Source organism: Siniperca chuatsi, linkage group LG11, assembly GCF_020085105.1.
Source record: "Siniperca chuatsi isolate FFG_IHB_CAS linkage group LG11, ASM2008510v1, whole genome shotgun sequence".
In the NCBI taxonomy this organism is placed as follows: Eukaryota; Metazoa; Chordata; class Actinopteri; order Centrarchiformes; family Sinipercidae; genus Siniperca; species Siniperca chuatsi.
The window spans coordinates 6,899,850-7,044,028 of NC_058052.1; the positions used below are offsets into that span (position 1 = coordinate 6,899,850).

The following is a 144,179-nucleotide window of genomic DNA, read 5'->3' on the forward strand; positions in this document are numbered from 1 at the left end:
TAAACACACGAGATATAATGTGTTAATTAGTGAGCGTTAGAGGCACTGGTAGGCTGATTTTGTGACCTAGAAGGATCCAGGCTAGTTGTTTTTCCGTTTCCTGTCTTTATGCTAAGCTAAGCGGATGCTTGCAGTAGCTTCATTTTCACTGTATGGACTTAGCCAAGGTATCCATCTTCTCATCTAACTCACTTATTCACAAGAAAATGAATATGTGTATTTCAAAAATGCATTTTTCCCCCTCTGCTTTCAGTTATGCACCTCTCAAAGTCTCTTATCAGCTTAAAATATGGATGTATAGCACATTTTCTTTTTCAGAATAACCAGGACTGTTTGAAAATTAAGATTTATTTGAAGTGACTAGTTGCATTTCATATACATACATGTAGAATTTAGGTTTACCTTGACAAAAATGCTACAAAATGCATTTTAGTAGAACTATGAAGTTCTTAAGTATGATCGCACATAATGACTAATCAGTGTAATCTGTGAGTTTGCTGACAGCAACTATGAGCTAACAACAGCCTCATAACTAATTAATAAAATAGGTGAAAACTGATAAAGGGCAACAAAGATTTACTCAGAATAACTTTTATTCAGGTTTTATGCAAATCAAACCATGTCACTAATCTTTCTGACTTCATATGGGTCAAAGCTCAACACCTAGAATGTGAATTATTTACAAAAGCATCATAGCCAATAAATAGGCAACTATTAAGTGAACTCTGTAGCCTCATTTCCCATTTAGAAGAATGGAACACAACCAAAAGTGATCCTCTAATGTTGCTTAAATTTCTATAACATACAAAGATGGGGTCACAACCAAGTGTTGATATGTTTTAGAAAACTTACACACCCAAATCTATTAAGGAATAAAACATCAAAATGGCAATGATGACCTCCACTTTCTCTTCTAATTTTAGGTTTGACTTAATTACAATAAATAGGGCAACATTTAAAACCTCAGGTCACACTGTTCTTATAGTAAGATTTTTTTTTCTCAAGAGGTATATTTGCTATTTAGGAATTTACAAAATTAACATTTAGTGCAATAGAAAAACAAATATAAGGATTACGCTTGCACTGCAATATCTGATAAAGGCAATCTCTAAATTAAAATCAGTAAACACAATTACATTGAATTTGAAAGGATTTTAATGAAAGGATGAATCCAGCCTCTCTCAAATGAAGTCATCTGAAGAGAGGTCTAGTGGTTTTCATGTTGAGACTGTTTGATACAGCACTTTTAAAGAATGAGTGCACTCTCAACTGTGGGGTCAACGGTTGAAATGGTTCAATTCTGAGTAAATTTCATGTGTCAAGACAACAGAACTGTAGTAAATACTGTCAACAAGAGACTAAATCAGCACTAATTGTTATGGAAGCTACAATTAACAAGGCTTGAGTAAATAGACATTAAAAGACATAAGAAAACAAAGCAAAAACAGCTTCAGTTATAGCTGCAAGGTGAAGTTGACTATGAGCCATCGTTTTCTACCTCAGTCCTCTTATTGTAGGATTTCACCCCTTTCTGTTCTGTTACAGCAGGGCTACCAGTCCTGTAAAAGTGTTTATTTGGCCTGAAATAATTTCTCCCATTCAATTTGGTAAAGTCCGATACTATTCCACACCAATGAAACATTGGTATTCATGGTATCTGATGAGGACAGTACACTCTAAACACTCAAAGCAGAGATCCCAAAGGTACAACTTCTCAGCACAATGTTAGCAGTAACATTTCTATTTTAGTAATACAAGACATGTATAGGGTGAATTTCTGCAAGCTAGCCTCTCCGAGAGCATTGAGAGCTTTAGCCTTATTATACAAAGTCAGGCATGCGGCATATTGTATCTTATCGTATGCTGTTTACGGTAAAAACAATATTAGTATAGTATAAAATCAGTATTCTCATAAAATTACATAGTGGAAAATGTAAGTAAAGAATCAAGAATCTCTTTCATCTTTAATGAAATGTTTAACCCCCTCATACCACAGGAGTTTTAGTTTTTTGCATACAGTAATATAAGCTGGCTGACAAGTATGCCTGTAATCTTCTTGAATTGTGAAATATAAGTGAGAAATATTGAGGATATACAGCATATTATGTGACAATTAAGTTAGGGAGTCCATAAAGAATGCAGTTGAATGCTGATGGTGTGAGAGTCGTTTTATGGTGAACATCGTCTTTCTTTGTGTCAGTGAGGAGCACTTGATCTGCAGAGGAAAGCCAGAGAAAGCAATAATTATATCTGAGGGTTGAAATCCATCCTAGTTGGATTCCTGATTTGAATGATTCTGCATGACGTTTATATTTTCTTTTTGCAAAGAAACCCAAGCCTCACATACAGAGAAAGAGCGATGTGTGGGTGTCTGTGATGCACCCATAAAAACATGATGGACTTGAATGTATTTACAGTAAATAGAAATGCAAATGTAAGGCTAAATGAAGTAGCAAGTAGGATATACAATACCATATGATTCTGTAACCTTGTGATGTGGTATCTCTGAACGCTCCCCTTTCCTCAATGCATGGATGGTCTGGCCAGAGGTCTGTCTGACCCTCAGTAGATCTGCAACACATGGTGACACACATATTGTATTACTGTAACTGCTAATAATGCCCACAGGAATAAAGTAAATGTTTAAAGAGGCTAAATTGCAATGTATTCATTTCATTGTAAAATGAAAAATGTATTATTAGTTATTGTTTCTAATGTGTCCAAAACCTACAGTCTAGAACATTGACCATATTGTGTGTGTTCTGTTGAAGGCTGCTGTGCCACTGGTTGAGGACAATACAGCCGACACCACCCAGACTCAACAGAAGAGCGGTCTCCAGGGGTTTCTCCAGGGCAAACTGTCCTGCACTGGAGAGGAGAGAAATAGTTGAGACAGACGGGGAAGGCTCTGTTTCTATAAAATGTTACCAACCAAAAAGCTGAAATACTGCCAAAGACAAAAACAGGAATTATCACTATTTTAAGTGAATCCAGTAAAACACATTAGGAAGGTAAAAAGAAAGACGGATATAAGCAGGAAGAAAGGGAAGTGCAATTTCTTTCGAAAAACTGACTTAGAGTGTCATTCAATAAAGTTATTTCGTTACCTTTTGTGCATGTCAAGGTTTGATTGGCGGAGAACACTGGCATTGTTCTGAACCAGGTCAAAGAGCAGAGCCATGCGACACTCTGAGGAGAGCAAACATCATTATCATAATCTGGCAACAGAATAAATGAAGCTCTTCTAGAAGAAGACAACTATTCACTAACAGTTGTATAACAAATAGATAAATAAAACTCCTCACAATGAAAATACACAACACACAAAGAGTATGAGGTGCCTCAGTAGCCTGTCCTGTCTGGCTGTCTCTGTTTCTTAATGCAGAAATACACACTCCTCTGACTTTTTCATATACATTTCCAAATGAAGCATACATGTAAGATGTACAGAATTCTGTTGAAAAGTTGTGAAAAAATATCTAAAATGTTTTTAATAATAATAATAATAATAATAATAATGATGATGAAAGTCCTGCACCACTTCCAGGCTAACTTTTGTTCCACAATGTATTTTTGCTGTCTTCTTTCAAGATCATTTCCAAGGAGGTTCATTTCTAGCATTCATAAGAGTTGTAGCTGGAGTATGCTAACAAAATTATTATTTTGTTTTTAGAAGCTTGTTAAAATGACACAGTGCTACTTTTACAAGTATGTACAGTATTAGATACCCATTTTGCTTAAAATATGGACACAATACCCAACCCAGTTGTTACAGCTGCTCAAGAAGAATAATGAAAGAAGTCCTCTATTCAAAAAGGTGGGACTAAAGGTAAAACACATGTTCTTGTTTTCTTTTTCTTTCCGCATTCTAAATAACTATGGATTAACTGCGTTGTGTTTAAAGTGTTAAACTTTAGTTGAGTTGTGTATAATGTATCTGAGGTTATGAGGTTAAATGATTGAACTTATCATGAATAACAGTGGGAGCCTTTGGCCTTTTCTGCTACTTCTGGTTTTATTCATTTTCAATAATTTCCAGGAATCACTTTCAGGCAAAAGAAAGAGGCGCTACACTTTCTGTGTAGAAAAATATATACGATATGTAACTGAATATGTAACATTTTAGCCATGGGCCAAATCAGATGACGCTCAGTGTACTTTACACAAGGAGAAGAATCAAACAGATGAAAAACACTTTAGAATATTGTGGCACAGTCATGCCACAGGGCCAAAGAAGCTTTTAGCAGGACTCTCCAGCACAGAAACACTGTTACTTCAACACAGTCCATCTATTTCTTAGTATGCAAAACAGGCTTTTACTGTACAAGCACTCAAACTGGTGCTTGAGTCTGACACCAGGTGTGTGCCAGCAAAGTCGTCTAACATCTTCTGTATTGCAGCAAGGATAGGCAGTGCCTTGCAGCCATTTTGGCTGACTTTCTATACAGTGGCAATTATGTCTGTGTCTGAAGCGAGACCCTGCTGTTCCCCTCCCCTTTGCTATGCAGCTGCCTGGGGCCAGAACAGCAGTCCATTCTGATGTGAGTCTCAGTCATCCAGTCATTATCACAGCAGTGTCACACTAATCCAACTTTCTCCCTCAAACAGTCATGTTAGATAAGATATGAGTACAGATGGTGCTGCATGTACTGCATGACACCTTTTTTTCTGAGAAACATAAATTTGCCATCGCCTAATCATATCCTGATGGCCAATTAAGTAGAAATGGTGTTGTGAAGTAACAGCTGAAATTCAGACCATGTCAGTCACACTATAGTTAGCAGCACTAACGGCAGGCTAGCGGGTGGCACATATGTCTGGCCTGGGGCGATGTGTAAGGCCAACCTGACACTCTGTCAATCACACTGAATCTACCCATCCTCAGACTACCTTTGTTTGCTGGTGAAAGAGAGGAAAGAAGCCATGGAGATGAAGCCATATTTGTTTTGTGAAATATCTTCGAAGGTGTGAAGAGTTGTAAGGCGATTTGGGGCAGGTTCTTATTTATTTAAAGTAAAGCACTGAGGGAGGGAAAAGGCCTCCTCTAATAATTGAGAAGGGGGAAACGGGTTTGGAGTCTTCTTGTCCCATGATTGTAAATAAATGGCCAGGAGTTTTTTTTGACGTAATTGCGCCTCTAGTGTCGAGTGCATAGGTTCCGCAAGTTGTCGCGGAGTGTGGTCGTGCGCCTCCCAATTATGGATGTATAATAAGGCCTGGATAGGGCACCGCCGCTCAGCCTTGCTTCCAATTTTTCCCAGTGGCCACTGCATTGCAGCGAAGAATTCCCCTGCAGCCCAAAAAGCATTTTCCCCATAGGCCACCATTATTAAGAGACTGCTGTAAAACTGTTGACAGGACACCTCGAACTGCAAACAAGGTCAATTATGGCTCTTTATATTATGACTTTTTGATCCATGGAGGTTTTATATTTGCAAAACTTTCCTTGAGCTGAGAAAAGCGATTTAAAAATCTGACGTCATCACAATGTAAAGTCTATGGGCCAAGTGAGAACTTGCGGGTGGGGTCAGCGCATGGATGTATTCTTATTATACATTATTGAAATGATTCAGCAAATATCTTAAACTATCTGTCTTAAAATACTTATGTCACCAGATGTGTTATCTTGTATGCCATAATCAGTAGGTGGGATTGAATGACTGAAATTAATACAGTATTCCTCAGTAATCCTCATTAGATTTTCTCAGTTAAATTATTTTTAGAGGCATTCAGTGAAGTTGTGGAAATGTTATTGCAGGGATCCAATAGTAAAACATCACTGATTTCTCACTGCAGAACAGGGATATTTATACCCACTCGGAATGAAAGATTGATGTGTTTGAAGAGATTATGCCTACTGCACCATTTACTGCTTACATAATCCGCCAACAGCTCTGTAAATTTCAATCATTCATTCATTACAGTATTTTGCCACCTATTTTTGCTCCTTATTTATTTAAAATGCTTTAGAAAACTCAAGACGTGGTGTGATATTATAAAATCTGGTACATTACTAGGACACCAGATGCTCAAAACATTTGATGACATAGACAAGTTCTCTATCATTCTCATCGATTTGTGTTTTATATGGCGTAGTAATGTTTATATAAATTGTTTTTATGTTTTTGAGAGGGCCTACATGCAGTGATAGTGGTAATGGGGTCACAGAAGTAAGACTGAGCAACACCAAGTGAAATCTTAGTTTCATTTCGAAATTTTGAAAATTACTATGCTATTTTTTTCCCCCTAACAACCCCCCAATTTACATTTTATTCGCTGTCAGCCAAAAACAGACAGTAGACTGGTTTCGTTGACAGTAAATGCAGGTTAGTGATGGACACATTATGAATTTGTTAAATTTCCAGGGGTGTTTGACATGGAGTTCTGTGCTGGTGTTACATCTGGACAAATTGAAACCTCACCTGCTTGGAGCCTATAAGATGGGTGGTTCCAAGATGGCTCACTCTCTTTCCTGGAAGGCTGGTGCCTTTCGTGCACCCAACTTGGTTTTGTTTGGTTTAGTTTGGCGTTTAAAGGCAGAATGAGTAGAAGTTGTTGGTTTGTAAACACAAAGTTGGCCCCTCCTCCCCGGATCAACGACAGCAGAAGTGCACGCCCAATGCTGTATATGACGAAGATAAATACACTGCCAACAGTAATGTCAGCTATCGTCAGCTATATACCAGCTCATTAAAGACACTAGCATTGAGTCTCCGAGGATCAACGTTGGTTTGGGACTGCCACTGTAACTGGCGAGGCTTGTGTGTTAGACAGAAAATTATTCTAAGCTCAAACTCAGCACTACAGACCTCAAGGGCCAAGTTATTTGCATTGGTTGATAGTAGGGCTTTGTGTGTACGTGCATTGCTTGTACATACACTGCTAGCTACTATTTTTGGAATGTTACATTTGTTGTAATGGAAAAGCCAATACTTTAGAAAGCTAACTAAGCTAACTGCTGGCACCTACCTGTCCAACAGAAAACAGGCCAACTCTGTGTTGCTCTTCATCCCCATATTCTCCTTCAGTGCTCGCCAGCAAGTGAAAGCCAACCCCAGATTCACTCTCGTTTTGGAACGAGCTTTGTCCGCTTGGCGTTTTTCGCCTCGCTATATTTGCATTTTTTTGGCAGACCCACTGCCCAAAGGTTGACGCTCATAAATGTCCCAAACACAGCTAAATAAGAAAATACAGGCAGACTTCAGGGTCTCTGCAGATACAGACATTGCCACATACTTGAAATGGATCATAAGTGATGATTGATAGGGATTATTTTTCTATGAGTCTATATATTGTTTTTTAGGAAAATCCCACTTGTTCAGCCTTTAAGTTAGCACCCACAGTTTCATAGAATGAGTTCACAACCAGGCTTAACAGTCCTATTAAAAACCATAGAGGGAAAATGGTGTATGGGTGTACAGTACCAGACAGACTGAGGGCTGCTAGTTTGGCAGGTGGAATGTTTGCCATGAAGCGCTCCATCCCCAGGTAAATGAAGGCACTGCATCTGCACAGCAGCTGCTCCATCTCAGACAAACTTGATACATATTGGGGAAGGGTTAGCGGTATAGAAATGGTCAGATATGTTGCAATGTAACAAACACAGTTGGTTCTTAGTATGCTCAGTGCAAAGACCAAACAAAGAGATGCTGCATTGCATTGCTTTGCTCTACTTAAAGGTTCTAACCTGGGCGTTTGTTTGCTGCCCACGAAGCCCTCCCACAGATGAGTAAAATGCTGGCTGTGAGTTTCCAAAATCTCTTTCATTCTCATGCTCAGACTGGTCCCTTCTGTGTCACATAGACAACAACATAGAAATATTATGAAACCTTCCACTTGCTAAATTTGTGACATTAACTGGGAGCTGAAATGTGACTCGTAGAAGGCCACAAAAGTAGAGATTTTGTAAAATAGTATAATGTAAACGAGAGACGGATGCTTTAAGGAGCTTCGAGCTGAGAAGATCCAGCTGTGGCAATGCCCGGCTGCAATACACTATAAAGAGAACATTAATCACTGCAGAACTTGGCTTTTTGGGTCCCAGCACTCCTATACTTGAAAACACACTACTCATACAGAACCTAAAATAAAAGCAGCTATAGCTATACATTACTGTAATTTTAACAAGCATTTTCTTCCTGCCATAGTGCAGTGCATTTTCACTCTTACAGATAACTGCAATATACTAGTTTATTAATTGTGTAAACATGTAATGTAAGGTATTTAAAGTATTTTCTCCATAAATTGATTGATCAATTACATTTACTTACCAAATTTGCCTTCATTGTGAGGGTCAACTATATCTGTGGAGGTATGTTAAGAATAATGATCTATGAAAAAGAGTGCAACTATATTCCAAGAACACAAATAAAACTGCCAAACAAAAATAGGAATAATATTTAACATAAAAGATACATTTGAAGTTACGTGTGTCCACTGGGAAGGTGTTAGAAGGCAACACATGATTCACAGGTGTCTGGGTAAATAAAAAAAAAGTTTTTACAGCTTAAACAAAGGACAGTTATAATCATAAAAGCCTGCAGACAGAATATATACACACACAAACACTTAGAGTAGTAGGAAGACTAGAAAGGTGCTATACAAGTATAGTCCATTTCCATTTCCAAATGCAAATGTTGTCTCTACCACATATACATCTGCAAATACCAGTTGCTAGAGAGAATATGAGAGTGGATTTTGAAACAGAGCAAAAGAAATATAAGCAAAAAGGAAGGGGTTGGCGGAAAAAATAGAAGTGGTGCATGACAGAAGATAAATGCTCAGAAACTAGAAATAGGATCTTTATGAAAACACATTATGTAATTGACTGAAAAACCACACTTAAAAGGAAGGTGAGAGGAATTTAAATTATTGCCAGTGCTGACAACAGGTAAAAGTAGTATTGCTGTCTGTATCTGGCAGGCCCAGATTAATTTACTGAACTCACCACTTTGATGGCTTGGCTTTGATCTCCCTTCCCCTTAGTTCCTTTGCCACCCTTGATCTCCTTTTTGTTGTCACTTTCAACTGCCACAAACAGGAAGCAGAATTAATACATACACTTGTCTGCAGGGTAGATTACACAGCATTTGGACTGGGAAAAGAAAAAAAAAAGGTCAATGACATTTATTGGTGACTGAAGAAATGTTCTAAAAGTTTCCTCATGGCTGCAACATCTAGTATCAGATTTGTTGTGAGCAGTTTCATGTAGGAACTATTTTCTATTACCTTTACTTCCTACATGAATCTGCTCACAACAAGGTCTGTGGATTATCTTGAGTATAAATGAGGATAAGACTGAGATCATTTTATTTGGAAATAAGGGGTGTGTGGATGTTGACTGCCTGGGGTTGTTTCCTGGGAAAAAACTGTCTAGCGTGAGGAACCTTGGTGTCATTTTTGACTCTGAGCTCAAATTTGAGCAGCAAATCAATGCTGTTGTTAAGAATAGTTTCTTCCATCTTAGATCAATATCTAAATTGAAATCTATTCTTACTTTTAATGATATGGAGAAGGTTGTTCATGCCTTTGTGTCTTCACGTTTGGATTATTGTATGTATTGTATTTGGGTGTGAGTCAGGCTTCTCTCTCCCATTTGCAGCTTGTTCAGAACTCAACTGCTAGACTTTTAACGGGTACTAAGAAGCGAGAACACATTACTCCAGTTTTAATTAAACTACATTGGTTACCCATACGATACAGAATTCAATACAAAGCACTGTTGTACGTTTTTAAGTCTCTGCATGGTCCAGCCCCTGAGTATGTTACTGATTTAATCAGCCGCTGTCAATCACTTGCTTCTTGTGGTTCCACGTACGCGTCTAAAATGTAAAGGTGATCGGGCGTTTTCTGTTGCAGCTCCTAGGCTATGGAATGACCTTCCTCTATCTCTAAAAACTTGTCCTTCATTGGGTGTTTTTCAGAGTGCGCTTAAAACTTATTTGTTTTCTTTAGCTTTTGACAATGCTTTGTAGGTGTGTATGTCATATGTTTGTTTTCTGTTTTTCTGTTTCTTTTCTATATTTTGTGTACAGCACTTTGGTTCCACTTGTGGTCTTGAAAGTGCTTTATAAATAAAGTTGAGTTGAGTTGAGTAACCGGGTCATGATTTCTGGAAAGAGACATTGCTGTTAAGTTTTTCAAATGTATTTTTTGGCGCTTTGAGCACCACAAGCCGAGTGCCATATAGTCCCATTATATTCAAAAAAGGCAGACATCTCTACGGCCGATATCTCCAAAACTCAGCAACTCACACCAAAACAATCTAGATGGATAAATAGCACTACAGGTAAGAGGAAGAATATGTATTTTTTTGCCACTAGACAAGCCACACAGTCAGCGAATGTAAAATCTTTCATGAAGTCTGTGTAGTTTGAATCACAATTTTTGTTACATCACTCAATAACTCTCAGACACAGTAAAATGTAAGGCAGTAAGAACAGACAAAGGCAAACATTTCCCACCTGAAGGCAGTTTAAAAAAAAAAATAGTTTGTGCTAATTTGTCCTTTGCATACTTGCACTGAATAACAAATAGCCCTTTCAAAAGTGGTTTCAGGCACTATATCTTCTTGACACAATGGTAAACTGTAGATGTCAAAATTATGGTAATGAGGGTCCAGAAAAGCAACACTTTTTTCTGGTCTCATCATCACCCATGTATTTTATCCAGGCATTGAACGATGTTTTAGGAAATAAATGTTCTTGTAGTTTCATGTCTGTGGCATATGCAAGTGTCAAGTGACACGCACATATACACTAGTTTAACAGTAACCTTTGAACATTCATTCAGGTTATGCAAATTACTCAACCTTTAAAAAGGTAGAGATGTCTGCAGCATCAGATTCAGTGTTTTTTTTTTTTTACCCCCTTTTCTTTTCAAATTATTAATGTGCAGAATTCCCCCAAGGATTGAAGCATCATTGCCAAAAACAACTGGATTTTTTTCTTGGGATTTTACACTCACGGTAGATCTCCTGAGAGACTGGAGAAGGACATAATTTGGTGGATAATATTAATTAAAATGAGACTCATCCTTTTAGGTTTTTATTGCTATTTACCTGAAAAATACTTCTTAGCAGTTTCTTTTAAACCAATTTTTAATCAGATTCTGTTTTCACATATCAAAATGTTCTTGCTGTTTGTTTCCTGCTCCAACAAAACACTGTTCACTATAGTTTACAGTAAGTAATTACTGCAATATACAGTAACAAAGTGGAGAGAAAAATGGGCAGAAAATGCAATAAGCTACTGACTAGCTTGACCCATGTAGTGAAGTACAGCTTTGCAACTATCATGGCTAATTTATGTGACCAAAATAGATTTTATTTCAGACCAAGTTAAAACAATCAAACAAAAACAAGTATGGTTATTTCAACTTAAAGCTTGAATTGTTCACTTACCCTTGGTCACCACCTACATATTTTGCCCCTGGACAATCAAACCTACAGTTCTGACTCTAAATTGCTCTAGCAGGCACAGCAAAATGGCCACAGCTCATGGACATCCACTTCAGCAAAGCAGGCCGTGGTGTTCACGGATTTCCACATGAACTTCTGCATGCCAGCAGGATGTGAAATGACCTTTCTCTCCTGAACAAATTCCATTTCTATGGATGGCTGCCTGCGGTCTAAATCCAGATGTCAAGATGCTTTCGCAAGTGTAAGCCCTTATTTACTAAAATATGATGAGGAATTATGTGAGGCAAACATCCACTTATACTGTACAAAAATCCCACTAATTATTAACAGTTTTATAGATAAGACAGTTATAATGCATAATATTATTTCTCCAATCAAGAAACCTGTTGTTTCTTACAGTATCTATGACTCTGGGGTGTGCGCCATTAAAAACACATTTAAAATTTTATTTCTGGCCCATTCATTAATAGACAGCGGAACCATTGTTAATGATGCCGAATTTGCAACCTTGCAGTTAAATCCATTGTTAGGACAGTTGTAAAAATATGCTTCCGGCTCAGGCCCCGATTAGTCGACGTAATCAATGACATCGCACTGAAAAAGCGCAGACATCAATATTTTTTACCGACACATGGTTTTTCATTGTTTTTCTTCAATAAATCAGTAATTTCTTCAGTAATTACTGCGTCATGACGACAGTGTGGCGGTGTGGGCGTGTTTATTTGCGCTTTAGAACGTGACCACTGTGAAACATTAGAAAATAACGTTTTATTTCTCTGATTCTCCGGCTTTCTCCTACTGGCGCTCCCTCTCCTTATTCATTCTCTATGTCGCTCGATCACAGCTGTCTCTCTCTCTCTCTCTCTCTCTCTCTCTCAAACAAATGAACACAAAGCAAAGGAAGCTTCATGGTATTGCTATTTTTCAGCATAGACAGCAAGCCAGACACAGATGTCGAAGCTCAGTACACTAAATCAACCGAGGACGAGGACACAACTGGGAGAGTGTCATAGTTTGGTCCATGAGCTGGTTTACTGACTGTGGAACTGTTTGACCGGTCTGATCGCCGGATTGGTCACCGCAGTGTGGCGTCAGGTTGCGTTTCTGAAACCATAGTTTTGTCTATTCATTAGTAAGGAGAGCTTTTTAATAATTATGTCCTTGTAGCTGTTTATTATAAAGCCATAAAGTCGTCTGCCTGCTACCTTCGAAATTCCATTGAGTAAGTGTTTGAGAGTATGTTTAGGTTAGAATCTGGGCTTCTTTTACAGTGATTGACGGTGCCAGTGTGTGAGTTTATTTTTATCATATTGGAGTTGCCATTTTAAACCTAGTTTGGCACTTTAATATGTAAACCTTTGTTTACATTTTGTTTTGTGCTGCATTACACAATAACATACAGTTTGTCAAAATAAAATGAACTTAAATTAAATGGTCAATTTGATTTTGTGGAGGAAAATTAATCGCTTTGATTAATCGATTAATTGGTAAAATAGTTGATAGCTTAATCAATGGAAAGATTGTCGTTAGTGGCAGCCCTACTTCAGGCCAATGTCAATATATCTGAATTTATGCATTTTCTGTAGTTAGCTGACAGTTTTCCTGAGCACAAATATGTCACTTAGTGTTCATTGAAATTGTTCACTGGATTGCATAAAACCCAAAAGTAGAACCATAAAATTATGTGAATAAACCAAGATCAGCAGACTTAGAACTAGACTAACTGCTCTATGTAGTTCTTAAAGTTGCATGTTCATGGGAATAGTTAGGAAATATCCTTAGGTAGAGCTTGCAAACATTTTTTAGTATTAGTCTGCATGCGTTTCTCGGGTACCTTTCTCTGGTTCCTCTCTGTTCAGGCGACTGTGGAGAAGCTGGAGGGAGAAGTCTCGTGACACAGAACTCAGGCCTTCCGCCTGCAGGACGGACAAGGCTTCCAGAGGCAACTCTAGCAACTTTGTGTCTGCCAGCAACACCACATACTCCCCTGGTTCTGCTGGTAATAAGTACAAACATTTTCTCATATGTTCTATATTTTATTATTATTATTATTTTTTTTACCTTAAAATGTTATAGAAGATGTTGCTGTACAACACTATTGCTTCACTTCTGAAGTCCACATTTTCTAACTGGTACAGTGTGATTGTTCCAACAATTTGGACTGTCTAATCTTTTGAAAACAGTTTAGTGGCACTATAATCCTCACTGCTCCTTTTAAATGTTGTGTGTGTAAATCAACACATTAAATCACATATACAGCAACAACATTGGCCTTGGGGGGGGCAGATAGGAATCACAGCAGATGTTGGAATAGTGGTTTATATGATACACTGTAAAGATAACTACAAGGCCCTTAGGGTGTAACAGATACAAGCAAGTTCACACCCAACATGCTCTAGCTTTACCTGAGCTCCCTTTATCTTCTTTATCTTTGGTTTTGGTCATCTCAGGGACTTGTAGTAATGCAGCCTGGGGCCTAAGGGAGGTAAGGACAGGTAAGGATCAGTAGAGCTACACTACCTTATGTCTGACAAGGACATAAGATTGAACCAGATAGTGTAACATGTGACAAAGTGTAAGAAATACAGACATGCTGCACTTGTTTTGTGTAAGCTTGCTGCATGAACGCAGACAGAGGAACAAACCTGACCAATCAAGATTGACAGACAAACCGGTCTCACTTTGTTGTGAACACACACTTGAAAAGACTTTTCTCACAGTGGACATTTGTACCTGCCTCTGCAGTAAAATCTTCCCTTCAAAGTAGCAAAGTTTCCTTCCTTAGGCTACGAAAACTAAATGAAATTTGTCAAGCTTTTGTAGTGGAAAAATTGGGGAATCTGATGACATACAGTACTTCACCTTAAGCAAGAGAAGTCAAACTGTGAGAGAAGTGGATTCAAATAGTCTTCCATATTTTGTACAATTTCTCTGAAGCGAGGTGCTAACATTTCTTCTGTGGCAGTTTTCTGTATAGGAGAACAAGAAAAAAGAGAAGTTTCAGTAGCTGTAATGCAGTATTTATTGTTTCAGGCCACTTTCATACACACATCTATTGCAGCAACACAATGCTTAGATGTAAAAGTCAGCTGTCCCAAGTCTCCCGTGTAAGCGAGAAGAGACATGAGATGATAATAATTGCAGTGGAGTGAGCTTATTTATGAGGCTTTCAGTGGATAATGTTAATAGAGTGAAAGAAGAGCAACAAGACATACACGAGGAAAAGCCTGATGCTCCTCAGAGGCCTCCAGTCTGCCCTCAGCACCGTGCCAACAGGCTTCCTTGAGGAGGGCATGTCTAGTCTCCTGGCCAAAGGCCAGAGTCTGCTCCCTCAGTGCAAGCAGAACCCGCGGGCAGACTGAAACCTTGGCCACCCTAGAGCATGTCAGGGTACCTGCAACAACAGAAGTGAGACACAATCAGACTTGCATACTCACAGACACATACAGGCCTTGTAATTGGTCCCCATGAGCACCTCCACCCCCTGCTCCTTTTGAAAGATCTCCCTCTCTCTTCTTCTGTCTCATCTTGTTTTTTCCTCACTTTCTTTTGTTTCATGAATTTGTCCTCATTCTCAGGCAATGAGTCTAGAAGCCAGCCTATTCCTTTTTTCCACAATACCTACTTCTTATGTCAGACTAGTCCCAGAGAAGGTCATGTGAGAAGGTAATACAGTATGCTAATAGCCTGTGATGACTTATAAAAGCTGGTGTTCCTTCCATGCCAGGCCAGTAGCAAAGAGGTCAAAGGGAAATTCAGCTCATTTGTTCTACTCTGTCGTTTTTCCCTCTCTCCTTGTCTTCATTAAAACTGAACTTTTCATCTGCCTTGCACATAAATGTTACATGGGAATACTAAATTAATTTGGCTCCATTTAAATGCTGAAAACAATCCTACATGCGTATGTATGTGTGATGAAGAACATGTTCCCCAGGGCTACGGAACAAATTAGATGCAGTATAAAGATACATAAATGCAGTAAATCTTCTGTTTGAAATGGCCCGCCTCTCTCATACAAGTAGGAAGTCTGACAGGTCTTTGTATTATGAACATTGGTTTAAAAAATGTACAAGCTCCTAACCTGTAACTTGCGTAGTCTTTCCCTTTTGATTTGGAGCTTTGGTCATCTCATAGAAGGCCCCATAAAGTTCTGACCTAAAAACAAATCAAACAAACACGAACAAAAAAGTACTTTGTACCCTTTACCTGTATATTGTACGTACTGCTTCACGTGTTTATTATAATATCTTACATTTCAAGTAACATAGATGCATTTAATCTCTATTCACAAGTACTGATACAGTAATTTCAACCATCAGCCCTCTAGTTGCAGGTGTACCACACAGCAGGCCCCTTCTGCTCCAGATATGACTGTAGCCTAAACCTAATATGACTTGTGTGACCTACAGTAATTTTATTTATGTACCATTATACTGGGGCAGATAAGGCCTTTTTACAGCATGGCAAAGAAAGGGAAATAGTGAGAGAAAACAGACCAGGACAAAATAGAAATTACCCATCTACAGAGTGCTGAAGCAGCAGAATCTTCAGGTTGGGCGGAAGCTCTGCAAGGATATTTAGGTGGCTGGGATAGATGGTCAGGTGACTGAAGGCCTGCAAACCAGAAAGTAATTTCAAGATCATAAATTTATCAGTATATTATACAAACTTAAAGTGCCTTTGGAATTGTTTTTTTTTTCTTTATCTGAATAAAAGAATTTTAGAATGCATGAAAGGTAGGATGCTGGTCTTAAAAGTTTGATTTTAGAACATGAAAAAGCCTGTTGCACAAGAAAGCTACCACAAGAGATACAGTACTGTATGTGAAGAGGAACAGAGGAGTATTTCTTTGTGTTTCAATTTAAAAGGGTTCTGAACATAGGCATAGATTTGGGTATGGACGGTGGACATGTCCCTACCAATGTCAAGGTGCTGCTGAATTATGCCACCAATATTTTTTACAGATCTCAAAAGATCTTGTCATTTAAACTCCACAGAGTGTTACTGGTAAGGTCTATGTAGAGGGTCCAGTGTTGTGTGTCATTTTATTATTGACATTATATATAGGAAGAAATAGCCACAGCTTGTCCAACTGATTAGTTTGTTTGTGAATGTCAGGTATTATTTTATCAGTAAAATCCTGGCAGCAGCAGCCTGACCAACAGGAGACACAGACAGCTGAGCTGTAGGCTCTCAGGTGAGCTCTAGTGTCACAAATGTCTGGCTGTAAGTTCAAGAGCTGATTAAAAATAAATATAAGGTGAAGTTTTTGAGATGGTTTTAATATACTGTAGGTTAATGATTGAGCATTGCTGTAGTTTTGTCATGAAGCACCATCTTATTAGTTACAGGAAACTTTGAGTTGTGTCGCCCAAATCAACAAACTGAAAGGACATCTATTGCATGTCTGTCCGTCCTGGGAAAGGGACAACTCCTCTGTTGCTCTTCCTGAGGTTTCTTAAAATTTTTCCCTGTTAAAAGGGTTTTTTTTAGTTTTTCCTTATCCGAATCGAGGGTCTAGGACAGAGGGTGTTGTATGCTGTACAGATTGTAAAGCCCCTTGAGGCAAATTTGTGATTTGTGATATTCGACTATATAAATAAAATTGACTTGACTTGCCTTGACAGAGTCACTGAATCTCAGGTTTGAAGACGGTTTACAGCAGATAGTTGGTTAAAGCAGAGTAACAGATTTTCCATTAAAGTTATTATCCATTTATTTTCTTGTAACATTTATTGTGAAAATCTATCATATCTAAATGTTTATATAAGTTATATAAGTAAATACATACTGAATGAAGTTACATTTTGCAGAGTCAAGCTATTTGTGTGGGAATATGGGTGCACACATCTGGGTATATGAAAGAGAACAACAGTTAATGAGCAAGTGCACACATACGCAACTGTGCATATTAGCCGTCAAAAATGTCGCTACCAAAGTTAAAATCAAAACTATGTCCTTGATTTCGAAAAAGGATCAACAATTGCAATGCATTAAAACAACAACAATGGTAAATGATCTATTCATTACCTTAATTATTAATTATTACTGATTAGAAGAGGTCCAAATCCTCGTTTTAGAATTACAAAACTACTTATAATTTGTCAGAAAACGTCACATAAAATTTTAGTCATATCCATATTTATATGTTTATATGTTATATGTTTATATGTTATATAATATATGTTATACTTGTTATACATTTATATGTTAAGTCACTAAACTGGACATTGGACCATTAACATCACTGTAATACTTGAAATAATTGTGCAATATTCTCAGTTTAATACTCCGGTGCAATATACTCTGTTTTCAGTTGATATTTATTCATACTTCTATTACTGCTGTGCAATATCCACCGTCTCATAATCATCTTAATAAGCTACACTTAACTTGACAGTACTCATTATTGCACTATTACCTCTAAATCCACTTTGGTACTTACACTTATTTTAGCTTTTATACTTTATATCCACTTTGTACTTAATTTATCTTACCTGTATTATAGTGTATTATATTTTGATTTGCTTAGTACTTCTATTCCTTGTATTCTCAAGTGTGCACTGACGTGACAGTGAGCAGCTGTGAAGAAAGAGTTTCCCCTGATTTATTCTGATTGTGATTCTGATGTTATCAGATAAAATCACAATTGATTTTTACTTTGTCATGTCGATAATACAGAGCACTTTTTTCCAATTTTAATAGCTTCTGAAGACACAATTGTTTCTGTTAATAACATATTTAAACGAGTCACTTAACCTGCCTTGAGTTAAACTGAGGACTATAATCACCATCATATATTACAGCAGATAACCAGTTACACTTCCAAGGACAATTATTAGGCAACTATTCATTTTATTTTTAATGGCAATACTACTTGATGTACTAGGCTTCTTGATGTTCACAAGGCTGCAGTTGTTGCACATACAGCTACTGTACATGTTGGTGTGACATGAAAACTTTTAAGAAGTGTGTTTGCAGTTCCACTACTCTGTGTGATTTTGGAATCCTAATTATAATGTGTCCCCCATCAAGGGAATTTACCAAGCTGGGTATGACAGCATTCATAAATTATGAGTGGGGGAGGGGGGTTGATGACCTGGTACCTTGGAGATGCTGTTGAGGGAGTTCTCCACTCCCTTCAGCATGCTGCTGGGCCTCTCCTCCTGAGAGAGCAGCAGTTTCCTGTGAAGGCTGAGCAGAGCAGAGAGCTGCGACACACTGGTGCCTGCACAGGCAGAACTTAGGACCTCAGCCATCGTAGCAATAGTGCAGCAGCTCTGGGAATAAAACAGAAGATGGATGACGGAGCTGTAGGTAATAGCAGGAATTATAGTAGGTGATGATATCCTGAAGAATACCATTACGTAAGCGAAGATGATGTGTGGGCACAGACACAAAGAAAGGGACTGTGTTGTGCATAGAAACATCTGCATGGTGTGCTCAGTGGCAGCATATGGACCCCTGTTTCATACAATGTATTATATGCGGAACTTTCTATAGTGATGAGACTGAAAGTGAAACCTGATGATTAATCATTTCTATACATATACAAACACTGCATACTCAAAACAATGCCTACACACTCAGGCAGTGTAGCAAAAAATGCACATATGATTTGATGCACAATACCTGAAATAGGGCAAGGTATTGACCTGCCACTGCAGGGTCAGACTGGCCATGACACTCCAACATGTTGAGAGAGGCATCAGCCAGGATGGAGGCGGGCAGCTTGTGTTGGAGACACAGGCTGATGGCCTCAGCCAGTGCCTTACTGGCCTGTGCCAACAGCTGCTGGGCTCTATGCCTCCTGCGTTGCTAAATACACAGACACACACACACAAAATGCAGGCAGATTAACATCTCTGTACACTATAAAAGTCAATGCAAGTAAGTCTGCATAATCAATCATCATACACTGCACAGTGTATCTCTATCATTCTAGGTTATCGTCATAAGTCACCTGTAAAATTCTCGCATATATATTGCATCTAACTTCTTTCTACTCAAAGGATAGGTTTACATATTTTCAATTATATCTTAAAACATTATTCACATGCTCATATCTACATATCTATCTATTCATCCTCACTATACTGGCTGTTCAGAGATTCTTTCCTAACTTGTCTCCAATGTAAGTGATTGCGGACAAAATCCACAGTCCTCTTTTCCTGCAAAAATACATTCCAAAGTTCAGCTGAGACTTACTGCTGGCTTTTTAGTACAAAATCCTCAATATCTGTTTGCCTGGACAGTGTTGCTTTGGTGAACTGGCGACTAAAAAGACTGTAAATGTGGAGGAACTCCACTTAATTTGTCTAACTGCTGAAGCCTCATGTTAGCTTCAATTGAACTTTAGAATGCACACAGTGAGAAGTGTGGGTTTTGTTTCCCATCTCTTCCACTTGGTTACGTCAGGAAGGGACCTCTTCACATCCAGTGTGGGCAAGAGGAACAATTACAGCAGCCAATTACTTAAACTTGATATGTACATATGGGCATGTCAGTATTGTTTTAAGACAGACTTGAAAAATGTGAACCTGTCCTTTAGGTCAAACTCCAGAAAGACCTTTTTCCTGTAATTTTTAAATGTAGCTATCTTTACATTACTGTTTTATGTCAATGTCAGCACCATATTGGGAGTACACTCAACATTATAGCTTTCCTATAGCTTCAGTAACTTCATTAGGCCTCAGTATCTTGCTCAGTCAAATCAACATGAAGACTGAACTTTTTTCTATGCATACAATTAAAGTCATAGTCACTGTCATTTTTCTACTATAGCTTAAAAGCATGTTCAACTGGGATGTCACTGTTATTCATACTTCTAACCTATTTCCATGGTTCTATTTTTTTCCAGTGAAACTGATAGGACATTCAAATGTTGTATTGGCATGTTTAAGGTCAAACAGAGGCACATGCCTAACTTTTCCAGCCTGTACCCACAGCATAAAGACCTCTCTTGCATCAATGTGCAGTTCAGCCAGGTGTTCATTCCAGCCATGTCTTATTAAGTACTTTGTTTTTAAATTTGTAGGTAAGTTATTTCAAAATAGTTTAAAAGGGACAGAATGTTTCACACATAAGGCTAGGAAGTTATATTCTATTTAAAAGGTAATTTTGTCTGGCAACAATACTTTTAAGTCCCCCAATGACAAAAGCACAATAAATGAACTGATAAAGCTGTCTGTGAAGGCATTTATCTTCTTTTGATATGATTCAAATGGCATCTAGATATTAGGAATAATACATTTTGTTTCGTTACAGTCCATGTCAATGCAGTCACCCCAGTCAAAACTAAACCATACAACATTACCAACTGAATCTTACTTAATATTCTAAAATGTTGCCACATAAATAATACATTGCCCCTACTTTATTCTGCACCAAGTTTGATGTGGACAGTAGATCTCTCTGCTCTGACTTTCAATATGAGAACTATGCAGAGTGCCCAGAGATTTATCTCCGGGGATTTGAGATGTGAGGTGAACCTCTGTATAAAGACCTTAGATTAGAGATGAGTGAGAAGTGATGGGGTCACTTGTCAGGAGGTATGTACCTGCAGCTCAACAGTTTTGGCAGAGGTCACCCTTGGCTGTCTTCTGCTTGATTCTTTCTCTTTGTCTGAATTCTCCTCCTCCACGGGAACACCTTTAGAGTCAGACCCCGGCTCCTTCTGAAAAAAGTTAGTTCAAGATCACAGAAAAATGACCGTGATTAGTATAAAATCCCCTCGTGATCACAAACCATGAAGACCTAAGCTTTTCTGTCTTAAATTATCTAAGCGGACATCCATCTCTCTAATCCCCATAAGCTTTTCACCCTGTGTAGCAACTTTTTCCAGGTTATGTGTCCACTGGTGTGTACTGTATGTGTGTGCATCTGCATCACAATTCCCAAACAGGCCCGCAAGTAAAATCCCCAAAGATTTATATGACTTCCCATAATTAAGTAAGAGCATGTTAAAAACTTTTGTGATTTATTTCTGGTATGTTGTTTTTGTGGTCACAACATTTCTGAAGGCATATACAGACTTATTTCAAAATACTCAGACTAGAAAGCTCCCTCCAGGGCCACAAAAGACATTATACAACTGTTTTCACAGGCTGAGTAGTACTCATCATGACGAGTAAACTGAACTTCACGTGTACAATTGGTGGAGTGCCCCTTTTAAGAGTTAAAACGTCTCAGTATTTATTTTGGTTTATTATTTTTGTGTATTTTGTTCTTTGACGAATGTCTTTTTCATGAGTTGTCTTCAGCTTTGTTCCAGGTATCAAATCTGATTCAACAAGAAGTTTCATAATAGTAAAGTAATAGTAATAAAGTCAGTCAGTCACGGAATGAATTCATTACATGATGGTAAATATTCATTCACAGCACTGTTGGGTCATCTTGAGTGTTCACTTACTCTGGAACTTAAGCAGCATTCAGTTTGTACTGCTTATATAATCAGCAGTACAACTAGGACATTTGAAGTGATAAACAATCTAACTTTTAAATATTTTAGGGGTAGGATCTTTAGTGAAATATAACATCTTCTTGCAGTCCCATATTGTTATGAAATTTGTTTTTCTCCAAATTTTCCATGAAATGGTAGTTGTATCCATATTTTAGGATAACAGTCCATGTTGGTGTTACTGAGTTATTTGGCCCCGGACTTCTGATCAAAGGGATTTTGTATTTCAAAGGTATGAAGCTGGTGATATTAATAAATTGTTTTGTGTTTCCATTTCTAATATATTCAATACATTTCCTGATATTCTCCTGTGATTCTCTAAATAATGCAACAAATTCCACAGTTTCCCATCTGGAATACAGTGACCGTGAGAACCCTCTATGTACCAGACATGTCTACATGAGCATATTGTGTAAATTTATATATGAACATTTGTGTTGTCTACCTGTTTGTGTCTGTCCCAGAGAGCACACAGATATATGGGGTCCTCCTGCACAGCCAGCAATCTGAAGTACTTTCCCATCAGACTCAGGCAACAGGCTCTGTTTTCCATGTTATCCAGGGAGTGAGAACTGACTGCAGCCAGCTGGCCCAGAGCCACCTGTCCCAAGGTACTGCCAATATGCACCCATTCCTGGCCAAGACACAAGGAAGTTAAGGTCAAATGAGGAGATGGATCACAAGCAATGTACTTACTTGTACTATCATCTGACAAACGAGTATTTGGATACACAAACCTATGTTTTTTTTCTTTTTCACTAGGAAAAGCTGTTATAAAAGCTGTTCAGAAGCAGCATTGTAAGCAGCATTGTAAGATGGGAGGGAGGAGTGGTGTCTGTGGAGAAAACATGAAGTAAGTGCTCTAGTTTTAAATTTATCACAACAAATACCCTGTGTTATGAAGACAGATCCCTGTGCTATGAAGATGAGGGGGAGGAAGAAGAAAGTAAGAGACAATGAGAAAGCAATAAGAAATGGAAATATACTTGTCAGGTCTATATGATTATACCACTCATAAAGACCAATATAAGGGCTGCTGGATGACTGTACTTGCTCATGCTCACAGCCCTGCAAGCCTCCTAATCTAAAGTATTAATATTACATGAGCAATTTCCAACTTAGAGTTCTCAGTGATGCAATCGCTACATGTATTGAATGGCAATTAGCCCATTCAGAATGGATGAAAGTCTTATGTATCGTAACTGTCATGTGACTGGAGTTTTAGGGTACGGTAGTCTAATTGGTACGTATTGCGATTCTGGAAATCAAATCCTTATTTTTGTTTGAAAATCACATTATCCCATGAACCTTGGCAACTTTTCAAACATCTTATGCACAAAACTTACTCTACTGCTCTCCTAAACCAAGCATTCTAGTAAGAAATCCTACATAAATATTCTAAATGAAGGCAAAACACTCTCAGAACAGGTTCAATCCTGGGCAGTGGTGTCAAAAACATTGGTGGGAAGCCAACTTGGAATGCTATAATCACACAATCATAATCACAATCAAACAAGTGCAGCTCGCTGCTACACTTGTTTGATTGTAACAGTGATAATAATACATGCCTGTCCTGGCATCCTCTTTCAAAGCCAATAAAGCATTTTCAATTTCAAGAAATAAAGAGTGGAGGTGGTGAGGGGGAACGCCCTCAGAGCTAACAGAGAAGTTAAACAATCGCTGTAAATTGTTGGCTAGATTTGCTCTCAAGAGTCCAATAAAGTACAAAATTGCCTGGTGTTACTTTGCATGTTAGTGTCCCCGAGTGGCAATGATACACAACTAACCTGCACACTCATCTGATCTACATAGCATGTCAGACTCAAAATTGAACTTTCACTTGTTGACTTGTTTAGAGTAATATTTTGTATTTTTTGAAATGTAAATTTGTCACTTCCTGTGCCCTAAGGAGTTTTTGTCCTCAAGACTCTACCTGAAACTTGAAATAATTTAGGCACAGGGCAAATCTGAGTTACATGCGATGGAATGTTTCTATCTGTTCCACCCGGGCTTTGTCGTTCAGACTGATATTGCAGGTGTATATTTATATTTATTATATTCATCGAGTACAAAAAAAAATTCATCCATTTGTGTTGACTTTAATTGGTCATTGTAATGAAGAAATGTATCACCTAATAGATTTGTTGTGTGCAGTTTCATGTAGTGACTATTTTCTTTCTAGCAATAGTTCCTACATGAAACTGCTCACAACAAGGTCTGTGGATTATCTTAAATAACCGGGTCATGATTTCTGGAAGTTGACATTGCTGTTCAGTGTTCTGTTTCAAATGTATTTTTTTGGTGCTTTGAGCACCACAAGCCGAGTGCCATATATTCAAAAAAGGCAGACATCTCTACGGCCGATATCTCCAAAACTCGGCAACTCACACCAAAACAATCTAGATGGATAAATAGCACTGCAGGTAAGAGGAAAAATATGTATTTTTGATTTTGGGGTGAACTCTCCCTTTAAAGTGTTTTTAGTTTGATTACATCGAAATAGGTATAAGGTTTCACATTCGACCCAGGTTAGAGGTACTTGTGCACTGTCTAACCTGTTCTATAGAGTTGGGCTCAGGTGTGCAGTGTGTAAACTCCTCCAGTGCTATCTCAGCAGAGGTCTTCCTCTCCTGGGCCAGAGCTTGGCACTTCTTCTCAGCACAGTGCTCCTCCAGCATGGCCAGACAAAATTCTGCCAGGGCCAGTCGCAGGCGCAGTAGCCTCCGCATGGCTCCCAGTGACAGTCCATGACTCTGGCAAGGATGAAAGCACCAGCGTAAAAATGAGAACATGAACTCAAAATTATAAGGACACACATGCAGTAGATCATAAAGGAAAACACACATCTACAGTATACACATCAGTATGTATAAGGCATGTGTAAATGATAAAGAGGCCGGATAGGATTCAGGAGTGGGATGTGATGATGAGTTCACAGACAAATAGCAACTTAGGCTAGATGTGTGATCAGATATTGTGAGACATGGTAAATGAGAAACTTGGGCAATGGTCTGAATGAGACTGAAAACCACTCATTTGAAGAAGATCGAATTGAATATGGAATAAAAGATAGCCCAGCTCATGAAGATGAATAAATGAGCACGATTTCAGTGATAACAGCTGTTGTCCCTTGTTTCCAATGCAGGTTGGATGTCAAAATTTACTAGGGCAGCAGCACCATCTGCTGAAAGCAAACTGCTACAATGCAGCCTCCAGTGGCTGACTCATCCATAGAAGATTTAATCAAAAACTCCATACAACAAGAATTTGCACCAGGTGGGAGAGTTTTTCAATCAATATTCTGCAGCCATTGTTATGCCAGTCCATCTCTGGCACTGAAGCCCGCAGATAACCTCATCTGTATGAGAGCTTGTATAGTGTCTGAATAAGATATGATTATAATACCCATCTGCTCCATCTGCTGTTGACAAGTAAAAGTAATGGAGGTTTTATCTGTTTGTGTCAGAACATTGTTAAACTGTGGTCTGAGATACAAACAGCAATACACACATGCATATTTAGCTAGGATATCACACAGCCAAGAATCCCAGAATATGACAGTGGCACTACAGGACCTTAATAACCTCATGCAGCAGCTTAATTGTGATTCTGTCAATTAGACTCTTTAGGAAATGAACATGCGGACAAAACAAACAAAGCCTCTCTGTTATTTAGCCATAAACAGGGCTTTTCACAGGAAAATACTTTCTTCTCTCAACGCTGAACAACATGCTTGGATACTCTAAATAGGATCATTTTGCCATCTGCACATGTCCTTAATGGGCCAACAATTTTAGCCAGAACTCTGCTTCTGGGCTAGAGTATAACAGCCAAGCAATGTACTTCCACAGTTGTTCAAAGCGAGTTTTAAAATGAGTAATGCCTTCTCCTCTGTCCAGTAAGTCATTTCTGGTGTTCAATTTATGCCATGTTCTCTGCTGATCAGTATCCTCAAAAGAAAGTTAATTAGAGTGGCTGTGGCTGGTTAAAAGTGTGGATAATAGAAGATAGAATGTTTCTCAGAATGTGAGGGATGAAATGCCTCCCAAGGTTTTTGAGAGGGCATCATCACAATGAAAGATGGATTTTCAAGGAACATGCATGCACTTTATTTACCTCCTCCTGTGAGGGGAGCAGCCTCTGAGCATTCAGCACCACATGTTCCTGTTCTGTAACAGCTAGCTGCATTTGGGAGACGCCGTCGAGCAGGAAGCGCCGTTTGTCCTCTGTATGAGTAGTATGGTTGGCTAGGATTCTTTAGAGCAATATTGTTAAGGGTGGTCAAAGACAGATAAAAGAAAGTATGGTTGTGTGAGTGAGACAACAGATGTTCCTGAGTCACATAAAGCATGTGAGAGTACATCGGGCCACATGCAAGAACTACTACTACGACCAGATTTGTTCTTATTTGGCAAGTACGAGTGTTGTAGATGCATGCAGATGGTCTGCATTTCTACACAGGGGAAAAAACACTAATTTGACCTGAAATCATATTGCCTGAATCTGAATGAATTAAATATGATAAATAAATTAACTAAAATAAAACATATAATTAAGACAAACTTAATGTAAAAATTTACATTCTGTTTTTAGATTGTTTTAGACTGTTTTTAGATTTTATGATTTTATTACTGTTGGAAAATTCTTCTACTCAGACAGCTGCCTCAGGGTTTTTATGCAGGTCATCTTCTGTTGCACCGGCAGTGTAACATCACCTACTGTAGGTTATAATATTCTCTCGTATAAAATAGCTCCATGACTGTCAGATCCCCCTGATCACCTCATATTAGTCATTGACAACTTTGCTTTAGAAAGAGTTTTTTTTAAGCATCTAACTTGCTGATGTCTGTATTCTAAATGTTTTCCAATTGTTTTGGGTCCCCTATTACGACTACTGACTCTGCTAAAGTTGTTATCTTTTTGTTGGCTGATTTCTGACAGCAGGACAGTGTGAAAATCTTCTTTTAACTCTTTGGTAACATTTTATTCAGCCTTGTATGGCAATTTTAGTAGTGTCAATTATGCTAATGGTCAAATCTCACGAATGTGCACCTCCTCATGAACAAGTGGCATCATCAGGCTGAAACAAGTGATTTATGACAAGTTTCTCCAGTTTAGAGAGTTTGGTGAATCCAACTTGGAACACTTGAAAAAGTAAGAGAGGTTCAGGATATGAATAACAAAAATTTGCATGAGACCCATTGTGTGTGAGTCTGGTAGGTAGGTGTAATAGTAGTATGAAATAATTCTAAAGTTTAACTTTTATGTGCTGACATTCAAGATTTAACTGTCAAAACCCATCTACATGCACACAAGTAGACTAAAAATTGTATTTGCATACGGCATATAGTGTGGTTTAAAGAATATTCCATTTGCATTTACACTAACATTCAGGTCTGGAGTAACTTCTGACTGACTAACCTCAGACCATGTGCGTACTCTACGTGTGCCTCTGCTGCTTGTTCTCTGTAGCTGAGTTTAATGAAACCACTGGCACACTCTTTGAGTGTATCACATGCGGCCATCAGCTTCTGGACAACCTCAGGGCTGAGCGTCTCTCCAGGTTCACCACCACCAAGGGCACCTATACATTCAATGGCACCTCTGGAACACAAAACAACATATTCCATTAGATCAGGATTACTTGAATGCATGTTTAAGTCTATTCATGATACATTAAGACTCAAGGGTGGATATTTACTAAGCGTGTTGCAAATTACCATCAGGGCCACAACATTTAGCATCAAGACAATTTGTTTAATGTGTACATTCTTTTTACCCAAACTGGACAGTGCGCCTTCAAAATAACAGAAATCTTAATCAAAGACAACACACCACTGACGGTCATCTTAACCAGAAAAAATTACACATTTAGCAGGTTTGACCACAAAAGATTGGGGTTACCTCATCTCTAATGAAGTGATCAAGAATGTGAGTTGTGGGACTCGGTTTACCCGCTGCTCTAGAACCAGCTTCAGAGCCCCACAGCCTTGTTTAATAATCTGATCAACCTGTGAAAGAAGGATGAGGCATGATGGGGAAAAGTATTCACAACAAAAATAAGGTAATTGTACTCCAGATGGTTGTTAGAAGGCAGTGATTCTATACCTTGGTGTGTGCATCTTGGTCTCTCTGGCCTACCACAGCTCTGACCTTGGTGAGTGTGAGCTGGTACCAGAACTCCTCATCCCCACCCATGGCTTGGGCTTTGACCAGCAGGATCAGAGCCTGGGCATAGTTCTGCTCTTCACAAGCCAGAATGGCCAGACTGAGCAAACTTCTTGCCATTGCTTTCTGGTCTCCAAGCTCCTTAACAGAGACAATTTGAAAAAGAAAGTTAGTTAAAATTAGTAGACCATTGCAGTAAATATTTCTAATATTTTAGTGGGCATAAATTATTGGCCAATAGTAAGTGTATTAGTGTCAACAATAAATTGTAGGTTAACATTTTCTTTCACAAAACTATATATAATATTTGTCAGCATTGCAGATGTATATAATGGTTTAATCTGGTATGCCAAGATGGTAAAACAATGTTGTTTTTGAAAACTCAATGTGAGCAAGACTGATTGGTCAGATTCTATTTTACTGTCAGAGTCTGACACTGTGGTCTTCTTCTGTTTCAACTCACCATAGCCACCAAGTGGGCCTCTGCCAGGAGCTGCCTGGCTGGTTGATAGAGCCCCATGCTGAGGCAAACCTCAGCTTTGTCCAGCCAAATGTCCTGAGCACACACATCCATATTCTGTCGCCCAGACCCAGCCTTTTCATCCACCTGAACCTTCTGAAAAATCACCAAGATATAAGACAATTCACTTTTTTTCTAAATTGACTCAAACTGTAAACGGATGATGACTTTCAAAGCTGTCAACTTGTTAACAGGTTGGATGCAAGACATTCTGGATGCATACACACCATCCAGGAGAAAGCCACATACATAAGTGCAAAAACACTAACAAACACCACCATGTGAAAAACTGTGCAACAGAAAAAAAACCTTCCTTTTGTGCCCTGCTAGGATTCTATAGGGTTAAAGTCTATGGAATGAGCCCTGTAGATTTTAATATGAAATTCACTCCATTAACAGGCTAGAGTACTGTACACGGAGAAGGACAAGAAAAGTCCTAACCATAAATAATCATCATAAAATTTGAATTACAGCTCCGCGGTTGTATGCCTCCGCCAACCAGTCAAGTTGCAGTTTACATCCATGTCTGTCCAGACTCATATAATCACTATATTGATGATACATATGTATGATTCCAGTGAATATACAATGTTGAACTGATTAATGAAGCATTATCATAGATGTATTGGCTAAACAGGTACACATGTACTTGATTACTAAGTAAAGATGGATTCTTATAGGGTATAGCTACACAAAATGTGGTGCTTTTATTTTCTCCTGGCATTTTTAGATGTGAAGCCTATGTATGAGCTGTAGGTGAAACTCACTCACAGGATCGCAATTAGCTAGATGCGCTCCAATATGTTGTTTGCAGTAACGTGATTCCGATGATGACGCTCGAAATTCAGAATGAGGCAGTGAAAGGCAGAATGGACGAGATGGAGGAAAGACTGTACTGTGCTAGTTATTGTTTACTCATTGTGTCATCCCAGTCAACATGTGTGTGAAATCTGGAATCGCCCAATTCATTCTTCTCTCTTAAGGTATGGCTAAAAATCTATTTTGGGGTCACAATGAAATGGCATTTCGTTCCTGTATACTCTGTATGTAGAAATGACAATTAAACAAACTTGAACTTAAAAAATTACCTTTGACCTGTGAGTCAAAAGCGTCACCGATTCAGTGTCCGATCAACTGTGAAGTGTGGTCACAATCTCCCCTTCTGTTCCTGAGTTATGGTGTTGAATAATGGCCAAAAAAAATCTTTTTCCAGGACATTATGTTGAATTGACCTTTGTCAATCCAATTAAACATCTGTGTGAAATTCTGTCATAATTACCACATTAATTCTTGAATTATGGCCAAAAACGTGTTTGTCAAGGTCATTTTTAGGTCACAGTGACCTTGATCTTTGAGTCAGTCAAAGACATAAAAAATGATCATCATCTCACATTCCAGGTTTATGAGACAAGTAAACCTCATATATTAATCGCCCATCGCTCGGTGTTATTATAAAAGTACTAATTACAGCATAAAGTAAATTTCCTTCACCCAATATAGGTCACTTGTGGGCGCCTACTAAAACATCTAAATGGTCATTTCTTTAACTTGTAAACCCAGATGAATGTGGAGCATTTGATGCAGAATTTAAAATATAGATATATTTATTTTGTGAAAAGCAGACTGACCTGAATGTAAGCTTTGTAAAGGCCTCTCCTCTCCTGTGAAAAAGCAATTGCTTTGTGGCACCTGCAATCATGAACATCATATCATAGGTCATTAAAGCAAAAAGTACAAACATTAAATCTTTATAGCTGAGTTAAAATACCCCATCTGTTCTTGTTCTTGGATTCTACTCAGATTCAGGAGCTTCTCCTGATATGGTGAATGCGTCTCCAAACCCAGCTCACAACAGGTCCTCACAATTCTAATTAGGTGAAAAAAGAGCAACAAGAAAAACATACAAAATCATTACATAAAATTTTCCGTTGGAGATTTGGGTGTGTTATGTTAGTAGCGGCTAAAGCAGCCTGGAGCCGCTAGCCTCAAGCAGAGATGAGGAGTGGGCTACATAGGTCTGGTAAGCTCACCTCTCTAACTCCACACCCACCAAGTGACTTGAGTACATTAAACAGATTTTGCACAGTTCCCTCTGGAGCCACATAAGGATTTACCGTAAAACTTCAATTAAAGGCCGAGCCCTAATTAAATGTCAAGTCCCTTTTACTGGCTAGGTGTGGCTACACGTTTTGACAAATAAATGCAGGTCTCAATTAGACGCTGGGTCTGTTTTTTATTGAAGTTCTTTGGATGTATAAAACCTCTTAAAGCCCATCAGGATCGCCTGCTTGAGCTGGTTCTAAGCTGCTTAGATTGTGCATACAAATATTAAACTTTTGTCAATATGGACATGCTACACATCGGTAGATCGGTTAGATTCTCTACAATTCAATCATTCTGTTCATTTTACAGAAAGACAAAAAAAAAGAAGAAAAAGTGGTGATTCCCTACCTTTGAAGAGGTCATAAAGTCCATTCCTTGATTATTTACCGTATTTCCCATCTTTGCTGAGCAAATAAAAGCCTGGGCTGCTAATTGAAGTTTTACGGTATACAACATTTCTCTCATATGCAGTACTACTCCCCAAGACCTGTAAACAGACTTTGATGTGTAAAATCTGTGGATTTCCCCTTTAATTTATCAGTGTTTTTACCTAAGTCGGTAGAGGTCAGAGAGGCTCCTCCTATCCAAAAGGTCATGAGCAATGGTCTCAGCTAGATGGATTATGGGCAGCGTCAGGTGGTTGAGTGAGAGTGAGTGAAGCTCTTTTTCCAGCAGGTTGAGATAAAACAGGCTTTGTGTCTACAGCCAAACAAACATAGGGAAAACATGAAATAAAAATCAGATTTCCATGGGGGTACCTTACATTAATACTATCCAGTCTTTTATCAGAATAGGAAATGGCCCATGATGCCACCTGTTTGCTCAATTTCCTAATTAATTAAATCCAATCTCATCACATACTTCCATCCCATTCTTGTGGTAGATCCATAAATGAATTACATATATTTAATTCAGAATACTGAGGTTTTAACTTCATCCAACATCTTAATTGGACCCACACAGATCAATAAATTCCCTTCCTCTTGACCAACAAATGACAGCTTCTTAGAGCGACATTGTTACCAAGTCAATGCTTTGGGCAGCTGAGCCTTTGATCCTGTACAGCCATACCATCCCTGCTATGTTGAAAACAAGACTCAAATCAGAGACAGTACCATAGACGGTACTGGTTATGGCACGGAGAGAAATATGAAGGATAGGTATGTAATCTTGCCTGCTTTGTAATGCTGTGTGTATTGATACAGTGGGGGTTACTGTTGGTTCCGAAGATCTGCCTGGCCTGGTTAGGACAGACGTAGCAAGCCCAGTCCTTCGGGGTAGAAGGAAGTGCCTGATCCAAGACAAGAGGTTTAGGTCTCTCTTCTGCAGGGGGAGGCTGGTCAAACAGATTAGACACAGAATTATAGTTTGTTGTTATTACTAGAGTGCAGTCAACATTTAAAATGAATGAATTCATTCAGTAAATACTTGTCAAGAATACTTTTACTGCTCCAAATAATTTCTGTAAATAATATGCACATTTTCACTGTTGTTACTTCAGGTACCACATGGTAATATGAAACTTGCTAGCTTAATTTTTATAATAAATAAAATGACAAACTCATTATTACATAACATCACAATAAAAAAAGACAGCATTTCAAAGCATTGTTTCTTTTATTCATACAGACGGAGAGGGTGGACAATGGCTGCTAGTTATTGACAAATAAGTCAAGTAACTGTTATTCTTCAAAAGTAAAGACCTAGTATTATATGTTACATACTCTACTGAAAACTGTGTAAATCAACAAAATACTAAATCAAATTTGAACTATAGGACTTACTTCTTTCATTTTTTTGTCTTTGCCCTGGTCTTTGCCTTTTTTGGATCCAGCAGAGGGAGGAGGCTGTGGTGGCTGACTCTTTGCCATCTCATTGGAAATCTCACAACCCACTGCCACGGACACCTGGAGTGACAAACAACGCACATAGATGCTTGTTCCATTCTCAACTCAAATATAATTTGCATTTGAAGAACAAATTCATCCACATTGTCAAAGTTGAGTGATAGAACAATGTTGTAGCAAAGATGCAGTACCTGCCATATTCGAAGTACAAAGGTGTAGGCTCGGAGCAGGTTAAGCTGGTGCTCAGGTGAAGTCTTGTCTGCCATAAGAGCAAGCAGAGTGTGTGCTCGTACCAAGCTGTCAAGGCGCCGTACCTCTTTCAGATTAGACAAACTTTGTGTGAATAACAAGCCTTGGACTCCTACTCGGGACTCGCATTTCATGGAGCTCAAATCCCTCTTTCTGGACTCGTCCTCTAGAGTAAAGATATACATATAACATTTATTGTGACAAAGAATTTAACAGGAAACAAGACAGATATGTACAATAATCTGTAACTTTTAACAATTGCAAATACAGAGGCACATATCTCTGTAAGACTAAAAAGACACAGCAGTCTTTAAAATGGTGCAATGTCATTCTCAGTGGGTACCCACATGGGATCTTGAAAAATCTGTGTCTCTAGTTCCTTTTCCTCTGAACACTCTTTACTTGATTTTATAACAACAACAACTGAAATCAAAGTACAAACACTGAATTCCATTGCTGATGCACCTATCAAAAAGCTGTGGCATGGCCCTTTTCTGGATCAGACAGAGCAGATGTTATTCCCCTTAGACTAACAGTGTGAAACATTTTTTTATTTTAGGGATTCCCTAAAATAAAAGTACACAGGTGTTTTCATGTGCAACCACACACACAAACTGACATATGGCAACGAACCCCTGGCGTTTCATGCCACACATGTGTACCTTGAGGGAAGTTCTCAAAATCTCTTCCCTTTTCCTCTAGATTGTGCACAGTAGTGCGCAGTAGCATAATTAACAAAACTAGCTAGTCATTCACACAGTTGTGTCATGATACAATGAACAAGATGAGTCAATGAGTTCTACCTGCTCCTCCTGCCTGTTCAGTTTCCAAGTGTAGAAGGATGTCTATGGCCCACTGAACCTGGTGTTGGGCATCAGTTTTGGGGAAGTTGTGACAGTACAGCCACTCTCCAAACTCTAGCAGAAGGCTGACCTTCTGCCAGTGACTCTCTACACTCTGTTCACAAAGGGCATCACAAACACAACAGTCAATCAAAACATATTTTTAAAGATGCTTTTTTTTCCCATTTTGCCTTTCCCTGTATGATAGTTGACAGGAAATAGTCTTTTATGTGGCCTGGTACTAGGGGTGAAGTGACACCTTTGGACGGTGTAACAGATTTCATTCATCGTAAGCCTAACTCTTACCCTAAACTTAACCTAACCCCGACTGAGAGACTGTCCTCCTGTGTTAAAGGCCATGAACCTGTAAACACAGTTGTAATGACATGCTGGCTCCACATGATGGTGGTAGAGACTTCAGAAATATTGCCTTTGCTCAATGCAAAAAGACTACACAGGAAATAAAATGATGAACTTTATGACAAGAATTTTCTAATATGACAGATTCCAACATGATCTATCTGCATGACTCTGCTGCTGTATCAGGTTTGGGTAATGATGTAAAAATGGTGCCAGAACAGATGTATTACCAACAGAGAGGTGATGGATTTCTGGTAGCAGGTGAGCTGTTGGGTTATCTTGCCAGCACACAGTGCCACCCGGTGCCACATAAATGAACAGCATTGCTCTCCTTCGTCTTGTAACTTCTGCATGTCCGTCAGTACACTTTCCTCCAGCCGTGCTTTTACCAGTATTCTGTGTTTCAGCAGAGGTCTGGTAAAACACAGACAATAAGATATATTTTATGTTCCTGTCTACCTTTCCAGTTCTTTTCATACTTTCCCCCAGTCCACACTGTGTTATTCTTTTTACTCACAGCCGGTGTCTGGTGCGAGGCATGTCTCTAATAGCTTGGTCCAGCAGCTGCAGAGCACTTTTCCAATCTCTCTTATCAATGTGGATGTGGAGCAACAAACTGTAAATGGCTGCTCTCAGTGTTAGGTCCTCTTCACCTACTCACAGAGGCACATACAGAGATACACAGAAATGCATATTTAGATGATTGATCTGTAATCCAATTTAAGCAAATGTGTGTTCATAATGTAATTATCAATGTAGAACTTAGAAATTCAGCTGTCCAAATAGACCATCCAAGTGCAAATGTCAGAGTCTCCAAAACGTACGTGTTTATCCTGTAATAAATAACACTTTTTGTCTCTTTCATTCATTCTGGTTGGTGTTTACATTCCACCGCAGGCCAACATGCAGGACACACAGCGCATGCTCGCCGACCAGATACTGTGTGTGGAGTGGACAAACTCGGACACCTTAGTTATTGTCCTCGGTGACTTTAACAAGGGAAATCTCAGCCATGAACTCCCCAAATACAGAAAGTTTAGCAAGGCGGTGAGAGAAGCTAAATGACTGTACTCAGAGAGACTGCAACACCAGTTCTCAGCCAACGACTCTGCTTCTGTCGTGAGGGGGGCTCAGACAGATCACCAACTACGCCTTACACCTGGCCACAGAAATTAATGAGTTCTACTGTCACTTTGAGAGACAATGGGACAGTCCTGACACCATCCCCCATGACTCCATCCACCAGCTCCAGCCCACCAGCTCAACCTCCCCGACTTCAGCAGGGGCCTGGGCCTCTCCACAACTGCCCACCTCTGAAGCTCCCCCCTCCCCTACTGCAACAATCACTTAGGGACATCAACAGACTGTTCAGGAGGCTGAAACCCCGCAAAGCAGCCAGGCCAGAATCTGTCTCTCCATCCACCATGAAGCACTGCGCTGATCAGCTCAGTCTCCGGTGTTAAAAGACATCTTCAACATCTCACTGGAGATATGCCACATGCCAGCCTGCTTCAAATCCTCCACTATCATCCCCGTCCCCAAAAAACCAAGGACCACAGGACTTAATGACTACAGACCCATCGCCCTGACCTCTGTGGTAATGAAGTTTTTTGAGCGCCTTGTGTTGTCCCACCTCAAAGCCATCACAGACCCACTCCTGGACCCACTGCAGTTTGCCTACTGTAGACGATGCAGTAAACCTGGCCCACCACTTCATCCTCCAACAACTGGACTCCTCAAGAACCTACGCCAGGATCCTGTTTGTGGATTTCAGCTCTGCCTTCAACACCATCACCCCGGCTCTGCTGCAGGACAGTCTCTCCCAGCTGAGTGTGCCTGACTCCACCTGCAGGTGAATCACAGACTTCCAGTCCTACAGCAGGCAGAACGTGAGGCTGGGGAAACATGTCTCTGACTCCCGGACCATCAGCACCAGATCCCCCCAAGGCTGCGTCCTTTCCCCTCTGCTCTTCTCCCTGTACACCAACAGCTGCACCTCCAGTCACCAGTCCGTCAAGCTCCTGAAGTTTGCAGATGACACCACCCTCATTTGGCTCATCGCTGATGAGGTGGGAGATTGACGACCTGGTGACCTGGTGCAGTCAGAACAACTTGGAGCTCAACACTCTTAAGACAGTGGAGATGGTTGTGTATTACAGGAAGAACCCAGCCCCACCCGCCCCCCTGTGTGACTCCCCTGTCGACACTGTGGAGTCAAGGACAGTGGCAGCCCCCCGTTTTAGTACAGCAATACCGTGTAAACTTTTGCACATGTCCATGTAAATGTTTTGCACATTGCACAAACTGTAATTTAAACAACATATCATCATATTGTACATATTCTTTATTATTTTCTTCTATTTTTTAATATTCTTTAATATCTTATTGTCAATTTTATATTTTATATTTATGATTCTTGACCTGCTGTACTTGCTTTATCTTTCTTTTTATTTCTACTATGTTTATTGTTATGCACCAAAATGCCAAAGCAAATTCCTTGTATGTGTAAACCTACTTGACAATAAAGCTGTTACCCATTATTTACAGTATAGAGGTACAGAGGAAACCAATCAGATTCATAACAGCAAGACCAAACATGAGGCCATCTGCAAGGGGTACAACCTCCAAAAATTCAAAAAGAAATTTTACAGTTGAACCACTTCCTTTTACCTGTTGCTTCATGTTTTGAACTCCCAAGAGGCAGTGCTGTCAAGGTCAGCAAGTGTTTCATGTTGCCCTGTTTCTGAAATAGAAAGGGAAAGGATTCATAATTCAGTCGCTACAAGGGTTATAGGAGAATGTCTGTATATGATCCTGCCCCCTTATCTGTAAATCCCCTTCCACATCCAAAGCCTGCAACACTACTGGGTTCAGTTATTCAGATGAGGTATTGTAGTTGTTTTTGAAGTTCACACTTTGGCATGCCATACAGAAAAAATACGATAGATTACGCTTTTTTCCCTGCTTATTGAGTTGCAGCACTGCTGAAGAACAGTGTCAAGTTGGAAAGAACACCACAGATGAACAACATTCTGAATTCTCACATGAGCTGCCTTTAATTATGGATTTTAAGTTATTTTGCAGTTGAACGACTGGATTGCTGTCCACAGGCAGTGCTGGGGAGATGTTTTCTCATATTTGAGCACACCCACACCCATCAACTGCCCTGTAGCAACCTTAAGAAAATGTTTCATCAACTTTATCATCAATTAAAGATAAAAGAGCATGTTTAAGAACTGTAAAAACTCATAAAACTTATTTTTTTTAAAGTTGTCAAAAAAATTAAATAACAAATAGGACAAAGTAGGAAACGAGAAAAACAGGACATGAATGGACAGTTCTGGCTGTCATTCAGTTCTTGTTTTGCTCACTTACTGTTCATGTTGTTGTCAGTTTGGCTGAACTTTTGTTCTGTCAGCAGTTGGCATGAAAAAAAATATGGTAAAGACTTGTCTGATGCTGGGGCTGGAACATTTCCCTTAACAGTGGAGCGGACTCTGTGTTTCTGTGATTTCCCTTGTTGTGTCATGATCCTGCCAGTCTCCTCTGTCTCTGTTATCTGTCTCTGTGTGTATGTATGTCTGTCTGTCTGGGCGTGGCTACCCCAGTTCCTCCTATCACCTGACTCTCCTGCTCTACCTGCCACACACCTGAAGCCCATCCACAATCAAGACGTTGCAGTACTTATACCCCAGTTCTTCACTCCAATCATTGCCAAACTGTCATCTTACTTTTGTGGTAATGGAAAGGCTCACGTCAAGTATTTTGCTTTGTGTTCCTTGCTTTGTGTGTTTTGACTCAAGTGTAACTCGCTGCCTTCCTGTGTTCAGGTCCACCTCGTCTCTGGAAGGTTCCTACCTGCCTTGTTCTCAGCCCACCCAAAATCTACTCTGGCTCCTGTACACATGACACCAACATAAAAAATTGACAGAATTTATATGGATTAAAGTGACTGTGTGAATATGGCTTAAGAAAGGCCCATACATTTACATGTTTCATGTTGGTATGAGCCAGAGCAATCAGGATCTTCTCCAGAGGCTTTTGGAGCTGCCATCTTTCCTCAGGAGTCTGTGTCAAGGGTAGACAAGCATTCCAGTAATGCCTGGCAGCTGCGACACACAATGCTGGATTCTCAGCCTCAGCATAGCTATGGACAAGAGAACATAACAAGCACATATAAGGTAAGAAATAAAAAATGTAGAGAGACCAGATTAAGAGAATATTTTTAGAAACTAGTTTGTGGCTGCCAAAGGCCCCATTCGTCAATACATAAGCAGCACCTGACACTGGACAGGAGCACCTTCATAGCCTCTCTGTAAGTGTGCAGATCTCCATTGGACTCATGGACTAAACTCAAACCCCTCAAACAAGAGGCACTGCTCAGCATCTCATTCACCGCAGTCAGGCCATACCTAGGGATGAGGAAATTCATTTGCTGTCAATCAAAGTCAATCGATCAATCAACCAAAATGTAAAACTGACATACCCTAACAAATCTGAAACTTTGCAGCTTAATTCAAACTTCGCAACTTCATGCAAAATTGGAAAGCAATGCTTGTTCATTTGTATTGTTTGGACCTCACCACATAATAATAATAATCGTTATATTTACAGTACTTTTCAAAAACAAAGTTACAAAGTGCTTTACATGATTGAATCAGGATTAAAACATTTCAGGACTGAGGCAAATAAAATCAGGCAATTAAAATAATACAGCAATACAGTGAAATAAAAGAAGAATAAACCCCCCAACAATAAAGATAATTGACTAATAATAATAAAACTGATTCAATATATATACAATATATGCATTAAAACAGAGTTCTAGAATTAATAAAAGGCTTTTTAGAAAAGTTACGTTTTGAGAAGTGATTTAAAAGATGTCACTGATTCAGCAGCCTCAGATCCTCGGGCAGGGAGTTCCAGAGCCGAGGGCCCCTTGACTGCAAAAGCCCAGTCACTTTAAGTCTTGAGCCGGGACTCAGGAACAGCCAGCAGAACCTGCCCGAGGATCTGAGGCTGAGCCCTGGCTCATAGGGGAGCAGCAATTCAGCAATGTAGCTAGGAGCTGAACCATGAAGTGCTTTAAAGGTGATCAGTAAAATATTAAAATCAATTCTAAAACTAACTGGTAACCAATGATGAGAGGCTAAAACGGGTCTGATATGAACTTGTCTGTTAAAAGCCGAGCGCTCACATGGGGAACAAAGGAGCGGCCTACATGTATGAAACAAAGCCTTAACAAAGAGGCTTACATGTAGAAATAAAAGGCTGAACAAAGAAACAACGCCAAAACCCCTCAATCTCGAGTGTGAGATTGAGTTTTTTTAACCAAATCCTTTTTTTGCCTACCAGACCACAGGAGACTCCTGTGACGCAGCCATGACGTCACCAAGCCTAAAAAATCCAGCGTGTCAGTTTCGCCATTGTCATTCCACTGCGACGCAAGTTGCTATAGGAGGCGATCTGCTTTAATCAACGTTGAACTTTAATTTCCCTAGGTGAAGGTCTTAACTCGCTGGACGAGAATCAGACTGTTTTTGTGTTTGCTGAACACATTTTTGGATCCTGAAGGAGATCGTTATACACGATGTCATATACTTGCAGATGGAAGACACAGATTTAACAGTTTTCTTCGCGAAAGAGAAGGATAACAACTGTGCCCCGCTCTCTTTCCACTAAGTCCACTCTGCTGTTTTCCTTCGCTGACACCCAAGGACCAGCTTTGCTGTTTAACCTGCAGACACAGCGGTATGCCAGCCACCAGTCATAATCCAAGCCTGAGAAGAAGACGCCGGATAACCCAAATGGACTGAACGCGATCTGGGCAGAGAGAGGTTTATAACTGTGTTACTGTAACCTGAGCCTCATTGTTGTGTGATTTTGCTTTGCTGTGGGAAATAACGGACCGCTGCGTCCTGTTGCTACTGTGTTTTCTAAAGCTAATAGCGGTACTTTGTCAGTTAAATGTCCAGTAACATGGTTGCCGAATACAAATTCGCTGCCGGGTTCCTGTGTGATAAAGGGACAATTATTGTGTCTTGACCTGGCATTTCGGATCCTCCCTGTCTTGCTTTGTTTGCCTTTTTGTTCCTCTCTCTCTTCCACCAACCTACACGCGTGACGAGCCACCTACATGGTCGCACCCCCCCCCCATTCTCTCTCACACACACACACACACACATGCCTGCATCACATGCTTGCTGATTATTGTATGCTTTTTATTGTATTTAGAGTAGATAAAAGAGGTTTATTGGCTGAAGTTTATTGATTATTGATCAGTGCTAAGTTAAATAAACTCTTTTGTACCTTCTTAAGAGCAGCTGTCTGTGGTTATTTGTGTATGTGTTGTAATAACAGTTGGTTGTGACAGTCAGTGCTCGGATTCATCCGTCACTGTCCACCTTTACAGTTATTATTATTATTATTAGTTATAATTAATCTAAGTGGACAAGCCCTTTTTGAGACTATATTCACTGTTTGGTTATCTGGCCCTGATCCCAGGGTGGTGCCCTGTAATTATGAATCCTTATTAATAATTGTATTGATATTAATACATATCTGATATTTGCTAATAACCAAACCTGCCCTACCAGATTCCCAACAGTATCAACTGCAATACTCTTGAATATGCACAAGATGTCACCTGCCCCTCAGACAGCTTTGGAGGGAAAAATCTCAACCACTCCTAACATCTACCTATAGTGCATTCCATAACAAAGCACACACATTAATTTCAAGTGCAGTTTTTCTTGCCCATTTTTAAGAATTAGAGAAGAAATTACAGATCTATATTATTTATAATTTATAAAATTCTCTTATTGTTTAAATACACTGTAATCAGCTAACTCCACTTACAAAACACAGGGCATGTTGTTGAGGCTCTTTGCTGCTGCTTCTTCCAGCTGCAGAGCTCTCTTGGTGCAGCACAACACCAAGCTGTGGTCCTTGGCATAATGGCAGAAGGCAGCCAGCTGGCACCACACCTGCAACTCCACCACGGCGTCAGTCCAGCTGCATTCAGATGCCATGCTCACCAGCTTTCAGTGAGGAGGGAGAAGAGGGGGGGGGAAGGAAAATGGAAGTGGTGTGGGAAAAGAGGGGAGGAGGGAGTGAGAGAAAAGACAAGAAGAGGGAGGGTGAGAAAAGCAGGGAGGGAAAATGTAGAGGGGGGGAGATTAAGTAATGCAAGGAGTGAGTGAAAGCCAGAAAGGCAAAGAAGGTGATGGAAGACACAAGAGAAGAAAAGGAAGGGACAGAAATGAAGAAAGGATTGGCGACAGAAAAGACAGAGGGAGGTGAGCAAAAGGGTAGAGTAAAAAAAGTAAAGGCAAGCATAGGAAAAAGGAACAGCATGGAGTAAAGGTGTAAATTAGGAGGTAAACAGGGATGTAGAGGTAATCAGGGATGAGAGGAAGGTAGCAAAGGAATGAGGAGAGTGAATGGAGGAACACAGAAAATGATGAAGGAAGGAAGGAAGGAAGGAGGATTAAGGAGAAGTTGAAAAGAAAAAGGGAAAATTAGGGAAAGAAGGTAGGGAGTGATGGACAAATGGAAAAAAAATAGAATTTTAAGAGGAGAGGATGAGCAGAGAATGTAGGAGAGGAAGGAGTGAATGAAAATGGGAAGAAAGGAAGGAGGAGAAGAGAGCCGAAGAGAGATGGGCGAATGAGAGACAGAAGATATAGGTAAGGAAAATGGCCAAAGGGCCTTTACTGTCAGAGAGTGATTTCCACAGAAAAAATATACAGCACATCTCACGTCAAAGAAATTCCCAATAACCTTAATCTGACCAAAGCATGATGATCAAGGCAGCTACAGTATTTTGAAGATAGTGACACATGATGAGCTGACAGGGTCTGAGGGCTCATGGGTCATCTCGTCATCTGTTGTTGCCATCTGGGCAGCAGCTACTGTAGGAAAACATGAACAGAGAAGTACATACTGTGGAGAGACTGGGAACAGAGAACTCCATATGCCTCGGGTTCCTATTACACTGGAGCATCTCCACTCCAACCAGCACACGCGTCATCGCCGAAACCTCCTCATTCTCACACTGCAAATGGGGAAGAGAACAATGCATACTGAGCAGTCCTCTGCTGAATATAAACCAATCCCTTAAGTTTAATTATAGAAAAGATATACACATATATTTCTATTTGCTTATAAATTAAACATGGACCTGGTGTATGATTATCATATTGTATGTGTCACAAATACCGCAGAGATGGCCTCGTTGAAACTGTATGACTTCCTACTTTGTGGAAAATGAGTTGATGAATGATTTATTGATATTAGAGATAAACCCCATTTATATTAACACTGCATTTCTTAATTTGCGTGGCAAGAAACAAACTGAAGGGACTAATGTAGGGCAGGAAATTCTTGGCTGACAAATGGTCATAAGATTATGGTGACTAATCAAATAGTCCATTTAACTGACAAATTGTATAAGTGCTTTCAGCACATACGACATCTGGAGATGATCACAGACCAGTGGATACAATGCTGTAATATTGATGTGGCAGAAGTAACACCTACCACATCAAAAAGATTAATAAAAATGTCAGTCATCGTAAGCCTACAACATTATAAGCACATTATAGAAGAACTGTGAGGAGATCATAATACAGGATGCATTATGAATGTGACATTAATATGTCTATACAGTTGTACAGCTATACAGTTGTTTCAGCGAGCATTCACCCTCCTTTACATTTCACATACTGTATTTTGTACTGCAATAAAAACATTTACAAGCAGCCTTTTTATCTTATATATGGTATCAATAGAGGATATATGTTTTTTTAACTTAAAAACTATTTTGTTACAGTTTTTCTTCATTGTTTTGATGCACTTCTGCCAACTGTGTTCTAAAACTGCAAATGCTGTGATCACAACTTCAAATGCATTCACCTAACTTTTAACTATTTCTGGTTGTTTTCACACAAGTCTTGCATAGAAATCCTGGTTAGTAGAGCATTAAACTCATTGCAGACACTGAGTTCAGATTTCATTTATTAGTCTTCTAACAACATTAGCAATCTTGTTCTGAATGTAGAGAAATTAAGTTGAATGAAATTAAGTTCGGGGGTGAACTTTTTATCTCAAGAGAAATTAGTTTCTGTGGTGTTGGCTCATTCACTGTGGACATGCACATGCAGAGGTACACAGCGTTGGTGTTTGCCAAAAAACTGAAGCAGAGAAAAGAAGAAGCAGCTGTGAGGTGTGGGGATGCAAGGTGGAATATCTATGGAGATTCGTCCAACTTTGCAACAGTGTCTTATAGGGCTGCGGCGATTCATCGATGTAATCAACGTCATCGATTACAGAAATACGTTGATTTGCATAATGTGCGGCGGCGCGTTGCAACACATAGCATCGCGATTGATTAACTAATGGACAACCTCCCCTCGCTCTAACCCCCCCTCCCCTGCGGGCTACTGACAGTTGCACATGCTCTGCAGAAAAACACAGAGAGAGAGAGTGTCTCCTGTTTAATGTAGGCCTACTTATGCTGTAGTTTAGTAAAAGCTTGTAAGTGCACCTGTTGGTGCCGATGTCATTTAGTATGTTGGTTTCGATTAACTACATCATTAACAACAAGCCTTCTGCACACTCGCCTCGCCAGCTGTTGTGAAAATGGAATCGCGGGTGAAGCCGGTGAAACAGAGGTGTAGGTGTGTGCGTGTGTGTGTGGGGGGAAAAGAGAACTGGAGTGAAAACAAAGGTGAGCAGATTAAAGCAGTTTGTGAGTAAATACTAAAATAAGGTGGAGAATTAAGTAGAATTAAAATGGTGACATAAGAAATAACTAGAAATAGGGTAATGTGTTAATGTATCCTTTCAAATATTATATATATATTATATTATATAAATATTTTCAATAGACAATAGGCAATATATTTTTGTTGCAGAATAATGCCCTGCAGTTGTTACATTAGTTTGTTTTTAAAAGAAAATGATTTAATTAAATACTGAGACAAGTTTTTGCTATTTATTTTAGTCAACTTAGTACGGATACATAATGCATTCACTTGAGAAAAAAAAAAATTCTGGTCTGTTTTCTAAATTAATGAGATAATTATCTCAGAATTACGAGATAAGTTTTCATGGAAAAAAAACCTGCTCTGTTTTTCTGTCTCAAACCCAAACCCGTACTAAGGTGATGGACTTACCAACCTTAGTTATGCTGAGGTTGAATTTGTCACGCAAACTGTTTTATCTATGGTGTCTGGTCAGGGAGAATATTACAGTATGTGCAGTTTGGCCTGGTGTAAATGAAAAGGCAAGATATACAGCCTAAAGTATTTTGTTATGAATTTAGTTTTGTTTAATACCACTAAATTACTGCAGGTGTAAACTTATGGTTTGATGTGATGTGTTGAAAAACATTTTTTTGCTACAGGTATCTTGACTGAAGAGTTTTTTTGGTTACAGTATTTTCTTTTTAGCACCAGTATGTGATTTTGTTGGCTGTATGAAGAAGCTTGAGAACACAACACCTTGTGGAGCATGCTGTTTTGCAAATGGAAACACAGTTTTGGTGTTTGTGTCACCTATTGTCAAAACCAGGCTTTTGTTTCTTACAATGTATCAAAACAATGGAGAAAAACTGGAAGCAAAAGTTGCTGCAGATCACACCACATGTCAGAGTCTCAAGTCACTACTGGCACAGCAGTCATCTTCATCTTTGTAAATTCTCATCTGTTGAGAAAAGGTGGCCAACCCCTGGAGCCAGTAGCATCAGCTGTTCATAAAGTGGAGTTTCATAGATCACTAGATAAAAATAGGTCTCATTACACATACTAGTTCTTAGGTAGAGATAAGTTGTTACTACATATTTACACCCAGTAACTGCTAAGTGTAACTGTTTTGTAGCTAACTGGACCAATTGAACATTAGCTTGCTAATATAGGACCCGTTTAGAGTGACGAGTAAAAGAGGTAATATGGAGTACGGTTGACATACCTCACCTGAAACTTGATAAATAATGTTAATATTGATAATTGATAATAATGTAAATCTTGAACATTTTAAATTACATTTCACAAACACAACATACTCCAAATTACGAAACGTTTTACTAAATGAGTAAATAACATCAGTTAAGCATAATCAGCCATTTCCCACTCATCCTAAACTGTATGAATATTACGTACTCTGAAATACACATATTTCAGAGTACATGCAGACATAAATAAAACAGAGTATTACCTACATTTACAAAAGATATATCTTAACTATAATTTTTGAGGTTATGCTAGCTTGTGATGCTACAGTGACGTCCTGTAGTTCTTTGCTCTTGATTGGACAGTGCTATGGATGTTTCCTAGAAACCAATTTACATATTACTAAAGTCTTTAATAGCTAAGACATTTCTTAAGTTTTAATGATTTAGTAAATCAGTAGTTTGAAACTAGCTAGTAGTTATTGAGGGGCTCATCCCTATGTTCCCAGGGTCCTATGTTCCCAGCATGTGTGTCTCTTGATATAAACCAACATTGAACAAGAGATTGGTAAGGGCTATATTCGCTGTTCAAATAGCAAAAGAACAAAGGGAGATGGACATTTCAAATGCAGAACAAAAACCCCTTTGAAAGGTCTCCTTAATGTGTCATATTAAGAGGATATTGAGCTAGGGAACATAGGACCCTGGGAACATACAGTAGATATGCTCCCGTTACTGAGAACTCAGGAAGGACTTTACGTTCAAACTTAGTAATTTCTGAATAGTTGGTGCTAAACATGGATTAGCAACCTAAAAAAAGTGTCATAGACAGTTTGACACAGAGAATGGTACCTCATCTTTAGTGTCCATCTTTAAGCCAATCTGCTGTTGCAAGAGCCTCTTGATCTGCACCCATGTGGCCACCACCTGTTTCCTGGCTGCGATGGGTACGGTCTCCTCTGGGATGTTACAGTTGGATATGCAAAGGGCGTAGTCACACAACTAGGAAGAAGTGTAGAAAACAACGACAAGTAGCATTCTATCAGATACAAGTACTTGGTACGGTATTAGCAGTCTGAGAAGCTCAATAAGTAGAACATGACATAACATAGTCAGAATTATGCATAATCCTAAATTATATTAAAAATGTTTATGCAGATCAATGTGTCTATAAAATACCATACATTTTGATACATTTCTATAAAACTCTACACACCCTGGACTTTCTCTAGCCCAAGGCCCTCTGCCAACCTGTCAGCTGCAGACACGACAAACGTACACAAAAGACTCAGAATTCAGTAAGACTTTGTTCAAGTCAGACACTGTAGCTGACCCTGCTATACTTTAGACTATTCATAAAAAATGTATTGGAAAGGATAATTTTTTTTTAATCTTTTCTTCAAAAAGGAAACAGACACTATGAAATTTAGTTAATAATTCACTGATAAAGTGCCTTTAATCTGGAGTTAGAGCTGATATTCATGGTGGATCCTGAATAGAAAAGCAGAAAGGAAGCAGAGTTTAATTGGCAACTGCAGCAAAGAGAAAAATCAGACTTCAATGGCACAAAGAAACCCAGTCATGAAAGCTACATGTGAGTGTGTACGCATATGTGCATGCATGGTTAGAAGAGTAATGTGTGTCAAAGGATGAACAAGATAGCAAAATCTACCCTGAGAGACTTTTCATCTGTGATGTTCTAACATCTGTCATGATATCATATCAAGAAGGAATTAATGTTTCCTGAGAGGCCTTGTATTTCATAAGTACAGTTACAAACACATACTGTATGAAACCTAAACTTGAGTGCTAAGCTAACATATACAGCTAGTATATGTTATAGCGTTCTTGTCTGTTCTGGTGAACCCCCATTACCTTTTTGACAGCTGAAGTTTCTAAACCCTAGAGAAAGTACTATAACTTATAACCTCATCAATCCTTCTTCAGAATTGAATAATTGTTTTGGACAGAATCAGTGACTGTACAATTGCCACTCAATTCTTAGCAGAAAATTGTCCTGCAAGTAGTTCTGTGTTTATAGGCTTTTTTTTTTATCTTTATGCAAATATGGTGCCTTAACTAATTGCTTTGCAAATTAATGGTGATGTAGGGAGTTTTAATATAGTTTTATATAAATGTATGGTAAGAAAGGGCACTTTTATGCAAATGTATATTGATATGTGCAGCTTTTATGCAACTTTATTGTGACATATGAAGTTTGCATCCAACTTATGATATAAAAATGTATGGTGTCAGAGAGACTTTTATGCAAAAATATGGTGACATATGTGGGTTTTATGCACATGTTGGTGAAATAGGTTCATGATTTGGAGTAGGTGGTGGTTCTGCCAAACAGTCAGGTTTGTTTAAAAGGGCATTTTATGAAATCAGGCTACTGCTACAATAATGTGACTGAAACTTAACAAAACCGAAAGTCACTGTTCTTCACAAATACTTATGGTACTGATACTTATTAAATATGTTAATTAAAACATTTAATGATGCACAGCACACGCAGGTGCATGTTGCCCCCATCCGCTCCCACACACACACACTAACACACCTCTAATGCCTTGCGGACATCCTGCAGGGCAGCAGGGTCTAAGAAAACCCCATGGACACTGGCAGCCTTCTCCATCCCCTTCTCCGCTCTGTTTTTGTCTCCTGACAGGGTTGGCTCGGCGCTGCTGTCTGGTCCACACAGAGGCTGGATCAACCCCCGGGCCACAGCAGCACACAGCAGCACAAACAGAGTACGATTCCTGTGAAATACAATGCAAAGAATGTTTCAAACTGACATTATCTGGAAAAACAAGGACTGAAAGTTGGGCTTGAAGGCCAAACATCTTTGTTTTTATATTTTAGTTCTTCCTGAAAGTAAAAATCCTTACCACAGATTTGGATGGCATCGTTACATGAGAATGTCACTGAATCCCAACATTGACATAATTATTGCTATGCCCAAGGACAGTTTGGTCTGTTTTCATGAACATTCACTGCTTCTTTCCATAGCCAGAAATAAGAGCAGAGCTTAACCCGTCGCTTTTTCTGAGAATAAGCTACAGCGCCATAGAGAATAAATTAACAAACATTTTTCAAAAGTCAACTTTGACCATGCTGAGGACAAGTGTACATAGTGCTTATTGTTATCAGCTGAATACCTAATAACTTTCAACTTTCACCCAAATTGAAAGATTTTTACACATTAGTCCACTAAGGGTCGAGTAAATAAATGACTGCTGAGCTGATGAAACGCTTTCAAAACCCACTGAGTCATTTAAAAATGTACAGTCATCATTTTAAAAACAGCTAAGTTTCATGTTTCTTGAAATGTTGACATTTTGTAAATGGGTTTTTTATCAAACACCTGTGATATTCTGGTTCAGACCTGTTGACAAAAAGCTTAAATGTTAGCACTGGATCGAAATAAACTTTGCAAAAACTCCAGACCAAACACCCAAAGTATTCTGTCTAACAGGCATATACTCTGTAATAAAACTGATAGTAATTTAGAGTCCCAGCCTACCCAGTGTACTCTGTCTTTCGGAGCATCTCCACCAAACTCTGGAAGGTGGGAAGCAGGCGTTGGTACTCCCCAGCTACCAACAAGTGGCTGTTGTAGTTCCACAGGTAAATGGCTGCATTTGCTACCACCCACGGCTCCATGATCTCTGCTCCGAGCTCCGCTGCCCGCAAGAAGTTGGAGGTGGCGTAGGCAGACAAAGCCTGGATCCAGTCTCTGAGTGAGAGAGGTAGAGGGGTACAGTAGTTGGAATGGGAGAGAGAAAGTCGTTTTTGTGTGTGAACGAAAAAGATAGTATAGTGGCCACATGGTGTTGTCTGTAGTGAACAATTAAACTAAAGGTGAAAAAGTCAATACATTTTTTACATGAATAGTTCAATTTGTTCAATTAGTTCAAAGTGGTACACTTTTCTGCCAGGTTTTTCTGCAAGATGCACAAGGAAGAGTGGAACCTCAAGCAAGCAAGCTAGCAAAGTTTATTCATATAGCATCTTTCACAGACACCAGTCACAAAGTGCTTCACAGTCAAGAAATATATTTTTTTATTTCAAGGAAAAAAAATCAAAATACAATCAAATAAAATCAGGTGATTTAGCCTGTTGATTAGAATATGGTGGTCAACAGTATCAAATACTGCGCTATGGTCCAACAAAACCAAAACTGAACAATCTCCATTATCTGCAGCCATTAAAATATCATTTGAAACCTTAAGAAGAGCCGTTTCAGTTCGGAAACCAGATTGAAATTTGTCGAACACCCTGTGCAGTTCCAGTATTTGAACAAGCTGCTTTTCAACAAACTTTTGTATAGTTTTGGAAAAGAAAGGGAGTTTAGAAATGGGCATGTAGTTCTCTGGCAAGGAGGGGTCCAGATCTGGAAAAAGAGCGCCGATTATAATGTTGACTACGCACGGGCCGATGAAATTAAAAATCTTTAAAAATAGACAGGTTGGTAGGACATCTAGAGGGCTCGAGGAGTGTTTCATTTGTACTAACAAGGTTGCAATATCATCTATAGACACAGGACAAAAGTCCAAGATGGATGGATTTGAGGAGCCACTAGTGACGAGGGTGAGATGTTTGCCCTAATATTTACAACCTTATGAAATAATAAAATTAATTAATTAAATTAAGAAAATCATTGGTGCCACTGTTAGAGGAGATTGGTAAGTTAGGAGTGCTGGGAGAGACAATATTGTTTACGGTATTAAACAGGACTTGAGCGTTTCTCTTGATAGATAAAGATATTAGATTAGCAAAGTAAGAAGATCTCTTAACCTTCACCATGTCGTTAAGAGTACCCATAAGTTCTCTGAGTCTGTGTTCTTGGCCTTCCACAAGCGTTCGGTCTTTTGACATTTGCGCCTGAAACTCCAGATAGATTCATATCATATCATAAGGGGAAGGTTTTTTGGAGGGGAGTTTAAGAGGAGCTATTTTTTCAAGCGTCGAGTGATTGTTAAATGGACTAAAATGTCCACATTTCCATCCTTTAAAACAATATTGCTGTCCACAGAGAAATTGACAGCCACAGCCTCGTTTATGAAACAGGTGCATCTCATATGGTAAGAAGGGTGAGGCTCCAGTGTAAAGCACGTGTCCAATAAAATACATTTGTGGTCACTGACACATAAATCCTTAGAGCCAATAAATTCAATATCTATACCATGTGTTAAAACAAGGTCCAGAGTATGCCCACCCATGCCAGACACGTGTTGCTTAAAATCTAAGGTCGCAGTGAGATTGAGAAATGCAGAGGCAGTATTGCAGGTAGTGTCATCAATATGAAGATCAGAATCAGAATCAGAAATACTTTATTCTGAAAATCCTCAACCATTAGGACTTTGTCCAGCTTTATAATAAATGATAAAAAATCTGCTAAATCAGATAAAAAGGAGCCGGTTGGGCCTGGTCGTCTGTAAATTAAAATACACTAGATAGGATTTAACCGACCAACTTTGGACATTTGCAGTTCAAAAGAACAATAAGGCACTGTGCTTACCATCTGGCATGTAAACCTGTTTCTAAAAACTATGGCAAGTCCACCACCACGGCCGGTCAGCCGGGGTGTACTGATAAATAAGCAGTTGGCAGGGCATTGAAGTTGCCGACTGGCGTGTCTGGGCAGGCGAGTATTGTGGTGGGATAGTGGATAGTGGCTTCTTAGTGTAATTGCAAGCCACCTGAACACAGCTAGCCACCAGTGGAGAAGAAGCTGCAGTGTCATCAGGCGCTGTTTTCAGAGAGGCGTCCAGATCAGCACTAGTCGTACTGGTTGGAGAAACTTAGACGGGGGAGGCAGACCTGTCCGAGTGTCTCTTGCGGCTGCGGGCCACTACATCGGACCAGGACGACTGCTGGTTCGGCGCCAAGCAGGAGGAAAGATGTGGACAAGTGGAGGGGTCCCACAGAACAGTGTCTTGGATGGCTGCACTGAGATCGGCAGTCCGTTTGGACTGCCCAGTAGCCACAACCATGAAGCTAGACTGAAGCGAGTCCTTCTTCTGCGGTTGATCGGAAAGCCGTCGAATATACTCCTTAAGTTCAGGGATATTTTTGTTTGCTTCCTGCAGTAGCACATAGTCCTCACATATGAAGGTATTATTGGAGCAAAACAACTGAGCACCTGTGAAAGTGGAATCTGTAATTATATATATCTGTAGAAAATAGTCACACATGTGTATCAGTAAGTTTGAAGTCACAGAGAAAAATACTTTAGGAGTTACAAAATTGTCTCCCACAAACACAACACAACAGTTACACCTTCTCAAATTCTTCATTGCAGGTGCACAAATCCTATGCTATGAATCACAAATTAAGAAACTCATACACTCACATTTTTGCTATAGTTGCTGCAGTGAATACGGTGCAAAACATATTCAAATCATGGGCAAAATTTGCACATCCGCAAATCAGTTTGTGAATTCATGCAATGAGAGTTGCACACCTGTAGAATATTTTCTCACAAATAATTTATTTTGTCTTTTGTTTTTCTAGCACAAACACAAGTCAATTACTACAACTGCTTGAATCTGCTGCTACGAGTCTCAAATGCTGTTTTTTCGCTCACAAATGGAAGTTCTGCGTGCTCTCAATTTTGCGGCACGTATCTCAGTGAAATGTGGAGCAAAACTGATTTGTGAACCTGTAGAGGGCAAAAACTGTTCAAAGAAATTACTGATAAAGTAACTTCAGATAGTCCTGCGTAACAAACTAATATCCAGCCAGCATTTAGATTTTGACCGTAAACCTCCACTAATTAATATGCTTCGATACGTGCTTTGATACGGACTGAATCAATGAGGAAATGAAACGGCGTGTCTGGCTCTGTAAGACGGAGGAGACACAGGGAAACTCAGGGAGCGATTAGGTTCAGGGAGCAGGTTAGGTTCACAGAGTTTAAGTTACCATGGTAACTGACCCAGTTTAAGTTACCTCTTTTTCTAGAACTGAAAACACAGAGTTTCCCTCATCTCAGGGTTAACAAACTCAGAGTTTTCACTAAACCCGCTTTCTGGAATAGACCCCAGAGCTACACATAATACAGGCTCTATGCTTGACTCAAACATAGTCCTTCAGTATGAACATTTCCCATTACCCAACACTCTGATAAACAGTAAATTCATCAAATTCAGTGCCTCATGTCGCTATTTTCCAAACTACTGTAGCTGTCATATACTGTCAAGGCTTTCGTCACACGGAAGTGGCCGTGGTTTCATCTGAACTGGGTTGGAAAAACGATAGCCCGCTGGCTCCTTTGATTGGCCAAAAGTGAACACAAATCAGTTTTGCTACACATTTCACTGAGCGCAAAACTGAGAGCACGCAGAACTTTGTCATTTGTGAGTGAAAACAGCATTTGAGACTCGTAGCAGCAGATTCAAGCAGTTGTAGTAATTGACTTGTCTCTATCTCATATATAACACACTACTTTACACAACATTTTATCAATTCAATGAACATCAGGTTTCAAACCCTACAACATTTTTTCAATTTTTGGGACCTAACAAACATTTTTTGGACCGTACCACATATGTTTTTAAATCAAATTAAATCATGATTTTGTCAGAACAATTTGTTGTAATAAAACAAAAGAAAACAAAATGTGAACAAAAATTTGAGGAAATGTGGTCACTGAAAGCTACTTACAGTATGTTAAATCAGACTGTTTTCCTGAGGTCTTACATCACTGCTTATATTGCTGCTGTACTTAATATTACTAATTTGGACTTAAAATTAAAATAAAAAAAATGAATTAAATATGTGATATGCAAATAATGAAGTAGAAACATACAGTGCATAGACAAGATATACAAAACAGACAAAATATTCTTTGTCTTTCTAGTTTTATGATGCTAACGTGTGTGTGTGTGTGTGTGTGTGTGTGTGTGCATATTGTGTTTTCACCTGTAAACAACCCAGTGTGGATCCTCTTCAGACACACACACCTGTTCTTCTACAGCGGGGACAGCAGGGCTGTTAAGCTGCACCCCCTCTGTTAGCAGCTTTTGGACGGTGGCCTGAGCAAGACAGAATACATTCTTTACTCAACCTCAAAAGATTAAAGTTGATTTCCTGTTTTGACAACTTCATAATAAAAGAAGAGAGAGAGAGAAAGACCTCCCGCTATGGGAATGACAGCTTCTCTAGAGCCATTAAAGCTCAGTTGTAGCAGATCAAAGAAAAAAGAAACGACTGGTGAGCATTTCACTCTGGTGGCAGGTAAAACAAGAGGAACCTGTCTTCATCATCAGACTGAGACGTAAGTATCTTTTAATCAATTATAACCCAATTCTCAAAAAAATAACACCCATGTGCCATGGAACAAAGAGAGAGATACATGATAGGAGCAAGTAGAGAGGCTGCATTGAGTCAGTTTCGGCAAGGGCATGTAGTTGCTGTGGATAGTTGTCCCCATTTTCTTCAAAGCTAACATCTCTATGGACTTAATAAAGACTTGGAGCTGCAGGCTTGATGGGAAGTGGGATTACTCAATAAGACAACCTCATAAAACAAGCACAACAGTCTCTGACTCCAACCAATCAACAGCTACCTCACGGGCTTGTTAAAAATCCCATAATGCATGTATACCACTGCAAGCAGTCTTTGTTCCTAATCTCATATTTCAAAAGAAGAGCTCAAACTGAAAAAACAAATATAATATTCGTTCAAGTAGTTTTTGTGAACATAAACACCTCAGTACAAAAACATTTGCATCCAAATAAGATTGAAAAAAAAATGCTGATAGACCAGAAAATGTGAATGTAGTCTTTCCACTACTCTTGCTAAATTATGTAGATTAGCATCACTAATTGAAAAGGGACACAATAACAGTCAGACAGCTGAAAGTTTTTGTATCTGATCTGTAGAATAAAATCGATAACTGAGTGTAACTCTATCATTATCAAAACCAGAAAAATGTGTTTGTGTCTTCACAGGATCCATTGTATAGGTTGTCATTCCCCATTTAAACTTATAATCCTCAAGATTTTCATTTTGATAATACTTATGGTCGGCATTTTTTCAGCAATAGCCATTTGATGTATTTACATTCAGTAATTACTTTTCTATATAGTAGTTTGTTTTTATTGTAAGTGGCGGAGTCTGCCATTCCAATGCTGGATTCAAACTACCTTTACAGGAAACGATACATGCATGTAATTCTGTGTCATTGATAACAGCCACTGTTTATGGTTCTCTCTCTTTACAATGTATCAGGGCTGTATAAAGTAACTGTTAATGCACGTGGAACATCCTACCGCTGTTGCTTCATATTTAAAGTGTTCCACTGGCAAAACACGGGGTGGCTTTTATTGTGAGGTAGTCACAGGAAAAGCAATGTATTTGTCACCGCTGTTAACGCTGAAATGTTAAGTGACATCACAGCCCAAAGTCTTGGCTTTGTTTTTGTCTGCAAGTATGAGTAAACCAACCACGTTTATACAGTAGTGTACATACAGTAGTGTGAAACCTGTTTTTGTAGATTACTACTGTAAGAACATATGAAAACATCTGAATAGTATGTGTGTATTAGGATGCATGAGTTAGTAAGCACACACCTCAGCACTGATGAAGCGAATTTCAGCTAAAAGGCGCAGCAAGTCCCTCACACAGGTTTGGCTTCCATTGCAATCGTGAAGACATTTTGCACAGCTTTCTTCCTCTGAGCATCTACATTCTGGATCAAGTTGACAAAATCTTTGATGTGAATTCTTATAACCAAATTATACCTCATGTAAATCAGATCTGTTATAGTAATATGAATCTGATTTACACGTGAACAATGACCCTATGTAATTTTATAATCCTACAATGATAACAGAGCAGTTCTACAAACTAGATCACACAGCAGTTTTACTGTATATCTAACCCTGTGGTTTCTCTTTAAATCATTCTAATACCCTCTCCCACAGTTTTAGGAATATTTCTCTTATTTTACCGTCAGTCTAAGGATCATTCATCATCTTACTGTCAGTCTTGGAAATCTTCCACCTCCCATCATCGTAAAGCAAACAGAATCGACAAGCAGCTCGGCACACATCCCAAACTTCCTGTTTCCTGGCTGTCTTCACCAGTGCCGTCCACAACTTTACCCTGGAACAGCCAAGACAAAAAAAGAAAACTTAGAGATGATTCCTTTTTAAAAGGTGGAGGTGAGGGCAAGGGGACAGCAGCACAGTGTGTGTGATCTAAAGTTGTTTGTTTGATGCATGAATAATAAACTTTTCCTTGATGGCTCAGCACTTTCCTAACCATTAAGCCTGACATTTCATATGTGCACACTTTTCTACTGTAATGATATACAGACAGGGGGAACTCAACTGTGCGCTATGAATAAGGAGATGTAATAGAAAGTTGCTATAGTCACACAATAACTTTAACTGCAGAGGACCAATAGATCACAGATTCATTAGTATCTAAAGTTCAGTAATAGCAAGGAGTAATAAATTCAACATGGCATAAAAGGCTGATTAAATAGGCAATTTTCCAACTGGGTTTCTGGGAAGCCTGACAGCTAAAAATAATTACTAAAAAAAACTTTACACTGGCAAGAAGACAAGGCATACACATATATGTATAGTCACAATAAATACATGTAAATGTACAAACACACACACACACCTCTCTGTGTTGTCTGTGTCTTCTCCTTGTCTGGCCAGGTGTCCATCCACCTTCCGTACAGATGTAGAGTGATGCTGAGCCTTAGCAAAGAGCTGAGCCACTGGTCCAGATCCAAGACTGCCTACGGGAACTAGACATTTGTTGGAGTACTGAATACATAAGTCGAACTTTATTAATGGAAAAGCTTCTACATTTTCTCTAAATAATGAATCAATACAATTTTCCGGCTAGTATGCATAACAAAAAGTCTAGTCATTCTGTTGCACAACTCCTTAGGCCTCAATGATTGTCTATACTTCATAGAACACGGAAAAAATGTGCATTCATATGCATAGTGAGAATGTTCTCTTTGTGAGAAGTTACATAATGATCCTTATTATGCAATTTCCACGTAAGCAAAAAGAAACACAACTAAAGTACTACAAGAGTAAATGGCCCATTTCCAACATTGCCAACTCTTTCAAACAGGGATGTTACTGACAACAATGTAATCAGATTAGACATGTAAACAAAAAAGACAAAACAAAACCAAAAAAATATACCCCAACAAAGATGCATATTCCAGATTTCTATAGTGACCCGTCTGCAGCAACAAAGATATTCAAGCATTTGTTTGATGGACTGAAATATAAATAGAGGTCTGCGACTTTGACTGGAGTGTTTCAAAAACGCAAAATGCTCCAGTGCCTGTGTACTCACCCTGAGAGTCAAAGACACACACTCTGTCATGCACACACCTCTCATTGATGAACATACAAAAAAGGTACATTACAAAATTGTGGCAACATTACATGCTGCAATTAATTCATTCTTCTTGTCTCAAGGGTTATTTGGTGTGCTGGCTTTGAAGCTCAGAGCACAATGCTTAAGTGTCGTCATCTAGGGGATGCTTGAGGTTTATAGACAAAAACAAGAGGCGCCTCTACAAACCAAAGCTTTTAACCCATGCCTGCAGTTGAAGCCCTGTGACTAGCTGTCAGAGGCGAGTTCTTCCCTGGGTCATTAGGACTGCTGAATGTTCATTTGATGCTGTGGACCAAGGAGCCTGGAATGAGTCTGAGTTCAAACGCTCTCCTCGAGCTGAGGCCCTTTTGCTCCATGGTCCACTGCACACAGTTGATGGGGCTTCACTGTGAGCACACCAATTTTTCTCTGTGACGTTCATTCTATATGCACTCACAATCTGTGTGTAATCAGTGCCTGCTTTACTGAGACAGCCGTTCATTACACAATCAGTGCAGAGGGCTGCCTTCTAGGTGCATTCTGTGAGTGAAGGTGAGCTCAGTCAGCACAGATGAGTGGGATTTGTCTGAGATCACCAAGCTCAGAAAAAAAAGTCATGCTGCATTGAAATACTCATTAATGAACTAACCAGATTCCAAAACATTTAGGTATGCCACAGTTCAACACCACAGATAAATGTTTTTTTATTCAATAATTTATATCTCCTGATCTGTAGGCCTATTCATATTATTAATGCAACAGAACTCATTAAATGAACTTAAAAGAAAATAAAAAGAAACCCCACAAAAATATGGTGTACCAAAGCCACCACGATGAGTGCAGAGAAAGCTAAAAAAGAGAGAGAGGCCTAAGTGGGATCGAGGAGCAGGTTCAGCATCTCAGAACAGAGCAGGTGGAGGGTGGAGAAAATGTACGCTGTAAATGTCTTATCAAAATGAAACTACAAAGTCATTTAACAGTTGACAGAATGTAAATGACTTATATTTTCTCGTTCCTCTCTTAAATGTATGTGTGTATGTAAAGGAGAAAAGCGCACTTTACTGCCCGCAGAATATACCCCAGATAAGACGTATTGTACAGTTTATGAAAGTTTAATTAAATGTGTGATTTCTGCTGCAGATACAAAAGGCTTAGTAAATATGGACGTGTGTTTCAAGTTATCCCTACAAATAAGAAATGTCTTAAGAAAATATGATTTAGACTTAGTGAAAACCGAAAGTAAGGAAGTGAAATCTGTACTTTTGGAGGTGTTGTCTGCATCCAGCACCATCTGGAAATCATCAGGAGCCAAAAGGAGACCCACAGCGATCAGGATGGGACGACTCTCTGTCTTATCTTGCGGCTGCATGTCCCTGGCCTGAGAAAGAGAGGGAAGGGTTGCATGTCAGACTGGATGTTAACTTGTAGCCATGCAGTTTACTTACGTCCTCTAAGCAGGCATACTCTCCTCTATGACTTAAAGTACAACACAATTCATCAAAACACACTGAATTTTTATCATATAGCATACAAATTACATTTACGCTTGTCTCATTAAACCTGCACACACCATGTGAGCTAAGTGATTTTACTTTAACACCCAAATATCATGCAACAACTAAATTCTAGGGGGATAGGATGCTCTTTAACTCTACTTATGTATGTTTGCTGAAGATTGCTAAGAACTGTTACATTTTGTAATGTTAGACTGTCTGACACAGATGGGCTGAAAACCTGCTGCATAAGCATAGCGGCTTTATCCTCAGTCCGGGAGGGCGTTTGGTAGAGGGTCCCTCTGAGCTGCAGGAGGTGGAAAGCTGACGACAGACGTTCTCGTTGTGTCCCGTTATCCAGCAGCATGGCTTTCTGGAGCTGAGTCAAAGAGGCCTCAAGGCGCCCCTCCTCCTCTTCAATCACTGCCAGCTCTGAGTGGACTTGACAGCGCATCTCTAGCAACATACTGTGAAAATAACACACAAACACTTCCAGAATAAACTAATATATCAAAGAAACAAATCTGTAGGTCTGATACCAAAGTTTAAAATTGGGAGATACTCATAATATCTACTTATGTCATCTTGAAGAATACCTAAATGTTGGCTCTCAGTAATTGTAACAAAAGGCCACAGTGAAAGAAACCTGACAAAAAAAAGTTAGTTATCATAATAGCATTTTTCTTGATCCAAATGTAAAACACATACATATACTGCATGAAAAAGTGTTTTTCCTCAAAGCTTGATAGTAATCATCGTAAAAATGTATATGTAGCTGCAGAATATATTTTAATTAGGCCACAACCTGTTTGTCTGTCAATCTTTTTTGTAAACTAAGCTACAGAGCAGAGCCAAACATATGTTCAATGAAGTGCAAACACAACAAAAAACAAACAAACAGAAAAGCCCTAAGACATACACACATAACTATGTATCATGATGAATCTGAAGAAGGTGGACCTTTGCATGTCTTCCAGTACTTGGGCCACACTAAGCAGAGGTGTCTTGATGTGTTTCCTGAGGTTGTGCTGCAGAAGGGGCAGGCAGAAGCTCCACTGGGTAGCACACACTGCCTGCATGGCCTGAGGGTCCCCCTCCCTCACTGCAGTCTGCAGCCACTGATCCAGCTTGCCTATCTCCTTCAGACGGGCCTGTGGGATAACAACTACAGATTGAGAATCTCTCCTGTAGCAATGACAGCACAACACTTCTATCACTTGGCAAGTATATTTGGATTGAATTGAATTGAATATGTGGTGCCAATTTTTAAATGTATTATATGGTACAAAATGAGATTACATGATCCTACATCCCTCAAGAGCTTTTTTCTTGTCAAAGAGGAAAAAATATATTGGAGTGATTCTAGGATATATAATTAAAAGTCTCCACTGAAACTTTAACTGATGAAGCGCAAACTCAATGAGATTACAGAAAATAGTACTGAACAGTTAATCAAGCCTCTGCCAATGGGTCCACTGCCTGCATTATAACATGCAGCAGAAACACATGGTTCATAATTCAGGCATATGATCGAGCACCTCCACACTGGCTTTGGAATAGTCATTCATCTTCGCCTCTCTCTTCAGGAGGTTGATTTCACAGTTGACACATTCCATTATTATGCGCTGGCCAACACTCTAAAAAGACAAAGACACATGTGATTTCAAGAGTCAGTATTCAGCAATGCATGGGAGAGAGGATGACACATATCTCATATTTAAGTTTTAGAGCACATGCAATGTTGCTAATTATGTTATCATTTCACTTAATCCACAAAGTATGTAAGAGCAAAAAGGGCAAATTTATGAAAACACTATACACCATTCTATGATATAAATTCTACATTGCTGAAAGTAATTAAAAATGCAGCAACCTCTTTAGCTCTTGGGCTTGAGCTCAACTAATTAATCTCATCTATTGTCAAGTGCCTACTTAAGAGGGGATGTCAAATTCCATGCATAAATTTCCATGTTTCTATAACATGTACAGCTACAGCATGGAGCCACACTACTGCCTGAGGTTTCAAGAGAATAGTGGACACTCACAACATCTCCCACCGACTTTAGCTCTTTCAAACAGTCGGCAGCAACTTTCTGATGCTTCATTTGCAAGGCCAGCAGAGCCAATTCCAGGAGGAAGGCAACTCTGCAAATCCCAGATAAAACATAATTTATATAATTCACAACACTTCAGTACAGTAATCTGAGCCATGTACTGCCCTTGGGTTATCCATACTGTGTGTGGTAGTGGGAGGAAGAGGAAGAGGACAGGGAGCAACAAAGGTAAGCTTGTTGAGAGTTGTTGTTAGGGGATTTGTTTAGGTCACAGACCTGTCAGCTGGTTCAATGGGTGTTGGGCTCTGAAGAGGGCTAGAGTTCACAGACGTAGCGGATACTTTAGTACAATCCACCAGGAGATGGAAAATCTGCTCAAGCTCCGCTTTTGTTGGCTCATCCTCATTTATTTCTTCCAACCTGCTACAAACAACATGAAAAACTGTATGTGTACATTAATATACATAGACTTATGCATCCAAGAGTATGCATGCATCTGTATTTCCATTCGCCCTCTTATATACTCACACCAAACAGTGCATAAACCTTAGGCAAAATAAACTGTATGATGCTGACGATGGCTGGGTCAGACTGAGTCATGCTGTCGATGTCTATAGCTGAGCTGAAGAGCCATAAGGAGCTCTGACATGTCGAGTACATGCCTGCAGAAAGGAGGTGGGGGCTGGGACTGGGTTTGTACTATGCCACACCAGAAGCCATGGTACTATACTATTAATGTACGCAGGCAGCCAGATAAACCTGCCCACTATGGGACACCACAGGCTGTTGAGAGCCAGAGGATCAGGTTTAATGTTTGAAGAGTTTCCAAGTTAGCTTCAGGATCAAAAACGCATCAATATCCCTCTGTAAGTCCTACATCCTAAGAAAACATGTTATATATTAAAAATACACTTTGCAGGTTACAAATACTTTGCACAAATCATGACCTTGGTATGACAACTAATAAGGTCATAACTGATCAAGGTTATGAATTAAAAAAGCAAACATACAATCAATCAATAAAGCATATTCTTTCAAACACAATTTGCCTCCACAATAGTAAAAAAGCAGACATTATTAAAGCAGCTCAAAGGCTTAATTTCTTGGAAAACTGCAGCTACATTACAACTTCTTTATCTTAGCTGCAGATAGATGGAATGGGCTTTCATCATGACAGCACAAAAACAATGCTTTCTGCAAAACAAATCCTCAGGCAATTTCAGAGCAGAAAAACATAAAGCTTTACTTAAATATAACACAGAAACGTTCCTTACTTTTTAAATTCTTGTATTTTGTAAATGACTGCTAAGGTAGTACACTGCCTGCTCATTTCAATGAGGACATCACTCTCTGTCAGCTTGTGACGTACCTAAGAAGAGAAGAGTAAAGTAAAGGTAGAAGTTATTCTTTATTTATCATCTAAATCATATTTCACTAAAAGGCCTACTGTATTTCTAATTAAACTTAATTAACTGCTTAAAAAGTGGTCCACAGATGTCCAGGCTAGAATAGGATTCGGGTAGAGTTTATAAATGGAGTCAGGTTTGGAGTGGGTTAAAGTAAAGATAAAGTCAGGATTCTGGTTACACAATCTATGGAGATGCAACAAAGAGGGAAATGAGGATTTGTTGAACACTGACATTTAGTCACCAGGTCGTTAGTCAAGTATCATTTTGGAACTACTTTAATAACATCTTACCAAGTTAGCCATAATAGTATATCGACACTGTCCCATGAAAACCATGCATTTTTAAATTTGGTGATTTTTAGGTATTCAGATACATTGAAAGATTGAATGCTCTTTTGTGTGTGTTCAGACAATTTTCAGCAAAAAAACACCCTAAAAACTAATTAGTCGTGTTAACAATGTATGTCATAAATGTTCAAACAGAATTGTTCTGTTTTGTTTTTTACATATTTTTCATTGGATATGTTAACTCCCAAAATAAATGCTACTACAAAATTCTTAAATCTTTATCATTTTAGTAAGTAACAAAGAAATGCTGTTTACCAGTAACGTAAAGAGTCTCGGATAAAGATATGGGGTATGTGACTTGATGAATTCTTCTGTAACTTTGGCAAAACTTGCAGCATCCTCCATTTTCCCAGAGTCCACAAGACATTCGATCAGGTGCCTGAATAGAAACAGAGAGCAAATTAGACCGATAACATTTCAGTGTGTTTGCAAGGGTTACTGGAATATTTCCACAGCATATGGACATTGGTCATGATATGAGTTTTACTAGAGCAGTCTCCACAGCACTATATACCAAGTTCCCAGTTTATTACTGTACGCACACCTAGTTACTGTACATCCAATTAAATACAGTACAATCAAATACCCTTCCTTTATGAAGCTTGTAATGTTCAGTTTTTGTTGACAATGGTTTAGTAAAATTGCATTGCATTTTTATCCACCTTAAATGGATGACACTCAGCTATGAATTTCAGACATACTGTACCCAATCCTATTAATACCATGTGTGGAGGTGGGCATGGTTAGCTGGCAGCTGCAGAGGGAGAGGTGGGGGAGTGGCTCAGGTGAGCAGCAACAGGGAGAGCTAATTGTCACAGCTGTGTCTTGTTGACTAATTATGCTCTCCCCTTTATATGCAGTAGCATGCTGGACAAGAGGGTCTCACACACAGACAAGACAGACAGCAAGGCTCGGGACTCGTTGTTAAAACTGTGATAAGAAGAAGAGGCTCTTGACCAGTGTGACCAAGCTGGGCAAGCAAGAGGCGTTGTGGTTGAGTGGTTTTGTTGATTGCTAAAAGTATATGTGTGTGTGTGAGCAGTCAGAATAAATAAAAGATGTGTCCTGTAAAATGCCCCACTGCGTCTGTGATTATTCTAGGGGAACCCACAGTAGTAACAGTCCTGCTACACCATGGTTAGCTGTATCACTGACATTACACTGTACATGAAGGGTTCATTAAATCTTCTGAACAAAGATAACATTTGGGCCTGAGGTGTCATGGGAGAACATGATAAAACAGCTTACATTAGAACAGATTCTTCACTCCATAGAGGAGAATAAAGCAACCAATTAACTAGGGAGACAAAAAGCTGTGGTCACAAATGAACTGCTGGTTAATTAGCTCTGTGTGCCATCCCCATGAATCCAGCATGAGACTGGACAGAATCAGGAACTGAGTTATTCATGAAAGAGAAGTAAGAGAGCATTGCTGGGTCACTTGCATCATGAGTTCAGCCCTCCAGCTGTGGTCCTGGTCTGCCACCTCCTCCAGACTTTCGACCACCTGCCTGAGGGAGGGGACCAGGTGGAGGCACCGCCCTGGCTGCAGGAGAGGACGCACTGTCTGGAAGTATAGCACTGAGGCATTGAACACTATGAAGTAGTATCTGTGTGAAACAAACCACATGCCAAAGAAGAAGTAAACAGAGAACACTGAATTATTTATATAATGCACATGCAAGCCATTTCATCTTTTAGTACAAATCAAGTCCTGTGAATTGCAAATTTGTGTGGATTAACCATCGTCCAACGAGCCTCAGGAGAGCACCCTGTATGAGCCTTTCTATGTGAAATAAGTGAAATTTATGAATTCAAGGCACTGTTTTAGAGGAAATTGTGTGAACAGACTGTTTGAGTGCTGCTAATTTATTCACCAGAGAGTGTGTTGGCTGGATGTATTAGATATGTATTCCCATTGGTGTTAATTGGGATTGCTCATTCAGCCCTTTTATTGACAGGTTATGAGTTCATTAGCAAAGAGATTCAGTGCTGATTGCTTGCAAAGGCTAAGCATGCTATCTCCAAACACATCTCTCAGAGCAACGAACAGGGCAATCTTTCATACTTTCTATAATTACATCTACATTTATCATCCTTTTCACCCTGCTCACAGATATTTCCAGTCAGCTGTTAAATTTTAGAAGAATACATGCTGAATATCATCCACTTGTGAATAAGGGGTCAGGGTGAAGCATGAAGAATCATGTTACATTCCATCAATGTTCTTTGCAAATCAAACCTTCATTTCCCATATTTCTGTGCAGCAGACTGAACCCTCATAATCATAACTAAAAAACATTCCCTGTTGTGAATATTTCACTTTCATTACTTGTTTTTACAGGTGCACCTTAGCACTACAGTGGCAATTACCAAACAATATCAGCAATGAGAAACAGTACATAGCATAAATTGGTCAACTTTCTTGACACTGTTAGAACAAAGCCAAGCACAGTTCTAAGAGGTTACATACCTTGGTTCAGGTTTTGAAATTTCAATTGCTTTAAGAAAATACAGCACAGCCTCTTCAAAGTCTTCCTAAAATAGAAAATAATGCAAAAGGGGAAGTGAGAACTTGTTACATCATAAAAACATACAAAGATCAGACAAACCAACTATTCAATAAAGGCCAGTTTGATAAAATACAGAGAAAAACTTTAAACTGCACTAAACTGTGAAACGACAAAGGGCAATATGCACTGAAGAATTACATTGTGAAAAAAAATAGTAGTTGTTCTCAAAGCTAGAATATCTGATCCTTTTTAGTGCAAATAAGTACAGTATATCTCTACAGAAACTGTGTGTGTGTGTGTGTGTGTGTAACTCATTGGCAAAGACACACAAATACACATAACCCCCTTGAGGAGATGTGTCCAATTTACTGTCCTCACCACACTCCCAGTGGCCGGCGGAGACTTCAGCTGGCCCTGGCAGAGGTAGGCTCGACATAAAAATTGATTAGCCGGCGGATTGCCTTCAAAGTACATCTTTAGACACGCTGTGCTTATCTCCAAACAACCCAGCTGAAAACACAGAAAAAGAGAGGCACAAAGGCCATACAAAATAAATATTTAAACCTTATCTGCAGTTATATTGTGTCACCAGCATTTTTCTACATTTAATGCATTATTAAAACTTTTCAGAAATAGCTTAATGTATGTTTGGTACACATTTATTTTATGCATAACAAAAACTCATCTTAATTGCAGGCTGTCACCCTTGAGAATGTCAGTACTGTGTTATATACTGTCTCCTGTTAATTGTCAGATAAATTCACAGGGGGTAGTTTTCATTTAAGGAATTATTGTGTTATGATTAGGTGATTTAATTTTTTCTCATGCTGGAAGATCATAAAACAATTGAAACTTAACAGTAATGAACATTGGATTGTGTGTTAGAAAATGTCTTCATGCAACAGGAATTCATGCTGAAGAATACTGTGATGTAGTTCTGCTGAGGATGAGGACTAATTCAGTATTCACTTAAGCCTGAGACGTCAAGGCAAGATGTATTTTCACTGAAACAACTTGCTGTGTGATAGAAAAATGAGAGAACAAATCACATTATGGAATATCACTGTGTTTCATTATTCAAATATGTTTCCCTTGCCCTAGGGCAATTCCATCTATATTAGTGAATATTCATTACTATCCCCTATTGGGAGAATAGTTAGATTTAGCTATCTAAAGTTACTGTACGAAAACAGTGACATAATGACATAATCTGTGATGAGACTCTTCTAGCAGAGGGGGTCTTGCAGAGGTTCTTATTTCCATAATTTTCTATTTCTATCAGTACCTGTAGATACTGCCACCAATATAGCACTGGTGTTAATCAACCCACAACCCCAAAAGGATCTAGGTCCTGCTTTATTTAGTCAAACCCAACATGCCATCCTCTCTACATGCCAATAATGTCAGTAATAATTCCGGAACTTCCACAGAAGATGAGGCATATCATCACAGTAGCAAGCAGTTACTAATATAAATGCACTCCACATTTTTCACAGTCAGATGCAAATCTTTCATTCTTGGAGGCTGCTTGAAGCATCATGTCTTATGCGACATCTCAGCAGTCATGAACTCCTCACAACATGAAACCACTCCGCACAACACAGGAAGGCAAGGTTGCAGGCAAATTCTGAGCATGTGTTTTCTCATATCAGTCTTTCATACAGAGGATTTGGCCTACAGTCAGCGTGCAGACTGTAGGCCAATGTGTACACCTACATTGGCTGTCCTCAACCTGGTGAGAGAATTTAGTATCATTTATATTGTATGATATGTTGTAATGTAATTCATCTTCATTGAACTAGTATTCAGTAGAATTTGGCAAACCAATTAATCTGTCATGTACAGACACTGGGAATTCTGATTATGATAAATGTTGCATAAATAATAATAAATGTTGCAATTTGCGACTGGCTGCGACTCATGACCTATGTCTTGAACTATTGCTACGACCCTGCTGACAGTATGCTGACCAAGTCTACCGTACATCAACAGGCACATTACAATGAATCATCCTTGCCTCAGTCTCACCTGCAGAGCTGCTTCCGCGCAAACGACATACAACTCTGCGGCAATGCGTGGAGTTCGTCCGCTGGTTACAGCTGCTGTCATGTCCTTGATTAAATGGTACGCTGAATGCAGAGCTCCAGAGTCTACATAGATTACATGCCGTTAAACACAGTCAAGGCGTACTTTCACAACTCGTTAAAACCGTAATTGCTCCTGAATTGATACATTACAAACCTTGTTGCTCCTTTGCCTTGGCTAGATACTGACGAATATCCAGGTCCATGTCAGGTGAAAGTTAACTTGTTACTAACACATTTAATCATAGATATATACACGTGTATATATCTTTGCGTTTAATAATGAGTTCTATCTGTTAGCTAACGTTAGCTAGCTCGCGTAAAACTAATTAACGTTACGACAGTTAGTTTTAACACTAATGTTAGCGCCGCTACCCCATTAAAATTGTACAGGTGTGTTAAACTAGCTAGTCAACAAAAATGCGAAATTGTTAAACCGTTAGAAAAACAATACGTTCGTCCGTTAAATGTAAATATCCCACTTATTAGTTTCTTTAACGAATAACTAACCCTGTGTCAACGGAAAAGCTAGACCTTACAGTAACTAGCCTAACAATCCCACCATCCGTGTTTGTAGTTACGACGCGTTACTAAGCAACCTGAGACTGGGTTTGAACTACGGTAAACGAATGGGACAAAAAGGTTTGACACAAAGCGTGTCAACACAAAATAATAAACATACTTTTCTTAACTATCGGCAACACAACTACTCTGACTAATAGAGTTTTAACAACACACGGTAATCTCTAAAATCTTCGTTGGCATAAATGTTGATGCTACAGCTACATTTTCACAATATATTTTCATTAGAAAAAAGGATACACACACACATTCAGGTACAAAAAGCACCTCGTCATGCTTGTGGTCCCAACGCTTCTTAACTTCAAAGTCCATCATTAGAAATCAGGCCACTCAGTGTGCAAATATAATTTACTTGGTCAAACCAAATACCGTTACTGATGTGACAGGGGCAAAGTCGTGAAGCAAGGCAAACTACTGTGGCTCTCCCTATAATGGACTTGGGGTTCCTAGTTTGAGGTTTAATTGACAGAATCATGTATTACGTGCCAGTATTTCAAAGCAGCATAGATAGCTCCTTAGTGGCCCTCAAGAAAAATTGTTAAATAGTTCATCGTGATGAACAAATCACTGTAATTAGGCCTCTAAAAGTGATTTGGTCAGGTGTAATCATACCGATACATTATAAACATGTCTCATAAGTATGAATTAAGATCTTTGTATCAGTGCATCATACCTGCAATTCCAAATATAAATGATACAACCATGGACATTTTATTATGTCACCTATACTGTAAGTGCTCATTTAAACAGATTAAGTCCAAACATGCACAATCTACTTCCTTAAAATGAAGGTACAGAACAAGTAGTTTATGTTTGTGATATAATCAATTCATAGCAGAAGAGGGTGTGGCAGAAGCCAGGAAACCTGGCCAACACAGATAGTGCACAGATATGATGATGAATAGGCTCTTAAAATGCTAAATGTGTTTGTTCAGGTTATCATCCAGTACGTTACAACAATACACCTGTCCTGCTGTATAGTTTAAAAGAATCTTTACTGCTGTATAATCCTATGAAATTGAATTTACACAATATAGTATATTTTTACAGTCGCATAAAATTCTATCAATATCTGTCAACATGAATCTAGAATCCAGGACCAAGACTTCAACATGTAATTTCAAGCCAAAACGTCAGTGATAGTGGAAATGTTTATCCAGAATTAGCTTTTTTAAATAGAAGTAAGAGTTATAAAGACAGAATACGAGCTAATACCTCAGGAAAAATAACCAGGGATTTTTCACTGTGTCCACAATATCTGACGTTAATTCACTGTCACTGGAGCTGCTCCAGAAATGGCTCATATTCACACAGAAAGACTCAACTGTCTTGGATTACATGGATAACAAGTCTGGACTCTTTTCAGAATTTAATATAAGGAATTGAAGAGTGAGTTGAAGTTCAATCCAATGAATAAATGCTAAGCTCCAGTTAGGGCTCAATAGCAGATTTTTGTTCCATTCAGCATCTGTTTACACACCATCATAAATACTGTTTTGCTTAAATGCGGCATGTTTGGGTTATGGTCTCTTATAAAATGAGACAGGAAATTGAAATGCCATTAAGTGATAATCCATGAGCTGTGCCTGTGAGTTATTTTTGGACCAGTGTACAGATGCTAGCCACACATAATGAGGATATAACCACATGTCACAATCTTGTCCGCAGCACTGATGAACACCAAGGTGGAGAGCAAAGATAACCAGAGCACCACCAGCAGTGAAATTCCATTAATCACCCCAGCACTTTCCAGAGATGAATAGAAACAAAAACCCAAAAGGCTGTTGCTCCTGTGTTTCACACCAGGAAGCTAACTGTAAACATGCATTCAGATAAACAAGAGGAGTCAGAACAGATTTGTCAGCTAAAAAAAAAAATTGTTTTCTAAAAAAAACAAACAAAAAAAAGTAAAAGGAGCATGCTGATAATGCTAATCCTTTAACAATCTACATTTACAGCAGCTAGTTGGTATCTCACACTGTTGAATTGAACTCCACAGACAAAACTATTCCGCCCAGTGTTTTGATCAAATACATCTGACTTGGGAAAGTTTTGAAAAGCTATACGGTTTGAAATGATGATATATTGCAGTGCCATTAATCAAAATCTAGAGCCACTGAGAGTGGGTGGGTTCTTGATAATATGCATTTACATATCAAATATTCTATAAAAGTATTTGTTTGCATCAAGCTGCACAGTTCACATGCACAGTTCACCTCTCATTCATAATGAATCAAAGTCATTTGCATTATGTTGCCCCTGACAGTATAACTTTGAACATCTCTGAAAATCCCCACAATACCAGCATATGCTTAAGATGTTAAATCAGCAGGATCAAATAAATTATTGATCAACTCTCAAATTGTTATTAATAATTGAGCATTTTGCACATGTGAAGCCCACATAAACAAGAATGGCAGCCAAACAGTGATCAAATCAGCCCAACTTATAAGGACAAGATGCTCCCTCTACATACACGCAAGTCCCATTATACTTTACTATTTAGATACATATAGAAGTACAAAATGTCTTGCTTTTGGACTCAGAGCCATGACATCTGTAATTGAAAAGAGAGATTTCTTTATCTGTATGTTTGCAAAACACTTCAGTCTTTGAGAGCAAAGTGTACGGCAATAGAGAGAAATAGCCTAGAAATAGCAGCTCTGTGAGGCTGTATTGAGTGAAATGCTAACGTAAGTATGCTAACATGCTCACAATGACAATGCTAACACGCTGATGCTGAGCAGGTACAATGTTTATCATGTTTCATCAATGTTTGCTAATTAGCACTAAACACAAAGTACAGCTGAGGCTGATGGGAATGTCATTCGTTTTAACAAGTATTTGGTCAAGTATTTCATGCATCCAATAGTCACTGAGACATTTCGCTCAAAACCACAAATGTGAACCTCATGGTGGCACTATAGGAAAAGTTAGGGGATCGCCAAATTCATTCAGATTCACCCTCTGGGGACCATGAATGTCTGTACAAAATGTCATGGCAACCCATCCAATAGTTAGTCAAGATGTCTCACCAAAAGCTAAAAATTTCAACCTGCCATTGGCGCTAGAGGCAAAGTCAGGGCATCAGCATAGTCAATAGGTTTCATCCTCTGGGGACCATGAACGTCTGTACCACGTGTCATGGCAATCTATCTAATAGTTATTGGAATATTTCAACCTGGACAACAGTTGTGGACTGATCGACTGACCGAACAACCAAGCGACAGACCGACATTGCCATTCCTAAAGACATACACAAGCACACACTATGCACATGCACAGAGAGTGGTTACTACAAGTGTTTTCTGCACCGAGTTGTCTGCAACTAATCAGCAGGACCACCTACAGTTGAGCTATATCTCAATCAGCATAGAATTTTAAACAGACATAGGTGTTAGTGGTTTAAATGAATGCATACGAAATTCACTGTGCATCTGCAGAGAAAGCCCACGTTGAGCTGGGTATAATTAGTTTCTCATGAACCAAAGACCTGTTTATACAGTCACTGATTGGATAATGAGCCTCAGGCTAAATTCTAAGCCCTTCCCGAGTGCCCATTTCAAATTCTTTCATTCAATCATTTGGTTATTAATGTGAAATCAACTGACTGTCCAAACAAAAATGTGGCAAACTATAATGTTGTTATGATGTCTCTTTTCATTCACACATCAGTATATATTAATGTTCAGTTCCCCTCAGGAATGAGGTTTTCTATTAGACGGGGGTAATTAGTGATGTGATTCATGCTGTGGAGTATTTACCCGCATTTGTTACACCTCATAGCAGTTTTGGTACAGAATACCACCCTCCCCATGTAATGCTGAGTCATCATGAGCAATAAATAATTTACAGGTTCTGTGCTTGGACATTTAATTCCCTCAAGATTTTTGTAGTCCGATTTTGTCCGAATGTGTTAATGTTGCATTTCCTCTAGATTTGCACCCTGCAGTTTATGTGTCCGGTACTCCTTAAGTGTCCTACTTTATGCCCACTTTAGGCACACACACTTTTAGGATGATGTGATTTCCCATCTGCTATCCTTAACAATTCGACATTTGAAAGTAATCTGGCCTGTCAGAGCTGGACCGTCAGACACACAGTTTCTTATCTACACGAGCATGTGTTCAAACAGCTAATGACGGTACCGACTCACTGCTCACGCTCTTATTGGAGATGATGGATGTCACTGATTTGTTTAAACATCATCAGCGTGGGGATTGGATTTGATGGCACCCTGGATGCATACTTAGCAATTACTGACACGATGCCCAATCCTTCACAGCATGTATTTGCTGATTTGGTTGCATTCCATAGAGATTAGTCATTTATATCAAGTTGAACGGAACTGTATTGCTGCATATATTTGACATATATGCTGTAAGTCGTATTTTAAGGTAGATTTAATGTATGTAAGCTGAATTCCTGTAGGTGCTCTGAAAAACAAGGGTAAAATAATACATAAAGTACATGTAGTTTTAAATTCTACTGATGTCTATAGTGCTCCACATTTAATACACTGTACAAGAATCCAAAGTATTGTACTGTGCTTGTTGTTATTTTATTGTTTATGGTGTTATTATTGCAAAATAAAAAATGTCCTCTCTGGCAAACACTTAAATCCTCAGCAGGCAGTTGTTTAATTTTACTACAGTTGCTCAACAGACTAATTAAAAAGCCCTAATGTAACTGATTGAGGTTGAGAAGTGACTAATTGATGGTACAGTCAAGTGCTTGGAAGATAGACATTTTTCATTCACCAGATGTATTTTCAGCCACAGTAGAAGCGTGACTCTCAGGGTTGCAGTTTCACTCTGCAAACCAGATATTACAGTATCTACTGCTTTACCGTTCAGAACCATTCAGAAAAGTCCCACTCAGTAAGTGTGTTTCCATCCACCTGTTTTTATGTGCATTTTTAATTTGCGCATTAGTGAAAACGCTGGGAAAAAAAGAAAGTCAAAGTATCGCGAAAAAGCACAGTTATGCTTGGCAGAGGTGAAAAAGTTGGTGTAACCAAAAGGCAACAAAGTACAATGGAAATCGTGATGTACATGAAGCATGTGACTTATCTAAGCTCCACTGAAGAGACAAAAACATCAGATATGTGTGGACCAACGAGGAGACTGTAACGCTCCTCAAATTAATACATGAACCAAACATAAATGCCATATCCATCATGTTTTCCACATGGTTTTCCATTGTTCGAGGTTGGACTGGTGCACTTTTAATCACATCATTTCGTCGCACTCTCTTCTTCTGCAATGGCTTAATAGCATCTGCCTGGAGAATTAGCCCACCGGCTGCCCAATTACTAATATTCCCATAACAATAGTTGATGGAAACATGCATTCATTTGCATTTTCTTTGCCAATTTTCTGGGAATTTGGTTAAATCTGCACTATATTTGGATTGAAACTTGGAAGAGATGTGGTCAACATTTTGGAGCTAGTGGTATCCTTGGCAACAAAATAAACCCTTTTGACTTTAAAATTTTGCCCCACTAATATGGGATTATATTCCAATATTTATTCAAGAGTGTTTTCTTTCAATTTGAGAGCATGATTTATTGATTTCTGTTCAGATTTTAGTTTGCTTTACTTCTTATAGCGTCCCATACGGACGGTTACTCTTTAACCGGGGTTCATCCACTCCTGCCCTCCACGTCTTTATTACATATACTTCCCTTGCTTTACAACTTTTGGAATAAAAGTCCAGTTATTACATATACCAGTGCCCATACTTTTTTACTATAATAGCTAAATACTAATACAGGGAATCTGTGAAGGTACGTCACACCGTGTTGAATTTTGTCATGTCCATGTAGCACAGTATGTAGCTAATGTAAACACTTACAGTAATTACCGATCAAGACAACAAATTGGACCACTAAAGTAATCAATAGTAAGTACTGTAGCCACTGCCCCTGTGTGTTAACCTGACTACACATTAGTTTAATCACACCAGTGACACCATAGTGAGGCAGCAACCTGCCTGGAATAGACTTTATCCTGTATGTTACCATCAACATTACTGAAAGAGTTATTGATCTTATAAAGTAACTTGCTTATTTAGTTGAAAAACTGCTCAGTAACCAAAGTATCTGCAGCTGCTGTGAGGACTCTACTGTGTCCATGTTTCATGGATCTTTTCACTTGAGAAGTTTTTACTTATCAGACAATTATTTCCATATTTATGTTTTAAAATGTTCACCAAAGCTGCAGATGATCTGTTTGACACCCTTTTAAAATTCTGTAGAGAATATTGGGTAACTTGTCTGTGAAACAGAAATGTCTTGTGTTGCTTAGTAATTATTTACTACCTGTAGTAAAGGATTACTAGGAAAACTCTTTCACATCGTCATAGTCAGGATGATTTTAGTTTTTCTCCGGGCAGGGTCTCTTTTCCTTCTCTTTTCCTTTCTCCATCAGATTTGACCGATTTAACCAACTTTTTAGCCAAACAAAACAAAAGGTAAGCAGGTAACTGTTAACCACAGTTAGCGGAGATCATCAGGTAGGAGGAAATGGAGTCAGAGGAGGAAATTGGAAACGAGGATTTGAGAGGATTTGAAAATAAAAAGAAAAGGAAGAAGAGTACTTCAAGTGATTCCAGTCAGACAATGAAGAAAGAGGAGACATATCTTGTTGGGATGGTAGCTGTAACACAAACAGGAGGGAAGCTTGGAGATGTAAGATCAGTCAGGATAACAAGAAGTGGGATGGTTATCATTGATTGTGTGTCAAAGCGTCAGAGCGATAGAGCCCTGAAGAGTCGTGCATTTAGAGATTATAGCAGTGTGATCTGCTTCTCACTTGGATCAGAAGTAAAGAAGAAGGGAGCAGTAAGTGACGTGCCACTGACAGTACAGGTCAAGTCATTTTGGGAGGTTGAAGATGTGTGTGAGGCAAGAAGGCTGACAAGATTCCAAAAAGGGGAGAAGGAGGAGAGTAACTCAGTGTGTTTGACATTTGAGAGGGAATTGCTAGAAAGGGATTATGTGTGTTACAGGGTGAGGCCATATGAGAGAGCTCCTCTCAGATGTTTCTGCTGTCAGGAATATGGACATGTTGCAGAAAAGGGATTGTCATACGCTGAAGCTGCTAAGAGAATGGACAGGAACGGTGAAATGGTGGCAGCGCAAAAGGAAAAAGAGCAGAGAGGGAATGGAGATGATCTGAGCATCTGTATGGACAAGAAATGCTTTCTGGCATTTATTGCCATGGTTATAATTTGTGCTGCTGAAATAAAATGGAAGTCGGAAAGGATTAAGATGGTGCTGGACACTGCAAGAAGGTTCTTGAATGTTGAGGACATATCTGGAGAAGATCTAGATGTTACATTGAGGGAAGGACTCAGACAACTGGGACTGGGTTATAGACTGGACAATGTCACGGGAGCACTTTGGGTGAACACTGTAAGTAGTTTACACTGTGAAGCTGTTACAATCCAGCAGGTGGTGGTAACTCACACTTATGGATGCCAACCGCAATCAAACTCAAAAGAAGAAGAAGAAGAAGAAGAAGAAGAAGAAGAAGAAGAAGAAGAAGAAGAAGAAGAAGAAGAAGAGTTGGTTGGGGGATTTTGACAGGGTTATAGCACAAAAAATCCAAGGGCAGAGGAGACATCTGAGAGCAGACGTTTCGTGAGCGCACAGAAGCAGCCTGAGTGCGAGGAGAAGGGCCAAAGCTGGAGCGCAGGAAATCTGTGCAAGCACACAGTTTGAGCAGAAGCAGAGCAAATCTAAATGCAAGCAGGGGCTATTTGAGTGCGAGTGCAGGGTTTTGAGAGAAAGCATTACAAAATCTGAACAAAAATCAATAAGTCATGCACTATGGTTTCCCGTTGACAGGCATCAATAAACCACTTAAAGACACACGCTGGTTGCACTTTTACCTCACATATCCTGCTGCCTGATAGTGCTTTAGTGCATAGGCATATTGGCACCTTGAGTCACTTCACCCAGGGGATCATTAATTTTCATTCATGCTCATTGACATAAATGTTCTGTAGATTTTGCATTTACTGCCCATAGAAAATTGCCTCTCCTCATCACGATTTACTATTTCTCAAGAGTTGTGCTTCTCTACAGCCTATTGCTTTCCTGATGGTGCGGTAAGAGCAACGGTCTGGTGATGGGATTGGTATTTGAAATCGTTCAATCTTGTTGTAAAGAGTGTAGAGACGATAGTGTTGAAATTGGAAAGGAAGGATGAGGTATAAGGACTTGACCCCAAACTGCTAAACTCAACTGTCAATAGCCAAAACTAGAAGACTGATGTTGTATTCGGCAGTTCTCAGCTCAAATGTGAGAAAGTATAGACAAACGAAAAACAGGGTGTTGCTGGTAAGACTACAGGATGTATTTTAACCCGTGAAAACTGAGCACTGAGCCAAAGGGAAATATCAAAAATTGACTGTTGATTGATGATTGACTGTAACATGCTTGCAGGTAAACTGTTTATGTTCTTTGGTAGTTTCAGTTGCTGGCACGCTGGCAAGGTACCAAGTTTGTCCTGGTTTTGTTTGTCACCTTCTAGATTGTATAAAGATTCCCAGAAGCATAGCTGCAAAGCAAATTTTTGGTTTGATGGCTTTATATACTTGATATACTTGCTGTTATCTAACATTAGCGGACATATTCTTTGCTTGAGCTGTAGCCCAATAGTTTAAAAAAAGGCCATCATTAGCAATGGCAACTGAATAATATGTCAAATATGTTTTATGTTGTTTAATGCCAGCGCTTTCACGTGGCTCATTGAGTTTACAGCAATCTGCATAAGACATATGAGATATGTGTTTCAAAATGTGGAAATATAACTGATGTAGAGATACATGATGATACAGGTGTTGAAGAAGCGAGCTGTTGTCTTCTTTTGGTACAGTTGTTTTTGTATGATTCAATGCACCATGCTTTGAATTGCTTTGACAAACAGATGTTTTCATGTCACCTTTACATATGCATTCATATTGTTTATGCTGGTATTCCAAGAACTGTGGATCCTTGTCAAACCCATTCCTTGATCTTTTTATAGCAGGGTCGGCAATGTCCTATAAATTGCAAGCAAAAAAGGAATAAAAGATAAAAAGAAATATGGTTTTATACACTGTGTCATAGAAATTACATTTCTGACTTTACTTTGTCAACTGTGACAAAATCTGACACCATCCTTTCAAAAAGAGATGAAAATTATACATTTTATGAATATTTCAGGAGGGACCTGACATTCACAGGATGGTACGCTTGGCTAATGAGAACCTGTATTTCATCATGCTGTTATACAGTGGTGTGAAAAAATGTTTGCCCCCTTCCGGATTTCTTTTTTTTTTTTTTTTTGCATGTTTGTCACACTTAAATGTTTCAGATCAACAAACAAATTTAAATATTAGTCAAAGATAACACAAGTAAACACAAAATGCTGTTTTTAAATGAAGGTTGTTATTATTTAGGGAAAACAAAATCCAAACCTACATGGTCCTGTGTGAAAAAGTGATTACTATGTGTGTTACTATGTATGAATGTATTTCTCTTCTCAGGTAGCTGATGTGTTTCTCCAGTCAGGTGCTGGTCCTGCCAGGATGTGGAGGGGGAGCAGCCTGTGTCTGGAAGAGTTGGATGGAAAGCAAAAGGACCCCTCAGTGACATTTAATACTTCTGCAACATCACTGAGCTCAGGTACCATGGTAACCAGCCAGAGCCTCCCTCCTCCCTCTGATACTTTCCTATTTTATCTCCTTTTCCTCCATTCCCCTATTCCCATACTTTAAAACAGACTTTGTTCTAACTTCTGTAGAAACACATAAACATGTGGCAGTGAGCAACTGGTCATCAAGCTGTATCAGATTGATAATTTCACAGTACATATAATTACTAGAGAACTGTTGACATGCTATACTGATGACAAAGTTCACATCACAGTCACATTATGAAAGCAATTTCAGAGGAAGCAACCCCACACACACACACACACACACACACACACACACTCTTCTTTCTCTTTGATGATAAGAAAAGTAACATGTGCTTAATAATACAGTACTGTCACAACATGATTGGAAAGAGACAAATTTTAGATGTGTCAAAGAGCAAAATTTAAGAGAAACTCATTTGGGATGCACTGTGTTTCTTAATACAGCCTTGGCTGTTTGCCCAACAGATTGGCTCTAGCCTCAGGGCACGTGCCAGAATAAGGCATCCCACTGGCCCTCACTACATGGATCATTCAAAATAGAGCAACTCAAAATTTAATAACAGCAATTTTGGAGTAAGTACTCATAAACTTAAGCCTTCCACATTCCGTTGTTGTTGTTTTTTTGCACAATGCCACTTGGTTATATGTAAAAAAAAAAAAAAATCTATCAAACCCGCTTGAAATCAACATCTGATATAAGAGTGGGATGGATAGTGGAGATGTAAGTGCAATGTAGTCTTCTGATGATATACGTTAAACTTAACATTATGTGTACAGCAACCATTATTCTGAAATGGGTCATTCTTTATAATGAGCACTTTGACTTTTGGTACGTAAAGTATATTTTAAAGCTTGTGCTTTTGTACTTTTACTAAAGTTACATTTTGAATGCATGGCTTTTACTTGTAACAGAGTATTTCTACATTGTAGTATTGCTATTTCCACCACTGCGCTGAAATACTGTACAGTGGATGTGCTGGTCATGAACAGAGCTATTCACACATTACAGTAAAGTCACTACTAAAGCCTAGTAAAGGATGACAGTAGATGAAGAGAACAGTAGAGTGGGGGGTTGGGAGTCGTGATACTTCTCTGTCATCACATGCCCTTTAGGATGGTCCGAGCTTTTTTACAGTTCACATGGCTTTTCTTTCACCGGACAGAATGGCACAGATTGGGGCATTTCCCTCTCAATTCACAATCCAACTTGAGTGAAACACTTTATGTAAGGGCACAGATGGGCTGTTATGCTCCTGAAAATCCATCCCCTGTGAGCCAAAACATCAAGTTCAACCTTATGCTAGGCTATCCCCATTCCCTCTCTCCCTCCCCCTCTCTCTTGCTCTGTCCTTTACTGTCTCTCTGTCTGATTTCCACATCCTCATACTCTGTGGCTCAAGTGACTCTTTTGAGGACCCTGCAGGGAGTGAGTGTTCTGAGCCATGCATGGCCCTCATATCCACCATCCCCCTCCTCCTCTTTCTACGACACACTGACCTTTCTAGCCAACTGATGACTTCATCCAGTGACCCTCGCCAATTTTATGTCTGAAGGTCATGCTGTCACTCCGTTACTTCTTCATTCAATGTTTCCTTGGATCAGGGTTACTCTGGCCAAGCTGTCATGGTCCTGTCACGTTGCCAGAAAAGTCCAGTCATGACCCGGGCATCCAGCAGTTTCTTTTCTGGCTTTAGTCAGAGCATACACAGGGTTGACAGCAATATAAAAACTGATACAGATTAAAAAGATGTGCAGTAAGGCACACTCATGTGATGAATGTTAGCTGGAGTATAGAAGAGATAAAAATGACGCTGAACCAGAATATTGTTTAAAAAAAAAAGCTTAAAAGCATGCAAAGCATTTATCTTTTTGCTGAGAACCAGTTCAGACTGATTCAGCTTTTTGTTTTTTAAAAATTAGCTTGGATCCTTTCCTCCAGAGTGTGAAACTTGAGCCCAAACCCCCCCAGATCCCACAGCTTGATGTGTGTGATGTTGTGGAAGGATGTTGCAGACACCTCCTGTGAACAGACGGCCTCTCTGCTGCTTACAGCAGATACAAAGACATCAAACTGAAAACACTGCTGGTTATAGCCTATTAAACTTACATTGTGTACTTTTGTTTTTATGTTGCGCTAGGTGCTGTCACAGATGTTCTCCATTTCAACTACTGAGAAAGTGATGCTTTTGTTCACAAATGCTAGGCTGACATTGAAATGGTAATATGTCATTGCACTACATTTCCAAGACAATATCAATTAAACAGTGTCCTGGACTCTTTGTCCTTGGATTTAGATTTAGTTGGCACTTTATCTGATCTACCTGACACCTTATATTTATATCAGTAAATGTAAAAGCTTTCACAAACTATTAAAAGCTCAAATAATCTGCTCATTGTTGCCGTGCAGTGGCAAGATCTCTACAGCATAGATGGTGGAGTTGTTGTGGAAGATTGTACAGAAGCCTGATGTTTATTTGAATCTGAATCAGCCATCGCAGATAAAAGATAAAATATTACTTCAGAAGATTATCTATTATGTGCATACAATGTATTTTGACATCACAAGCTTAACGGAAATTCATTTAGGAAGACTAAATTCATGCTGCTTACTCCATGTATTTAGATTTTGTTTCCTTTCTCACTTCAACCCAGTCAGCTGACTGATTGTAGTGAAGCGTGTGAACACCAATCAGATTTTGCCACAACCTCTGTGAGCCAATCATCTCCCCGCAGTCAGGCTTTAAAACGTGTTCATCTCTCTGCCGCTGTTAGCTGTCATTTCAGACAGTGTCCTATCGTCGGACCCACCTCCACCACTCCATCTCTTGTTTTCACAACGACCAACTGTCCAGTGAGCTCAGAGGAATCCTGCTCCACATCACGTCCATCCAGATCTTCAGTTCTTCACTCCTTCACCACACCCAGTGGCTAGTCTTCATATAAATCTCTCTTTTATTGGTCTCTTTCTGTTATGTTTTAATGTTTCTATTTTGTGGCTGTTAAAAGTTTGAGAGGCAGAATTCAGTCAGTTATAATTGATTCAAAAAGCAGGCTACAACCATTGATTTCAGCTCAAACAGCAAGCACGCCATTGGCAAAGTTGTGGTATGAATACGCATTTAGTTCTATTTTTGTTATTTTGTATAAACTAGTTTCTGGAAAAAAATAATGTCATATGTGATATGAACTATCCTTGGACCAGGCTCTACGAAAATGCCCTTCACCATCCCTTTTCATGGCAGCTGCCATAACACAGAAGCAAACTGACACTGGTGTTTTTCTGGACGTGCTACACGTCTTTGAGTCATTCATGATACAGCGGGACATGATGTGTGACATATACCTCAAGACACTAGTGGTGCATCGGCTTAACTGCAAATGACAAAGAGAAAGAACTTCATGTCCTTCTTCAGTATCAACTTCCAGCTAGAAGAGAATGCTTCAAATTACAATTGCTCACCACTCGACATTTCTGGATATATATGTGTGTGTTGGTGATAAAGCCATAATAACACAGGACATACAGGACATTGGGTACACTAGTGAATGCTGCAAAGACAGCAGCGAGTATTCCACCAGCCTGTTTTTCTGTAAACATATCAGCACAACATATTTGCCATGCAACCCTGAGCAAATTAAAATTTCTCGCTCTCATCCTCTCCACTCTCTCCACCCACCCTCTCTGTCCTCCTACCATATGCATCCCAAAATGATCAGTGAATCTCAGCTCCTGCTTGGAGCCCGTTACACTCGCATTTACTCAAGCACACGTTTTCTCTCTCCCCCTCGCTTTCTCACGCACACAAAATGCACACGAGTGGCTGTGTTCTCCTTTTCAAGTGAGAAAGCTGTAGGCTAGATGATATTAATGTATGCCGGTATTAGACAATTGCAATGGCAGATTCTTTTCTAACCTTTCAGTGCAGCTACATTTTTACACTTGGAATTTAACCATAAAGCTGCTCTTGGCACAATTTATGTAGAAAAATAAAGCTGCATTGTTTCATTCGATCTAAATGAAACCATAGTGCTTCATCATATTCACCAAATCAGATAAGATAAACCCAATCAAATATCAGGACTTATTTTTGTCCTGGAGTGGCTGCCATTCATTCTCCTGCAGTCTGACAACAACTTCAGCTGAGCAAGACTTCAACACTAAGCATCTACTTTTAATTTGATTTTGTCAACGTTTCTATTTAATCTTATTTCAGCATCCCTCAGTTGAGTGTTTTCATATCAGTGCTGCAATACTCTGCACTCTGTTTTCTGTCAATCACCAAATGCACACAGGAATAAAATGGAAAGAAACAATCCCTCAAAAACATATTGCATTTCAAACCCTGTCATTGTTTTAAATGAAACATCTCTTAGGTGGGATGGCATGTAACTTCAAGGTAGGCTTGACACTGTACAGTTTTTCCAGACTGGAAAGCAAAAAACATGCTAAATGAGGTAACAGTTGCCACTTACTGCCGTTTGTGAAAGCCAAGATGTGAAGTTGCTGTTTTCCATTAAAGGCCTCAAAATATATTTCTTTCTTTTAGCTTCCTGCTTTGAGCAACAGGGTCTTACATGAACAGAATGTTAAATGTGAAAGTTAGCCTGTAACTGGAGATTTCTGCATTTGTGTTTTCTCATCCAGTCTAGTATTCCTAGGACTTACATCCAAATTGGACAATTACGCACCTCACAATTTACATCCAATGCCAATGTTCAATGCTAATACAGGAAACAATGTAGCCTTTATGCAGCGTGAATAGGCTGTGAATAGGATGATAGTCCCATCATCACTCTGAGGTTGACATGAGGTCAATCCTTAACCAAGTGTTTTAGCTGCCCAACCTACACTATACCTTTATCATAGTTAATTTGACATAACCACAATCTTTCCCTAACCTTAACTATTGTAGTTGCCATGCACAGATATTATAGAATACATTTTAAAAAACGCTGGTTTTGGATGTAAAAAAACATCATTGAACATGATCCAGGGTTTTGCAGAATTCTTCAACATCAGCATTCTTGGCAATAAGGTTTGATGTGAGTGGGGCCTTGTTGGAAAAAGTCAGGTATTTGCACCTACCAATTACAATGTTATGATGACAACTAGTTGTCACATTTTAAAAATCCACATTAGTAACTAAAGTCTCAACAGCAACAGCCAAGCCACCATTTCTCCCCAGGCTGTAACCCAGGATTGTGTGACCTGTTTGGGCTGTACAGAGGACTCAGAGGCCGGTGTCTGGATCTGACTGTGATTACCAGGCATATGCTTCTTTCCAAAAATCTGCTGAACTGTGTCAGTTTGGCTCCGCAATGTTTGTAGGGCCTCTGAGAGAGCGAGTGGGTGGCTATATTTGTGCTGACAGAACTCAGTGTGTGGGCGGCGGAGGAGAGAGTGAATTATTTCTGAGCGTCCGCTGGCGTTTTGCCTTCTTCCACTTCTTTCCTCTCCTCAGGCTCTGCTGTGTATACCTCCCAAATGGCCTACACTGCCCGTGTAATGGTGGAGACAATCTGCTCATGGGCATGCGTTTGTGTTACACACACACACACACACACACACACAGTTACTCTAATCAGACTGATACCCTGATACTCAAAACATGTCATCATTAAGACTAGGGCTTAGCTGAAATATTGGTTTGCATTTTTATTTAAGCCTGGACCTGTAATATGGTGGCTATGATTCATATGTTTCATTATATGTTAAAATAATGCTGTGCTGTCCACAGCAAACCCTGATTTGTCTCTAAAGCATATTTTGAGTCTATTATTATTGTCTAGATGCTGTCTCAGTGGCTTAAAAATCTCATGGGGAAAAGAGCGATTATTAAAATTTTTAGGAAGTATTTGGCATGAAAATGGTCAGTTTTTACTGGTATAGAGTGTTGGTTCAAGCTGTCAGCAGCTTTAGTCCAAAAAGTACTGGTGCCAACCTTTAAACCCATGTTCTTCAATCCATCAGACTGTCTCAGAAGAGTGAAATAAAGTTGGAAATCCAGTCAGAGAGAGGAGAGACAACAGAGTGGAAGGTAAGATATCAGCTGGAACAGAGACTTCATGCCTTGTTAACTCAGGGAGTTTAGCAGACAGATGCTTTGTTGTGGTGGAGGTGTAAGCTGTTTTTTTCCCCTTCAGAAATAGAAACTAGTTGTTAAGCAGCTTTATCCCCTGTTTTCAACCTCACCTCAGGATTTGAAATCCCATTCAGACCTCTGTTTGTCTTCTGTCTTGTTGGGGCTTTGGACAGTAATGGAGTTATAAAAGAACTTCAGACTGCTTTGCCACTAAGTCATTTTTTTCTTTTCAGTGGAGTGGTTCTCAGTAGTCTCATGTGTACAGCAATGCTTTTTATTTATACATTTTTTTAAAAGAGTTTGAGAAAGACAGCAAGAGAGGGAGGGACTGTCAGTATTCTGTTGTGTATGTGCTAGAAAGACAGACACATACATATGCATCTGGGTGATACATGTAGCATTTGTAAACATTCTGATACTGATAAAGAAAAGTCACCACCGTTCTGGTGATTGATAGCCACTGTCTAATGCCATTTGTATTTGTGTTTGCTAGTGTTTTATGAAAGCGCAGGTACCTGCACAGCACACATATCAAGGCATGAAAAGAGTCATCATACTAAGTGAGATTCCACTTGGTAAGGGTTATTAATGATGACTGCTGCTGTATCTTAACATTCTGCATTACCAGTGCGTACACACCATGGACAAATGTTTTCTATCATTTTTGACACCTACTTGTACTAACATACTATAAGAATAAAACACTTATGCAGATGATATGGACTATATTGTATCATCATATTAATACTTAACACATTCACAGTTAAAAGTATGTACACAACGTTTCCTATGACATTTTGTGTGACATTTGTATGACAATGTTTCATATATGCATAATACATCACTTACACAAAAAGTTTTTATATTAAAAATGGTTCAAATGACTATGTGTAATGTGACAGTGACCACTCGTAGTGACACACCAACAGAGTATTATGACAGACTCTGCAGTTCCCCTCAGGTTTATGGAGCGTTTTAGTGTCTTTAGTTGTTTTGGTTTCACAACCTGCTGCTTTACTGTTTCGGTGTGCTCTCACCGCTCTCATCAACCTCGTTTCCAGCAGCCGGCAGCTGTTCAGTGAAAAAGCTCTCATAAACCCACTGTACACTACCTGTCCAACACCAAACAGCAGGCAGAAACAGTTAGCGACTAGCTGGTGAACATAGTGGAGCAGCTAAAGAGCCAGATGTTACACCAGAGTTGGTGGAGATAAAAACAGAGCTGCAAGGAGAGTTAATATTGGACATTTCATCAGGTGACTAGAAACACAACTCCAAATGAATGACAATATTGTTCCGTGTCTGCTGGATGTGCAAAGAGGTAACTGTTTGCTAGCATGTTTGCCATATCAACTTTACTTTATGAGGTGATAATATGCCAGCATTGTGTTTACAGCTTGTTGGACTGCCCCCAAGTGTCAAAAACATGCCACACATACTGTACTGTAGCACTTTTAACATTGGGACTTTATCAAAAGAAAGCCCATCTGTTGTTTTTCATATCGTGACTCATACAGATGCATAGGAAGTCAGCTGCTGTGACTCCATTAATCATGTCCGGGTAGCAGATTGTTTTGGGGGTTGCCAGTTTTTCTGCTATCATGGACGTTCACAAACCGAGAGGTAATCAGTCATAATCTGTCTGTCTGAAGTGCTCACGGTGCTAATAGTGCTTTCGTCAGTAATTCAGAGTAGATTTGTCTTATTTTACAGACTCTTAAATTCTAAAACAGCCCACAACACATAGACTTTTATGGAAATGTTAAACTAATGCAGGGCAAAAGCTGAAGATACATTTGCAAGGAGCCATGGCATAACAGAAGCTGATATTCCGCTCCCATGCCTAACCCTTTCACTAAAATTCTTCTTTTGTCGTAATTCTCAGTATGTCTTCTTCTTAAACATCTTTCTAAGTAATTCATGTTTAATTGGTCCTGAAAACCCAAGACATTTATTAATCATCAGTCAGAAAAGAAGAACAAATTCCACACCTTCTGTGTACGAAGGCACAAACTTTGTTTTCAGATTTCTCGTATTTCTTGACCCACTTAAAAAACATGCAAGAGGGAGACATAATATAATTGGCTACACAAAAGTAGGTCACCCACTGAGCTTTGAAGAGTCAATTTATGGTGTTTTGGAACCGTGAAAACTAGCTTCTCTTCATCGTGAACTTTCTAGATGTTCTCCCACTCCAAAGCTGGCTTTGATTAGGCCATGTTTTGAAAGGAGAATCTGTTCAGTGGTGTTCAATGGTGTCGAAGAAACATCAAGTGCAGAAAACCCTCTGGAAATGGACTCCCAGAAAGACGGATGAGGAAATAGCTTACTGTTTTCAGCGTGGTGTAACCCATTAATGTCAATAATTTGCCGACATGTCTGGCTAGGAAAAAAATAAAAATAAAAAATGCAATGTTGGGGTAGTCTAAACTAGATCCGTCCTCCCCTCCCACAGGAAGGATTTGTCTAATAACAGCTGCAGCAGCTAGATGAGGCTGAGAGACATTTGACTCTGTACCATTTGTCATCTCCTCGTGATATTCCCTTTTCCTTCTAATGACTAATCCTTTGTAATCAGTCATGTTAGCAAATATATATTGTCTTTTACTTGTGTAAAACCACAGCAGCCAAAAGCGATTGAGCTAAATCTGGGAGTAAAGAATGGTCCCTTTCCCTTATTCTCCTTTTCTTGTGGTGTTGCAGGAGAAACAGCTGCTGTGTCCTGCGGCAGAGTTTGTACTGAGAGATTATACATCGAGCCTCTCTGGCACTTGACAGGGTTTTGTATTCTCCCACACATTTCTGGATAATATAGCAGACTTGCTAATCTGACATGGTGTTCACCCCTGTCACCTGATCACTGGCAGGATTCTGATATTAAAAAGACGGCATCCCAATGTGAGGGAGACAGACGGTGAAAGAGAGAGACAATACATTTGAGGAGAGAGAAAAAAATTAAATGAATCCCCAGACAGATGGTGCATGCATGATAGATGAGCAATACAAGGCAACAAATTTTACAGTGGGTGCAAGCTTAGACAGACTTAAACTCGCCCATTGCACTGAAGCGATAAGCTATATGTTTAACTCCAGTTACAAGCCCTCATAAACTTTATATACAGTATATATTACACAATAGACTCTCACGTACAGAAAGGAGTTTCTGTTTTTAAGTTCTAGGCTTGAGGAGATTATTGATTATGACAACTACAGGTAGGTGCAGGTATATAAAGAATTCTTATTCACCCTACAGTTTCCACTAACAAAAAAAATCAACATACATCTGATTATTTGTAATCGAAAAAAGATAACTGATTGCATCAAGTACGTCTGTAATAGGGCTGGTCGTTGTACCTCACTTCAAAACAGGATAAATTACCTCAGAATCAGTGCAGTGATTAGCAAGCAAATTAGCTAACAACATCACTAATCAGAGACATATCATCATAATCACACTCAAAGAACTATTCCGCATCAACTTTTCCGACAGGAAATCAGGCATGAAACAGTGTCTATGCTGCATTCCAGTCAACGTAGGAAGGTCGGAATTTCCCAGTTGAAATTTCCATCTTCCGACATCCAAGCGTTCCAGGTGCACGACATCAAACGTAAACAAAAACCATGTTTACTCTTCATATCACCTGAGATAATAAGGACTGTGACTGTGGCTATGGCAGTGGTTGTATAAATGGCTGTAGTTGTAGTTTCTATGGCTATAGTTGTAGTTTCTATGGCTATTGCTATGGCTAAGGCTAAAGCTGTAGCTAGGGCTGTTTAAACGGCTGAGGCTATAGTTATAGCTATGGCTAGGCTAAGGCTAAGGCTAAAGCTGTAACTGTTTCTATGGCTATTGCCATAGCTGAGGCTAAAGCTGTAGCTAGGGCTGTTTAAATGACTGTGGCTATAGCTATAGCTATGGCTAGGCTAAGGCTATAGCTGTAACTGTTTCTATGGCTATTGCCATGGCTGAGGCTAAAGCTGTAGCTAGGGCTGTTTAAACGGCTGAGGCTATAGCTATAGCAATGGCTAGGCTAAGGCTAAAGCTGTAACTTTTTCTATGGCTATTGCCATGGCTGAGGCTAAAGCTGAAGCCAGGGCTGTTTCTATAGCTATGGCTAAGGCTTAATAAGGCTCCAACTCAACCATGTTAATTCACTACACCTGCACAACCCCCTGCATGTTATTTACACCCATTAAAAGCTTATGTGTCACAGCCTTAATCATAGCTACAAACACCAATCACTCATATAGTGTCAATAACCCTGTAACACTAAAACATCTACTTACCTACAAATTATAAATTATATATTTACAGTTATAAAATACACATTATGCTTCTTGAATCTTGCACGCTGTGTATACTGTAGACATGTATACATGCATATAATGTACATAACCACCCACTTTATAAAGTCATCTATTGCATTACCCATACAACATTTATTGCCTTGCACTATTTTACAGTTTACAGAAACACTTGACTTGTATGTTGTTGGTCATTGTTGCTTTTTATATATATTTATATATACGGTATTTATATATACACCTATTTTTCACCTACTTGTATGTACATAATAATTCCGTGTTGTATGTCTATTTCTATCTTCCTGTAAATTCTTCTTGGAACTGTGTGTAAGTACATTGAGAGCAACTAAAAACTAAAAAGGACTCAAATCCCTTGTATGTGTACACATACTTGGCCAATAAAGCTGATTCTGAAACACCATAGCTGTAATTTCAACAAAAGCAACGCCCAACAATCACAGCTAGAGCCACATGGCTATACAGCCATAGCAACAGCCTGGATATGGATCGGAGGGAATGCAAAAAGTATTGTGAGGTAACACAAAAGTAGTCAGACAAAAGATCAGATCACAGTGACCTTTCACCGTAGTGCTGTCTGATGATCTGATGGTGATTTAGCCCATCCTTGATCGTGTTCATAACCCCTTCATTGAAACACTGAAAGCATATTGTAATGAGCAAATTAAGATGTGAAAACGTACAGTACGTCTTTTTAAGCCTGAAATACTGTACTATACTGCCAGTGAGCTGTTTAGTAACCTAGTTTGCCTAGTTGCTAGTTTGTTCTGCTTTCACAGATAAAGATGTTTGTGAGGACAGGGTGTTATTTAAATGTGTTTGAAGTGCATAACATAGGCTAGGTCAGGGTAAGGCCATGTACTGCTTCATCCCTGTTTAGAATTCATATGTTTACAGATCTTTTTGCCTCTTGCATGCTCTTTGGTTCATTAAGACTGTCTCTAAAGCAATGCGTGTAGAATATAGAATGTGTCTTTATCTCTGAAGACCTTTAGAGCTGACATTAGGCAATATGCCATGTATGGAAATGCAGTTAGAGAGCTGGATCAGAGCTTCAATACTTGATACACTGTGGCTTTATGTGCTTTATGTTTGTACACTCCATAGGAAGAAGAATATAAAGAAAATAAGTCTTATATTTATACCTTTCACTTGTCTAAGACACAATGGCATTTGTTTCAACGTTAACATGAGACCAAGGGAATATTTGTCCCATACTCAGGATACTTTTTTTGCCTATAACTCAAAATAATCACATATACAGTAGCTCAAGTCAGGCTCACTCAGATGAATAACATGGAATGGTTAGGGAAAGCAATGTCAAATAAAACACAACAATCCTCAAACATGCCTCAATTTTTTAGCCACGCTAGCGACGTATTTTAACTATCGGATGGGTTGCCATGATTTTTTGTCATGACATTGATGGTCCCCAGGATGAAGCCTGGTTATCCCCTGACTTTTCCACTAGTGCCACCATGAGGCCGGCATTTGTGATTTTGAACAGCTGATGGATGGATTGCCATGAAATTTGGTAAAGACATTCATGTCCCCCACATGATGAATTGTAATGACTTTGGTGATTTTCAGACTTTTCATCTAGTGCCATCATCAGATCAATTAATTAATTAAATGAATTAATTTGTCCAGTACTTTGGTGCTGAATACCTTCACAATAAAGGCATCAGCCTCAGCTGTACTTTGTGTTTTGTGCTAATTAACAAATGTTTGTGAGCATGTTAGCATGCCATAGCGGGGCTGAAGACTCTAGTGAAAGCCTAACCTGCGGTTTGTCCTCAACTTGGAAGGTATTTCTTCTCAAGAGCTGCTCAATATCCTAAAACGTTCTGCTGATAACAGAAACACTTCAGGTACCCATGGATGTGACATGATACTGTGGATGGTTAAATGAAGACTCACTGATATATTTTCCTATAGAAATAAAGTGAGGGTATGGAGGCAACAGATATTTGGTTAAGTTGTGGCCACTGTATAAAAACTGTATAAGCATGGTGCATTTGAGCATCTTAAATAAGTTACATTTTCATGTAAACTCCCTGTAAAGCACTTTGACCTGATTAAGCTCTACAAAACAGCAGGATGAGCATTGTCATAAAACAATAAAAGAAAATCAATTAATTTGTTTAGAGTTTGCAGTCATTTTACCAGGATCACATTCTTAATCCCTCTCCACTGTATTATAGCAAAACTGTGCTGCAAAGACAATGTCTGGCACATTTAGGACGTTTAGAAAAGCAAGATCAAGTTTTTCTCATCGAGTTAAGAATTCATCTTGTGTTGTCTCCTCCTCTGTCCTAAGGGGGCTTTAAGAGAAAAATCCTCTTAAAGCCCTCCTCAGGAGAGAAGAGGAGACAACACAAGATGATACAAAATTGAATTCTTATGAATTTCTTTAAAAAAAAAAAGTTTTCTCTGATGCTACAATGCTTCTTTCTTTCTTCCTCTGCAGTGAAATTAAACATTTCAATCGGCTTTGATGGTAATTGTGTTTGTATTCCAGCAAATCTCATGAACTAACACATAAATTTAGCCTAGGTTAAATGTCGTTATTTAACACGGTACCTTAAATTACCACTGAGTTGCGTTCATAGATAAAGGACAGGAAAGGTGGAGGATTCTTTGATGAGGCTGTGAGATAAAACTGTCACTGATTCATTTATCTTCCCGTAACACTTACTCCAAAGACATACAGACAGTTGATTTCTGGAAATGTGTCCCCCGCAAGTGGCCCATCCCTTCTAGGCTTTGAGTGTCCACACATACTCGGAGAGACACACTTTCACAGAGACCGTGCTACCTTATTAAAGCCAAGAGGCTCTACGACGAGACTTAATTGTTCACATTTGCTTTGAGGATATTTATATCTGTTCACAAACTATTTTAGGTGACTTTGAACATTTTTAGCAACTTTGAAAAGCAACTTCAAATACATGGTGCAAAAACACAGCACTCTCAGACTTCTCCTGGTGTGCTCTGGAAAAGTAATTCATGCTGTGAGCCTTGAGGTTATCAGCTATTTATTTTGCAGTGCGTTAATCAAACCTCAGTGCGTTATTGTTCACATACGTGAATGTCTGTATGTTATTCATGGATGCGAAAGTACATACTGCATGTTTAAGATGCATTACTGGACTACATTTACTAAGTTTGGTGTACGTTTATGCCACATAAATGAATTTATTTGCTTATGAATGTTTGTCTACAGTACTGTATACTTATACGTGTGTGTGTTTCTTGGCTTTCCCTCTGTCTCGTGATGTGTTTGTGTTGACAGCATGCTGACAGAGACAGTGTGATGGATTCTCCCTCATGGTGACACACAAAACCATGTCCTAATTACAGCCCATAAAAATAATGTGGAGCAGAAAGTCCCTTAACGCAGGCGAAGCAGACTGTGGAATGGCGTGTAAATAATTCTAGTTTAGCTGCAACCATCATCCGGCATCATCTATCATCTGTCAGTCAATGACAAACTACTTTACGCCATCTATCACTCCCAGATCCTTTAATCCCTTTGGGTCAGTAGTACTGCATTCTCTAATTTCCTCAGATAACGTGACATCTTTGTCATTTATTAATTTATTGGATTATTTCTTTTAAGGGTCGTGAGTCCCCGAACCTATCCCAGCATGCTTTTAACCAAAGGCAAGGAGGCACCCTGGACAATTAGCCTGTCCATCACAGCACTAATGCAGATAGACAATCACTCACAGTTGCATTCATGATCATTTAGTCTTCACCTAATTTGAGTCATGTGAAGTACTTACAATCTTCTCATAGAAGAGGATTAAAGCAAGACTATGTAGCTTTTTTTTACTGTGGCTACAAGTGACAATTATGCGATAATGCTAAACGTTTAGTAGTTGCACAAGTGCAGGAGATTCATTGAGTCAGAAAACTTTTAACAGTTTACCTAAAGTTAGCTAACATTAGCTAACAATAGCCACCATACTTTAAGCTACTGGTCAAACCAGACCAAGTAAGGCTGTAGCAGCAAAACCCATGAGTGTATTGAAGGTCTAGTAGGTTGACTGTGAGATAAGAATTTCTTGTCTAACTACTATTTCCAAAGGTCAAGAATGAACATTAGGCGCCCCGGTAGCTCACCTGGTAGAGGACCATCTACTAAGGCTAAGCTTTTACTGCAGCGGCACGGGTTCAGTTCAAGCCCGCGACCCTTTGCTGCACGTCATCCCCTGTATCGCTCCCCCTTTCCCATAAACCAAAACCTTGAACAATTACAATTCACCCTGAGGCGGATATGAATGTCTGAGCCAAATTTCATGGCAACCCATCCAACAGACATTTCACTCAAAATCACAAATGTCAACCTGATGGTGGTGCTGGGAGAAAAGTCAGAGGATCACCAAAATCAGTCGGCTTCATCCTCTGGTGACCGCAAATGTCTGTGCTTCATGGCAAATCCATCTAATAGCTGTTGAGATATTTGTGTCTGGACCAAAGTGGTGGACTGACCGACACTGCCCTCCACAGAGCTGTGCCGCTAGCATGGCTAAAAGTCACTCTTTAGGATGAACGATTTATACAGCAAAGAGCAATGTATGTACAAGAACATGTTTTATTTTCCTTAAATCACCTACAGGAAAGAAACAATAAAGTTTCAACATTCACTTGAGCACATACTGACACACAGGGTACCAGGATGACAGAAAAGGTAGGTGACAGCACACGGGCGATTCCTAATTTCTAGGGCAAATCTAAATTCTTATCCCAAGGTAAGGAGAGGAAACGGTACGGAGTATTCGGCACAGGTGTGATACCTTCAGGCTGGCCTCTGGAGGGCCTGTGTCTGAATAATACATTCAGTTGTTGGACAAACAACACAAAACGTTTTTCACATTATATTATAATGCAATCCAAAACAAGAGGTCTGCGGTTGTAAAGCTTACTGTGTCTCACATGGTTTTTGTTCAGACTGGTGTTGGTTCAGCTCTGTGATTTTTGAGATTGAGGTTTGTTGTATTAGATTGCATTATATTGGTGTTGTGGCATGACACAAGGCACACACACCAATATACACACACTGATACTTTCTGCCATAGCAAATCGTGCAGCAGCTTCTTATGACTCTGACCTGATCTGACCTTTCCATGTTGCTGTCCAGAACACTCGAACAATGTCTAGCCAGTGTGTGATACATTATCAGTGTGTCTGACCCCTTAGCTGACTGCTGGGTTAAAATTTCTCTTGGTGCCCTCTCATTGTTTGTTACAGCAGCTGCTAGCTCACAGAAAACTGAAGCACCAGCAACAAACTATGTGCTAGACACTCAACAGAAAGTTTTCCCAGGAGATTATTAATGCAGCAAACTTTTCTGTGCCAACTAGCAGTGACAGACATACCAATATTTAAAGAAGCTCTTTGAACCTGTGGATTCAATTCAGCTGTAACTTTCAGTCACTAAGAATAGAGTTATTTACACTTAGGTCCCTGATCAGGCCGAGCCTCATTCCTTTGTTCTGTGAGTTGAAATATTTATTTTCAGGGGTTTGAAATATTTATCTTCTTTACTGTTACAGTATTAGGTGAATTGGGTTTTTATATTTTTATGTTGTTGTTGGCAGCTTGTTATTTACTGGCAGACACTTAACCTTCAGTTGAGTAGTCCGGAGTATGCGGATGATTTGCAACCTCTCTAAATATTGGATGCAGGTATGAGCCAGTGGTCCTGCAATCTTTGTTTTTTCATACATCTATTTTGTTTTATTCAGAGGGAGGGAGAGAGGGAGAAGTGTGTGAGAAGGGGAAGAAAAAATGGCAGATAGGGAGGAAGTAAATATACACACAAAGAGGTGCCAAACAGTTCCACTCTGTCACACAAGTGCCAAAATTTGCTCAAATGCAAATGCTGCTCAAACAATAGTCCAGGTACAGCAAACTGAAACTGTCCTGTGGAACAGATGCTGGCTCATCCCGCAGAGTGATTTGTTCTTTGCTGATGGTGTTTGGAGCATTTACATACAAGCTCCAGTCTGTTTAAGGTCAGAGCTGGGATATGTTGTTATTCAATATCAATATCCCTGCAGACATCAACACGCAGCATATTCAGGAAGTTACCATGGAAACAAAACATACTCTACATGTACCACATTTGCCTCCATATATTATAGTGTTTAATTGGTCTATTTGTCAAACAAAACAAGCACATTGGGAGTGCACTTGCTAATATTGTTCTAACAAACTATTTGATTTTCCTGTGAAGGGGATATGAGCCAATTGAGGATATAATATAGGGTATATTGTATTTACTGTGGTGAAAAGAACGTTAATGTGCAAGTTAACATATTCAATGTAGTAGTGAGAAAATCACCAAACTGAGAATAAACCACTCCAGCTGCAATTTTTCACCAGCTTATGAAATGTGTACTATATGGTAATATGTCAAATCTACACCATAATAGCTTAGTATAATTAGTTATTTCTTTCGTACACTGGATATCCAGTGGTTTTCATCATATCGTCATTGCTCAAGGAAGTCTTGACAGAATGCAACTCTAGATATTCAAGTTTTTCAAGATGACGCCTCACCATCCTTCTGGCTGTAGCAAACACTGACAAATCCAATGTGCTGTTCGTCAAATACAACTGCACCGCATCCCGCACTGGATTTGCATGTATGTCAATATTTGGATTTAAAATATACTCACTATCCCACGAGTGTTCATTTTACGGTGTAGGGCATCGAAAGACTAGTTCAAAATGTTGGAAAAGTTGGCTTTCTTGCTCAGAGTTAGATGAGAAGATTGATGCCACTCATGGCACCTGCAATAACTTAAATATTAAATATAATTTTTTTTTTGGCCAGTTAGGAGCAGTAGAAACAAGTTGTGAACCCAACATTGACATATCATCACCTTTTAAGTTGATATGGTGAACTTGTTAGCAAAAAGTTGCTTATTTACACATCCAGCAGTTACAGAGCAACATTATCATTCATTTGGAGTTGTGTTTCTGGCCACCTGTATGTAAGTTAATATTCACTATTTTTTAGCTCTGTTTTTGGTCTCTATCAACTCCTGGAGCTTTTATGTTGAAACAGCTGCCTACTGTGTCTAAAAAATCGACGCTATGAGAGCGGTGAGAGTGAACCAAAACAGTAAAGTTGAGGGCCGGACTGCTAAACAATCAGCTGAAACTTGCTATAAAGCTCTGTAAAGCGGAGGGGAGCTGCAGATTCAGGGGATAATTCTCTGTGGGTTCATCACTACAAGTGTCCCCTTTCACATTGTCATTTGATACATTGTTATCATAAGAATATTGATTATACCCACTTTAATTATAGAGCTGAAGCCAGAAGGTATAATAGCCTAAAGACTGGAAGCAAGGGGAAAGGTGCTCTGCCCAGTCCGCCCAAAACATCTGTGCAGCGTCTACCCTGGTTGTCTGGCAACCTCAAAGTGACGACAAGACTCCAGGAAGTTACTGCACCCGGCTGTTGTTTGCAGACAGACAAAGAAATAGTTACAGCAAGTTACCCCCTGCCTCCCGTCTTTATGCCAAGCTACGCTAATCACCTCCTGGCTCTAGCTCCGTACTTAACACACAGACATTAAAGTGGTACTGATCTTCTCATCTAAGTCTTGGCAAGAAGGTGAATAAAAGTTGAACTATTTCTTTCAGGGAACTCTGCAGAATTTACCCAATTAATTGGGTTTGTTTTGGCATCTGAAAATTCACATCTTTCAAGAAAACACAGGTGTTGCTGGATGAGGTGAACAGGCTGCAGGAAAGAAACATAAAAACATGCGCAAACCAAAGCCTGAGCTCACGCAGAGCCATTTTCACAGCATTCTTAACCAGTGTGATCACCAGAAAAGAAGAGCCCAGAAAAGACCATAATCCTCAGATGGAATTGCATCAACTGGAATTTCATTTGCTCTGACATGTCCAAAGTGACAAAATCTCTAACTTGGAGGGACAACACACACTAGCTCTCACACAACTTGTGAGTCCTTGTGACTTTTTTTTTGCAAGCCCTGGGTCATCTGTAGCTGAGCAGCTTTTGGTGAAGCAAATGTTTCTACAACAGTTTGGAGCAGAGAAAAACAGACTGAAGGCGTGAGTACTCAAAGTGGGATGGTCTCCAGTGTACTCGGATGACTCACGGAAAACATTTTAGAACAATAACATCAGCACGATTCCATTATAGGTGTAGTGTTTGTTCACATCTTTTTATAGTGTTTTGTTTACCTCAGGTTCTGCAAGGTTAAATATTGCTCGGTTTGTCAATCTAAAGTACTGTCTTGTTATGACTTGATGGAGTTTATATTTGTGGCAATTTTGGTTTGAGGATAAAATCCAGTTTATCAAATCAACAAGCTGACAGACTGACAGGTGATCTAACCTTGAGGCTATTTTGACAGGAAATTAGATAAAAAGGATATTACTTTTGAAAGATAAAAGAAAGTTTTTCTTTTCTCCACATAGAGTCTATAGTCTATTAGTAGCAAATCCTCATTTGATGCTTGCCAGTCTGAATATTTCTGCCCAATAAGCAATACCAAGCTTTTCCTGGGCATAAAACAAAGGCAGAGAATGACAGAGAGAAAGACGAAGATAGAGAGCGCAGTTCAAACGGGGAAAATATTTACAGAGAGGAGTGAGAGATAAAGGAAGTCACAGTAAGGGAGAAGGGGAAGAAAACAAGAAAATGTGTTGTGGGAACCAATTACACTAGGTGTGCTTCTACCTGCTCCACCAACGCTTAAATTGGTTGTGTTAGTGTCTTTGAGTAACTTTTACAAAAATGTTCTCCTTCTTATCTTCCTTTTTAAAATTCCTCTCTTTAAAAAAAGTAACTAAAACACTTAGTGCATGTATTTCTAATGACCCAAGTGCATAAGGTAACATTAATTAGCCAGAAAGTGACACAGTTTTTTTTAGCTCCATAATTACTTTCTCAGCTAATGACACACCATTGCAACATGCATGTTTTGATTTATTCATCAACCTAGTAGTCATTGCAGCGCCAGTGTCAGGAAACACTCGACACAAAAGCAATTTAATATGAACGCACAAGAAAAATGAAAGGATGGAAACCTCACGTGGAATGACAAGGCATTCTAGCTCCCTTTGACATCTGTTCCCGTGAAAGGAAAGCAAGGACGTCACTAACAGTTTACCCCAGATACCACAGTCCCCTCTGGCAGCAACATCTGTCTAATGAGGGTGCACAGTAGCTCTTGTGAAGCCAGACTTAACGCTGCTTTGATATCATGAGGTTTCCAAGTTTTCAAGAAGCCACTGTGTAATGTGGACGAAAAAGCTCAAATGCTAAAATGTATGGAGGTGATGTCTAAAAATCGAATTCATTTGGTCTACCTGTTTTTTTAAGCCACCAGAGGGCGGTCTCAAACACTGTTGTTTTTAGGATAGAAATCGAATTCAAATTGTAACTGAGTAAAAAGTTAAGAATCAGTGTTCTTAGATGTGCTCTTTGAACGGGAAAGCAATGTTTTTTGAGCTTGTACTTTTGCGGATGGTTTGTTTCCATCTAGTTCCATAATGATCTTCTGCAGCGCTTCGAAGGTTTATTTTAGCTCTGGAGGGTAGCTCAGGTTTAGAGCACACACAAGAGCAAGCAACATCGCCACCGCAAAAGGTACATTTCTCAACTTGCACCCCCCCTCCAGAAGGATTCCAACACCCTCAGGGTCATCGCTGGGCTCTGCACCTTCGTGTCGAATGACAAACATTCCAAAGGTGGTCTCTGCCATGGCTGTTCGACTGCTTTCGTCATCTCTCTGTGACAAAACAATTAACAAGGGCAATGATTTTTCACGGATAGCATGTGTCATTTTTACAGTATTACTGGAAAACAGCTATCACTAGCTTAATTCACACAATCAAAACACATGTTAAATTGTTTGACTGAGCCATGGTGAGCTACTTCTACGACGGAGCCATTCCACGGGCCCTGCTGTGGTTATCATGACTTCAGTGGTTGTTATTCCATCATTACTACTCTGTGTTGTCGAAGGGATTATCTTTGCTCCGCCCATTTCACAGATTTTATTTAAAGTCAAGATTTGCATCTCCGCCAGTGTTATGAAGGACAGTGTGCTGCTTTCGCAACACGTGTCTCATGTTCATGCTCATAGCTGTGGCACTAAGTGTGGTCCCTTTATGAGCTGCGGAGTCCCACCCTCCCTCGGAGCAGCTGAGACGACGTCCCTCTGCCAAATGCATCGGATATTATATTTCACAGATTTAAGACAATCAGAGCACGTAAAAGTTTCCTGACAAACTGAAATCGATAGGTACAACTTCATGTATTTACCAGTTGGACTCTTACATTGCTATGTTGTGCAGACATCAATTTGTAAGTACAAGACTGGTTTGTTTGTAGTAGGCGAGAAGGTACATTTCAAAAATGTTTTAAGGCCTTATCTTCTCCAGTTGCTGCTCCAAAACACCTTTTTTAAAACAAGACTAAGAATCTCACCAGACATTCGATACCAACTTTCAGTACTTTACACTTTTTAATACTTGGTGATAAAGACACATTTTGTTCTGTTCTCAGAAACTACTATGGTTCAATACCCAGTCCTATAAAGTAGTATTCTTTCCACCAGAGGTTTATTCATGGCAGGCTGTGAAACAGCATTTAAACCTCCATGTTGGATACTAAAATCTACAGAAAATATAATACAAACATTAATTGATTAAATAAAATATGAAAACTTGAAATGATTAATGAAATGTGTGTGTTTCTTTGCCCACAAGTGTTAAAGGATGTATCAGGGCCCAAACCTTAACGCAGCAACACAGGAAATAAATAAATATAAAATAAATATAAAAAATAATATATTTTTTCTTTTATTTATTGATTTCTTTATAGATGTATTTCAGTATGTAACATTTGGTCCTGATTAGGATGTATATAACCTCTGTAAACATTTACAACCTGCTTGGGTGTGTGTGTGTGTGTGTGTGTGTGTGTGTGTGTGTCTGTCTGTCAAGGTTAGATAATCCACATTGTCTGTCCTATAACTCTAATTTAAGAAGAAGTTCCTCAGACATCAGAAATACAGTTAATATTTTTATTGTACAAATTGGGAGTGTGGGAGGAAACCGGAGCACCCGGAGTAAACCCACGCCGACACAGGGAGAAACTCCACACAGCAACAAGAGTCGGGCCGGTGTGACCCTGACCTTGATTCCGGGGGGGCCACAGTGTTAACCACTGAGCCACTGTGCGGCCCTATAGACTTCTGACAGCGGGCATTGCTGCAAACCTCCTCCACCTGCAGCTGCTGGTGTGCTGCCTTATGGTACGAGTGCAATTAAAAGGAAGGTGGCCGGTAAACTTGCGGCGAAAGCCACGACCTGGAGCAAACCCTTCCAGAAACTGCGGGCAGGCAGCTTTCTCTGTGAGCTGAGCAGACAAGTCTTTGACATGAGCCTGCAAAGACTGGACGATGGCTGCGTCCACAACTGGATCCTGTAATAATATTACAGACTCCAGCAGGTAGCCTGCTGCAGAACTTCTTCTGCAGGTCTTTCACCACGTCCTTGCAGACTTTATTGGTGCTCTTCACGTCCGGGCAGACGCCTTGAGTTATAGCGAGGCCCTTCTGGTTAGATGAATTGTTTAAACACAAAGATTGTAGTTGTCAAAATGCTGCATAATGCATGGCCATGCTAATATCCCAGCAAGCTCTACTAGCACTGTGGTCAAATGTTAAATGGTTGTACAAGATGGAGACACTCTGCAATGCTTGAGTGGTAACTGAAACGCTCTCACTGCCACACAAATATGAATATCTTCATCAGATCTACATATGCAGTAGCTTGTAACTCACTGAATATGAATAATGTATCACACACCTGACCCCTTGAGAGCTCAAGAGATCACTGGACAAATGCATGAAAGCTTTGGTTTCAGGGTGCACCTTTAATCTGGTCTCCTCTGGTGACCCAGGTCTAAGTGATGGAACTCGGAGAACACAGCCCACATAAATCATGCATAAAAAAATGCACATGGCCATATAACACTGGCTGAAATGGTTCATTGAAAGCAGCAGCAGCAGCAGATGAATGAGGGCTCAGGTGCGCGTAGTGAACAGGATTCAAATGTGACTGGGAAATAAGTGGGGCATTCATCACAAGTGGGCCTGTCGTTAGAGGAAAAGGTTGAGAGCTGGATGGCTTTCAAGTCAGCGGCCTCATCTTCTCACCTGTCCCTTGCTCTCACATGCATAAATAATTACAGGGGGGAGGGTCCCCTGTTGGAACTCAAGGATATTCAGAAGATATTAAACCTACACACTACAAGGACAGCTAGACATGGCAGGTAGCAGAAATGTCTGCACAGTGTGAAACAATGCTGCACAAACAGCACAAAATAAGGAATTAGTCTTGTTAATCAGACGTGAATTTTATTTGTTTGTTGATTGGCGGGATGGATGTATGGATAGACCGGCTTTTAAGCAGTAACAGGATCTCAGTAGTCACGTGGCCATCAGTGAGAGGACAGTCCGTAGCCTACTTTATTTTCTTCTATTTTACAACATGCAGTATGTCTGTAAAAGTGAATATTTTCTCACCTACGACACTGGTTCCTAACTTTTTGACCTCTTAAGACCAAGCAATCACTGTCTACAAGTTGTGAACGGTTAGCCAAAGAGTAATTTTCCCTCTCAGGTTCTTGAGGCATGAAGAGGTAAAATTGTGAAGTTATTCATAAAAAAAAAAAAAAATCATTTTGTTGCAGAAATATATTGTTTCGGTGTTTCTATCCTGTTACTCAATTCCTGACCACTGAGATTTATCTTGTGAGCTTTGGTGGGCCCCCAACCACAGGTAGGGTCTTAAGAGCTAGTTGGCTAATACCTGTAAGTGGTAAATGTGCACATTTAAGTGCAATGTTAAGAGATGATTTCTCATTAATATAAGGTATTATCTTAATGTAATAATCAAAAATATATCCTCATGTCTTTTACTTCAGTTTCTTCCTTACCAGTGTTTGTGACAAAGTACCAGATACTTTCTTGCATTTATTAGAACGCAAAATAGAGACTGGCGGACAGACAGAATGGCATGTAACAAAAGTGCTTGGCCAAATTCAAACTAAAGACCCTGACCTTGGTAAGGTCGGGGTCAGCTAGAGGGCAACCTCCCTGGAGGTGGAAGCTAACACAACCATGGTGTGGAACGGATTCACTGCCCTGCTTAAGCATGCTTCAGCTGAATGGCTGTTTGCCAACAAAAGGGGCTTTAACCCTCTCTATAACCACTGTGGCTGTTCCCTGCCCTACCATGCAGTGACTGAGCTGCAACACTTAAGTCACACATGTGAGCGAAGATCCGATCAGCTGCTGCTTGGCTGACCGGCCCTCACTCGCCTTGGGGCGTTTTGGATGGAAGTGTTCGCGGTACACCCACGCTGAGGCGAAGTGGTAAGGCCTATTAGGAAGGTTGTCGAGCTCCATCCATCAGGGGCGAACACCGTGGCACAAGGTCCTCCATCCTGACTTGTAGCCCACGAGCCTGTTTTCCTGAATTTTTAGAGCAACCTATTTTTCTCTCCGTGAAGCCGATTAGAAAGTATAATAGCTTCAAGTGCTGCTGCGAAGCGTTAAACGTGCACTGACAGGATCGTTGTCACTTGATTTCTTCAAAGTACTAGAATGATAACATAGTGCATATATTGTGTGTCAGTATAGATTCCATTATTCCACTATGATCTCTTTGATTTGAAACAGGTGACTCGTTCTTGAGGGATTTAAACAAATATTCACCAAATGCCTCTTTGTCTCATGTGAAGGGGGTGATAAAAAAAAAACAAACAAAAAGTCCTCCATGGTTTTAGTTGTGGTATAAAATATAATTCCCCCCTCGTACTGTAATGGCAGGGTAACGCACAGCAGACATCATCATGACAGATATTCTGGGCATTCATTTTAGGCAGCTTTGGAGACTCCAAATCAGCTGCGAGTCCATGGCGTGCGTCATTGCGCAGCGGCGCGTCCAGCCCATAGTGGTTAATGGGAATCCGCTGACAGAGCACAACCAGTTGTCTGCGTCGCCAGATGTATGCGCGGATCAGCAGGTGCAGTCTTTAACCGGATGGAAGTCTTGGTTACCACCACACCGATCTGAGGGACAGCTCTCACGCTACGGACTCTTATTTCCAGGATGCGCTGACATTTATGACATGCTCGCGGCGCTTGGCAGTTACAGGTAAAGTTCGGGTTTTTACTTCATTACCCTGGCTGATTTTTTTGCTTAAAATGTTGGTGGCACATGTTCGTGTTTGCTGCGGCACAAATTCTGGAGACATTTGTTGTATTTTTGTGCGCTTTTTCTCACCAGCGCGTCTTTGAATAGAGCGTGCCGTCTAAATGCGGGCTGGATACAACAGTCCGCTGACGATTTAAACTTTGAAGTATGAAGTAATCTGTTCTTGAAGTTTGACAATATCCAAATATCTATAAAAATGCTCATGCGTAGTCAACAATTTCAGGCCTCGGTGTTACTTAACAGCCAAACACATGGATTGCCTGTGTGTGTGTCTCTACGCGCCTCGGTGCGTGTGTGGCGTCTCCCTCCTTAATTCTGATGCTTTCATTTATTTCTGCCTGTGCAAACTGCTGGTGCAGCAGTACAGAGATGATGCTCTTTGTTGAAGTGAATGAGGATTAGGAGGTTAACAAGGTTCTGCTTAACCACGCAAGCCATTTAATCATTGATTGTTTTTTTTGTTTTTTTTTCCACGTAGGAACATTTTTTGGAGATTGTGCTCAGTTTGTGATAGGAGAAACATTCAAGTATTCCAACAAGCTCATAAAGCAAACTGCAACCTTTCATTGGGCTCAAAGGATGACAGTCATCAAAGTGGCATGAGGGTGAAGGTCAGGAATTAGATACCATCAGTGTGATGGTAACTGTGTATTTATAGGAAGCGGGTGTTACTGGGAGACATAAATACAGAATTTATCAGGGTTAACCACTACAGCCTGTAGACATTTACAAGCCAGTCTAACCTTGTGTATTAAATAGTTCTTATCAATGGTGAAGTCTACTTTGGCCAATCTTTACCCAGCAGCTCTGCATCAGATAAAAACAGTCAAGCTGTCAAGTCAACAGACAAATGCTCCCGGCATTGCTGTGATTCCACTGTGATAAAAACTCATTAAAATCCCACTAATGCTACATGAAGCCGTAAGATGAGTTTCCCCGAGTCCTCCTCTAATTTCTCAAACCATATTTACCACAATGATAATGCCTGTAATCAGCAGAATAAGCACAGATTGTAAGGCACACTTAATTGGCGCAGCTTTTTGTTCAGTCAGTGAGTATAAACTGCCAGCTGTCTTTCAGATTTAGCCCTCGCGGTGCAGGCCAGCCATCACAAGAAGGCACAGGAAGGGAAAGGGGATGAGATTTACATAAATAGAGTTGTGTAGAGATAATGGAAAGTCTTATCATCAAAACTCCAGAGCTGGAAGTGTATTTTCTTTCCTTCTCAGATGGACAACATGGAAGAATGAAAAAACTGCAGTCTTAAACAACAAATTGAAGTGGCTGTGCCTTATCGGACATGTGACAGCATTGTCTTCATTTTCATTTTTCTCTCTTTGTATTGATTTTGCTTCTTGTACCTGCGTATTGACTGCTTTCTGTGGCCTAGCGAGCTAAATGGGAGCATTGCCCTGTGTCACTGGAATGGGCGGCTGGTGATTCATTTGGAGCACATCTCTTCTGATAGTTGCAGACCATATGACCCCACTTGTTGGTACTTTTTATATTTTTGCACTGAATTCAAAGCAACATTTTAGACTCACCAGGATGGCAGTGCAGTGCAGGTGCATCACGGCAGCAGTTGTGTCACTTTCTGGTTTCTGTCTTATGGGATCTTGCCTTGACTCAGTGGCACAATGTCATGTGTCATCGGTAATATAATCTGATGGCATAAATCCTTCTGGTATTGTCCATTCTCAGGCTGTCACAGTGTCCAGATGTGTCTTCAGATCAACTGGTTTCCCTCAGGCTTTTCTTTTCAAGGATTACATGTGATTACATGTGAAATGTGGCCAAAGCCCAGGGGCGTGGGTTTGATGGACCAGAAGCTCTTAAGCAGTTACATACAGTATGTTTCAGTGGATTGTGAATGAATCCAGTGTATCTTCATTTGTCATTATTTCTTGGAGGAATAGTTTGATATTTTGGTAAATACGCTTATTTACTTTCTTGCAGAGAGTTAGATGAGAGGATTGATACGACTCCCATTTCTGTACACTGAATATGAAGCTACAGCCAGTTAGCTTAGCTTAGCACAATAACTGGGAAACTGGATCTGTCTAAAAGAAACAAAATCCTGGAGGTTTATTTGTTCTGTCAAACATCATCAAATGTTGTCAATCTACCAGTGGAGACTCCAGGATGTTACTGCACCCTGCCAAGAAATAGTCCTGCATATTACCCCCCATAAAACCACAATGTGTAATTTTTACCTTACAGTTCTTGTACGGATTAAACAAATGAGATATAGAGTTTCAAAGTGGGAGGGGCCGCTGGTTCTGGAAAGGTTTTTCTCCATTCTGTATTCCCACTTCAAATTCTCCCTTAAACAACATCCTCAAGGTTACGTAACATAGAGACACAACACAGGATTCTTCTGGATAATGTAACGACCCTGTAGGTTTCCATTATATCAGTGTTCAGTATTTCAACATTGTTTCTGAGAAATCATGTTTCATTTTGGCATGGTGGGCGGCTGGTTGGTAAGAAAACACAGGGCCACAGTTGCAGAATCCGAAAGTGAATTAACTTTAGCTGCAGATTGTTAAAGTTCTCTCAACAGTGAAATCTTTAGCTGCAGCTTGGCACACAGAAGTTTAAGAGAAGAGAGTAGAGAGAGTAGTAATTAACCTTTCTCCCAAAATTTTAATATACGCAGGCTTGTACCTTCAACTTTTTAATCAAAGAATCTGATATTTTCTAACGTAGGTTTAATCTTTTGTCCTGATAATTAAACCCGGAGACTTTCACTGTCCATCCAAGCTGTGGAAGTGCTCCAAATGAAATAGCTTAAAATAGCTTCTCCCACTTTGCAACTCTAGTGTGTCAATTAGTGAGCTTTTTAGGTGTTGGTAGGCGGATATTATTATCTTTGGATAGAGCCAGGCTAGCTGTTTCCACTGTTTCCAGTCTTGGTGCTAAGTTAACCAGCTTCATATTTACCATACAAACATGAGAGTGACGATCTCCTCATCTAACTCTTGGCAAGAAAGCAAATCAGCGTATTTCCCAAAATGTTTGACTATTCCTTTAATTACAATCCCTACAGTTGTCTACTCATCAGTATGACTTCCATTTTTGTGGCTTTTTCATCTCCTCTGATTCCTCCTCATCATCATCCTCACCACTATCATCACTTCTTCAATTGCAAGTCTTCAGATTTCCTCCCCATACAGAATGTTTGAATGGCAACATTGCTAACTCATCCCAGTAATAATGCAGAGCGACAGACACCAGAGATCTGTCTGGGATGATGAGAAGTAGCAATCCCTCAGAGGCTGAAGTGAAGCTTCTAAACCCACACGTGAAACAGGGCAGGAGAGGTCTCCGCCTAGATGAAATCCATAGAGTCCCTATTGTTTCTGTGAGACATTGCCGTGGTGTGTTCGAAAGAGACAGAGCAAGAAAGAAAGTGCGACTGAGAGGGTTTCTGATGGTAGGTGAGCTGAGAAGTACACCGAGTCAAGTCACTGTTATATAATAAGAAATGATGGTTAGGCTGTGGAAAGAACCTTAAAGACCCTACATTGACAACATCACTAAGATCCTTTAATAACAGAGATGAAACTATTCTACCACACAGTGAAATGCTCCATTACTCCATCATTTCCACATCCATCATTCTCACATTAATGATTATTTAAGATCTGTTTTTGCTCCAATGAACTTGTGGAATCTCTAAAGAAATCTAAAAAAAAGGGAACGGGACTGAAGATGAATTTGAAATGAAGAATGCTTTCATATTGTGTGCATATGAAGCATACTGGCTGAAATTCTATCAGACTCATAAACATTGCATTTCTACTTACATTATGGATGGATGTAACAGGGGGCCAGGGCTGTATCCAAGTCTATTTCTTGTTGGCACCCTTTTTCACCATATATTTATTCACCTTTGTTTCATTTTTTATCGACCTGACTGGATAGGTCGGTAATATGTGGAGAATAATTTCTCTGACAACACATTATAAAGTCTGGTGAAAAACTGTTGGATAAAAAAATCAAACTAGAGGAGCTAAAGCTGTCAGGGCAGAGATGGTCTGATGTGTTCCTGTGTTCATAAATCGTTGATGCTGGTAGAAGAGACAAAATAATAATGCTCAAAATATTTCCAAAGCAATCATGGTCGCACTTTATTTCACAGTACACTAATAAGACGTAATGAGCCGTACTTTGTATCAAATTAGACCAAAACTAGAAATAATATGTTCTTCATTAGACAGTAAACGAACACAGTTATACCCTAATTAGACACCATACACCTAAATTATGCTGTAATTAGAAACCGCATATAATGCCATATTAGACCAAAAATATGCTATACTTAACACTTTTATACTAAAATATACTCTAATTAGAAACCAAATAGGAGATCATAATACACAACTAGACACCATTTTACAAGATCATAGTCTAATTAAATCAAATACAATACCATATATCATAATACCAGATCCAAAATGTGCTACAGTTAGATGCTATTCTACCTTTACTAGCAAATTATGCTATAATAAACATCACATTTAATGCTGCCAACATGGGCCTATGATAGCTTAATTAGACAACACAGGCTGTAATTAGACGAATTCAATGCCATATTATATCGAACATAGCCTTTATAATAGTCACACACCTATTAATAGTTCGGGGAGGGGAGTGGGTAGAGCGGAGTTCGGTTGTACTGTCTGTATGAATGTATTTATTTATTATAGATGATATTTATTGGTATTTATTAGGTTTATATTTGGGTGTGTAAACTCCCCTTACCCACTTCCCGCTTGTTGTTACGCTCTTGGAACTAATAGTGTGTGAGCCCTCGGGGAATATTTCTGTCCGAATACCCTGGGAGAAGGGGAACATGGTCCTGTCTAGATGGTAACCCTGGGTTTGTGGAAACTCTCGCGAGATTTAGGTTTAGGTAACAAAACTACTAGGTTAGGTTTAGGCAAGAAAACTACTTGGTTAGGTTTAGGAACGCACACCATGAGGAAACAACACGTACAAATCTCAAAAATGTTTTGATAGAGTCATAAATCAATGCACATTATTTGCTCATTCACAGGCGAATGACGAGGTGAAACAGCCCTGTTTACGGCACAGTTCTGTTGTGTCGCATATAAGCCTAAGAAAGTCTAATAAGATCTAACAGTGGGAAATAAAGATGGATTTCACTTTAGTTCACGGTAAAGTTCTGTTGTAATATGTTGCATATTAGCCTCTTAGAAAGTCTAATAAGAACAGTGAGAACTAAAGATACAATGTCCTGGCAGCTTCCATAGTGTTACTGGGGTTAGATAGTGACATAGTATTAAATGGTCTGATGTCTTAACTGGTGTGGGAATAGAGCGTCCGTCGAGGAAGCATGTATTACTATGCATTAACATTATGCTACAAACACCACGGGACTCCGGAGAATATCCAGGCTAGGAGGGACGTGTGAAGAAGCGACCAGATGTGACCCGATGTGGTTTGACTTTAGTTTACGGTACAGTTTTCTTCTAATGAGCAACAAATGGCCCTGTAAGAAAGTGAAACCGTGTTAAATAAAGGCCAAATAAATGGATTGTCCTCCGAGCTCTCTGTGTTTTGTCTGACTATTATAAAGGCTATGTCTGATATAATATGACATGAAATTCATCTAATTACAGCCTGTGTTGTCTAATTAAGCTATCATAGGCCCATGTTGGCAGCATAAGGGTAGAGCAGCATCTAAATGTAGCACATTTTGGATCTGGTATTATGATATAGTATTGTATTTGATTTAATTAGACTATGATCTTGTAAAATGCTGTCTAATTGTGTATTATGACCTCAGCATAATTTAGGTGTATGGTCCAATTAGGGTATAACTGTGTTTGTTTACTGTCTAATAAAGTACATATTATTTCTAGTTTTGGTCTAATTTGATACAAAGTACAGCTTTTTAAGTCTTATTAGTGTACTGTAAAATAAAGCGCGACCGCAATCACATGCGTATGATCAGAGATGGCCCCGACTGATAAAACCTGCATGCAAACCATAAACTGGTGAAGCTTGTACAACTAGCTAATGATGATCACTTGACCACCTTATGGTATCTTTACATGAGGAGTATAAATGGTAATTGCCTGTTAAGTAGCTAGATCAAGGTGCCCAACCAGCAGGATATAACCATTAAATACCACTTTAGACCATAAAAAGCCCTGCAACATTTATAAGCTGGTTCAGCTAAATTTGAGAGATAGAGCCTATCAAGTGGAGATTTGCAGAGATGCACTGATCCAGTGTCATTATAAAAAGTGTTTTTGTTATCACTTGCATTTATAATCATAATGACTCAGTTTTTAGTACCACAGCAATCTCTCTATATGTTATCTTACAAAACAATATCAGTGAGGTATACAGATGTTAAATTTAGGAAAAAAGAGAGCATTGGTATCAGAGTGGTACTCAGTATTGGCTGATACCCGGAGTTGAGGTATCAAAATCAGTATTGGAAGAGAAAAAGTAGATTTTGTGGAAAAATATGTAGCCAGGAACTAGGCTCAACATTATATCCTAATTAGTACCTATAGTGCATATTTACTTTCCACCATTTTATTAGATGCCTCAATTCTATTTTTAAGTGGAAAATGTATACACTTTATAGTGTAAAATAACATTGTGTCCATAGCATGTACACTACTTTTGCTAAAAGTAGTGTACATGCAATGGTTTGCTTCTGATAGATGTGTAAATAAGCCTTTTTCACAGCAAAAAATTCACAGCAAGAAAAGCGCCAGTGTACCTAATAACATTAATGGTGTCCCTGTAAGCTATGCAAGTGAGCCAGCTTCCACAACAGCACGGCCCTTCTGGAATGGAATGCAGCCATCATTCATGTAATGAAATACACGTGCTTTTCCAGCTATAACATGTCAAAATGTCTGCTGTGAAAAAGGCCTGTTACAGCTAGGGAAAACTAGCTAATAGGAAATGAGGGACCAGGGAAGACATTTTGGACATAGCCATGATTTGGGTGTTGGCCTATTCTGTGAGTCTCTGAAAAAGTTGTTTTAGCATCGTTAGCTAGCTGACTAGCTAGGAAGCCCATTTAACTTTGAAAAGAAACATTTTGGCTAATAAATGCAGCTTTGTTGTAACATGTGGCGTGCTAACATATCATTACTAGCATTTAGCTTATACAAGATATGTTGGCATATGAATGCATTGTTTATGTACATTTATTTGCTATTGTTAAGAGGGCAGTGATGGTTAGCTAACCAGACACCATATTTATACCAGATAATGATTTTCTTTTTCATGTTGTAGTCATTTTCGTGCCCGCTGGTTACACTTCCAAAATGATCCATGCAGGAACAGCTTTTTTGTTGTATATTTCAAGGCTTTGAAAATCACTGCCATCATTCAGTAAATTGGCTATGACACAGAGAAATGAGAATAACTGGGGGAAGGGGTGAATTTTGGTATGGACTAGCAGCTTGGAGGCCACAATGTTTGACATGCTATTGATGTGACTCATAAAGTAGGCCTAGAATCAGTAACTTGAAGAGCAATAAAGGAGAGAAAACTCAGTTCTGACTCAGACTCAGTTCTGCCTGACATATCTTTTTATATTTGCTGCTGCCCTTTTCAAGTCAGCTTAAAATCAAATGACCAACAGTTAGAGCTGAAGCTAAAAGACAGGCTTCACTTTGGAGGGCTGTTTCCCATCCTCCCACGAAGGAGTGTCCTTCATCAGGATGGTCACTGAGCTCGGACTGATGCCAGGACAGATTGAACAGACTAGCATGGGCTGATGTGTGAGATATCTGTGCAATAGCTGGAGCTCTGGCTAACCTCGGGCACCGATAAATCATGGTCTCATCTCGTAAAATAACAAGTAAGCAAATATTTGGTATTTTGAATATTAGGGTTAAAACAGTGGTAGTCAACAGCCAGCTCTCTATGTGCACAGTTTTGTATCTGTTAAAAATGTGTTTTGGTCCACGGTTAAATAAGGCCACGAAGGCTTGTCTGAAAGCTGTGTGTAATTTATTTACTTCTGCCAAAAGATCAAAAAGTTATCCACAGACAGTGACAGATGAATCCAATTTCACCTGATAGTGAGAAAATAAAAAAATAAATTATGATGTAGTTTTCTCATTTACTGTCTGACCCATCAGATTCATTCACTGAGCAACTAGGGCATATACAGACAATGACGCAAACAATCTTATGTCCAATCATTTTTATGATGGTAATCACAAACTTGTGCTGCAAGAGGAGTTTTGACATGAATTCAGCCAGTTATACACAGAGTTCAGAACTATAGCAGTAATCATTTAAAAGAATTATTAAATAATTCATGAATGTAAGTTTGTATGATTAAAGAGATAGTAAATGCATTATCCTTGAAGCACTGGCCTGTCTATTGTTAACTGGTTACAAGTCTGTTGCATGGAGTTTTCTTTTCTTGCACTGGAGTAAAAACTAATTTGGATTAATATGTGATGGGTGGTGCTGCCATCTATGCACCGGAACATGCAAATGATCTTTTTGCAGGATGCTTTCCACTCCAAAAAGCACTGCTGTAGTAGCAGATTGAACAATTCCACATTGCCGGTATCTCTTTACACCCAGAATATGCAATTTTCTTCTTTATACTAGGAATCTTTTACCCTATCAAAGCTATAAAATATATAGAGATATCAGATGCAGCCAAGCATTTGCACTGAATGATCAGTTTAAAGGTGGGGTATGCGATTCTGGAGCAATCCACTACCATGACAAATACCATGCTATAGAGCGAACAGCGACACAGCAAGTAATATAACTAATGTTAGCTAGGTTGTGGGTTAGCAAACTATCGCTACAGTTGCTGCTGCAGCCAGAGAGGACGAGACGGTTTCCCAGAGCCAGCACAGCAGCTCCAGACAGCGATACTCACAACTCTCCTGCTACTATAGCAAATATCACAACAACAGCATATCTCGGCAAACTAGAAAGTAAGCTGAATGTCCGCGAGCAAGTCATTTAACATTACCTGATACACAAATCATGGCTGGAATGGTTGCAATAGTGTTTATTTCCCATTTACAGAGCCAAGGCTGTGTGCATACACTGGAGTTTTTTATCAGTGCACACACAGAACGGACAGCAAGTGTACCGTGAGGAGATATTCGCTGAATCTGACAAAAAGACGTGTGCCGGATTAGAATCGCATACCCCACCTTTAAGTCAAACAGGTTTTAAAAGGGTATTCCCCTGAATAGTTCTCTATGTAACTGTAATGTGCTGTAATGTGAGTGAGCGTCATTCAGTCCTTTTAATTCATAACCAGGCTGCATGTATACATAATCATTTATAATGGCATTCCTCTGTAGGGGTCCAAGCATAAAGTGCTGGGAAAGATGAACAGAATTTCTAATATATGTAATTGAAGTATTTAATATAGAAAAATAGAAAGATTGTATTTTTGTTCTTTAATGCTGAAAATACAGTACATTCCGACTAATTCCCCTAACTCTGCTGCTCAATGAGTGCGTTTGAGTTGCAGCTCAATTTATACTGTCTCCAGTGCATCAGTCCAAAAGTAACACTTGTAACATTCTCCATTAAGCTTAAATCACTCTCAAGTGGTGCATTCTGGGTTGCAAATAGAGCACACTCATTAGCTCAGTCTTCTGTGACTGACAGTTTGGCAAGGAGTGGAAATATGATGATTGACCTTTTTTCTTATTAATGTACAGTAGTGCAAAAATATTTGTTTAGCAGCAGCTGTAAATTTAAAAGGAGTTTAAATGATTTATATGTTTGTAATGTCCCTTTTTACTCATTTAGCTCACTTTACCGGATTACCACATACAGCATGTACAGTTGAGCTGTTTCCTCACATGCGCAATATACATGGATTTTTTTTTTATGTTAAGCTCTCACAGGGGAAAAATAAAGTCAAGTTAAAGTCATTGCGCACTAATGCTAAAGAAAGTTAAGGGACGCCCAATGTCACTTGTGATTGTAGGATGCATTATTACAGCATTATTCAAAGAATATACACAAAAAGAAGGAAAGTTTCAATGAAAAAACGTACACTGAATTTAGAATGTGTGCATTATTTACATTAACTGAGTTGCTCATGAGTCAAAATGCGTGGCTGTTGAATGAGCTCACCAGCAGTGAGTGAAACATTCCTGCACTTCTGTCAGGAACACGTATGTCATGTATTGCAGTCTGACTTTGACAGTGACAAAGTAGGCAGCAAAGACAAAAACAGAAAGTGGGCCGTACTGTAACTTTGCCATGCTTTCTCCAGTTAAGATAAAAATTGCTCAGTATGTAGGTAAGTCCTAATTGGAGCTGTGTGCAATGTGTTTTGGTTGATGTGTGCTTGCTTGGCTACCAAAACTGTAGCTCGTGCAGAGATGTAGCCCTGAGAATTAATGGCAACATTGTCAGGAAATCTGTCCAAAGCAGGTTAGACTACTTAGACTACCATGAGTACATAAAGACATTATAGGCAACTATAATAACCCTAGCAGTGATAATGCCATGTCTTACCTGCAATAGAACCACCATGTATTATGTAACCAAAGCTGTAGCCAAAGTGATAACATTACCAACAGGTCTTACTGTATTTCAAGCCTACACCACTGTAAAGTCACTTTTAACACCACAGAAGGTCGCTTTCAACTTTACATTAAATATTTCCTTAGCCCAGCTTGCTGTCCACATTAGTCGGGTCTCTGTGGTTAAGTCATTCTGGTCTCTGAAGGTTTTCTGTCTGCTTTCATCTTAAAAGATGCACGAGGGAGGGAGAGAGAGAGAGAGAGAGAGAGAGAGAGAGAGTGCAGGGGGATATAGGAAACAAGATGACTCTCTTTGAAGGAAATTGCAATATGCTTATTACTTTTCTTTTCTCCAAGTCTGGAGCTTACAGTGCAGTACAGACTTGGAGTTGGGGTGAAGTCATTAACAAGAGGTCATTGTGCTGTTGAGTGAACTCTATCAGGTAATAGGTAATAGGTCTATATATATATCTCAGTAAAATATATATTTGTGGAACTTTAGACTGTAAAGATTGAAAATAGGAAAGGGGGCACAGACCTTCTGTAATCTGTGCCAGCTGATTCAGTTTGTAAACTGCTCCTGAAAAAAGAAGATGTAGGAGTCACAAGTGCTATCTTGCAATCTGGGTTTCAAAAGGAACAAAATCCATATTTTTTGAATCTACTATCATCACTTGCATCCTTCTAAATTGTATGTTATCGTCCTTTGTGTGCTTTTGTTCCAGATAAACTCCACCTGGCGTCTCCACTCCTTCGGCAGCTATGGCTTTCTGTGTATCTGGAGGGACCGTGTTCACCATCCTCCTCATTAGCAGGTAAGACTGCTTACAGAAGGAGAAATACACCTGCTGGGATCTGCAGCCACAGAGCTATCTTAACAGGCAGGAAGCATAATCAAGTCATGTCAGATTCAAATTTGTAACAACCCAGATGCTTTGTTTGTGAGGAGATAGAGAGGTACTCAGTTGTATCTTTTTTCTTTTTCTCGTCAACCATCAATACTCAATAACAACTCTCCGTGCATCAGACAAGAAGCATTGAAATTCCATTGCCACGTTCATGACGCTGCTGGGCAGAACCAATGAGGCAGGATCCAGCATCACATGTATCAGCCATTGCATACAATTGGTGTTATAATCGCTGCCGAGGTCATACTGAGAGAATGATGGGATGTTTTGGTGCACATTTGTCTGTTACTGTGAAGAGAAGCCTCCTCTCCTCTTCTTGTAGTTTATTTTCAAAGCACAGAATGCACTTTGCACATTTTAGATAAGGCAAACCTTCTGGGTCTCGCTGAATCCTGCTTTAAGATATTCTCTGTATAGTGCAGCACTTCTTTGCACAATCAGCTCTGGGATTAATGTGCTATAGCAGGTTACCTCTACACTAGTATGTTGCCAAATGCATCTGCTTTTAATGTAAACACCATATGCCAGACTCTGACTGCTCAAACATGAAATGAATTCATTTCATGACTGTGAGCTTTCAAAGACCCCATGCCGATTACTTTTGCATTGAGTGAATCGTCCATGTGTACTGATACTGTAGTCACTGCACTTTGGACATCAAAACACTGATACATGTCAGTCAAGGCTGAGAAAGCCTTAAGAATATGCATTTGTACAAGTAATCCTTTTTCTTTATTAATTAGTGAAAGAAATATGCTATTTTATTGTGAAAATATAGCTTTAAAATGTTATTGTAGTTGCCAATATTTGCACCTTTTATTAAAGGTATACTGAGTAGCATTCATTTTTATTGAAATGAGGTGGTTGGTGGTTTTTATAACAAATTATTGTTAACTCAGCTGCCACTCTTACTGCCATTTTAAAGAATCATGCCCTCACAAGTATGCTCACATGCTGCAGATTCAATACCCACTTCCAAAAACTTGATACCCACAAAAGGTCCTACACTTATAAAAGGTCTTCATGGGTCCACTCGGTTCCTAAGAACTGAAAGCCTGATCATGAGTCTGGCCAGGTACAAAATATATATTCAGTCTAATTGGTAGGCTCTCGTTGTATAGCAGCGGGTCTCGGCTCTGTGTGTCAATTTGACTAATACCAATTCAAGTGGACTTGCTATCAGCATTTATGACATTGTACATTATAGTCTTTGCTGGATAAAAATATGTTTTTCGATGTGAGCTGTGGTTGATGTGACCTGAAGTTCGAGGGATAAGACATGTATTACTGCTCTTTTTGACCTCGGCTGCTCATTAATTGCTGTAGCATCATGCTGCTGCCAATGTTCTCTTTCTATTTCGGGTCTGTTTGGGTAATTCTGGATTGGGTCTAATTATCCTTGGGTCTATTAAGACTGGGTCTGAGTGTCCTCAGTTCCCCTTTTGGCTTGGATCTCTTTTTTGTTTGCCATGCTAGTGGCATGGCTCTAGGGATGGCAATGTCAGATTGGTCGGTCCACCACTTTGGTCCAAACTGAAAAAACTGAAAAACTATTATTGCCATGAAATTGGGTACAGACAGTTTTGGCCCCCAGAGGATGAATTGTAATAACACTGATCCCCCTGCCCTTTCTTCTAGCGCCCTCATCTGTTCAAACTGTCCATTTTTCACGCTTAGTTCATGACTAACCACTTTCAAAACATGACATGATATTCTCATCAGCCTCAGCTGTACTTTGTGTTTAGTGCTAATAAGCAAATGTTAGCATGCTAACATGCTAAACTAAGATGGTGAACATATGTGCTGTGTCTCAATTTGCGTTCTTCCGTACTCTTGCTATTTTGAGTGCATAAGTGCGTTCGCACTGACAATTATGGCAAAATGCAGTGCACTATGAGTACCCGGATGGTGTACTTATAATGGTCAAAAAAATTGATCAATCAATCCATCTTGGCAACGTAGTGGAAGGGGAGAGACCATCAAACTTGTGAAAATGACGGACGAGGAAGCTGCAGAGGTTGCTGTTGCGCCAGTGAACACTGCACTATACAAATGTAAGTTATACATGTGTTTTTTCCCCCCACTAAGTACCACTAAACTGTTGTCGGATAGAAGCCATCACTATGTTTATTGGGTTAAATTAGCAGTCTGTGATGATTTGGTACCGCGAACGGCTGCAATTCGGCATTAAAAAGAAGAAAAAGAAGAAGAGGTCAAATGTTGTGATCGTCATTTCCGGTAAGTGTACAACAGCCATGTTCGATTTGAGACAACACTACCCTGTCGAAATTCATGCACTATGCAAGTAAGAACATAGTGTACACAATGTACTACATGGAAGCGTACTAACGGAAGTATCCGAATTGAGACACAGCAATGGTAAAAATTATACCAGAGATGGTTTAGAAAGGAGACGGTTCACTTAAGAACCATTTCCTGTATCTGTGTCATATGGTTTTGGCCACTGCCCCGCCCCTTTAGGAGACTAGTGGCAGGTCCTGAGACTATTCACTCCAATGGGAGAAGTGAACGTAAGCACAGCTTCTGATCGATTTTTTCGCCTCAGTCACCAAAGTAAATATCGGACCCATATTTCACAAGCCACATATCTTCCGAACATTCGGACACTAAAATGGCATTTTTCAGACAAATCAGGAGAAAATGTACTTTGATCGAGACCTGTCTCTGTCTCAGCAACACACTCTCATTAGATCTGGCAACATCTCTTCTCTAACCTTCGGTCTGGTTTCACTGCAGTGCTGTCGATGTTGCTTTCCAACCGGATAAACAGAAATTTAAAAAGGGACTTATACGTGAAACCATGAATTAAAAGTTAAAACTGAAATAAAACTTGTATTTCTTTACTTACTAATACTATTATTGTTATTATTATTTAACTAGGGAGAGGCGACCACGCCCACTTAGGAGACAGGAAGTGTATACCGTTTCATACCATTGGCGTTGCCTGTAATGTGTTATCTCCTGTTAAAGAGTATCTTTGATTATACATCAACATGCTAGCATTGTCATTGTGAGCATGTTAGCGTGCTGATGTTAGCATTTAGCTCAAAGCACCACTGTGTGTAAGTGCAGCCTCACAGAGTTGCTAGCATGGCTCTTGAAAATTCATTTATGCAAGTAGGGTTTGGGTAGGTTTCCTTTACGTCCATTTAGACCCATGAAAACTATTATATTCAGTATTCATTAAGTAATATACAATATACAGTAATAATATGTAGTAATGTTAATAAGAAATACAGGCAGAAGGCAGTCTCCGCAGACAAACACTTCGTGCAAACCTTTGCGGTTGAAACACACAACAAAAAGCAATTCCAAGAGTCAGCCATCATTGACTCCTATTTGAAATAGAAAGATCGCCTAGCGATGGTCAGCTTCTTTGACGTGTGTTCCTGCTTGCAACTGGGAACTAGAACAATGTAATTTTTTTCTGTGTTTCAGTGCAGAGATATGCAGGCCAACATAAAAAGGGTTTGTTTTTGAAAATTCAAGTTAAATGTAGTGATGAGTGACTGCTTTGTTGTTTGCTGCATTTCATCATCAAATGTAAGACAGACTTTGACTCAGACTACCATTTGTCCATAAATTATACTTTTTAAAAACTTTTAGGATAGTTTATGCTACTGTATGGAGAAAGATCCTGCTCAGTATGCCCTCTAATGTTGTTTTCAATTCCATCTCTCCTTTTTGCATATTTAGACAGACCTATACAATACTGCTACAAATACATCAATATATTGACGAATCAAAATATTGGCTTTTTTGTTTTTAATCTGGTCTGTTTCATAGTGCTCAATAGAAATAAAATAATCCTGTGTTATGTAATGATGGGAATTCAGTGATTGCAAATGATAAACAACTCAATATGTAATTGTTATGACCTCCATGACACTGTGTGTGTGAAGACCCTGGAAAGGTGATTTACCATGGCCTGCGGCTCATCAGCAAACCCTGTCAGCATGAGCCCTTGCCCTGTCCCTGTTGCCCTGCCAGTGGAATACAAATGTATTACAACCATTTTCACCAACATGCATGGCCACATTATTGACCCAACAGCTTTATAACGGGCACCTATGACCTTGACAATGCTGAAACTGCCAGGACCCTCACCTTACAGTACCTCGTTACAGGTCACAAGCATTTTAAGCTCATAATGGGTCATGAAAGTACCACATTCATCTATCAGAAAAGGCTCACAGAGACATGAATGGCCTGCTTGAACTCTGTGGAAAGATTGATGTCTTGCTTCATGTTGAGGATACAGTACACCACCAATGTAGCTGAATTCCATAATGACATGTTGGCAAATGCTTGAGTGTCAATCCAGCCTCAGAAAAATTCCTCCTCTGATGTTCCTGCGGATCTCAGTGAAAACCCTGGCAGCATCAGAGCATTGATTTTTCTCCCCAAGTCAAAAGAACAAAGCAAGAAATTCAAGAGGAGAGGCTGAGGATCACAGCTGAGCTTGTTATTTAAAATGTTTTTTTTAAGCAGTTGCTCTAAAGAAACCCCTGAATCTTTGTCATCTGAGGCATCTAAAGTATTTTCCTGATTGTTGACTAAAAATAGTAATGGTGCAGACCACACATACACGTATGGATTGCTCTAATTTTAACTGAGATGATCACATTGATGTCTTTTGAAAGTCAGAAACTACAAAAAGGTGATGAAAAGCTACTGGAGGAAGCATCAGAAATTAGAGATACAGTAAATCAGCAAAATGATGAAAATTTTCTATAAAAACAAAAAACGAAACAATAAATGTGACTAATATCTAATTTACCATTTGCTAAACCTACGGTCACTACGCCTGTTAAGCTTTTTTTCCCGGTTAAGTTCTTGCCTCGTACGCAGATCTACCACTCGAAATTCTTTGTTAATTTTTAAACAAAAAGCAGTTTGATTTAACAAAAGCAGGTTGCTCATTACATGCTGGCGACCATCGATTTTGTCGGCTAAAACGACAGCTGTCACTGGTAGATTTCATCAGCAGTAGCTAGCTATTCAAGCTGACCTTAGCTCCATGAGTTGGGAAAATGCTGTCTCTGGCTGACTTGTATTAAAACAAGGACCTTGAAAAAGGTTCTTAAATAAGCATTTGATGGCTGCATACATGATGTGATACTAAAAGACTGAAACTAAAGATGCACCTCAGAGGCAAAAAGTCATCATCCTCACCAGCTGTTCGTGTTTTCAAACGGTATGTTTTCACATTTAACATTACAAGAGAAAAGGCTATTGGAATGAAGACTAACCGATGCAATGGCAAACCGAACACTATTTCAGGTAACTAGAGTGGCTGGAGTATAGACTTTCCCAAATTCAATAAAGAGCAGGACAGAGACGCTAACGTTACACTCTAATAGCATCCAGGACCATCTGCCACAAAGTGGGGAAAATACTATACACAATGGATGTGCTAGTAATGAACAGGGCTTTTTTAATGTAACCTGTAACCCCACAAACTAATGTAGTTCACAAATAAGGTGCTCCTTGGCCTCGGAAGTGACGCACATTTCCTCCTGTAGTTAGGTAGTAAGCTAGTTAGCTGGACAATGCCATGTTTAAGGCATTAGAGCAAACAAACACACTGTTGCCTTACCTTTTGCTCTTGTGTTTCTGGTTGTGGAAAGGCTAAAAACAGACACCGCCCTCCAAACTCTTCAAATGCTAAGTATCACTCTTACTTGTGCGTAATGCACACAGCTTCCCCATGTGGACAAATCCAAAGCTTGACATGGTTGCCATGGCCCAAGGCGGAATTTTTAATTGGGGTTCTTTGTCATGGCTTTGGGCTTTTGTCCTGTTATTTCCTGTTTTATTCTGCAATACTTTTCCTCCCTCTCGTGTCTGGTATTTTTGCTTCCTGTCTTTGACTTCTTGGATTGTTTTTACCTGTGTCTTGATCAGTTTCACCTGTGTCTCGTTGTCTCCCTAGCCTAAGTTTATTTAAGTCTGTGTCCTTCTCTTGTTCAGATGTCAGTTTGTACTGTTATGTTTAGTTCAGGAGGTGGACCCAAAAGTAGACAAGACAATCAAGGACTGGTTAAATAAACAAAATATGACTTTTATTACTTACTGAGGAGAAAACACAAAACAACTAAGGGTGGCTGAGAAGTCCAGGTCAAACATCCAACAAAGAATAATCCCAACGAAAGTATTCCAACAAAATCCACAAAGAATCCACGAAGCAACAGGGTAACAGCAACAGACGCAGGACTGAGGAACAGGGTACAATGACAAACTGACAACAAAGGAAGGACACAGACTTAAAGAGACTTAGTAAACTGCACTGTAACATTCCACTGAAAAGTTGTGTCCTGCTGGCGTCCCAGTGCTTGCACGTGTTTGTGTTGTTGCAGAGTGGACTTTCGTTTAAGTTCCACCGACCGCAAAACAACTCTCCCCTTAAAGGCAAAGCGGTGCAGACCAGAAGTACTCGACATGCTGGCCAAACACCCGTCACACAGCGAGGTGGAAGCCAATGACGTGGCAGATATTTTGGAGTGGCATCTGGGGTGGCCAATCAGATTGTAGAAGGCCACTGGCCACCCATTTAAAACTGCGCATGGCCATGGCTAGTTATGGTTTCTAAGCTATGATTAAACAATCACTGTTTGGGGGAGGGGTTTAGCCTAGTTAGTATCACCCACGATAAAGTAAAAAAAAATTCTAAAGAAAGTATTCCATATATAGCCTTTCTTTAATTTTAATCTCTGATTAACTGAATTGCTTTGTTAAAACAGCCATTTATGATTTAACCAACCATAACTGCGTTTCTCTGCAAGTCATGTAGCAACCCACATTTACAAACCCAGGCTGCTGCATCAAAGCCGTCAGGCTTGATTTCTCATTTTATCTCTCAAGAGGCTAAATAATATAAATTAACAACATAATACTGCATGTAGGAAAAAAGGGTTTCACAGCACTGGTTACAGAAGGCATGGATACAATTTTACTGAAGCTATTGCAGGCAGATTAAAGGCTTACACTATGCTTTTCTTGCTTTTACTGGAGAGACATGACTCCTGTGTAGAAATCCATTACATATCATCTTTTTTATTGATTGTCACCGGAGAGATTAGTGTACACATATGCTCAGAATATTACATGACTGAATTGTCTCAAACCTGTCACCACAAAAGGCAACATTTCAGAGGTACACGAGGGGAAATAATTGGTCTGAGAGAGTATTGTACTGTGTGGTTTGTTTTTTCTATGTTGTAGAGGAAATACATTTTGTAAATACATTTTTAGTGTCAATAATAATTTTAATAGATTAATTTTTTTGTGTCACATCAAAATGACTATCCTGCCTGTGAGGAGTGGATTAAATAGAAATTTTGGTTTTGGGGAAATATATTATTTTCACTATTAATTCAGAATCAGACAATGTATCTGGGATGGTATGTTGAATTGTGAGCTTTCCTGGAAATAAGTAACTGAGATTAAACTCTAACAAGAGCTTTGGCACATTGATTTGGAAGAGTGATCCTCAATTTTACTGCTTCTGACAAGTTAATGCTTGAGGCTGCTCACTGATGTCACTTGTCAAGGGTTACCAAAATATAACACCACTGATGTTTCAGAGCTGTTGCCACGGCCCGGCTCAGCCGAAGAACTTCCTGTTTAAAGCTTGAGGATTTTGTTTTTCAGTTTCGTTACTGAAAAACGTTGAAACTAGACTGCATTGTTAAATGGTCAGATATTACACATGGTTCTGCATCAAGCACCTTTTGAAGTGATATTAAATTTAGTTGGTCCATCTCAAGTAAACTTTCTTGTGTGTGCAGGAGACAGGTCAAGAAATAAATGGTTTAATAGAGAATACTTTTTTAGACATTTTTACTCAAAAAAATCCTGGTGCCTCGTGTCCACAGAGTTAAATAATGAGGCAATTGAGATACTTTAAAATTTCACAAAATCCACTTTTCTCTTTACTACATTGCCTGTTAGTAATTGCCTTGCCATGTCTATTTGAAACCCATCATTTATCATTTTCTGCAGCAAAGCGAACTGAAATCCAGCTTTTCATGTTCATTAAGTTTAATTGTAGGTCCCCTATCTGGAACAATATCCTCCCTCTGCTGGGTTTCTCTGCCATTTCCATTTTCACAGCGGTTAGTCATGGCACCATTGTCACTTATATTTTCCCTCAGCAAGGAATTGTCTCACTATAGACCTGATTATACCATAGTGTTAAACTTTCTGAACCACAGGGCTGCATGGGCTCTTTATTTCTGTGAGAGCAGCTTGTCGTCAACACATAACAGATTACTGGGGAGCAATACAAACACTTACTGAAGTACATGAAAATGTGTGTGTTTTGGGCATTTCCACCGCAGGAACTTTCCTAGGGGACCAAGAACATTTTGATGAACCAGGGACTGAATTTAGTTCCTCTTCTTGACAGGGTTAAACATTCTTCTAAGCCGAGTCTTCTTTAACACATGATTGATATAACATTTGCGTGAGGAGTTGATATCACTCCCTGCTGAAGATGACCAGTGTGACAGATGTTCTCATTTAGAAGTGTAAGATTTTTGGGCACATGATTTTCAAGTCTGAAGTTTTAACCATAAATTACTTTACAAAATTAGAACATGTATGCATTAGTTGTGCTAATCCTGTTACTGACATTCCCTCCCGCCCACTGGTGCCCTGTCCATCCCAGTACCCCCAGGAATTATGTTCATATTGGAGAATGCTGCACCTCACAATTTACAGAATTAAAAAAACATTGGCATTGAAGATGTTTATTGTATTGTATTTAGTATTTTTTGTATTTTATATTGACATGTACATTTTTTCTTCTTCTTCTGTATCGAGATAAGTCCCGTGGTTAGAAACCTTCATCTTTGACATATAAACTGGAAAGGTCAGCACTCCATCTCTTACACAGCATTAAATAAAAAAGCTAAGGTGTCACTTACAGCCTGCAAGCTTCCATTCCAGTGTCTGGATCAGATTTTTTTGTGAATTTAGATTAGTAATTCAGTATCCAAGGGAAAATTTAAAGAACTAAGCCTGTAGCATTTGTGCATGAGCTCCTCCAAAGCTCCAAGGTCCATTTCATATTACAAGACTACAAAGCTGGAGCCAGGGATAAGGCTCTTATTACCATGATAACACTTTGTAGTGTCATTTTAATTAATACTAAATGAGATCTTATTTTGGCCTTCCTTTGAGCTCCTAAAATCTCAGAGCTTGTAAAAGAAGATTTAATAAAGAAGCACATGCTTGCCTTAACAGGGATGTTACTGTAGCTGATAGCTTTTACCATCGAACAGGGACTCAAGATCATAGAGGTTTACTTTGTATCTCCCTCACCAATGGAAGATCTTTCTCAAGGTTAAAAGCCACTTGCAAACTCATTGTCATGCGTTTGCTTGTCTCGTACAGCACAGCTTTATCGGCCTCACTTCCTGATGATCGCAGGTTAAAGTTTAAGAGTAAAAGTGTCATTGAATCATTATCTGAGGGGGCAGAAAGTTCAAGCTGAGAAACTTCAATAAATGTTTCAGATTTTTTACAATTTGGCAACGCCCCTTACAGTCACTTTTCACTCAACACTGAATAATCAGTCTGTACATGTTCCTCCTATGGTCTCAAAGAACTCTGTCAGCGCCCTTTTGAATGGTGTTGGGTATCAGTGATGGGTAAGTTACATGAAAACTGTAATCAATCAATCAATCACATATTACTCATTGAAAAAGTAACTACATTGCTTTACTAATTACTCAACAGCAAAAGTAATTTGTTACATTACTCATTACATTAGTGACAGCTCTGTCAAAGCATCTGCAGTATTTAACAAGTGTAGAATTAGAAAACAATACATAGCCATTTACAAAGCTGAGTGCTTACAGCTGCCAGGGTTCGAATCCTTTGCTGTATATCACTCCCCCCCCCCACACACACTCACACACACATTTCCTGTCTCTCTTCAGCTGTTCCTATAAAAAAAAACAGTGCACTGGCTAATTTGACCTAATTAGTTTTTGTCGTTGAAGTTGTGATTTTCTGCGTAATGAGCTGGTAAGCTGGAATGGGCCTCCATGAAGAAAATAGAATAAGAGTAACTAGAATAACTAGAATAACCTTGTGGTGTGCTGCTGCAAGTTTTGATAAATGCAGTTCTGATAAAAAGTCAGATCTGATAAAAGTGATATTAATGATCCACACTTTCCAGACTTTACTTTACCAAAATAAAATGCTACAGCCTGGTGTGCTCATTCAGTGCATCCGGAGTGAAGAATTACTCTTGCAACATATTGTCATTGAGCACATGTTTCAGCTTTCAAGCCAATGTCCTCCCTTCAAAGTTTCTTTTGTAGAATATAAATGCTTCCTAGTTAGCTGAGTGTGTGCTTTGTGCAGTGTGGAGACTTAATGCAGCATGTAACCGTGATGATATTTCTTAATGAATAATGAATCCATAAAAACTAAAAAAACAAACAAACCTATATTAAACAAAATTATGCATTTCAAATTCCTGCTTGAAAAAGAAATCTGCACAATTTATAGCAGGTTGTTTTTTTAGAATATAATTAGACTCTCATTATATTTGCCCTGCAGATATTCACATTCTCCATACCTACCTTAATGTTGCAGCTCGGCAGAACCTTAAAAAAAACTCTATCAAATGCTGCTTGACTAACCCTGGAATACCCTGTAGATCTGATTTAACGTGTTGTCTTATGGATGTGACAAAACTGCTGCTTTATGTTCTTTGAGAGCAGCTTGACACACTTTTGACAGCCTTCAATTTGAGAGTTGGGGTTGGTGGAGGAGGTGTTTTAACCTCGACGGCCGTTAGGGTATTTAAACTTGTGTGTGTTTGGTTGATCTTCAAATGTATCTGGCTTGACAACACTAATTTCAGCCCTGTAACACACTCATGAGCTTTGATACACACCTTTGTTATTCCATGGTTCAGTCGTGCAATGCTGGTGTGTTGTGCATCCAAATTTTGGCACAGCAGCTCTTATTAGCTGTTTTTTTTTTTAATTCCTCCATATCCAAACACATATTGTCATCCTGGAATAAATTAACATTCCCTTTTTTTTTTGTTTTTTATAAGTTTGGATAAAAAAGTCCCATGAAACCTCACTGTTGTCAGTACAGTAACATTGTTGTTTACTGCATGATGGCTCTGAATTTAGCATACATTTGCATGACTCTTCCTTCAGTTATGATATGTGCGGACACGTTTGGTAGAGGCGTCCATTAACATTCTCTGTTTCATCTGCCGTTAAAAAGAAAACACAGTTAATTATCCTGCTGATAGGATTTTTCTGGATGGTTTTAACTAATGAGTTTTTTTCCCCCCAGTAATGGTATAACTCTGTAATGGACGGGGAAAAAAATACTCAGAGTACTTATAGATTACCCACAGAGGCATAAAATGTATCTTTGATGATTTCCCTTAATGAAAACTCAACTGGTTAATTGTAGTCTTGGTAGGATGACGTCTACAGTTTCTATCCACATAATATTAAGCTTCAGTGTAATGTTTCAGTCCATTTCATTCAATTTGATTTATATTTGACGACATTCGATTTGCCCACGGTTCAGTTTTAGTTGAAAGAATGTAATTTGTTTTCAAGGCCTTTAGTTTTGAAAACACCTACAGTGACACACCTTGGATTCTAATCGATTTTAATACATTTAAACATTTCAAATTGATTCAGTTGCATCATGATGCATCTGTGGTTTTTTGTACTACTTATGTTGCATTTGTTTATTGTATGTTATGCATCATTAGTACTCTGCGCCCTGCACTTTTTCTTTATACCAAATCTGCTTACTTGATAGCCACACAGTTTCTTTTATATTGTTTCTTGTTGACTTAAACAGATAATTTAGTTACTGGATGAAACCAGACAGACTAAATTAAATTGGACTGTCAGAGTTTAGACTAATGCCAAGATCAGATTACACACTATCAGCCCAATAATGGCCTGACCTGTCAGACGTGGGGTGTTGGACTCACTTCTGAACATCAGGTGCGTCAACCGCTTGTTTTATCCTGTGTAGTGTGTCACAGTGGAAGACAGCCGATGCAGCATCGGGGACACCTCATGATGTCCTGACAAACAGACGGCTGATGGGCATGTCATTAGTTTTGCAGGTATTTGGTCGTAAACCAAAGTATTGGACAAATTGAAATTTTGACCGGACGGCAGTGCTAGATGGAAGGTCAGAGGATCACCAAAGTCATTGAGATATGAACAAAATTCGATGGCAATCCCTTCTATTGTTGTTATTTGTTATTTCAGTCTGGACCAAAGTGGTGGACTGACCGACAGACAGACTTTGTCATACCAAGAGCTGTGCTGCTAGCATGGCAATAAAATAAAAAAATTCTTCGCACTAACAGTGTTATGCAGTGGATGCACTGACACCCATACAAGCATATACAGTATTAGGACTTTCCTCATTTTTGCTCTAAAGGAGAATGTGGAACTTGGATAAAATGCTTGGCTACTCATGAATCCCTTTTTAAGTCTTCTCAAAGATAGCCTTCCTGTGGATGTGATACTGTCTCTAATTAAAACAGACAAAATTCAGTCTTTAAAAAGCAGTCAGTGAGGGATGATTTAGTATTCAGTTTTCACACAGCATTCGCCAACATGATTCTCTGCCTATATATTGTATAGCTATTGGAAGTCTGAGTTACTTCATGTCAGTTCAACCCTTTTCCTAGGAGGCATTCAAATTTGCATTAGTGTTTTGCAGTCAGAGGAATTTGTATTATCTTGCAGCAGTGGGCATAATTTCCTTAACATTAAAGTAAAGTAGTAAGGGACCTGCTCGCCTGCATGTCAACCAGCAACCCATCAGGGTTGAGCCCGCTCAGGCGAATGTGCACACAATCAATCAAGTACCACAGCCTGCTGGATTTCTCACAGCAGCCTCACACATTTAAGTTTAATCACTCTGAAAAACTCACTGAAGAATAATAACAATATATTGAAATCCACATGTCAAATCATGCATACGTGTGTGTTGTATTTTCTCTTCTGTCAAGATGCAGTTTACCAGTAAATACAATGATATATTACTGTCCACACAAGTAATACACATTCACACACAAGAACTTTCACAACTTTGCAGTAATACTTTAGCATCTCCTTGACTACCAAATTGCCTCTGGATAGCAGTCTTGTATAAAAGCAGCAGCCGATTAACATTAACAACACAATTAACACACGAACGTGCTGTAAAACTCACATGAATAATCCAGTTAGTTTACTGAATGATTCAGGATACCGGTTAATTTCTGATTGTGCCGGTGCTGTAATTGATTGAACACTGTGTGGATGTAAGAGGGCATGACAAGTTAATAGTGCAAAGTGAGCAATACTTCAGTTTAATTGGCTAAGGGGTGATGGGGTAGAGCACTTCATTGACAAATCTCACTCTGCCCCTTCAATAATCAGCAGAGAAAGTTTCCTGGCCTGCATGTATTATTAGTAAAAACGAGATGAAAAATAATGGAATGGAATGAGGAAAGCGCTATACATCTATATCTGTAATGATTAAGAAATGGTGTTTTAACATCAAAGTAAACCTATCAGAATTGTTAAACATATGAAGCCTTGTAATCCAGGCAAAACCTACGACAGCAATGATAATTCTTTCCTTCCACTGGTTAATTACAACCAACTTGCCATGATGATTCTACAGCAGGCTTTTTGTTTTCAAGGTTTTCAAGGCTAGAAATGAGACTTAAGTAGGCAAAACCATATAGAAGTGTACATACTGTACAATATCTGCACTTGCTGATTTGCCTGAAATAAAGTCACACGTTTTTTGTCACAACTCACATTTTTTCTGAGATTCAGACTTCAGTAGGCTTATGAAGAGAGTAAATGTTCTGTATTTGGCAGGAGGATTCTTCTATTCTCCTATGTGGAGGGGCTTAGGGATCTGCCTGGGATAGCATGAAAGGGAGAAACAGCTGCTTTCATCCACAAAAGCCCGCGACATGAACTCAGAAGGACTTTTTTCGTGGTGCCTGGTTGCCTGCCTCTGCATCTCTGAGCCTGGAGTGGCTGAGGGGTCTGAGGAAGCCTCGAAAGTCCCTGGTGAGCGAGAGAATAATCTCTGTTTATGAGAGCAGCAGCGACTTCCCTCAAATCTCATTTCACAGCGGCAAAAAATGAATATTCTTTGCAAAAGAAGAAAAGACGACATTTAATGCAACTTGACAGGTGAAACATCCAGTGTGGAGTGAACGTTCCTAGCACACCTTGAAGATTGAGCTAATGCTGCATGTTTTACCTGTTCTCTCCAGCAGCCTGTCACTAGATAATAGTTGCCTCGTCTGACTTACAGCCTACTGTACCAAGGAAGTCACGTGGGTACTCTGTATTTGAAACCTTCATACAGTGAAGCAGTGTAATTTCAGTCCTGTATGGAGGGAAAATGAACCAATTTCTTTGGTTTACCATTTGATCTGGGGCTGTAAATTAAGATGCAAATGTAATTAATTGTCCTTTGAATATGAATAAGCTTGATTCTCTAACTTTGAAGGTCAACTGAGGATCTGCCTCATTTCATACATCCATGAACTTCTTTAAATCATGATGACGTAACCCACATAATTGGAACCAATCCCTCATGGAGGAATTCAACCATTTAGCACATCATGTATGATGAAAGGCTTTGTATAATTAATTTGATTGATAGTATAAGGAAGGAAACTAAACTATATGGTAATATGATATAGAGGCTATATAACTGACTGACTTTTGCAACAAATCACGAAACTTAGCTCATGAAAATGTATTGGAGAACTTGTGCGTGTGCCAGTTTGAGAGAATGTGGAACCAAAAAATAAAATAAAATCTGTGTTAGAGCTGCACTCCCACTTAATCAAATCCCTCTCTGCTCAGCTGATTTGTACACGCTCCTGAATGGGGAATATTCAGTCAAATTGCTCCCTGTGCGTATACAGAACACACATGTTGTGCTCCTTTGTGAGCATTGAGTGTCATGGCATGCCAGTGACTGCAGGGATTTCTCTGCAGCAGAGAGGAGGCCAGCTGAGGTAGTTTGGGGAATGAGGAATGACATGAATCATTGAAAGAAGAGTGAGAAGTGGGTTGGAGTTGAACGTACTGCTGAGTGGGAGGAAGAGTGGAAGAAAGAGCGGGCGAAGGGGGTCCACAGAGAGCGTTACTCAGCCCTCTGCAGGGGTTATGTTCAACAGAATTAATCTGTTGTGAAATATCCAAGTGCTGCCTGGACTGGTGTGCATTGGAGATTGGGAAGAAGAGTGGGGGGAGGGTAGGGGGGGTGGAAGGGTAGGGGGTGGGAGGGTCTGTGGGGAGGCTATGTCATTAAACAGGATCTGAAAAGGCAAATTCCCCCACAGGGTTTAAGCCCTTCATTTCAAGCCTGTCACCCCTGTATTACTCTGTCTGAATTTATTCATCCACCCCCACATTTAACATCAAAACACAAGACACGTTAGCATAGCCTATAGGCCATAGAATGTGTAGTATATTGGCACAAAGGCCTGTGGTGGTAGAGGTCTACCATGGCTGTACCACATCAGTAGGGCAGATGTTCTGTATGTACTGTGTTCTACTCAGTTTTACAGTCCCGAGTAATTACCAAGGAAGAACTCAGGAACACACTGATTAATACTACTGATTAATGTAAGTAGGTAGCTGTTCATGAATATACCTTACAGCTTGGGAATAATCAAGAACTAGACTGATAGTATATGATAGTATGTTAATGACCCAGTATCTAGACGTTAAAACGTCAATTTGTAGTTTTACTGTGAGTTACATGATGGATCTATTTCTTTTTATATCCGATTTAACAAGATGCAACACATTATTTGGTCAGCTTTAGAGTTACTGGTAGGCGTGTTTCCCCTGCTTCCAGTGTTGGGTCTTGCTAAGCTAAGCTAATCACCTGGCTGCAGCTCCACACTTAACGCATATGAGATTGGTATTTTTCTTCTCGTCTAACTCTTATTAAAAAAAAGCAAATTAAAGTATTTTCCAAAATGTTTAACTATTATTTGAAGCAACACTTGATTTAGCGTTATTCTGGAACTACTGGCTGCCAGTCTATTCATTGGGCAGTTAGTTTCTCTTTCTTCATCACTCTTTAATTGATGACTACTGAGTATTTTGTGTAAAGGGTTACCAGTTTTTATGCTTATTTCTCACTGTGGATACAGTATAGCTAGCAGTCATATGTGTGTAATATTTTGGCTAATTGTCCCCATCGTGTTGCAGTGAAGCAACTCAGACACTGACTGTTAATACTGTGAGAGAGAGAGATGGGAAGACAGATGAGAGATGAGGAGAGAAATAATGAAAGAACATGATTCAGACAGCGAAGCGGAGCAGAATAAGCGAAGCAAAGGGATCATTACTGTGAATAGTAGAAGATTCTGATCATGACAAAAAGAGACAGACTGATCATTGCTCCCTGCTGGCACTTCCTTCTCACCGAGTTCAGAGGGCTAAGAAGCAGTCACTTGGGACTGGACGATTAGCACATTAGAATGGGCTGTCTCCACGGCGTCATGTGTCTGTGCAGATAATGTAGCTGCTACAAGTGCCACGACAGATCAAGCCCTCAGAAATCAGATGCAACTCATGCAACTCTGCTGCTCATGTCGACACCCAACTGTTGAGCTAGCAGCTGACGTGGTAATCTGCCAGATGCATTTTTGAAATGTATTTTGCATCTCTTTGGTGTCACTGTAAGTGTCCATTACTCCCTGAGATCACCTGTCAGTCAAACAGTGGGATTTTTTGTTGAAGAAATTTGAGTTTCTGTGGTAGAAGCTCTTACTATAATAATTCCGAATTTACGAATTAATTATGAACTTGCTTTAATTTATAAATAGGAAACAAACTTCATTTAATCATATAGCTGATCAGCGTGTCACAAATGTCAACACCCTGAACTGGCTGTCAGTCCATCACAGGGCTAACACGCATAAATAGAATAACACATTCACACCTACAGGCAATGCAAGTATAACCTGTGTGTGTTTAGTTCGTGGGTGGAAACCCAGCTGGTGTGTTCACATGATGAGGTGTGAGGTGCTACTGAGCATTTGTACCACCTCCAAATTATCTACCAGTAGACACAAGTAGTCATATCAGCCACATTATCATTGGTTTTGATGTTTTACTCTACTTAAGCTACTTTACTAGTAGTGTACATTCAAATATTCTGCTCAGAAATTGAGCTGATATAGAGGCACACATAAACATACATTTATATTTATATGTTTTTGCAATTGTGTTGAAACAAAGCAGTAGCTTGTGACTTAGTATGGCAGAGGCCCTCTTCAGCTCAGTTGTGGGCATTCAAGGTGTCATCTTGTTCTTCTTGATAGGCAGCCTGGTAGGCAGGTGTGGCGGGTCTGTCAGTGCACATTCTGGGAAATTGTGCACTCTGCAGACTTGTGCTTTTATCTGGGGAGAGTGGGACCGTACAGTACATAAATATGAGTGATGTTTGTTTGCGCATGCACGCATGTACACGTACAGTGTGAGTTTATGTGTGGTTTCCACTGCGTCACACAGGCTAAATATCCTCTAGACCTCATGATCATGCCGCCTTGCTCACAACTAACAAAGGTGAGTTGTTGATATTAGGAGCCTGTGTGATGCTGGGAGGATCTATCTTTTTCTTTTTTTCATTGTCAGGGCTCAGTGGATAGCGACTGTTTGGCAGGTTGGAGAACTGAGGTCTCATCCCCGTCTGCAGGTGAAGGCTTAGACAGCCACAGTTAGAGAGTCTGGGGATTTACAGAGATGGATAGAGTGAGAGGAGCTGGAGGCTCTTAGCACACATTCTGGTCAAAGGAGCAGTGTTTCATTGTCAGACTGCAAAACACTGACAAACATCAAAGATGAATAGCTCTGTCGCCACCAGTGAGTGCTAGGAAATCAATTACTTGATAAATGGCACATGTAGTTGTATGTTTTCTGTATTTGCCTTGAGTTCTAGTCACTTATTATCATTTAAAAATCTTTTCTTTAATCTGTTATTTTTTATTTCCATGTATTATCTCATTCCCCACTGACATGTTTTATTTTTTTCATTTCTTGCTGCTATCCTCATCTCTGTCACTGCAGAGACATATTTTTGAAATGCACACACAGACCCACTCGTACAGTTACACAGATGCAAAACCATTTGTGAATGTAACGAGGGTCACACAGGGCGAGCCAGATTGATAATGCAGTATGCCAGTGGCAGAGTGCTGTCACTACCGTCACTAACATGGCTTTCCCATCCAAGGCTGTTGCCAGCTGAAACAACAGGCTGGAAGCTATGTGAGTGAGACTTTATGCAGCATAGCAACAGTGTGCTGGGAGCGAATTACCCCACTGTCTAAGCTGATTTGGCACAGTCAGGTGAAACAAGTTCTGAGTTTAGTTGGGGAAGACTTTTTCTGTGCTTTTCTATTTTTGTAGAAGACTGTCTGGTCCAGAAGTTTGTCGCTCAGGCCGTGTGGTGGATTCAGGAATAGAGCAGCCTGTCCTAGTCATTCTTTCATCGATGGTTTTGGACACTCAATGTGAATTGATTTAATAAATTCTTCCAATGTATTTTTTTCAGTGGCTATTCATTCGATTCATCCACCATTGCACCTTTCTCCATTTCTGTCTTCCTTAGTCAGTCATGAGCTGTGATTCAGTCAAATTTTGAACACAAAACCAAGTGGTAATTTTAAGAAGGAAATCCCTCATATTAAAAACTAAAAAGTGAAAAATGATCATTGATATATTTGCTATATTGTTTTACACAGGAAGCATGCCAAAGACCGTTCCTCTAGCACCACCATGAGGTTGGCTTTTGTGTGAAATGTCTCAGCAAATATTTAAATATTAAGATAATCAAGCTCCCCACAGGCCATCACAAAGCTAAAATATCACTTGGTCCAATGCTTGATTTAAATACCTCCAAAACTAATGACTCCCATCTGCTTCAGCTGTACTTTGAATACAGAATTTGAATTGCTTTTTTACAGCAATTAAGATATCAAAATGAATCTTCAATAACATACTGATGCTTTGCAACACGTAGCATCTTCACCCTAATGACGTGTGGATATTTATATGATGCTGTGTGATTAGAAAAGCAGGCCATCTCGCTTCTATATTCTTGCTCTCCTTGTCACACATTTGACTACAGCAGCGTACTAGTGACAGAGGGGACTGCCAGCATGTGGAGATGAATGTTTTCTGCCTCTGCACATGGCCTGATCTGTCTTGCTTCAGCCGCTCTTGCATCATGGCACGTGCCCCGGGGGTTTCTCTCTACAGAGCAGGCGTTCTGTATTTAGAACCTGATTTATACACAAACACACATACCACTGGGGAAGCCACAATGAGTGTTCTTTTCCCCTGCCACAATTGCCAGCAATATAATCATCTTCCCACACTTCAATGTGTTGTTAAGGATAGCATTCAGAAACAACGGAAGAAACATCTCATGAAAACAAACGGTAATTTTAAAGGCATAAGTGAGTGGAAAAAGAGAGAGATGGATGGTTTAAAATATTCTGAAACCGGACGATTCAAGGTCTAATAATTAAGACACGTTTTTTGTTCTTATATTCTTTTTTCTTCTTGTTTTCCAGTTCCATGTTGCCATTTTAATCTCCTGTCCTTTCTTTCACTCAGCATGGTTTGTAAGATTTGCTGTGGAGCTCAGTCAACACCCTGCAGATTCTGCGAATAGTGAGGTGGTCGAGAAGAGGAATCCACCTGGTAAATGCACAGTGGGAGGAGTAACGAAAAATAACTCCTATTTCTGTTTCTCTCTACCTCTTTCTTTTATCTATTTGTTCTCAGGTTGTTAGAGAGCTCGTTGCTCAACGCAGAAGTGAAGGAAGGAGAGATTCTGCCTCCTACCATTCAGAGGCTGATGAAAGGATACAACAAGTACCTCAGGCCTTTCTTTGACAGTAAGGAAACTGCAGACACATGCAGCCATGGAAATGACAGAGCACTCAGGGGAAATATGTATTTGATAGGGAACAAGAGGGGTTCATATTGCAATTTTGTGCTTGCTTGTCCCTTCTGAGTAATATATGCTGACATACATACATTTAAATTTACTGCATATGTATATTATAAAATTAGATGAAGTCGAATTTTTCTTTGAAACTGGTTTTCCCATAATTACTTTGGGTGTATTGAAATGATAATAAGGAAATACATGCAGAAGAAATAATGTGAGGCCAGCAAAAGAGTGCATAATATACTTAAATTCTAATAATAATAATAATAATAATAAATCTATAAAATCTGAAAATATAATGTTGTTTGTAATTTAACCAAGATCAGAGCTGCTAATACGTGTTGTGATTTAGATTCCAATTTTCAGCAGGCGACTAATTTACTTGCAATAGAGAAACAAAGTCTATCTTAGTGTACGCTTTCAGAGGAACGGTGTTATGTCATTCCCTGCAAATCCCTCGCTAGCATTATTGTTCTGGGCTCCGGGAATCCATCACAATGGGATTAGGGTTTGTTTACTCACTGTTTGATCGTAATAACACCTCAGACTTTACCAAGGCGAATGCAATTCAGCATAATCACCAGCCCTCCCGCCTAGGAACACAAGTTTGGCACACACTGATGGTAAAAGTACAGGTAAACACGAACACACATATTCACACACCCACACACATGTATTAGCATTACTAGCACTGTGAAAGCTTCCATTGACTTTATTCATTCCCTAACCCTTAAGGAAAAAAAAATCACCCAGAAATGCTTCACTAAATAGGAGACACCTGTGATGCTGTCATCATGCACTCCTCGCCAATGTGGTGCTTTGTGTTTTCATGGCATTTATTTTGTCACACTTACCATACAAATTAAAATATTTTTAACATTCTGGTGCAACGTGCAGGGTTTCACTGCTTGTCAATGCCATCTTCTGGCCAGAGAGCCCCAGACACAGCCAGTAGGTTTGCTCAATATACTCTGACTGGGCATTTTTGAAGCCGATTGCCCCCTTACTCAAAACTTAATCATTATTTATAATGCTCAAGAAACCCATAAGGACTTGTTTGACCTTTTGGGTAATACACTTATTCTCTTTCTTGCCGAGAGTTAGATGATAAGATTAATACCACTCTGTATGTTTGTAGGCTAATTATAAAGCTACAGCTAGCAGATGGTTAGTGTAGCTTAGCATAAAGACTGGAAGCAGGAGGAAACGGCTAGCCTGGCTCTATCCAAGCTGTTTCCCCTTGTTTCCAGTTTTTATGCTAAGCTAAGCTAAAAGACTGCTAGCAGTAGCTTCATATTTGCTGCACAGACATGAGAAATCTTGATCTTCTCATCTAACTCCCCACCAGAAAGCGAATAAACATATTTCCCAAAACTATTCCTGTAAATCTGCACTTCAGTGAAAGTATCAGCAATATGTCTTCATTTGAAGGTTTTTTTTTTAATTGTTTGACGTTGTGTAAAGACATAAAAATAGACTTGCTTACAAACGACACACCCATACCCACTCACCCACACAAAGACACATACAGTATCTGCAATATGTCAACAGGCTCATTAATCGCTCGCAGAAATGAAGATTGGTGAGTGAGAGAGAAGGAGAATGGGAAGATGAAATATAAGAGAGCGGCAAAGTTACCCCTCTTTGATGGTGAATCAGGGAGAACTAATTCCCTCAAGGAGGTTCACACTCGACAGACTGCAGCGGTCTTTTTAAATATGTTGTTTTTAATTACCTTTCATTATACAACACTATGCTTTGTTATACAACCTTATATCCCTATGCCTCCTCAATATACCCTGTTACATCATATAACTCAGTCACATGTATGCATTAACACTGACGGACACACACTAAAGCACAGTTATACTGTATATTCAAAAGGTGGAGATTATGCAGCGTGTAAACATACAATAGATGACACATCCAGCTGTTTATTACTGGTTTCTTCTTTGTTTCTAGATGGTCCTGTAACGGTGGGTATGAGCCTGGACATTGCCAGCATTGACACCATCTCAGAGATCAACATGGTAAGACAATATTTTTATGCTCTACTGATAATACTGTAATTCAACAACAAACCCAAAACTACATAAGTACTTAAGCGTAGCATGCAGTTATATAGTTTACAGGTCGTTGTGTTTACTAATGTCTCCTTGTCCTGTTTACGATACTCAGCCCTTTCAATCCCAGGCCAAAAGTAGTTTTATTGTTTATCATAAATTGTTCATTTCAAATATGGATGTATGATATATAAGTTTAAAAATATATAAGTTTTTCACAATAACCACGGCTGATTAAAAATTAAGAAACATTTGATGTGAATAGTTGCAATCAGTGTTTGTCTTGAAAAATCGATTTACAAAATGCATTTATTAGAATTCTGAAGGTGTCAAATATGAAAACTCAGTTATTAAACTCACAATAATCCAATTAATTAGTGGTCTCTGTGAGGTTCTTGGTGTAACTGACAGTAATTATAGGCATAGGCATTACAACAGCATCATAACCAATAAATAACACAGGCTGAAACTGATCAAGTGCCACAACAAGTCAAACTGACCCTTTTGACTTCATAGGGGTCAAGGTTCAACACCTACAATGTGAATTGTTTACAAAAGCATCATAATCAATTAGAGCTGAAATGTTTAATCAAGTAATCAACTAGTCGATGGACAGAAAAATAATCTGCAACAATTTTGATAATTGATTAATCGTTGAAGTCACTTTTCCAGCTTCTCAAATGAGAATATTTGCCTTCTTTGTTTTCTATGACAGCAAACAGAACATCTTTGTGCTTTGGACTGTTGGTTATACAAGACAAGCAATTTGAAGATATCGATTTAGGCTCTGAGGAATTGTGATGGGTGTTTTTCTATATTTTCTGCCATTTTTTTCTCACATTTTCTGACATAGATTAATCGATAAGGAATATTTGTAGCCCTAAAATGAATTAATGACACAGGCAACCATTTACAATAGTAATAATAAACGCTTTAGAGCTTCTTCCCCCAATTCAGGAGAGTGAGACACAACCAAACCAGATGTGCACGTCTCCATAACGACACACAAGGAGAGATTACAACAAAGCATGGTAGCTCATTTTGCTCAGTAGGACTATTGACATGTTGATTGACAGCTAGATACACCAGTCAGTTCATGGGTAAGCCTCACTTAGTAAGTCTCACACAGTGGAGAGAACGCTGGCATTCCACTGGGACAGATAGGGTTACTTCTTGTAACATGCTTGGCTAGGACATTGCACTCACAGCTTGTTGCCACACAACAGAAGAAATAGATTACGGAGCTACACGATGTAATATCTGAGCTTTTAGAATGGATGTCCTGCACAAAATATGTTCAGCGTCCTAAAAAGCAGAACAGACTTGCTGACTTGAAGCAAAGCTGTGGATTACTGTTGCTTCAGGCACAGAAGGGCTTAGGGACTTGATGCCATCAATACCCAACAATGCAAACAAATCCACAAGCTGACTAATGAAATACAGGTACACAGGATAAGCTTGGTTTGCAAAAACCTCACTTGTTTGTCAGCATGTTATTGACATGCTTGTTAAAATAGTCCATTAGCTCTGTTGTGACCTTTGAGCCCCAATCCCGCAGGACTACACCGCCACCATATTCCTCCGTCAGCGCTGGACGGACGAGCGCTTGGTGTTTGAGGGCAACAAGAGCCTGAGCCTTGACGGGCGGCTAGTGGAGCTGCTCTGGGTCCCCGACACCTTTATCGTCGACTCCAAGAAGTCCTTCCTCCATGACATCACTGTGGAGAACAGGCTGATCCGCATCTTCCCCAATGGGACCGTCCTTTACGCACTGAGGTGGGATAACGAACAAGCTTGTTTGGTTTATCGGTTGTTGTGTTTGTTTTTTCTGCTCCAAGAGACAAAAGAAATTAGTTGAGGGAGGAATCGTGGGTTGAATATGAGATAATGTGATTCAGGGAGTTGTGTCAATTCTGTTACTTGGGAATTGGATTGTATGAGTACAGAAACATGTGATCTATCAATACAAAGAGCTGAGGGCTGTCAAACCAACACAAGTCCCGTCAGCAGCTTTCCAGCATTTATTGCTCTGTGTGCATGGGCTTAACGTCTGACAAGCTCTTGGCAAGCTTCTCAAACCTGCCTTGGCGTTTTGATTAGATATTGGGCCAAGCAGACAGGTTATAGATAGAAAGGTTATATATTATCCAGCAAATGAATTTGTTCAGCTCTTTTAAGCCTATGATGATGGGATTTACACATCCTACCGTTTTTATGTCACATGCTTTAACCTCAGCCTGTCTATGGATTGTATAAGAGCTGTCCATGGTCCTGATTTGACTTGCTCAATGCTTTTGTGCCTTGATTAGATTAGATTAGATTCAACTTTATTGTCATCACACATGTACAAGTACAAGGCATTGAAATGCAGTTTAGGTCTAACCAGAAGTGCAATTAGCATGTGCAGGATATAAAATATGGGCATAAATGCAGGATAGAGCAGTATTATGATCTCAGTGGTGCTGAAATTCTTTTAATTCATTCAGTTTGGTATCGGTTAAACATGTTCTGGTTACACAATGAAAGAGAAAAAACATCACATGGGAGACATTCTCACTGTTCTATTGGCAACTTTGTAACTATCATGGGGGGTGGGGGGTGGGGGGGTACGTGGGTGTCATGTTTTAGTAAATTCATGGGCGTTTGCCTCCATATAGAGAACTGCACAGTTTCTGGGCTTCACCTTGACGGAGGAAATGCGGAGGAGGGAAACGCTTCACAGTCAGAGAGCAGGACTAGTGAGAGTAAAACAAGCCCAAAAAGATAGTCAGGAGGGGGATGGCCACCTCAGGGAATTGGGGCTGTGAAAGAGGACAGAGTGGAGTGAGAAATGTGAGGTGTTGAAGGAAAAGGACAGCTGTGGTAAATGTTTCGGTGCTGTGCTAGAGGGAATGCATGAGAAAGCACTGAGGTGACTGGAGCTAAAGGGTGAGCAGTTAAGAGGAGAGGTTTAATTAGAATTACTGAATGCTACTTTTATGATTTTGGAGGGTCCATTTTTTGGGATGAAAAATATCATGAAGCTCACCAGAAACTCACCAGAATTCTTTTATTTCACAGCAACATTGATTGCATTCATGCTGAACCTATAATGTCAGGGACAGACCTTGCATCTTTTATCAACTTATCATCATATATTTTTATAAATATGTAAAGTGTGTAGCCAATACCTCTGCTGGTCACTTCTAATCGACTTAGGAGACCCCTGGAGCTTTCTTGAATAAGCTGACACCAGGTCTTAACTCAACACTAAGGAACGTTTATGCATGGCACTTATTCTTAATTTATTATACCAAAATTGGATCATTCTTAGTATTTTGATGCACCAAAGACCACAATGATACTGTGAGGGGCTTTTCATACATGCTGGCCCAGATTTACAGCATGACAGCAATGCAAAGTGAAGACTTCATTCTCCTTTAAAGGTGATCATCATGTGCCACAGTGGGCTCACTTCATGCTTGATTTTAATATGTACCAAAAACCAAGCCAGCCAATTCCTCACATCAGCACAACTTCAACCAGAGAGCAGCAAAATAATTCAAAAACCTGCTCTATTGTTTGTTTGAACGTCTGCTATGAGTTGCAACCACTGTGCTAGAATCTATTGCAAAAATATCTTTTACAGCAGGTACAGCTTTCATGAAATTCCCCTTTAATAACAACAACAGCATTTTTGTTTATTAGGATTACCACCACCGTGGCTTGCAACATGGATCTGACCAAGTACCCCATGGACAAGCAGACCTGCACGCTACAACTGGAGAGCTGTAAGGACACTTCATACTTAATAACGAAAATTCTGAACTGCGCAGCTTGAAGCTGTGGCAGTGAGTTGGTGGGTGGGCATGATGTCAAATGAATCTGATCAAACCAAAGGATCAAACAGATCACTTTCTCTCATCTTCTAAACTGTGGCTGTGTGTACGTGCCTACGTGTGTGTGTGTGGAGGCGGTGGGGTGTAAGACTGCATGCTTATGTCACACAGCAGACAGAAATTGCAGTTACTTTCTTGCCATTAGATGAGAAGATCGATACCACTCGTAGGTCTGTCTGCTAGGTATGAAGCTATAGGCAGGAGACCATTAGCTTAGCTTAACATTAAGACTTAAAGCAGGGGTAAACAGCTAGCCACCTACTAACACCTCGTAATCTCACTAAGTTGGTTTTATCAGATTTATTATTTGATTTCTGTGCGTGTTAAACAAACACGATACAGCATGTTAATTAGTGAACTTTCGAGGTGCTGGTAGGCGTAATTTGAACTTTGGACAGAGCCAGGCTAGCTGTTTCCCCTGCTTCCAGTCTTTTTTCTAAGCTAAGATAATTGTCTCCTGGCTCTAGCGCCATAGTTAAAGGTCCCCATTCTGTATGTGTCACATACGAGGATGCACATGCACACACGTGACTGTTGGTGGCAGTAACACGCAAAGAAACATAGCAATGCGCTAACAAAAGGCTGGGAAAAAGAAGACTGCCAGCAAACAAACATGGATTTACACTGCTTTAAATAGAAAAAAACTGGCTTTGCAAATGTTTTATGAAGAAGCAAATGCACTTAACCCTTTTGTAAGACATCAAGAATACACACAATATGTTTTGGTGAGAAACCAAACATATGTACACATTGTTTGTTCACAACAAAAGTCCACAGGGCACTTTTAACGCACAGATGTGATATCAATCTTCTCATCTAACTTTTGGCATAAAAGTGTATTACCAAAAATCGAACTAGTCCTTTACTGATCCAAATATGCTTTTTATAGCAACCATTTTCCCACAAGCCCTTAGGCAGCATACTTTAGAGTCAGTGCAGTCCCTGATAGCAAGCCTACCGACTTTTAACAAATCCTTTAAACTCATATTAATATCTTAAGAATGCAAACCTCTGCCAGTAGGCTTACAAAATTTAAAATCACATTTTCATGAAATGAGAGGAGTGATTTGCTTTAATTTTGACATATTTTCAATGGTTTCAAGTGGAAATGCGGTGGCAGTATGTTTATAATTAAAGCAAATTGTTATTAAGATTAAATAACATGACAAGTTGAATTGTTTTGTCTGTGCAAAAGCTGGAAGGAAAAAAAAGCCCCCCCTCTCAGTCTCCCTCGCTCATCTGCCATCTTTGCTTTGCAGCTCGCTTTTGCTCCATGCTATGAAATGACAGCCAACCAGGCTAAGCTAAGTCTGATCCCTGCCAGAAACCCACAAGGACCTCGGTGCCAAATAAAACATTTAACAGAAGCTCCAGTCCCACTTAGCAGACAAAAAGACATCTGGAGGTTAAAGTTAGGTAACTGAGAGGATGATGGATCCTTCCTCCTGCTTCAATAATTCCAGGCTAAATATCTGCATCTTTCTCTCTCTCTCTGTCTCTCTGTCTCTCTTTTTTCACCCTTTCTTCCAGTCTCTCTCTGCTGTTTTCTATTTCTCTCTCTCTCCATTCCTCCTTTCCTTCAATCTCTATCTCCTTCTTGCTCCCTCTCTCGGTCTCTTAATGGAGATATATATAAAAATTCATATTTTTATTTCTTTTAATGCTGTGCCAAAAGTGGATCCTCTGCACAGGAGGAAGGTTTTAAAGAGAGCGTCGTTGTGGGAGGGTGTGGGGTGTTTAGATTGGGATTGCGGTAAAATATTTAGTGCGTTCTGACACCAGAAAGAGTCAGAAGATAGTCACAGTCTTTTGTGATCTTTGCTTCAATTTAACTTTTGGTGGTGGCCCTTTAAAAAACTCTGATTGTGGATATGGTGACTTGTTTTCATGGGGCCACAGGGCACTGGAAGGTTGAATGTGCTCCCATGTTACTCTTTCCATGCTATTGCACAGCATGTCACTACCCATTTGTGTCTCTAATTTGTACTGTTATGACGGGGCTTTAGGTCAGGAAAATAATGAGTTCTTCTAGTAAGATAATTACAATGAGAGAGAAAACTGAATTTACAGGACCTTTCAGCATCAAAGTCACCACTGCCCTTCGTTAGGGGACTTTGCTCCCAGCACCTTGGCTCACCCTGGTCAATAATAAATGACTCCATATGGGTTTAAATGTGGAGAGCAACAGCAAATTAATAACCATTTCATGTGCAACAGACTATAGAGATGTATTCCAGCTTCAGCCAACTGCACTTCTCTGCACTTACTACTTTTCTAAATCTCTTGCTCCCTCTGCAGATACATTAGAAAAATACACCAAATAGGTTTAGCCTTTTGAATCACACTGTTTTGTCCTCAATAAATTTTATCATAAGAGCTACACCTGATATTATTATAGCTACATTATACTATCAAAATCCCCACCACACTTAGCCGTGGTATCTTTGACCGTGTTCATTTTGCATGCCTTCTTATTCCAAGTTTTATTTGGGTTATCAAGGCTCTCTAGGGCCCAGTGCAATATGCATTATTTGTCTGTTGTGGTATGAGGCAGAGGAGTTAAGCTCTTCATCAGGACTGTTTTCCCTGTTTTGCTACCCCCTTTGAAGAAGTGAACGAACAACACAAATGCATTTCCATTAGCAATTCCTGTTGGAGCTCTTTGTGTCAAACTGTGTTAGAGTGAATAATGAGAGAATATTCTGTTTCCACTGTAACTACATACATGAAACATCGACACTGTATTTTAAAGTTGGGTTGTTGTAGTTACATACTCTGTCAAATTCGTGTGTTTTATCGGCAGATGTCCTTTGCACTGTGTAGACCTTACCCATTTGCTTCTCAGGGGTAACATGACGTCTTAAACTACATGTTTTCACATTCCCTTTGGTTCTTGCCAAATGTTTCTCTGGTGCTGATATTTAGCATTAGAGGGAATTTACCACCCACTACGGGTTGCAATCCCAAACAACTCAAGAGGATCAGACTTTAGCATAGCTTGAGCAATTAACATTTTCATCTATTCCCACCATAGCTACTTTGGGGTTTAGTAAAAACTACTAATACTGTTTCTATATCATCATCATCATCATCATCATCATTATCATCATCAGCGTCATCATCTTCATCTTCATCACCATCACCATGACCACCAGGATAATTATGAATTATAGCAGCTTTCTAAGCTAATGTGTAATGTGCTCATCATATTTCTGAAACTGTTCCAGGAGAAGAAAATGTAATAGGCTATGCGTTTTATCTGCTGTATAACATTGACATATAATCTCCTTATAAAGTTTTATAGTGAACATGTTAGCAAACAGTTGCCTATATACACGTCCAAAAGACATAGAGCAACATTAGCATTCATTTGGAGTTGTATTTGTGGCCATCTGCCAAATAGAAATCAGATATTCACTCTCCTCTTACCACCCTGGTCTACTCCTACGGGACAAATCTGGCTCTTTAGCTGATCTATATTCAGCTAGTCGCTAACTTTGTTAGTCTGCTGTGGGTGCTTTATATTACAAGCAACACATTTCACATTCCATGTACTTATTTGATCCATTGTTAATGTGTTATAATGTATAATTAAATATTGATTAGTGCAGCTTTAAGTTATTTTCTGTGATCTTCCCAAGAAAGTAATTTTCATATCTTTTTTCTCCTACAGGGGGTTACAACACCAATGATGTCATGTTCTACTGGACCAGAGGAAATGAGTCTGTCAGTGGTTTAGACACTCTGCAGCTAGCTCAGTACACAGTAGAGGACCACTACACATCTGTCTCAGAGGCCGTTTATGAAACTGGTAACAATGACCTTCAAAACCGTCACCTAATGTCACTGCCAGGGCTATACTAATGTTTAAACAGCTGTGCAGTACTGTTAAATATTGTAAAATTAGAATCCGTATGGGTAGGATTTCTAATTCACACTACATGTTTTCTGTTATCAAGTACATTGACAGACCTTTGTCCCTCTTCTCAAAGGCAATTACCCCAAGCTGGTCTTCCACTTTGAACTGAAGAGGAGCATTCTGTACTTCATCCTAGAGACCTATGTCCCCTCAAGCCTGCTTGTTGTCCTCTCGTGGGTTTCCTTCTGGATTTCCCTGTCCTCTGTTCCAGCACGTATTTGTATAGGTATGGGGCAAAGCAATCTTTTTTTCACTAAATGTTAAAATGTGAGCAAATGTCATGTCATTTTACATTGCAACAAACCGTATCTAGGTATTGTGTGTCACTGTATTGTGCTGTGTACTGTTGTTATGAGTATCCACCTTATTTCTCTTTTTCAGTTATCAGTAGTATGTTTACTATGACACAGATATAAGATACTTAAGATACTACATGTTGAATGATTTTGAATTTGATTTTAGAGGGCTGAGGGTTGAAGAAAGCATCTGTGACACTGGTGTTATCTAGTGGGAACATCCAAACATAGATGTTTGAATTAGATCCAGTACTACTGCATTGGAGTTTGAGAACACTAAGTTCTCAAAACAAACAAAACTACAAGATATCCTACTTCATGGCGCGCCAGATATAAAGGGGTTCATTTCGGTGAGGTCATTGCAGGTGATCTTGGTTGCCTTTTCTTGTTTCTTGTGTTATTGCTGCTCTTTTTCTTTATATGATTGTCCGTGCATCCTCACCATACCATGACTGACTAAGTTAAATCTGAACTTTTGTCTCATATGTAAGGACATACGTAAGAACATAGGACATATGAAAACTTGAGATGAGGGCTTATTATTTTCTGGTCGTCTATAGGGATGTAGGAGTGGGAAATCTAGGATGTCTTGAGTTGCAGTACTGAAGGCCAAACTGGAGTCATGAATAGGGCGAGAAATGGAGCGTTGTGTTATTGTCAACAAATCCCATCAAAAGACCAAAACCCAGCAATGAATTTATCCTATAAGTATTGCCTGTGTATCCAAATCCCTTAATATAGTTTATTCATCTGTGCCATAGACCTCTATTGTTACCAAAAAACTATTAAAAACAAATTAATTAGCTGCACTGTTGCATTGGGTGACATGTTTCTTAATTTCACTGAACATGAGCACTGCTGAAGCATTTTTTATACAGCAAATAAACTGTACACTTTGTTCACTGAACAATTTATTGAGTGGTTGTCTGCAGGCTTAAAGCCCCGAAGATTTGGTTTCAAATCGTAAGTATTCCACCATAACATTAAATATCCAGCCGGTCTCCTTCATCAGGACTGCGTGGGTGTGGTTTTAGTAGATTTAATTGACAGTTACATGGTAACATAAGCCAACGACCACATAACTGTTATGACATTTTTGATTTTTGATTCAACGGACATCACCCTTTTTAAGTGGTCTGTCCACTCAAAACTAGTAAAAAAAAAAAAAGAGCACAGTCAAAAACAGCACAGACAGAAATCCCTCATATAAAAAAAAAAACAGTTCCAACTTTGGCAGAAAATTGTGTGTTTATGTAACACTCCATCCACTCATATGACGCTGATTGAGAAAATAAGTTTTAAGGGTTTTTAATGGTTGATCAAAGAATCCATAGTTCACCAGTGTGTTTTTTGTGCCAGGAGTGACCACAGTACTAACTATGACCACTCTGATGATGG

General features: G+C 39.4%; 2 protein-coding genes across 12 annotated transcripts in view; one reads left to right on the forward strand and one right to left on the reverse strand.

The window, feature by feature from the left end:
- Positions 1-575: 575 nt before the first annotated feature.
- LOC122884637 (cilia- and flagella-associated protein 46) lies at positions 576-66,764 on the reverse strand. 7 transcript variants are annotated; one of them, XM_044214790.1, is made up of 59 exons: positions 66,343-66,763; positions 66,130-66,251; positions 64,480-64,611; positions 64,062-64,126; positions 63,034-63,198; positions 61,844-61,967; positions 61,107-61,201; positions 60,109-60,255; positions 59,824-59,923; positions 59,317-59,415; positions 58,739-58,929; positions 58,020-58,245; positions 57,546-57,663; positions 55,563-55,692; positions 54,910-55,034; positions 54,500-54,618; positions 52,848-52,960; positions 48,445-48,657; positions 47,482-47,680; positions 45,771-45,920; positions 41,913-42,023; positions 40,826-41,007; positions 38,248-38,379; positions 37,952-38,114; positions 36,638-36,710; positions 34,485-34,620; positions 34,198-34,381; positions 33,569-33,722; positions 32,708-32,931; positions 32,454-32,576; positions 31,844-32,005; positions 31,220-31,368; positions 30,335-30,433; positions 30,195-30,255; positions 28,510-28,662; positions 27,987-28,187; positions 27,783-27,889; positions 27,300-27,482; positions 25,995-26,133; positions 24,434-24,631; positions 22,324-22,512; positions 20,979-21,095; positions 19,052-19,237; positions 18,526-18,699; positions 15,936-16,033; positions 15,501-15,574; positions 14,635-14,813; positions 14,282-14,388; positions 13,825-13,895; positions 13,254-13,415; positions 8,948-9,027; positions 8,416-8,476; positions 8,271-8,303; positions 7,688-7,790; positions 7,425-7,537; positions 3,108-3,189; positions 2,732-2,868; positions 2,473-2,571; positions 576-2,215 (listed from the first exon to the last, which is right to left on the reverse strand). In XM_044214790.1, the coding sequence occupies exons 1-59, from the start codon at positions 66,389-66,391 to the stop codon at positions 2,103-2,105; spliced, it is 7,794 nt and encodes a 2,597-aa protein (XP_044070725.1). In that variant the 5' UTR covers positions 66,392-66,763; the 3' UTR covers positions 576-2,102. The 7 variants fall into 7 exon arrangements, 5 of the variants coding, with proteins under 5 accessions (XP_044070725.1, XP_044070724.1, XP_044070722.1 ...); XM_044214789.1 differs by having other exon boundaries at positions 37,958-38,114; positions 57,978-58,245; XM_044214787.1 differs by having other exon boundaries at positions 13,254-13,412; positions 57,978-58,245.
- Positions 66,765-100,869: 34,105 nt separating this feature from the next.
- LOC122884726 (gamma-aminobutyric acid receptor subunit pi) overlaps positions 100,870-144,179 on the forward strand; it is a 47,780-nt gene continuing 4,470 nt past the window's right edge. Inside the window, exons 1-9 of one of the 5 annotated variants that reach the window (XM_044215021.1) lie at positions 100,870-101,091; positions 112,403-112,492; positions 132,457-132,569; positions 134,588-134,655; positions 136,247-136,464; positions 138,376-138,458; positions 142,240-142,377; positions 142,559-142,711; positions 144,141-144,179. The exon at positions 144,141-144,179 is cut by the window's right edge and continues 97 nt beyond it. In XM_044215021.1, the coding sequence (XP_044070956.1) occupies positions 112,440-112,492; positions 132,457-132,569; positions 134,588-134,655; positions 136,247-136,464; positions 138,376-138,458; positions 142,240-142,377; positions 142,559-142,711; positions 144,141-144,179 (865 nt within the window). In that variant the 5' untranslated portion in view covers positions 100,870-101,091; positions 112,403-112,439. The other 4 variants (XM_044215016.1, XM_044215017.1, XM_044215019.1 and 1 more) reach the window with 4 other exon arrangements.

Coding starts and splice junctions, on each gene's coding strand:
- LOC122884637 (XM_044214786.1), bottom strand. CDS start 66,391: ATGGACCTGGATATTCGTCAGTATCTAGCCAAGGCAAAGGAGCAACAA. Junction 32,577..32,707: donor TTGTACTTCGAATATGGCAG/GTACTGCATCTT, acceptor TTGTCACTCCAG/GTGTCCGTGGCAGTGGGTTG. Junction 24,632..25,994: donor TGCTCCCCTCACAGGAGGAG/GTAAATAAAGTG, acceptor CATCCTTGCCAG/AGTCATGGACTGTCACTGGG.